General features: G+C 44.4%; 2 protein-coding genes across 2 annotated transcripts; both read left to right on the top strand.

Annotated features, from left to right (window-relative positions):
- Positions 1 to 29,441: 29,441 nt before the first annotated feature.
- On the top strand, positions 29,442 to 95,878 carry nectin3b (nectin cell adhesion molecule 3b). The gene is made up of 6 exons (XM_078402825.1): positions 29,442 to 29,612; positions 64,558 to 64,899; positions 70,773 to 71,072; positions 78,508 to 78,625; positions 86,981 to 87,132; positions 94,159 to 95,878. The coding sequence occupies exons 1-6, from the start codon at positions 29,531 to 29,533 to the stop codon at positions 94,743 to 94,745; spliced, it is 1,581 nt and encodes a 526-aa protein (XP_078258951.1). The 5' UTR covers positions 29,442 to 29,530; the 3' UTR covers positions 94,746 to 95,878.
- Positions 95,879 to 114,986: 19,108 nt separating this feature from the next.
- On the top strand, positions 114,987 to 143,937 carry LOC144595597 (uncharacterized). The gene is made up of 9 exons (XM_078403163.1): positions 114,987 to 115,033; positions 115,193 to 115,266; positions 120,399 to 120,695; positions 122,920 to 123,186; positions 127,809 to 127,953; positions 129,310 to 129,476; positions 133,354 to 133,432; positions 141,462 to 141,495; positions 143,587 to 143,937. Exons 2-9 carry the CDS (start codon positions 115,218 to 115,220, stop codon positions 143,737 to 143,739), a joined length of 1,191 nt encoding a protein of 396 aa, XP_078259289.1. The 5' UTR covers positions 114,987 to 115,033; positions 115,193 to 115,217; the 3' UTR covers positions 143,740 to 143,937.
- Positions 143,938 to 144,179: the final 242 nt, after the last annotated feature.

The following is a 144,179-nucleotide window of genomic DNA, read 5'->3' as shown; positions in this document are numbered from 1 at the left end:
GCGACAATTTTAGGCCCACCTTACTCACCATTGTCACTTTAGTGATAATGCAAGTAGTTTTATTGAAATCGGTCTTATATTTTTTAAGTTAATCACATTTTAAAGTTTAAAAGGAGGGGAGAGGGAAGGAGGGGGGAAGGGGGGAGTGGGGGAGAAGGGAGGGGGGGTTGAGGAGAGGGGGTGGGCAGGGTGCTGCACCAGTGCAGGAGAGGTTTGGGCCCAACGGGTCCACTTGGTCTAGTAATGATCTAAAACCTAACGGAACAGTGGTCGCTGGTCCCAAAAGGCTCGTCCACGAATACTTCATGCAACCCCCCCCTCAATTTCCCACTTTCCCAAGACTAAATCAAACGTTGCCCTCTCCTGTGTATGGCCCTCAACATATTGCCAGAGGAAACTTTCCTGAACACATTTGACAAACTCCACAATGTCTCAACCTATCTCACTATGACATTCCCAGTCAATGTAGGGAAAATTAAAATCCCCTACAACGACAGCATTATCAGACCTGCAGCTGCCTGCAATCTCCTGGCACATTTGCTCTTCTAATTCCCGTAGACTATTTGGGCGTCTGTAGTAAACCCCCAACAATGTGATCATCCTCCTTGTTCAGGGAAAAAAAACTGCTGAGGCTGGTTTAAATCGAAGGTAGACACAAAATGCTGGAGTAACTCAGCTGGTCGGGCAGCATCTCCGGAGAGAAGGAATGGGTGACATTTCGGGTCGAGACACTTCTTCAGACTGATTTTGTGTCTACCTCCTATCCCTTTCTTGTTCCTCAGCTCCACCTATATAGCCTCACTAGATGAAACGTCCGTAATGTCACCCCTGCCCACTGCCGTGATTCATGAGATACTTCAGAAACGTTAGTCTACAACACGTTTTTGCAAGTAATATTAGTTAATGGTCGTAGAATGCAAACAATGACTACTGCTTTGGAAACACTGGTAGCGGCAGGCAGCATTAATTTCCACTCATCTTACCATAATTTTTCAGGACACGATGCTACAATGAATTGAATGATTCCAATTGATTCAGCTTTATGAGAGACATCAGAAAAGTTGTTTTGCAATATGTTATTACCAGCTACGTTTTTGTTAACCACTGTTGAATGAAACCTACTGTATCTCTGGAAACACTTTGTGACAAGCGGCATTCATTTCTATTCATCTTGCAATAACCTTTCTGTGCCATCAAATAAACGACTCCAATAGATTCAGATACATGTAATACATCATAAAAGTTAGTTAAAAAGCAAGTTATTATGAACTACTTAGCAGCTAATGACCGTTGGATGAAAGCATTCTCTCTTGTTTAGGAAACACTGTTTGCAGCATGCAGCTTGAATTTCCATGCATCTTCCAAAAACTTTTTAGAGCAAGGTGCTACAATCAAATAAACAACTCCAATGAATTCAGCTTCATGAGATACGTTATTACCAAGTACTTTTTAGTTAATGGCCGTTGAATGAAAAGCAGCAGTCATTTCCATCTATCTTGTAGTAAGTAACACGTATTTTAAACTAAAGGTGGACGCAAAATGCTGGAGTCACTCAGCAGGACAGGCAGCATCTCTGGAGGGAAGGAACGGGTGACGTTTCAGGTCGAGACCCTTCTTCAGACTCTAGAAGGATCTTGACTCGCAACGTCATCCATTCCTTCTCTCCAGAGATGCTGCATGTCCCGCTGAGTTACTCCAGCAGTTTGTGTCTATCTTCGATTTAAACCAGCATCTGCAGTTATTTCCTACACATTGAAGTCATTGGTTTGATTGCAGCACCTTACACTGAAAAGTTATTTCAAGATGTATGGAGATCAATGCTGCTTGCTGCAATCAGGCAATCACTGTTTCCAAAACGGTTCTTTCACACAACGGCTATCAACTAAAAGGTAGTAAGTAACACCATTTTGTAAACTACCTTTGCTGATGTGTTTCATCACTCTGCATCCACTGGAGTCATTGATTTGATTGTAGCACCTTGCCCTGAAAATCTATTGTAAGATGAAAGGAAATTAATGTTGTTTGCTGCATTCAGTGTTTCCAAAGCAGTAGTTATATTTCATGCAAAGGCTATATACCAAGAAGTAGTTAGTATTAATATATTGTAAACTAACTATTCGGGTGTATTTGATGACACTGTATCGATTGGAGTCATTTATTAGATTGTTGTACCTTGCCCCGAAAAATTATTGCAGAATTCATGGAAGTGAATGCTATTTACTGCTAACATACTGTACCAATTCAGTTTCTCCAAAGCTGTCGAGTGATTTTCCATAAGTCAGCCTCTAACTAAAATGTACGTAGTAATAACGTGTTGTAAACTAATGTTTCTGATGCATCTTTAGTTTAGTTTAGAGATACAACATGGAAACAGGCCCTTCGGCCCACTGAATCCACACCTACCCCCGATCCCCGCACATCAACACTATCCTGCACACACTAGGGACGATTTACACTTATACCAAGCCAATTAACCTACAAACCTGTACGTCTTTGGAGTGTGGGAGGAAGCCGAAGATCTTGGAGAAAACCCATGCGGTCAAGGGGAGAACGTACAAACTCCGTACAGACAGCACCCGTAGTCAGGATGGAACCCGGGTCTCTGGCGCTGCAAGCGCTGTAAGGCAGCAACTCTACCGCTGCGCCACCGTGCCGCCCCTCACGAAGGTGAAATGATTCGAGTCATTTATTTGAATGCAGCACCTTGCCCTGAAATGTTATTGGAAAATTCATGGAAGTGAATGCTGCTGGCTGCAAACAGGTGAGTCCAGTGCTCCTAGACCAAGTAATATTTCAAGGTTTCAAGGTCAGTTTATTGTCACGTGTACCAATTAAGATACAGTGAAATTCAAATTACCATACAGCCCTTCTAAAAAATAAGCAATAAGACACACAACTCCATAAAAGTTAACATAAACATCCACCACAGCGGATTCCCCATATTCCTCATTGTGATGGAAGGCAATAAAGTCCAACCTTCTACCTCTTTTATTCTCCCGCGCGGTTGGGGTCGGTCGAACCATCCGCAGTCGGGGCGATCGAACCTCCCGCAGCTGGCGATCGAAGCCCCCGTGTCGGGGCGGTCAAAGCCCCCGCGTCAGAGCGATCGAAGCCCCTGCGGTCACGGTGATCGTGGCTCCCAAGTTGGGGCGATCGAAGCCCCCGTGTCGGGGCGGTCGAAGCTCCCTGCATCAGGGCGGTCAAAACCCCTGCGTCAGGGCAGTCCAAGCCCCCGTGTCGGGGCGATCGAAGCTCCCGCGTCAGGGTGGTCGAAGCCACCGTGTCGGGGCGATCGAAGCTCCCGCGTCAGGGTGGTCGAAGCTCCCGTGTCGGGGCGGTCGAAGCCCCCGTGTCGGGGTGATCGAAGCTCCCGTGTCGGGGTGAACAAAGCTCCCGCTTTGGGGTGATCAAAGCCCCCGCGTCAGGGTGGTCGAAGCCCCCGCGTGGGGGCGGTCGAAGCACCTGCGGCTTGGAGCTCCCGAAGTCGGTCTCTAACCAGTGGCCGTGAGCTCAGCGATCTTAAAGTCCGCAGGTACCCGCGGTTAGAGCTCTCAACGTCGATCCCCGACAGGGATCGCGGGCTCCGTGATGGTAAGTCCGCAGGCTCCCGTGGCGGAGCTCTCGAAGTCGGTCTCCAGCAAAGGCTGCAACTCCTCAATGCTCGGCCGCAGTGCGGACGGAGATACGATACGGAAAATATCACATCTCCGTCGAGGTAAAAGATTAGAAAACGTTTCCCCCAACTCCCCTCCCCCCCCCACATCCCACATAAAATAAGCTAAAGAACACTAAATACATACATTTAACACATGCTATTAAAACAACAAAGAACGAAGGGACAGACAGACTGTTGGCGAGGCAAGGAGGATAATATATAGTTTATATTATTTACTAAAACATTGCTGGTAATAACATGCCTGTAAACTGATTATTCTGATGTATTTCATGATGCTGCATCGATTGCAATTTATGTGATTTGTAGCACCTTGCCCTGGAAAGCTATTGCAAGATGAATGGAAATGAAAGTTGCTCACTGAAGATTGGCTAATTCAGTGCTTCCAAAGAAGTAGTTAAATTTCATAGAGCAGCTCTTAACTGAAAGGTATGCAGTAATCACATGTTGTAAACTAACGTTTCTGACGTATTAATTACATGGCGCTGTCAGTTTTATATGATTACAGCACTTTGCCCTGAAACATTATTGCAAATTGAAGGGAGTTGATTGCTGCTTGCTGCAAAGAGGCAAATTCAGTCTTTGCAAAGCTGTAGTTATATTTCATACTATTTAATACCTATTAACTAAAAAGTAGTTAGGAAATAACAAGTCAAGTCAAGTTTATTTGTCACATACACATACAAGATGTGCAGTGAAATGAAAGTGGCAATGCCTGCGGATTGTGCAAAAAAATTACAATTACAGCATAAAAATTAAAATTAATACAGAAAAAAAATGTAGTCCCTGGAGATATAATAGTTAACAGTCCTAATGGCCTGTGGGAAGAAACTCCGTCTCATCCTCTCCGTTTTCACAGCGTGACAGCGGAGGCGTTTGCCTGACCGTAGCAGCTGGAACAGTCTGTTGCTGGGGTGGTAGGGGTCTCTCATAATCTTGCTGGCTCTGGATCTGCACCTCCTGATGTATAGGTCCTGCAGGGGGGCGAGTGTAGTTCCCATGGTGCGTTCAGCCGAACGCACTACTCTCTGCAGGGCCTTCCTGTCCTGGGCAAAGCTGTTCCCAAACCAGATTGAGATGTTGCCGGACAGGATGCTCTCTACAGCCCCAGAGTAGAAGCATTGAAGGATCCTCGGAGAGACTCTGAATTTCCTCAGCTGTCTGAGGTGGTAAAGGCGCTGCCTTGCCTTACTCACCAGTGCGGCAATGTGCGTTGTTCATGTCAGATCCTCTTTGATGTGGACATGTTGAAAACTTCCTTTTTCTGAGGTATTTCAAACATGCTGCATCGATTGGGGTCATTTATTAGAGTACATCGCCCTGAAAGGTTATTGCAACACTTAAATCAGAGGTCGGAGCAGGAGCAGCAGTTTTGATCAGCAAATCCTTGGATTGGCTGCAGCAAGGGTATCTCAGGTTAGATACAGCGCGGGAAATTTAAAAAGCCCGTCCAGGGACAGTTTTGAGCAGATAAATCAGAGATTCAAAACAGGAACAGCATCTTTGAGCAGCAAGTCTGTGGATTGGCTGGAGCAGGTTAATTGAACAGCAAATAAAAATGAGGCAAGGAAGAGTGGAATGGCCTATTGGGAGCAGCCATGGTGGGAGGTGGTGCTGTGGGGAGCTTAAATGTGAGTCTTTGGCTCAAGTGTCTTTGGCGAGAAGGCAGAGGCAAGGAGGATAAGTCCAATCTACTCTTTTGGGTCAGTTTCTTTATGTTATTATTGATCGAGTTACAGTGGTGATGGCAGGTAAGCTGGTACATTGCTCCTCCTGCAGGATGTGGGAAGTCAGGGACACTGCTGCCACCCCTGACCACTACACCTGTGGGACCTGTGTCCAGGTGCAGCTCCTGAAGGACTGCGTTAGGGAACTGGAGCAGTGCGGCAATGTGCGTTGTCCATGTCAGATCCTCTTTGATGTGGACATGCTGAAACCTTCCTTTTCTGAGGTATTTCAAACATGCTGCATCGATTGGGGTCATTTATTTGATTAGAGCACGTCGCCCTGAAAGGTTATTGCTACACTTAAATCAGAGGTCGGAGCAGGAGCAGCAGTTTTGATCAGCAAATCCTTGGATTGGCTGCAGCAAGGGTATCTCAGGTTAGATGACCTCAGGACTAGCCGGGAAAACGAGAGCTTCCTGGACGGGACAAATAGTGAGGTTGTCGTACGGAAGGTCCTAGGAGAGTGAAGGCGGGTGACTACAAGGAAGGGACCCCTTCAAAACAGGTACCTCTTCAAAACAGGTACGCCCTCTTGGGAGCTGTTGGGATAGACGACACATCAAGGTTGGGAAGCAGTAGCAGGCAGGGTTGTAACTCCAACCCTGGTGCTGAGGCTCAGTCTGGAAAGGGCGACGTTGGGCAGACCCATAGTGGTAGGCGACTCTATACTGAGGGGTGTGGACAGGAGATTCTGCGGCAGCAGGCAAGACTCCAGGATGATGTGCTGCCTCCCTGGTGCCAGGGTCCAGGACGTCTCGGAGCGGCTGCACGGCATCCTCAAGAGTGAGGGGGAGCAGCCAGACGCGCATGTTTTTAGATTTAGAGATACAGCGCAGAAACAAGCCCTTCGGCCCACCGAGTCCGCGCCGCCCAGCGATCCCCGCACACTAACACCATCCTACACCCACTAGGGTCAATTTTTACATTTACTCAGCCAATTAGCCTACAAACCTGTACGTCTTTGGAGTGTGGGAGGAAACCGAAGATAGACAATAGACAATAGACAATAGGTGCAGGAGTAGGCCATTCAGCCCTTCGAGCCAGCACCGCCATTCAATGCGATCATGGCTGATCACTCTCAATCAGTACCCCGTTCCTGCCTTTTCCCCATACCCCCTCACTCCGCTATCCTTAAGAGCTCTATCCAGCTCTCTCTTGAAAGCATCCAACGAACTGGCCTCCACTGCCTTCTGAGGCAGAGAATTCCACACCTTCACCACTCTCTGACTGAAGATCTCGGAGAAAACCCACGCAGGTCACGGGGAGAACGTACAAACTCCGTACAGACGGCGCCCGTAGTCAGGATCGAACCTGAGTCTCCGGCGCTGCATTCGCTGTAAGGCAGCAACTCTACCGCTGCGCCACCGTGCCGCCCATGCCACCATGGCACAAATGATGTAGGTAGGAAGAGGAATGAGGTTCTGCAAAATGAACATAGGGAGTTAGGCTGAAAAGCAGGATGTCCTGGGTCGTAATGTCGGGATTGCTTCCAGTGCCACGTGCAAGTGAAGGTAAGAACAGGAAGATAAGGGAGGTGAATGTGTGGCTGAGGTGTTGGTACAGGGGGCAGGGATTCAGATTTATAGACCATTGGCATCTCTTCTGGGGCAGAGGTGACTTATACGAGGGATGGGTTGCAATTTAGCTGGAGGGAGACCACTATCCTCACCGGCAGGTTCGCTAGTGCTACAGGGTGAGTTTAAACTATATTGGCGGGGGTGGGTGGGATCTTATACAGGACTGAGGTAGGTGGGAGGTTAGACGCTGGTGCGGAGGGTGATAAGGGACAGAATAGGCAGGGGAAAGGCAGGGAAAGAGGAAGGAATGTTGGTTTAAATTGCACGTATTTTAATGCAAGCGGCCTGACGGGTAAGGCAGATGAACCATGAGCCTCGGGCATGGATAGATAGGAGCGACTGGGACATTGTAGCCATTACTGAAACCTGGTTAAGAGAGAGGCAGGACTGGCAGCTCAATGTTCTGGGGTGCAGGTGCTTCAGGAGAGACAGAGGTGAGGGTAAAAGAGCAGGTTATTGGTTAAGGAGGATGTCACGGTAGTGGTCAGGGGTGAGGCGTGACGTTACGGACGGTTCGTCCAGTGAGGCTCTATGGGTGGTGCTGAGGAACAAGAAAGGGATGAGCACCTTGTTGGGGGTGTACGACAGGCTCCCCAAAGCATCAACGGGAATTAGAAGAGCAAATGTGCAGGAGATTGCAGGCAGCTGCAGGTCTAATAAAGAGGTTGTGGTATGGGATTTCAACTTTCCCTATATTGACTGGGAATATTGTAGCATGAACAAATATATAGAATATTAACAAAGTTCCAGCTATATTGTAAAAACCCAAATTTAAAAAAACACACAAGGTGATAATTCCTGAGGAACTAGCCACCAACAAAATGAGTTTTTCCTTCAGCAAAAGGTACAGAAGTGTGACAATACACATCACCAGATTCACGGACAGTTTCTTCCCAGCTGTTATCAGGCATCTGAATCGTCCTACCACAACCAGAGAGCAGTCCTGATCCACTATCTATCTGAGGGCGTGCAGCGCAGGTTTACTAGGTTAATTCCCGGAATGGCGGGACTGTCATATGTTGAAAGACTGGAGCGACTAGGCTTGTATACACTGGAATTTAGAAGAATGAGAGGAGATCTTATCGAAACGTATAAGATTATTAAGGGGTTGGACACATTAGAGGCAGGAAACATGTTCCCAATGTTGGGGGAGTCCAGAACCAGGGGCCACAGTTTAAGAATAAGGGGTAGGCCATTTAGAACTGAGATGAGGAAAAACTTTTTCAGTCAGAGAGTTGTGAATCTGTGGAATTCTCTGCCTCAGAAGGCAGTGGAGGCCAATTCTCTGAATGCATTCAAGAGAGAGCTAGGTAGAGCTCTGAAGGATAGCGGAGTCAGGGGGTATGGGGAGAAGGCAGGAACAGGGTACCGATTGAGAATGATCAGCCATGATCACATTGAATGGCAGTGCTGGCTCGAAGGGCCGAATGGCCTCCTCCTGCACCTATTGTCTATTGTCTATTGTCTATCTCTTTGGTGACCCTCGGACTATTCTTGATCTTTGCTGGCTTTAGCTTGCACTAAACGTTATTCCCATATCATGTACGCCATAAATAGATCGATTGTAATCATGTACTGTCTTTCTGCTGACTGGTTAGCACGCAACAAAAGCTTTTCACTGCACCTCTGTGGACATTACAATAAACTGAACTGAACATAAGGCTCATCGTGTCCATGCCACTTTGCAGCCCAAACTTATCAATGCCCTTACGTCATATTTCTGTGCCCTATTTTTCATTCGCACCTTCACTGATTTGCCTTCGGCAATTTGAAATGGCCAATTAACCTGCCAACAAGCAGGTGTTTGTCATGAGGTGATACCCTTGTAGTTCCTGGGAGAACATGCAAACTCTGCACAGTTCACAGCAGAGGTCAGAATGTAACCCAGACAGTCCCTGAAGCTGTGAGGCAGCTGCACTCTATCCGCTCTGCCCAGAACTGAAAAAGAGGACGATATTTTGAGCTCCATACGCTTTTGATTGTGTAGTAGTAAAATAAGATTACAATTTAACATTTGCCAGTAGGAGTACACGTGTTTGTAAGACTTATTGTGGATTACATTACAATTTCTGAAGAAGGCTTTGAACGAAAGCTTTGCACTATAGCTCAGTACACGTGACACTAAACTAAACTAAACTACAGATCCCGACCTGACTTGGATGTCTGAAGAAGGGTCCCAACCCAAAAAATCCATGATCTCTGGAAATGCTGCCTGACCTGCTGAGTTAATCCAGCACTTTGAGTCATTTTGCGTTTTAACCAGCATCTGCAGTTTCCTTGTTTTTATATTACAATCTCTTCTTCACTCTTTCTTGTTGCTTTATATTTACATTTGATTAAAGTCCAGAAAGCATGTTCTCAGTAGTTTTGTGAGGCAGCAGTTCTATTTATACTAGTCACTCATTTGCTACGCGGTTTAAGTAAGTTGGATTAACAAATTGACTTTGACCCCTGAAAGATTAACTACGCAAGTCAGATGCCACACTTTGTTTTGGAATGAGCTGCCAGAGGAATTCGACAGGTACAATAACAGATATTTAAAAGACATTTGGACAGGAAAGGAAATAGACATGGATAGGAAAGTGCTGACTCAAAGTGCTGGAGAAATAGACAATAGGTACAGGAGTAGGCCATTCAGCCCTTCGAGCCAGCACGCCATTCAATATGATCATGGCTGATCGTTCACAATGAGTATCCCATTCCTGCCCTCTCCCCATACCCCCTGACTCCACTATCATTAAGAGCTCTATCTAACTTTCTCTTGAAAGCATCCAGAGAATCGGCCTCCACTGCCTTCTGAGGCAGAGAATTCCACAGATTTACAACTCTCTGAGTGAAAAGGTTTTTCCTTATCTCCGATCTAAATGGCCTACCCCTTATTCTTAAACTGTGGCCCCTGGTTCTGGACTCCCCGAACATTGGGAACATGTTTCCTGCCTCTAGCGTGTCCAATCCCTTAATAATCTTATATGTTTCAATAAGATAGGGGCCAAATGTGGGGAAGAATGGGCATCTTGATCAGCATGAATAAGTTGGACCTAAGGGCCTGTTTCCATGCTTTGACTCTATAACCTAATTTGTTAGTCAATAAAATTGTACAGTGCATGTTACTTTAACAATTAAAAACACCCAAATGGAAAGTGGGTCGAAATGTGTGATCACTGAAGAACAGTCTTAACACGCACGTTGGACTGAATTAACAATCTCAGCTCACCCTGAAGAGGTGAATTTTTGAGCAAATTAGCTTTGGCCAACATTTTTATTTTGAAACTAGTTGTTGCCAAAAGAAGAGCAATTAAACCTAGTAAAAATGGAGTAGGATGCTTTGAAATTTTTAAAGTTGCTATTTTCCATCATTAGTTCTGTCATTGATCACAAGACATGGAAAAGGATTTTCACACGCACTTCTCCAATTACAGCAGCTGTATGTCGAGGTAAGCCAATGCCCCTGTTAATTTACTGGGTTGCAACAGCTGTAACATCTACTCCCTCAGCCAGGCAGTTAAGACACGCTCTCCAATAGACTGCAAGCTAATTATTTTTCTTGCTCTGAACAAACCGTGTTTGAAGAGGGCAGTTACTTGTTGATGGAGCCACATGGATTTATAGAGCAACTCTGTGTCGAAGCTTACAAGCCTTCATTTATTTCCTCAGCTATAATTGTGGTTCAAGTACAATATTTTGGTATCCATTTGAGGCACCCCAGTGTCACAGGGAAGCAACAAGAAACCACGCAATCGGCAAGGACAAGTCAGAATAATGGTGATTGAATTCAAAATTGATGCAGCAGCTTCCCCGAGTCATCTTCGCATCTAGTGTTGCTAGTGAGTAACATTCATGATAAATACCATCAGATTTGTCGCTCCAGGATTGCCATCCCATGGGATGATTTCATGCTTTGTGGCCGTATCAGCTGCTTCAGAATCCATTTATTCTTGTCACAAAAGACTCGAGGTCTTGACCGCTCATGAGTTCAGGAATGCGGCTTTTGTGTTCCTGCGTGCAAAGGCTTTGAACAAATATTCAGCCTGCCCTGTGTCCACAACAGCCAAGTACGCCAAGGCTATTGAACAACTGCTGCTATGTAATTTTGTGCTTAGGAGGTTTCTTCATCGCACGGTCCTTTGTTCTGAATACATTCTGCAATCTCTGAATCTGCCAACATCGAACACATCGTGAACCAACTTCAATTGAACGGGGAATGTCAATATAAAAGAAATGGAAAAAATGAAGGTGTTCACGGTGGGAGTACAAGGTGGTGGCATTTCCTGCCATTTACTCAGTGCAAGATTGATCTGGCGTTGGGCTTAATTCCAAATTACATCTGTAGAGCAACATTGCGCTCTTCGTTTGCAACTTTTCATGTGATAGGAGCAGAATTAGGCCATTCGGCCCATCAAGTCTACTCTGCCATTTTCTTGGCTGATCTATCTCTCCCGCCTAACCCCCATTCTCCTCCCTTCTCCCCATAACCCCTGACACCCGCACTAATCAAAAATCTATCTCTCTCTGCCTTAAAGATATCCATTGACTTGGCCTCCACAATCTTGCGTTGCAAAGAATTCCACAGATTCACCACCTTCCGACTAAAGAAATTCCTCCTCATCTCCTTCCTAAAGGAACATCCTTTAATTCTGAGGCTATGACCTCCGGTCCGAGACTCTCACACTAGCGGAAAGATCCTCTCCACATCCACTCTATCCAGTCCTTTCACTATTCGGTAAGTTTTTATGAGATCCCCGCCCATCCTTCTAAACTCCAGTCCTTCCTCACGCCCTGTCATGCTCTTGCCCATTCTGTCCACTGAACTTTCTTTAACCCATACCGACTTCCAGCCTCTCACCTGCCTCAGTCCTGGATTGTATCCCGTCCCCCCGCCAATCTAGTTTAAACCCACCCGTGTCGCACCAGCAAACATGCCTGGCAGGTTACTAGTTCTTCTCCAGTTCAGATGAAACCTATCTCTCTTGTATAGGTCACCAAGAGGAGATCCCAATGATCCAGAAGATTAATGCAAAATGCTGGAGTAACTCAGCGGGTCAGACAGCATCTCTGGAGAAAAGGAATAGGTGACGTTTCGGTTCGAGACCAGTCTGAGGGAGTGTCTCAACTCGAAACATCACCTATTCCTTTTCTCCAGAGATGCTGCCTGACCCGCTGAGTTACTCCAGCTTTTTGTGTCTGCCTTCGGTTTAAACCAGCACCTGCAGTTCCTTCCTACACCAATGGTCCGGAAATCTGAATTCCTGAACTCCTCAGCCACACAATTAACCGTCATATCTTTGTGTTCTTGCCCCCACTGGCACGTAGCATTGGGAATAATCCGGAGATCACTACCATAAGAGGTCCTGTTTTTGGGCTTTTGCCTAACTCCCTATAATCACTTCGCAGGACCGCAGACCTTTCCCTACCGATATCATTTTTGCCAACATGCATAACGACTTCTGGCTGCTCATCCTCCCTCTTGAGAATGTCGTGCAACCGTTCTGTGACATCCTGGATCCTGGCGGCAGGGAGGCAGCACACCATCCTGGAGTCTCGATTGCTGCCACAGAATCTCCGGCCAGCCCCCCTGACAAGTGAATCTCCTTCTCCTACTACTATGACTCTGCCCTTCCCCACTGTGCCTCACATCCAGGCTCAGTGCCACAGTCCTGTCCGCTACTACTGCCCACCCTTATCAGATCATCTCCCCACACATAACCCAGAAGGGTGCACCTTTCTTGAAGGGGAATGGGCACAGGGGTCACTGCCACTGTGTACTCCCCTTCGTTAGTTGTTGCCTGCCTACTCGTTTCATGGACCAGAAGCATGAACACCTTGCAATAACGCCTATCTGAGAAGCTCTGATTCCCTCAGATGATCCTGAGGTCATCCAGCTACAGCTCCACCTCCCTCATTCCCCAAGGATCTACATCCAAACACAATCCCGCAGGTGTAGTGATCAGAGACACCAAGAGCCTCCCTGTCTTCCCACATCCTGCAGGAGGAACTTTGCACCATTCTATCTCCACCATTCTATTGCACTAAACCAAGAAAGAAAAATCACAAGGAACATGCCACAACAGACTGCACTTTTACCATCTGTTCCACCCCCCCCCCGCTGAAAATTATTGAGCTACATACTAGCCCTTACTCTTCACACAGCACTTGACTCCTAAGCCAAAGACTCACATTTACCCTCCACAATGCACTATACCACAATGCAGCTTTACTCCCAACACAGCCGATCCCAATAGTCTGCTCCGCCACACCTTGCCTTTTCATTAGTTGTTCAATAAGCCAACTTTGATCATCTAACCAATACACAGGCTAGCTTTTGAATTCTCCCGACCCTGCTCTGACATTGAAGTTAACTGGCTGCACCAAACCATGGCATTATATTTTCCCACTCCTTTTCCAAAGCTGAAAATCACTAGTAGCACCAAACCACCAGCTAGCTTTTAAAATTTCTCGTTCTTTCTCCGACACAAATTAACCAGCAGTACCAATCCACCCGCGGGCTTTTAAGTTCTCCCATTTCTCAGGAGAGCTCTGTTTCTCGTGTATCGTGTGAGAAAGGATATATTTCATCTCGGATTTATTTTTTAGCTTATTGTTCACGGTTGAACCTGTGCTCAATCCTGTTTAGCAGGAACTGCATCTGATGGTGATTGCTGTGGCTCTGTTTCCTAGACACCAAATTTTCCCATTCACTTGCCCATACGTTTCTTGCAGGGGATAATTTATAATACACTTTTAACTCTAATCTTTTAATATTCTCACCCTTGGGCTTTTTGTATTTGAGAAACGACGCAGATGGTTAATCCCCGGGATTAATCCCCGGGACTGTCACATGAGGAAAGATTGGATAGATTGGGCTTGCATTCACTGGAGTTTAGAAGGATGAGTGGGGATCTTATTGAAACATATAAAATTATAAAAGGAGTGGACAAGCTAGATACAGGAAAAATGTTCCCAATGTTGGGGGAGTCCAGAACTAAGGGCCACAGTCTAAGAATAAAGGGGAGGTCATTTGAAACTGAGGTGAAGAAACTTTTTCACCCAGAGAGTTGTAAATTTGTGGAATTCTCTGCCACTGAAGGCATTGGAGGCCAAATCACTGGATGAATTTAAAAGAGAGTTAGATAGAGCTCTAGGGGCTAGTGGAATCAAGGGATTATGGGGAGAAGGCAGGCACAGGTTACTGATAGTGGATGATCAGCCATGATTAAAATGAATGGCGGTGCTGGCTCAAAGGGCCAAATGGCCTCCTCCTGCACCTATTTTCCATGTTTCTATGTTTCGATGTAAAGGTTTACTGCCCGATGACACGAACCCCCTCACCTCAAACACTGGCAAGACGTCGGATTAACTGTTACATGCACTTGGCAGCCTGGCTGAGCACATATGTTACAATGATTAGTTTAGTTTAGAGATATAGCGCGGAAAGAGTCTCTTCGGACCACTGAGTCCGCGCCGACCTGCGATCCCCGCACACTAACACTATCCTACGCACACTTGGGACAAAGTCAATTAACCGACAAACCTGTACGTCGTTGGAGTGTGGGAGGAAACCAAAGATCTCAGAGAAAACCCATGTGGTTCCCTCATCATTATTTGGCCCCTTTTGGCCCTTCCAATCACCCGCTTGAATTCTTTCCTCCTTTCTTTATATTCCTCAAAGGCCCTGCCTGATTCTATCCTCTTAAATATTGCCTGCACTTCCTTTACCTTTTGAACAAATTTACAACCTCTTTGGTCAGCCAAGGTTCCCTTACTTTGCCATTATGATCCCTCCTCCGTACCTGAACATGCCAGTTCTAAACTTCGATGAACTGGCCTTTAAAAAAATGTGCCCATGTCAGATGTTGACGTACCCACGTACCCAACCCAAGCTCCTGCCTAATAATATTGTTTATTTTAGTTTTGAGATACAGTGCAGATACCGATACAGATAAAGTATTCAGTCCCCCTCACTTTTTCCACATTTTGTTACCTTACAGTCTTATTTTAAAATGGATAAATTCTTTATTTTTTAATTATCAATCTACACACAATACCCCACAATAAAAAAGCCAAAACAGGTGTTTGGCATAGTCAGATTCAAATGCAGGTTGAGTAGACTTATGGGGAAAAGGAAAGGGCAGTCAGAGACTGCTTCAACTGTGGTGACCTGGGTCATTATGCACAGAACTGCACAACAAGTTGGACTTGTCATCTGAATCTTAATATCATAGATTTGAATCTGAAATGTGGGATATATTAGAAATTGTTGGTGATTTGTTTGATGAAGAGACATCACATTGAATGCTTACTTGTGGTAGATGATTAACTTTCAGCATTCCTTTGATTTTTAAGTCTAAAAAGTTGACATGTTTACTTAATGTTTACATGATTGTATTTGTGTTTTATTAACCGTTTAAAATGCTGCATGATGTGGGTGACGTTTCAGGTCGAGACCCTTCTTCAGACTGAAAGTCACGGCAAAGGGAAAGGGTTTCCTGACTCGAAACGTCACCCATTCCTTCTCTCCAGAGATGCTGCCTGTCCCGATGAGTTACTCCAGTTTTTTGTGTTTATCTCCGGTGATTCCCTCTTTGATGACCAATCTTTGGTCCAATCTGATGCCCCTTGATTCATCATCAACTATAACAGCATGGTGAGGGAGCATTGTACACTGTTATCCAAGCTCCCTGTCAAGTTAGGAACAGGGGACGTACAACTCGATCTGGGTGTCCTCGTGCATCAGTCACTGAAAGGAAGCATGCAGCTACAGCAGGCAGTGAATAAAGCCAATGGAATGTTGGCCTTCATAACAAGAGTTGTTGAGTATAGGAGCAAAGAGGTCCTTCTGCAGTTGTACAGGGCCCTAGTGAGACCGCACCTGGAGTACTGTGTGCAGTTTTGGTCTCCAAATATGAGGAAGGATATTCTTGCTATTGAGGGCGTGCAGCGTAGGTTTACTAGGTTAATTCCCGGAATGGCGGGACTGTCATATGTTGAAAGACTGGAGCGACTAGGCTTGTATACACTGGAATTTAGAAGGATGAGAGATCTTATCGAAACGTATAAGATTATTAAGGGGTTGGACACGTTAGAGGCAGGAAACATGTTCCCAATGTTGGGGGAGTCCAGAACAAGGGGCCACAGTTTAAGAATAAGGGGTAGGCCATTTAGAACTGAGATGAGGAAAAACTTTTTCACCCAGAGAGAGGGGAGGGGAAAAGAGGGGAGGGAGAGGGGGGGTGAGGGAGGAGAGGGTGCTGCACCAGTGCAGGAGAGGTTTGGGCCCAACGGGTCCACTTGATCCAGTCTATCATATTAACCATGCATATCCCTGCTGCATACCTGACCTTGTCCTCTTTGAATTCTACGTGTCCCTGAACAAATATTGGAATAATTCCCTTGGAGGCGTGGAGCACCATTTCCGGAATGTCTAACCCTGTAAAGTTAAGCATTACCTGAACATGCCGATAACTGAAGACAAAGGTTACTTCTCTGTTCTTTCGGGGAGATCATTAACCTGTGATCATGCACTACCTTAATACCCTCATCACAGAGAGCCGGTTTCTCAGTAGTAAGTGAGTTGAACCACCATTTAACCACACCATGCAATGTTGATCTCCACATATTACGGCAATGAGGTCTCCAGACCTCCTATGAGGCATGATAAACCACATTTGCTTCACTCCCTTTTGACCTCCAGGGAGCCAACCCCAAATACCACAATTCCAAAGTGTCCATGTAACATTTTCCCCTTCACACCATTTGTCCTCTCATTAGTGTAGCTCCATTTGTGCAGGTGATTGTTCTTATATCATCATTTACAACTGTATTCGGTCCACTAACATATTTCGTATTCCAATTAGGGCTGATGATTAAATAGACAATAGACAATAGGTGCAGGAGTAGGCCATTCGGCCCTTCGAGCCAGCACCACCATTCAATGTGATCATGGCTGATCATTCTCAATCAGTACCCCGTTCCTGCCTTCTCCCCATACCCCCTGACTCCGCTATCTTTAAGAGCTCTATCTAGCTCTCTCTTGAAAGCATCTCGAATGTGAACTCGTTGGAGCGCTCGTGATACTAGCCTGATACATGCACATTTGAAACCTGCAAAGAACAGAAACAAATCCAGATAATTGCCGGTTGTGTTAGTTAAGTTTCTCCTTCATGTTTTATACTGCTTTAACTGAGTCCAATGCTTCCAGTTAGCAATCTCTCTCATGTCCACTAGGGCACATGTTTCTTCTGTCACTATAACACCATGCTGTTCCACCCACCGGGGCTGGAGACCAGCCCTTTCTGGAGGATTTTAACCATTACCTGATCTCTGTCCTTCAACATAGAAACACAGAAAATAGGTGCAGGAGTAGGCCATTTGGCCCTTCGAGCCAGCACTCAATATGATCATGGCTGATCATCCAAAATCAGTACCCCATTCCTGCTTTCTCCCCATATCCCTTGATTCCGTTATCCCTAAGAGCTAATTCTCTCTTGAATACATCCATTGAATTGGCCTCCACTGCTTTCTGTGGCAGAGAATTCCACAGATTCACAACTCTTTAGCTTCAATACTTACTTCCTCCTTTTCCCAATCTTTGATGCTTTACTGATCAATTACCTCATTCTTAAGTTCACACAATCTTTTTATTAACTCACGGGTGTATCTGTCAACCTTTTTATTTTCCATTGCAAACCTCAGCTCCACCGGTTATCACATCAGGTTCACAGCTCGCCCTCTCATCAGCTCACAGGCATAACGCTTGCTGGGATGGCTGTGAACTTCATCAGAATGGCTGGGAGTACCTTATTCCATCTCTGTTCAGTCTCAATCAGGGCCTTAATGAGACTATTCTTCAGTGTCCTGTTCATTCCCTCCACTAACCCAGAGCTCTGTGGGTGGTGGGGAATGTGAAATCGCTATTTCACTCCTAACAAGGCACAAGCCTGCTTCATCACCTTTCCCAGTGAAATGTGTTCTCTGATCAGAGTCTATCTGATGTATTATTTTCATCTGGACAAAATTATGAGAGTGCACCCCACGGAAGTCCTCCCGAAAATATGGTGGCTAGGCCATGTTGTACTGTGATCTTGAGGGAGGGTACTAAAAACAGTAACAACATAAACTGTGGGGACACCTATATTTATTTCTTTGGCTCCGTGTTGCAATATTACTGTACTATCTTGGCATGGAAATCCCTTTACCCAGTGAGTAGAGTGGTCAATCTGTACTAAACAGTACCTTTTATTTTGAGACTAAGGGCAAGGGTCTTGTGAAATCTAACTGATACTGTCCTTAACTTCCCTGCTTCTAAGAGTTGGACTGTACTACGGGAAGAGTGTAAAACTATAGTCCCCTTCAGCGTGATGGGTTCTGAGACTTCTATTACTCATGTCACACAGTCGAGTGCTTGAGCATATCAGTGCATCCCAGCTACCACTGCACATTGCCCAGTTGAATAGTATACAACTGGCTCTGGTTCTCATCCCCTTGCAATTCTGTTTTAACCCCTCGTGAGTAGCATTAGCAAACCTCCCTGCAAGAACTGACATTTAATGACACCTATTATAAACCCACTGACTCCCACAGCTATCTAGACCACACATCTTCCCTCCCGTAAAGACTATCCCCTACTTTCAATTCCTCCGTCTACGCTGCATCTGCGCCCAAGATGAGGTGTTCCATACCAAGACATTCCTTCTTCCATCATTGACGAGGCCCTCACAAGGATCTCCTCGATATCCCGCAGCTTTGCTCTTGCTCCCCCTCACCCCCAGTCGCAACAGGGACAGAGACCCCCTAGTCCTCACCTTCCACCACATCAGCCGTCGCATACAGCACATAATCCTCCAACATTTTCGCCACCTCCAACGGGATCCCACCACTAGCCACATCTTCCCACCTCCACCCCTTTCCACTTTCCGCAGAGACCGTTCCCTCCGCACCTCCCTGGTCAGCTCATCCCCTCCCACCCAAACCACCCCCTCCCCAGGTACTTTTCCCTGCAACCGCAGGAAATGCAACACCTGTCCCTGTAACCTCCTCCCTCGACTCAGTCCAAGGACCCCAACAGTCTTTTCAGGTGAGGCAGAGGTTCACTTGCACCTCCTCCAACCTCATCTACTGTATTCGCTGTTCCAGGTGTGGACCAAGCGCAGGCTCGGTGATTGTTTTGCTGCACACCTTCGCTCAGTCCACCTGAACCTACCTGATCTCCCAGTTGCTGGACACTTTAACTCCCCCTCCCATTCCCACACGGACCTTTCTGTCTTGAGCCTCCTCCATTGTCAGAGTGAGGCCCTGCGCAAATTTGAGGAACAGCACCTCACATTTCGCTTGGGCAGATTACATCCCAGCGGTATGAATATTGACTTCTCTAACTTCAAGTAACCCTTGCTTTCCCTCTCTCTCCATCCCTCCCACTTCCCAGTTCTCCGACCAGTCTTACTGTCTCCGACTACATTTTATCTCTGTTTGCTTTGTTGTTACTTTCTCCCAGCTAACAATGGGGTATGGAGAGAAGGCAGGTACAAGATACTGAGTTGGATGATCAGCCATGATCATATTGAATGGCGGTGCAGGCTCAAAGGGCCGAATGGCCTACTCCTGCACCTACTTTCTATGTTTCTATGATCTCTTCTACATGTTCCTTGATCTCCATTCCCTTTGCCCTGTTTTCACACCTTCACACTTCCTTATCTATCTATCTTCCTCCCCCCTTGACATGTCTGAAGAAGGGCCTCGACACAAAAAGTCACGCATTCCTTCTCTCCTGAGATGCTGCCTGTCCCGCTGAGTTACTCCAGTATTTTGTGTCTATCTTTGATTTAAACCAACATCTGCAGTTCCTTCATACACATCTCCCTGCAAGAATGCTGGTCACCCACCAGTTCAAATGCAACCTATCCCTCTTGTATGTCACCTCTGCCCCAGAATAGATCACATCGGTCCAAAGAATCCAGACTCTGGATTTTTTCTTCAAAATGGGAGATTCTTTAAGAGGCCAAGCCACAGCCTGACTTAAATTCCCAGTTGTCAGTTCTTTCAGTTTGTGTCCTTAATTATTGCTCTGATGTATTTAGATGTTCATTTTTGTCATTGTGCATGGATTTTGTATTAAATCTCATTGTACATTCACTGTTCAATAAATAATGCTTGATACCTTATGCTTATCCGCAATGAAGTCCTCATTCATCACACATAAGTGGGAAATAGCAGGGTCAGAACATGTGTAAAATTGTAAAATGAACCCTTTTAGAGATGATTCAGTTAGCACTCTCGTAATGGGAAAGCATACTGAGTGCTAAGTGAGAGCAGTGTATAAGAATGAAGAAGATTTATTCCAATTAAATGAGATGAGGTGCGGGGGAGGGGTTTCTAGGATGAGTGTCTATACGATATGATCCGATAAAACTTTATTCATCCCCGGAGGGAAATTGGTCTTCCAACAGACACAACAATAAGATCATATGGGATATGTTGGTTGCTATGGGCGAGTTAGGCTGAGGGTCCTATTCCTATTCTATATGACTCTATGACTCCATGAATATGGAAGATTTAATAGACTAGACCAGTATTCTTCAGGGTTTATAAGAATGAGAGGAAGCTTACTAAACGTACAAAATTCATCGAGGTCACCGCACAAAAAGTGTGGGAATGGTGTTCATCCTTCTTGGCCACAGCTTCGATGTGGCTGGTCCAGGCTAGATTGCTATCAAGAGGTGATATTGATTCCTAAGAACTTGAAGCTTTCGACCATCTCTGGTTCGGTGCCATTAATATGTGTGTGTGCGTGTGTACTGCTTTGCTTCCTGAAGTCGATCACCATCTCCTTTGACTTGCTGAAATTGAGGGACTGTTTCTTGTCTGAGGTTGTTATGAGGTTCCCAATCTTCTTTCTGTACTCTGCCTCGTCATTATTTGATATCCGGTCCATTACTGTGGTGTCGTCAGTGAATTTGTAAATTGAGTTGGAGTGAGATACTTGGCTGCACGATCATGGGTGTACAAGGAGTAAAGGGGGGGGGGGTTGAGAACGCATCCTTGTGGAGCACCAGTGTTGAGGATTATTGTAGATCATTTGTCACCGAACCTCACTGATCGTGGTCTGTTGGTTAAGAAGTTGAGGATCCAGTTGCAGAGGTGAGTGCTGCCTCCAAGTTCCATGTGTTTGGAGATGAGCGTGGATGGGATAATGGTGTTGAAAGCAGAGCTATAGTCCACGAATAGGAGTTTGACATAGGTGTCTTTATATCTGCCCCCTCCCTTCCACCCCTCCCTCTTCCCCTCCCCTCCCCCTCCCTCCTTCCCCCTCCCACCAACCCTCACACCCTCCCCTTCCCCCTCCCTCTCCCCTTCCCTCACATCCTCCCTTCCCCCCTCACTCCCCCCTCCCTCCTTCCCTCAGCCCTCCTCCTCCCTCCCCCTCCCTCTCCCCTTCCCCTTCCTCTCCCCGCCCACTCCATCCCTCTCAACCCCCCTTATCCTCCCTCCTCATCCCCTCCCCCCCTCCCCCCCCCCCCCCCCCCCAGGAGATAGATTTCAACTTTAAAATGTGAATAACAAAAAATATAACTGATTTCAATGAAACTTCTTCCATTAGCACCAAAGGGATGGTGAGTAAGGTGGGCCTAAAATTGTCGCGCTATCGTGTACCGTTTTGGCTGTAGTTCAGGAACAAACAAACAAACAAAAGAGAATTTTAGTGTATAGATTACGCCGTGTGTGACGAACACTTAAAATTTGAAATCCTTGTTGATGGAAATGTAATCTAAGGGGGAGGAGTGCAGTGTATTGGGTTGCACAATTCATTGTGTGCATGGGAAGAGGAAAATAAAGATGCCCTTTCTGTATTCTTTATAATAAATGTTACATGTCACACGCATAACATAACATAATCCACCCCCCCCCCCCCAAGAAAACACATCCTCACTTCCCCACACATAAAACAGCTCAACTTGCCAAAGTGCCATTTTGTTATAAATCAACAGGAAGAGAGAACAGGGAAGCTAGGAAAAGCCACATTAGTTAACTGAGATTCATTTGGGTGAATTCTAATGAACATTTCAATTAAATCGTTAATCTGCTTTTCTTTTTCTGAACTAACCTGCTATGCTTTTCTTGGATTTGCTTCAATTTTCTGCTAATTAAGACGGTCCTAGATTGAGTAAATAGCAGAGAAATGTAAAACCAGGGGCATAGGTTTAATGTGGAGATTGACACAAAAACCTGGAGTAACTCAGCGGGACAGACAGCATCTCAGACAGATGCTGTCTGTCCGGCTGAGTTACTCCAGCTTTTCGTGTCTATCTTCGGTTTAAACCAGCATCTGCAGTTCCTTCCTACGCATATGTTTAAAGTGCTTGGTTGAAGTGCTAGAAAGGAAATGAGGGGAAAGAAATCACCAAGACAGTGTGTAAATGCAGGCATACAAATTAGGAGTGGTTATAAACTATTCAACGGCTCCAGTCTGATCTGCCAATCTTTAAGGTCGTGGCTGGTCAGATTGTAATTCCAAATCCACATTCTTGTCTTCTTGCCGTAACCTTTGTCCCCCTGTTTAGCAAGCATCAATCAACCTCTGCCTACAAAACATTCAAAGACTCTATTTCCACTGCCCTTTGAGGAAGGGAGTTTCAAAGATTCACAACCCTCAAAGAGAAATAAATTGCCATCATTTTATTTCTAAACGAGCAGCGACTAAATAGTAGCACCAAATTCTAGAACTAGTCTAAAAGTCTATGTTCCAAGCTCCAGCAAGATGATCCATCCTCCTCACACCCAAGCACTCAAGACTGCTGAGGACCGTATGTGCTTCAATCACGTCCACGCACAGTTTCGTTTAGGTGAGAGACACAGCGCAGAAACAGGCCCTTCGACCCACAGAGTCTGCGCCAACTACCAATTCCCGCACACGAATACTCTCCTAAACACACCAGGGACGATTTACAATTCTACCACACTAAATAACCGCCAAAAGTACTAGCAGCACTTGCTGTCTTCCCTGTAAAAAAACCTGCTCTGCACGTCTCCCTTAAACTTTGTCCCTCTCATCTTAAAGCTGTGCCTTCCAGTATTTGAGTGGGGGGGGGGGGGGAGGAAAGAAGTGGGTGGGGGGGATGGTGGGTTGGGTGGTTCTAGGGGCGTTACCTAAAATTGGAGAATGCAATGTTCATACCATCGGGTTGTAAGCCTCCCAAGCGGATCATGAGGTACTGTTCCTCCAGTTTGTGTGTGGTCTCACTCTGGCAATGGAGGAGGTTCAGGACAGAAAGGTCAGTATAGGAATGGGAAGGGGGGGGTTAAAATGGTTGACATCCGGGTGATCCGGTAGGCCTTGGCGGACAGATCGCAAGGGTTTGGCAAAACAGTACCCGAGTCAACACTTGGTCCTGACCAATAGACCACAATTAGTGAGGATAGGGGACAAATCATCCTCTATGATAATCCTCAACACTGGCGCTCAGCAAGGATGCATTCTCAGCCCCCTTCTTTACTCCTTGTACACCCACGACTCTAATCCAATTTTCAAATTCGCAGACGACACCACCATTTTGGGCCGGATATCAATTAATGATGAGACGGAGTGCAGGAAAGAGATCGAGAACCTCATGTATCATGTATTGTCTTTCCGCTGACTGGATGGCACGCAACAAAAGCTTTTCACTGTACTGCGGTACACGTGACAATAAACTAAACTGAACTAAACTGGTCTCCCTCCCCCATCCTCTTCCACTTACATTCCCTGTGACACTCCACGTTATATCTTGCCTGGCAGTAACTATAATAGATCGCAAGTTGGAAATACAGCTGTGATCCAAGTTCTGACTTGGCAAAAGATGGCTGCAACCCCCATGCATCTGGCAAATTCATCCCACTGGGATCACAAATGCTTGTTCTTTTGCATGGGATGTACATAAGCCTGGCATTCGTAATCTGTGGGCGGGAGGGTGGGGGGTGGGGTATCGCATGTGTTACTTCAACCATGTTTTCATCACGTCAACGTCAAACATGTCGACCATGATCTTTCTTTCATAAAAGCATACAGATCATCTGATTTCCTTGGATTTTCCAAATGTCCGACATGGTGGTGCAGCGGTAGAGTTGCTGCCCTACAGCGCTTGCAGCACCAGAGATCCAATTTCCATCCTGACTGTGGGGGCTGTCTGTATGGAGTTAGTACATTCTCCCCGTGACCACAAGGGCTTTCATCGAGATCTTTGGTTTTGTCCCACACTTCAAAGGCATACAGGTTTGTAGGTTAATTGGCTTTGTAAACATGTAAATTATCCTTAGTGTGTGTAGGATCGCATTAATGTGCGGGGATCGCAGGTCGGCGCGGACTCGGTGGGCCAAAGGGCCTGTTCTGCTATAACATCTTTAAGAATATGGTTTAAATATTTTCTTAATGACAGATGTTAAGCCAGCTGGCTTGTAGTGTCCTGTTTTCTGTCTCTATCTCTTTTTCAATGACTATTTGTTATTTTCCAGCGTCGTGTTTCTCTCCCTGAATCTTGGACATTTTGGAAGGTTAAAATCTATACACCCACTATCACACAGTCTACCAAAAGACAACCTGCTGGAGGAACTCAACAGGTCAGGAGCATTTGTGGAAATTTCAAAGACCAAAGTTTCGGGTGGGCACTTTTGAAGTCACAGAGCTGCAGAGAACAGAAACAGGCCCTTCAGCACACCTTGTTGATGAGAACCTACAAACCTGTTTATATTGATGGGATGATGGTGGAGAGAGTCAAATTCCTGTGCGTGCATATTTCTGAAGATCTTTCCTGAACCCAGCACACTGATGCAATTATAAAGAAAGCCCGTGAGAGCCTCTACGTATTATAAAGGAATATTGGCATGTCCCCAACAACTCTCACCAACTTCTACAGATGCGTCATAGAAAGCATTTTATCAGGATGCATCGCATCTCCCATTATAAAGCAAGCCTCTACTTCCTGAGAAGATTGTGAAGATTCGGTGTGTCAGAGAGGATTCTCTTGAACTTCTACAGGTGTACAGTAGAGAGCATATTGACTGGTAGCATATTCGACAATTTGAATGCCCAGGAACGAAGAAGACTACAAAGATTTCTGCACTGCCCAATCCATCACGGGTTCTGACCTCCCCAACATCAAAGGAATTTACTGGACTCGCTGCCTCAAAAAGGCAGCCAGCATTATCAGAGACCCACACCACCCTGGCCACTCACTCATTTCACTCCTGCCATTGGGAAGAAGCTTCTTCCCTACAGCCATTAGGCTATTAAACACTACAACCTCAAACAAGGTTTTTTTTTTGCTTTATAATATCGTTTACATTGTACCACAGTATGTTTGCATATTCTGTTGTGCTGCTGCAAGTAAGAATGTCATTGTTCTATCTGGGACACATGGCAATAAAACACTTTTGACTCTTATTGTTGCCAACAGTGTTGGCAAGCTGAGCTAGTCCAATTTGCCTGCATTTGGCCCATTGCCCATTAAACCCTTTCCATCCATATAGTATAAGAAAATAACTGCAGATGCTGGTACAAATCGAAGGTATTTATTCACAAAATGCTGGAGTAACTCAGCAGGCCAGGCAGCATCTCGGGAGAGAAGGAATGGGTGACGTTTCGGGTCGAGACCCTTCTTCAGACCCTTCTTGTTCCATCCATATATCTGCCCAAATGTTTTCAAGACTCTGTCCACTTTTTATCTCACAAACTAGTTCTTTTAAGACTCCAAGGTGAATTTCACCAGAAACTGGAGACAAGGCGGTCTCCAACTCCAACAATGCGTTCAGTGCTATTTATTTATTCCTTTGACTTATTTTCTATAGAGCCAACACGCCCTCTTTTAATTTTTTAACGGTGTTAAAATGCCCTCCCTTGTACCTATTCCTGTGAAAATTCTACGCCTGCTGGAAGTTGTGATTTCTGAATCTGAATTACCTTTATTGTCATTCAAAATGAATTGAACGAAAATCATTTGCCACGCAGCCACAACAGTACAGAGTAGAAGACACAAGACACACAATTTTAACACAAACATCCATCACAGTGACTCCTCCAGACACCCCTTCACGGTGATGGAAGGCAAAAAAAAAAAGTCTTCTCTCTTCCCCCATGCTTCTCCCACGGATTTACATTAGGCAGCACTTTACCGACGAGCTTGAATATGATACAAGATAGACAATAGACAATAGGTGCAGGAGGAGGCCATTCGGCCCTTCGAGCCAGCACCGCCATTCAATGTGATCATGGCTGATCATTCTCAATCAGTACCCCGTTCCTGCCTTCTCCCCATACCCCCTGACTCCGCTATCCTTAAGAGCTCTATCTAGCTCTCTCTTGAATGCATTCAGAGAATTGGCCTCCACTGCCTTCTGAGGCAGAGAATTCCACAGATTCACAACTCTCTGACTGAAAAAGTTTTTCCTCATCTCAGTTCTAAATGGCCTACCCCTTATTCTTAAACTGTGGCCCCTTGTTCTGGACTCCCCCGACATTGGGAACATGTTTCCTGCCCCTAACGTGTCCAACCCCTTAATAATCTTATACATTTCGATAAGATCTCCTCTCATCCTTCTAAATTCCAGTGTATACAAGCCTAGTCGCTCCAGTCTTTCAACATATGATAGTCCCGCCATTCTGGGAATTAACCTAGTAACATAGTTACAAAATGCTGGCGTAACTTAGCGGGGTGGGCAGCATCTCTGGAGAGAAGGAATGGGTGACATTTCGAGTCGAAGAAGGGTCTCAAACCGAAACATCACCCATTCCTTCTCTCTTGAGCTCATGCTCATCTAGCCGGGTAACCAGTACCACTGAAGATAGACACAAAATGCTGGAGCTACTTACTCTGCGGGAACCTGAATATGATAGTTAAGAGCCTCCTTCTGTTTCCAAGGTAGCAGTAGATCTGCAATAACTGAAGTTGAGCAGTGAATATGATGAACATTTACATTATATTTTATTTAATGCCTGCAGGAAATCTTGGAAATGCTTCTGATGTTTAAGTGGATTTGAACATTGTAAGCTAACTTCCATAAAATAAATCAATTATGCAAATACTGAATAATTTAAATGCATTAACATCGGAATGGAGTTAATGTCGTTAATATAAACAAGTGCAATAATGGGACCTATTTACCTATCTGTAAATTTTTAAGGAAATTACCTGTTGGAAAAAATCCTCGTTTTATGATGGGCTTTCCTCTTCCTATTTGCTTTGTTGAGATGACTGAAGGTCACAACTTCCATTGACAATGACATCCCTGTTACAATTGCTATTTTTTTCCCTAAATACGGTAAAAGTACGTATTATCAGATAATTCACAGGACGTTACTTTGACACACATGGTCTTGGTTCAAACCATCCTGCGCAAAACTGAATATCGTACGATTGCAGAAAGATCAGCCTTCTTTTAAAACTGTGCACGTATTTGACTTTATTTTTTCTCATTCCGAATAAAAGAACGAGATGAGATTTTGTCGATGGCTTGTGGAACCGATCGTTTAATGAAAGCGTGCAAGGGGCTTGTAGAGTACATGACAGGAACAGCATAAGACGGGAAAGAAAAGGGCAAGCTTCATGTTTTAATAGCAGCTTTGTACATACATGTTCGACAAAAGAAAAAGCGCACTGTGACTGACAAGGAGAAGGGTGGGGGTAAAAGATCTAACGTGGTCAACGTGATCATAGCGTCTATGCGTTATGCATAGGAAGGACCTGCAGATGTTGGTTTACACCGAAGATAGACACAAAATGCTAGAGTAACTCAGCGGGACAGGCGGCATCCTCGAGAGAAGGAATGGGTAACTTTTCCGATTGAGATCCTTCGTCAGACTGAGAGTCAGGGGAGAAGGAGACTAGAGATATGCAAGGGTAAGGTGTGAAAACGACAATCAATCTTTGTGCCTGTCCCGCTGAGTTACTCCAGCATTTTGTTCTGCATCTTCGGTGTGAACCAGCATTTGCAGTTCCTTCCAACACGTTGCGTCCATGTGTTCAGGCACAAAATGTTCGAGTAACTTAACGGACAGGGAGCACCCCTAGATAGATAGAAGGAATGGGTGGCTTTTCGGGTCGAGACCCTTCTTCAGTGAGAGGCAGGGGAGAGGGAGACACAGAGATATGGGAGGGTAAGGTGTGAAAACGTCAGATGAAAGGTTAATTGTGTAAGAAGGAACTGCAGATGCTGGTTTAAACCGAAGATAGACACAAAAAGCTGAAGTAACTCAGCGGGACAGGCAGCATCTCTGGAGAGAAGGAATGGGTGACGTTTCGGGTCGAGACCCTCATTCAGATAAACAGTGAAAGGTTCATTGTTTAGGAAGGAACTGCAGATGCGGGTTTACACCGAAGATAGACACAAAGTGCTGGAGTAATGCAGCGTGAGGGGCAGCATCTCTGGAGAACATGGACAGGCTGTATCTCTGGAGAACACGGATAGGTACAAGGTGCTGGAGTAACTCAGCGGGAGGGGCAGCATCTCTGGAAAACATGGACACGCAGCATCTCTGGAGAAGAAAGTGCTGGAGTAACTCAGCGGGAGGGGCAGCATCTCTGGAGAACATTGAGAGGTACAAAAGTGCTGGAGTAACTCAGCAGGTCAGGCAGCATCTATGGAGAACATGGATAGGTACAAAGTGCTTGTGTAACTCAGTGGGAGGGGCAGCATCTCTGGAGAACATGGACAGGCAGTATCTGGAGAACATGGACAGGCAGTATCTCTGGAGAACATGGATAGGTCAAGGTGCTGGAGTAACTCAGCGGGAGGGGCAGCATCTCTGGAGAACATGGACAGGCAGTATCTCTGGAGAACATGGATGGGTACAATGTGCTGTAGTAACTAAGCAGGTCAGGCAGCATCTCTGGAGAACATGGCAGGCAGTATCTCTGGAGAACATGGATGGGTAGAATGTGCTGTAGTAACTAAGCAGGTCAGGCAGCATCTCTGGAGAACATGGACAGGCAGTATCTCTAGAGATCATGGTCAGGTACAAAGTGCTGGAGTAACTCAGCGGTTGGGGCAGTATCTCTAGAGATCATGATCAGGTACAAAGTGCTGGAATATCTCAGCGGGAGGGGCAGCATCTCTGGAGAACATGGACAGGCAGCATCTCTGGAGAACATGGATGGGTACAATGTGCTGTAGTAACTAAGCAGGTCAGGCAGCATCTCTGGAGAACATGGACAGGCAGCATCTCTGGAGAACATGGTCAGGTACAAAGTGCTGGAGTAACTCAGCAGGTCAGGCAGCATCTCTGGAGAACATGGACTGGCAGTATCTCTAGAGATCATGGTCAGGTACAAAGTGCTGGAGTAACTCAGCGGGAGGGGCAGCATCTCTGGATAGGGGAAGAGAGTGGGCGGGTGATGTTTGGGTTAGATACCCTTCTCCATCGTCCACGTGTAGGGTTGCAGCTGTTGCAGCGTGTGTTGGGCGTTGGGCGGCGCCTCTAGCACCTCCCCTGGCGGCTGCAGCGGCTGCAGTGCAGCGGGCCAGCGGGGAGAGCGGCGCCGACTGCGGCCTCCAGCCAGACCTGGTCCACTCTCCCCCTCCCTCCGTGCTCCAAGATGGCGCGGAGTCAGGCGCCCACAGCACCGCCGCCGCTACTTCTCCTCCTCCTCATCACCCTGCTCTCAGCCTCAGCCTCGGGTAAGGACACGGCCACCGCCACCTCAACATTACCAATCATTTCTTTAAAAGATAATCGATTCAACTGACCGATTCACCTGATCGATTCTCCCGCTTGTCTCCGTCGAGCCGCCGCTGCCGACGCAGAAGTTTGTCCGGGATTCCTCAAGCGTTGACAGCCTGGAGAGGAGCGACAAAAAATGCCCCCCCCCCCCCCCCCTCAGATGGCAGTTGGATTCAAATCTATCCGCACGGGGCTGTGCTGAATCTCAATTGTGTTAACTTTTTTTTTTTTTAAATGTGCCAGGCGGAGCAAATGCATTTGAGATTTTTTTGTTTGTGTGTATTTCAAAACGTGTTTCGTGTGGTGATTTTTATTTTTTGTTATTGGCCGTCGAACTATTCTTGCACCGTGAGGTTGGTGGTTGGAGAAACGGGCAACTCAGCCCCGGCCCTGCCCGGTGTCATGGTGACCAGTCTGTCTTCCCCCTTGTTGCTGAAAAGCAACTGATCGTCAATCACCGGGCAGCCAATTTCTGGAATGAAACGCACCCGAGGAAGCTGTTCCTCAAACCGCTCCCTTGCTTTGACATTTAATATATGTGTATATTCCTTGTATGAAGAAAATCTGCTTCGTGATGAGTAGATAAGCGTCTCCTCTGACAACACGTTTGTAAAAAAAAAAGGGTAAAAGTGGTGTATCCAAACATTAAACAAGTTAGCAGAACTTATTTTGGCATTATATATATACATATATATATATATATAGCAGAACTTATTTTGGCATATATATACATATATATACATATATATATATATATACCACTTTTAGGTGTAAAAGTAAAAAAGGGTAAAAGTGGTGTATCTAAACATTAAACAAGTTAGCAGAACTTATTTTGGCATATATATATATACACACCACTTTTACCCTTTTTTAAATTCCTTGTATGAAGAAAATCTGCTTCATGATGAGTAGATAAGTGTCTCCTCCGACAACACGTTTGTAAAAAAAAAAAGGGTAAAAGTGGTGTATCCAAACATTAAACAAGTTAGCAGAACTTATTTTGGCATATATATATATATATATATATATATATATATATATATATATATATATATATACACACACACCACTTTTACCCTTTTTTTAATTCATTGTATGAAGAAAATCTGCTTCATGATGAGTAGATAAGTGTCTCCTCCGACAACACGTTTGTAAAAAAAAAGGGTAAAAGTGGTGTATATATACATGCCAAAATAAGTTCTGCGAACTTGTTCCCACTTTTACCCTTTTTTTAATTCCTTGTATGAAGAAAATCTCATTCATGATGAGTAGATAAGTGTCCTCCGACAACACGTTTGTTAAAAAAAAGGGTAAAAGTGGTGTATCTAAACATTAAACAAATTAGCAGAACTTATTTTGGCATATATATATATATATACACCACTTTTACCCTTTTTTTTACAAACGTGTTGTCGGAGGAGACACTTATCTACTCATCATGAAGCAGATTTTCTTCATACAAGGAATATATATATATTAAATGTCAAAGGGAGCATGTCAAAAGTGGTGTATCTAAATATTAAACAAGTTAGCAGAACTTATTTTGGCACATATATAATGCAATATGTAAGAAGGAACTGCAGATGCTGGTTTAAACCGAAGATAGACACACAAAGCTGGAGTAACTCAGCAGGTCATACAGCATCTCTGGAGAAAAGGAATAGGTGACGTTTCGGGTCGAGACCTTTCTTCAGACTGGTCTGAATGTAATACCTGAATAATTACTATAACAACAATTAAAAGACATTTGGGTGGGTATATGTACACAAAAAGGTTTGGAGGGATATGGACCAAAGGTGGACAGTTGGGGCTAGTATTGATGGGACATCTTGGTTGGCGCGGTAAGTTGTGCCAAAAGGCCTGTTTCCATGCTATATGACTCTATTTGAAGCACTTTGATAGAAGATGGAAGTAAAATCTTAATTGCATTGGAGGTAAAGTTCCAGGCTTTATGAATCTGTATGGTAATGATAATGAAGAGATTTATACAAAGTTCAAGCTGGAACATTCGGTCCAATGAACAAGGTTCAGAGAGATATCGGTAAATGTCGGTAAATTGAACATTTTAATTGGCATGGACAAATTGGGCTGAAGGGCTTGTTTCCTCTGACTAAGAATCGAGATATTGTTTAATATCCAAGAATTCAAACAATGGGTATATGTTGAAATTGTTTTTATTTAATCTGTGAATTACAGTCCTGTTTGGTAATATTTCTGATTTGAATACTGTAGTTCCTTTCGAAGGTATTTATTCACAAAATGCTGGAGTAACTCAGCAGGTCAGGCAGCATCTCATGAGAGAAGGAATGGCCTGAGATGCTGCCTGACCTGCATCTGCAGTGATTTTCTTACAGTAGTTCCTTTGCTCATTTACGTTAATCAGTGCTGTATGAACTGGATTGGTCAAAGTTTATTTTTACCAATAGATCTGGTCTAATAGTTTTTGCTAATTTTTGTTTTCATTTCGCAGTTAATGAAATGAAGCCACATTAATATGGCAATAGGAATATTTGCAAATGTGGACATATTTCTCTTTGTGCTCTATTTGTCTTTATTATAATTGTGATTATGGAATATCATATCATATCATCACATATATACAGCGCGGAAAGTATTTATTCATATCCATCCATTCTAATTCTGTTCTGGAAATATGGTAGCTGATTTTTTTCGTAAAACACATCACATTCATGTAAAAAAATGGCAAGAGAACAAAAGGGACTGCCTGCGCTTTTTTTTCAGTTACTTTTTATTGAAACTTTTTCTGCACAGTAAAGATACAAATTGTCATATTTTGTACACGCGAAGTGAAATTGCAATATCTGAATTCAACAGGTGGAACTAACATTTTCACAGTTTCCATTTTACAGCAATTCTCAAAGAAAGATATGAATGTATTTGAGATGTAACATAATTGAGGACCAACGAAGAGCTTGGAAAGAGATAAACTGAGGGGATGGGAAAGGCACAATTAGCAAAATAAAACTAGGTGCATACTTTATTTTATAGGTGTTTCATACCCTTATCTCTGCAATTGAAATTAAATTTACTTCATGACTGAGTTACATTCCACAGAGATAGTTCAATATTATATTGCAATATATCAATATTACAAAGTTTAAGTGTAAAGACAGAGTAGTTCACACCTTTTGAAATACTTAATGTACACCATTAGTTTGTTTAAACGACATTGCCGAGACCGAGCATAGACCAGGCGACCGCTTCGCTGATCCTTTGTGGTTCACCGAGGCCTGCTGGATCTCCTGGTTGCTAACTATTTTAACACTCATTCCCATTCTCACACCGACCTTTCTGTCCTGGGCTGCCTCCATTGCCAGAGGTAGGCCACATACTAACTGGAGGACAGCACCTAATTTTCTGCTCGGGTAGCTTACAACCCAATGGGATGAACATTGAACGCTCCAATTTTGGGTAACACCCCGCCCTCTTTTTTGTTTTCCCCATCTCTTTTCTTGTTCCCTTCACTTTCTTGTGCCCTCCCAGGGTGCACACCCATTTACCCCACCATCCTTTCCCCTTCCCCCGACCCCACTTCTCCTTCCACCTCTATACCTACCTCTGGGCTTTGCATTTCACTCCTCCCCTCACCTGAAATCCTTTTGTTTCCTTTTCATCTCTTGCCGTTCTCCGCCCATCTGCCAATCAAACCTCCCTTGGCTGTATCATCCCCCTATCATTTGCCGGGCTTTGTCCCGAACCAACCTCATTTTCCAGGCTTCTCCCCCCACTGCACTCACTGAAGAAGGGTCCTGAGCTGAATTGTCACCCATCCATGTCCTCCAGATATGCTGCCTGACCTGCTGAGTTACTCCATTAATATATGGCTGCTGGTCGGCATAGACTCAGTTGGCCGAAGGGCATGTTTCCATGCTACCTCTGAACTTTTCTTATAGTAGACTTGAAAAATTCATTGTTGCATTACCTGTGCAATGTTTCCAATGGTTCCATGTGGATTCCTGTATTCCATTCTCTACATTAAATATTTTGGGTTTCATTGAAGTAAAAAAATGGACGACATTTGCTGCATTTGTAGCACAAATGCAAATATTGCTGACCCTTGGGATTGCTGCTACCCATTAGAGAGATATGGTGGTGTTTTTTTTCTTACACCTGTTGGTGATTTTTGAATTGATTGTTACTAACAAACTTTGTTTAGACAGTTGTTCTGAAAGAACAGCTGTAAGGATCACTTGCATGTGGAAGGGGTAAAAATATTTGAGTTATGCACTCTATCCTATTGTGATGCTGCAACTCAGCATTTTATTTGATGTGGTTGTTATATCTCAAGCTTGCACTTTTAAATATATTTGTATTCTCTTGTTGCGATCTGGGTATTGATGGTGAGGTCAGGATTTAATTCCCTATTTTCACAGAAGGTGATGCAAGTGATTTTCCATTGCTATGGTTTTTATGGCGGCGTTTGTAAGAAGTTCCAGGATTTCGTCTTTGTATTTATGAAAAATAACATTTCCAAGTAAGGATGATGTGATTGGAATTTGCAGTCAGTGGACTCTAGACCAGTCTAGACTCTGGACTAGAGCCACTGACTCTAGTCTGAAGAAGGATCTCGAGCCGAAACGTCGCCCATTCCTTCTCTCCAGAGATGCTGCCTGCCTCGCTGAGTTATTCCAACATTTTGTAACTACCTTCAGTTTAAACCAGCATCTGCAGTTCCTTCGTACATAGTATTCCATGATACTCTTGATTTCTCTTGTAGATAATGGAAATACTTAGGGAAAGCAAGCGATGAATCAGTTGGTGCAAGATGCCCAGTTGTAGAGATCTGCAGAACTGAGTCATAGAATATATTTGCGACTGACATAGAGATTTTAACTATCAAAGAGTATATGGTATAAGAAAATAACTGCAGATGCTGGTACAAATCGAAGGTATTTATTCACAAAATGCTGGAGTAACTCAGCAGGTCAGGCAGCATTTCTGGAGAGAAGGAATGGGTGACGTTTCAGGTCGAGACCCTTCTTCAGACTGAAGGACTGACGAATTTCAAGAAGTTCGCTTACTCTATCAACCTTCTACAGGTGTGTGTGTGTGTGTGGTACAGAGCATACTAATTGGTTGCGAAATGCCTGTTTCAGTAACTCAAACACCCACAAATGAAGGAGGCTGCAGAAAGTAGAGGACATTGCCTTCAGCAAGGCATTAGATAAGGTTCCGCATGGCAGTCTATTCTGAAAGGATAGATTGCATAGGATCCAGGGAGAGCTAGCTGACTAGATTTTGAATTTGCTTCATGGAAGGAAGCAGAGGGTCATGGTGGAAGTTTATTCTTTGGACTGGAGGCCTGTGAGCAGTTGTATGCGTCTGGGATTGATGCTGGGCCCATTGCTGGTGGTGGTTGATATCAACGGTTTGGATGAAAATGTAGAAGGCATGATTAGAAGGATGAGAGGGGATCTTATCAAAATGTATAAGATTATTAAGGGGTTGGACACGTTAGAGGCAGGAAACATGTTCTCAATGTTGGGGGAGTCCAGAACAAGGGGCCACAGTTTAAGAATAAGGGGTAGGCCATTTAGAACGGAGATGAGGAACAACTTTTTCAGTCAGAGTTGTGAATCTGTGGAATTCTCTGCCTCAGAAGGCAGTGGAGGCCTATTCTCTGAATGCATTCAAGAGAGAGCTAGATAGAGCTCTTAAGGATAGCGGAGTCAGGGGGTATGGGGAGAAGGCAGGAACAGGGTACTGATTGAGAATGATCAGCCATGATCACATTGAATGGCGGTGCTGGCTCGAAGGGCTGAATGGCCTCTTCCTGCACCTATTGTCTATTAGTAAGTTTGCAGATGACACTAAAGTAGGTGATATTGTAGAAAGCGAAGAAGGTTATCAAAAATCACAGCAGGATCTTGTTGAGTTGGGCAAGTGGTCTGAGGAATCGTTAATGGATTTAATGTCACCCTGTTATTGGAAGGATGTAGTTAAGCTTAAACGAGTACAGAGATGATTTAGGAGATATTTCCAGGACTCTGGCCTGAGCAATAGAGAGAGGTTGGATGGGCTAGGGCTTTATTCCTTAGAGCGCAGGAGGATGAGGGGTGATCTTCCGAGGTGCACAAGATCTTGAGGGGAATAGATAGGGTAAATGCACAGACGTTTACCGAGTAGGTGGATCAAGAACTCGGGGGTAGAGGTTTAAGTAAAGGTTTAGAGGGATATGGCCAAATGTGTGCAGGTGTGACTACTGTAGATTGGGCATCTTGGTCGGCATGGACAAGTTGGGCTACAAGGCCTGTTACTGTGCTGTACTATGACTCTATTGTTTGGTCCATCATTGTTAATTGAACTCCCCATCATTCAAGGGACCATTACAGGAAGCTCTGCCTCAAAAAGGCAGCTAGTATCATCAGACCCATGCTACCCTGGCCTCACTTCTACCATTGGCAGATGAACCCAAGAGCCTTGACCTCTAGGTTTAAGAAAGATAAGAAAGAGTTAGATATAGCTCTTAGGGATAACGGGATCAAGGGATATGGGGAGAAAGCAGGAACGGGGTGCTGATTTTCGATGATCAGCCATGATCATATTGAATGGTGCTGTGCTGGCTCGATGGGCCGAATGGCCTACTCTTGCACCTATTTTCTTGGTCTAATGACTTATTTCCATTAACCATTAGATTTTTAAACTACAACTCCCAACGATCTACAATGAACTTTGTTTAGGTTGTACTTCGTACTTTGGTTTACACTTTTATGGCTTGGTTGCCGAGTATTATTGATAATATGTCATTGATTACTATTTATTTGTGTTGTTGTATTAAAGTGCCTGTAAAGCTGTATTATTCTGCTCCGGGTGTACATGACAATTGAATATCCTCGACTCTTACCAATACAAGATTGAGGACAATTAGAGATGAGCAATATATCCTGGCCTTGCCAGCAATGTTCTGTAACTTAATGGAACTAATTAACTTGGAGAGATGATTTTTTGGCTGCTTTCTCATCTTCATTAGGCATATTTACTCACATAGTAAACTGCTGCTGCATCTCAATTAAAGTGCCCCATCAAATTTCTACTGGCCAACGATTTTAATGATAGGTAGCATTTTGGAATTTACTGATTAATTTCTCTATGTAAATATTGAAACATGAATGGGCTGTCCAATCTTTTTGAACGAGTTTGTCATCCATTCAGATCTTAGATGATTATAAAATTAAAACATTTAAGTTTTGAGTTTAAATCGATAGTTTTGCATTTTAACTGCTGAATTTTGTGCAAGAAAGGAATCTCCATTTGTGAACTGGGTTATAATTCTAAACATGGGGGCAGGGAAGAAAAAATAATAGAGATACTTTTCTTACAGTAAAGTTGTTGTTTATAAATATTACTTTTATTCAAGCCTCTGTGTGCACCTAGTGCTGTATTTTAGCTGAATTGTTGAAGGCTTGTCCACTTGGGTAGTAAAATTCTAGTTGGATGGTTGTCCTGATGAATAGAACAACAATTGCCACTCAGCGAACACTACCAGAAATGAGCAAAGAATTATTTACCCAATTACTATAATTGAGCTATTGCCGTGCATAATTTCATGTAATTCTTGAAGTTTTAATGGTGATTATATTAAATTTTACATTTGGTTGGAAAACACCCTCATTTTGTATATATTGCAGCATTTTTATTAATTGCATTGCACGATTCTGTCCCGAAATCTCATCATTTCCTTGGAACAGCAAACAAAGATAGGCGATTAAACCCAAATTGGTGTTTCTTGAGCCTTATTGCTCATCTTTGCTTTCATAGAGGCAGTCATGCCACACAGAAACAGGACCTTCAGCTCTCCATGTCCACGCTGATCGATTTGCCCATCTATACTGAATCCAGATGCCCACTTTACTCCAAATATCCTTCTGAAGCCTTTGTGCCTTCTCAAATGCATCTGATTCCATCACTGCCTCTAACAGAGCATTCCAGATATATACTGTTCTCCGCTTACACAAAAGCACTTTCTCTCATCTTCACCCTTATTTTTGATTTCCCCTACCTTGATGATATTTCTATAATGTCGCAACCAAAGCTCCACGTAATAATGCAGGTGCCTTCTGATCACTGTTTTGTAAAGTTGTAACACAGTGTTCCAACATTCATATTCTGTGCCATGACCCATGAAGGCAAACACGCTATTTGTCTTCATACTTTATCTCGTTAAATTGTCAATTTCGTGAAGCTATGGACATGAAGCCCAAAGTTCAGTAACGTTCCTTAATGCTGTACACTTTCTATCCTATCCCTATTTGACTTCTCAAAATACATGACCCACCATTTGTAAGGATTAAATTCAATCTACCAGTTAGAGTCATAAAGCCATACAGTACAGAATAGTTTCATAAAGCCATCATACGGATAGGGGCATCTTGACCCAACTCACCCATGCCAACCGATGTGCCTTATTGAAGCTGATCCTAATGCCTGCATTCGGCCCAAATTCCTCTAAACCTTTCCTATCCATGTTCATGTCTGTGTCTCTTTAATGTTGTTATACTGCCTCAATTACCTCCCCTGGTACCGTGCAAGTGAAAATGTTGCCCCCGGGTTCCTGTTAAATCTTTCCTCTCTCACCTTAAACCTATGTACTCTGGTAGTTGATTCACCTCCACTGGGTAAAAGACTCTTTGCAATCATCCTATTGGTTCTCTTCATGATTTTTATAAACCTCCATAAGATTACCCCTCGATCTCCTGTTCTCGAAGGAATAAAGCCTGCCCCACTTCTCCCTTTAGCTTTGGTCCTCGCGTCCTGGCGACATCCTGGCCAGTTTCATGTCCATCTGATCTGCACAGGCTGGTGAGTCTGACATCAGTGGTGAGAAAGTATTGGAGGGGATTCAGAGGGACAGGGTCTACCAACATTTGGATTCCATATATTGTACTTTTCTGGACCAGCTTACCATCAATGACCTTGTCAAATGTCTTTCTAAAGTCCATATAGGCAACATTTACTGTCAATAATAATGTATAGGGAGAAGGCAGGAACGGGGTACTGATTGAGAATGATCAGCCATGATCACATTGAATGGCGGTGCTGGCTCGAAGGGCCGAATGGCCTCCTCCTGCACCTATTGTCTGCCTTCCATCAATTTTTAACTCTATGCTGTAACACCAGGTCATGCCAATTAGAGTCATAATGGCACTAATTTCAAATAGACGTCATATTAAAAAAGCAAATTGTCAGACTTTGAAAAAAGCACCTTGGGATATGTTAGTACCCCAAGGATACTGTATTAATATTTTTTAAATCAAAATACTAAGGTTAGCTAATTATATAGGAAGAGTAACAAGAAATGGCTAAGAAAATAGAGGCCAGTGAGCCTGATGGCAGGGTGAGAAGGTTGTTGTCAGAGGTTTTGAAGAATAAGATCTAGCAGTATTTGGATAGGCAAGGACTGGTTACCTCGTCTTGGGAAATTAGGAGGGGTAAATGGGCGAAGTGGTTGTGGATGAGCCTTTTGGGTCCAGCATCCACTGTTGTATTAGGTTGAAGATAGTTATGGATAGAGACAGGGCAAGCCCATGAGTTAAAATTCTAAATTGGGGCAAGGCCAATTTTGATGGTATTAGACAGGAACTCGCTCAAGTTGATTGGAGCAGGTTATTTGAAGGAAAAGAAACCTGGAAAGTGGGATGTCTTTAAAAGTGTGCTGACAGGAGTCCATGACATGCATGTTCCTGTTAGAGTGAAGGGCAAGGCAGGTGGGCGTAAAGATGTTTGAATGCCTAAAGAAATTGAAGCTCTGGTCATGAGTAAGAAGGAGGCATGAGGCAGGTAGAGGCAGCTGGGATCAAGTGTATCCCTGGAGGAGTTTTGGGAACTGAGGAGCAAGCTAAAAAGGGAAATCAGGAGGGCAAAAGGGGGACTGTAGATAGCTCTGGCAGATAATATTAAGGATAATCCCAAGAGATGTGATGTACATAAAGGGAAAAATAGGTAACCAGAGAGAGAATGGGACCCCTCAGGAATCAAAGTGGTCTACTGTGCGTAAAGCCACAGGAGATGGGTGAGGTCTTCAATGAGTATCTCTCCCCTCTTTTTACAATGGAGAGGACCGGGGAACTTGGGGCAGTCAATGGAAGTGCCTTGAGGGCGGACAGTATTACGGTTGAGGAGATGCTGAAGGTCCTGACGCATATGAAGCTAGACAGAGCTGTAGGCGTATCTATAAGTTGTAATTGTATGCATGCAATAGCCCATCTACACCTTCCATGGCTTCCGTGACCAGCGTATTCCAGATACGGACTACCCTAAGTGAAAAGGTTGCCCTGAGGTCCTTCTTAAATCTCTCTTTTCACATGTTAAGCCTATGCCCTCTAGTTTTAGAAACTCTCTTCTGTAGGAAAAACCCTGAGTTTTTGCCCCTCGTAATTGCCCCTCGTAATTTTGCACACGCTTCTGTTTCCTATGGTCCAAAGAAAAAAGTCCTTGCCTATCCAACCTCAAAATATTATCAAACCCACAAGTACAGGTAACATCCTGGGGAATCTCTTCTGCACCCTTTCGAACATAATGACATCCTTCCGATTGCTGGGCAAAACTGCAGAGTTTAGACTTTACTTTAGACTTTAGAGATACTGCTCAGAGACATGCCTTTGGCCCACCGAATCCGCGCAGAACAATGATCACCCCATACACTAACCTACACACATTAGGGACAATTTTACAACTTACCAAAGTTAATTAATGTACAATAACAACTTTCAAAAGGCATTTGAAGAAAAATGGATAGGACGGATTTGGAAGGCTATTGGCCAAATGCAGGCAAATGGGACTAAGCCCGAATGCCGACAAGATTTCCATAATGTATAGCTCCATGACACTCTGCAATCAGACACTCCGGGAAAGGGGGTCATTCTGGGAAGGTGGCGATGTATGAGAGGGCCACGGTAGAAAGGAAGAGAGAGAAAGTGATAGAAGGGGTGCAGTTACCTGAAATTGGAGAATTTGAAGTTCATGCCATTGGTTGTGGACTACCCAGGCAGAGTATGCAGTGCTGTTCCGCTGGTTTGCATTTGGCCTCACCCTGGCAGTGGGAGAGGTTGATAGTCAGGACAATGGCAATGGGAGGTAAAATTAAAATCGTTGGCAACTAGGAGATGCAGATGGCCACAGGAGGCAGAGTACAGGTGCTTGGCAAAGAACATAGAATATCGAACAGTAGACTCAAGAACAGGCCCTTCAGACCACTATGTCTATTATGATCATGATGCCAAGACTGACTTTTATCGGCCTGCACATAATCCAGATATCTTAGTTCCCTCTATTTCCATATGCCTATCCAAAGGTTTCCTAAATTCCACTATCGTATCTGCCTCAACCACCACCCACAGCAGTATATTCCCGGTACTCGTCACCCTCTGTGCATAAAAAGAAATTGCTGTGCACATTTCCTTTAAACTTTGCCCATTCGACCCTAAAAACATTATAATAATCAACAATACTCAAAATGTTCTAATACTAGGAAACCATAATAGTGCAAAACAAATAGTACAACCAGTAACAATCGTATATAAAAGATCACAGCTGCTGAAGTTAGACACAAGAAGCTGGAGTAACTCAGCAGCCCAGACAGCAATGCTGGAGAAAAGGAATAGGTGACGCTTCGAGTCGAGACCCTTCCTCAGACTGATGTAGTGGTTCTGAAGTAGTGGTTAATGTTATGGAGTATTCAAGAGCCTGATGGTTGCTGGGAAGCAGCTGTTCTTGAACTTGATGGTCATAGTTTTCAGGCTCCTGTCCCACCTTCCTGATGGTAGCAGCTGGTGTGGCCAGAATGGTGTCTGTCTTTGATATTGACTGCCTTTTTGAGGCAATGTTTCCTAGAAATTCTTTAAGTGGTGGGGATATCGATATTTATTATAGGTCGAATAATGTCTACCATTGTGTTCCTGGACGTTCGAGTTGCAACTAATCAGTATGATTTCTACAATACACCTGTAGAAGTTCAAGAGAGCATTTGGCGACGTACTGAATCTAGTCAAGCTTCTGAGGAAGCGATGGCTTGATGAGTTTTCTTTGGGATTTCATCGATGTGCTGGGTTTGGGACAGATCTTCAGAGATATGCACATCCAGGGTCTTGAAGCTGTTGTCTCTCTCCACTGCCGTCCTGTCGACGAAGACAGGTTGTCGATCCCTAGCTTTCGTTTCTGAAGTCAACAATTCAGCTCCATGGATTTGCTAACTTTGGAGCAAGTTTATTGTTCTGGTACCACTCAGATTATTATTTTTACTCGTGTACTCTGACTCATCGTTGCCCGTTACTCGACCAACAACGGTGGCATCATTGGCAAATTTGAAGATGGAATTGGAGTTGTGTCTGGTATGCAGTCATGGGTATAGAGGGAGTGGAGTGAGGCACTGAGCACATAGCTTTGAGGTGCTACTGTGATGATGGTTATCTAGGAGGAAGTATTGTTCCCAATTTGTACTAATTGAGGTCTGCCGTAAAGGAAGTCGAGGATGCAATTACATCGGGATGAGCAGAGACCCCATTCTGAGTTTGATTAGTTTGGAGCGGATGATGGTTTGAATGCCAAGCCGTCGTCAATAAACAACAGTCTGATGTTACTATTTTTAATGTCCAAATGATCCAATGCATTGCGGAGAGACGATGAGATTGAATCCCTGGTTAATCTGTTATGGCAGTGGGTAGCTTGTCCAGGTGCATAGACAGGAGATGATATTCCTATATGAGCTGTATTGCCAGATTTGAATGCCCAAGATCTGGTCTACAGTAGATTGATGTCCTAAATCATCCAAGGCATCTCATTAGGGAAAACTAAGATGATCTTGGTGGAAACATGCTCTTCTTCACATTTCTTTACAAAATCGTTCACAACCGTCGCATATTCATTCTGGTCCATTGCTGAGTTTAGAGGGATGTGGGCCAAACGCAGGCAGGTGGGACTAGTGTAGCTGGGACATGTTGGGCGGTGTGTGCAAATTGGGCCGAAGGGCCTGTTTCCACGCTGTATGATTCTATGACTAACTCTTAACACGCATATCAGCCTCCTATTTATTGGTTATGGCACTGTCTTGCACAACAATTCCAACCAAGCTCCTCTCCAGCCTCGGACTCGGCACATTCCTCTGCTACTGAATCCTCGACTTCCTTGCCCAAAGACTGCAATCAGTAAGGAGAGACAACAAAGCATCCTGCACAATAATTCTCATCACTGATGATCTGCAAGAATGCATTCTTAGCCCGTTGGTATACTCCCTTTCCCTCACATGACCATGCAGCCAAATTCTGCTCTAACTCCATTTATAGATGTGTAGATAACTCAGCAGTGGTGGACTGAATCTCGAAGAATGATGAGACTGAATGCAGGAAGGAAATCAAGAGCTTTGTAACATAGTGTGAAGACGACAACCTCTCCTTCAATGACAGCAACACAAAGGAGCTAGACATCAACTTCAAGAGGCAAAATGGAGTACATGCTCCAGTCTGTACTTGTGGTGATGAAATGGAGACAGTTGAGTGTTTCAAGTTCTCAGGCGTGGAGTTTGTGTCAGAAAGTCACTTTGCATCTTCTTAGGATTTTGGTTAAGTCGCATTTGGACTGTTGTATGCAGTTCTGGTTAATCCATTCTGGGACGGTAGAGGCTTTGGAGAGGCAGCAGAAATGATTTACCAAAATGATGCCTGAATTTAAGGGGTTATGAACTGCAGCGGGAGGTTGGACAAACAAATTGTTTTCTCTAGAACGTTTTTTTGTGAGGTAGAAGCTTTGCAATGAAAATATTAACAATATTTAATTTTTATAAAAGGCTGTAACAAAATTATGAGTGTATCAGAAAATAGTAATATTTTGATCTTTTATGTTTTAGAATACGGGAACAGGCTGTTCAGCCCATGATGTTCACCGTGATGCCATATTAAAGTAATCCCATCTGCCTGCACATGATCCATATCCATTAATTCCTCACATATTCATGTCCTTTTAAGGAAAGAATTTTCCTTTGAGAATTACGTATCTTCAATCTGTAATTTGATTGGTATAACACTATCTTTCCATAGTGGGCTTTGAACATATTTGGGATTTTGTTCCTTCATGTCTTTAATTGTCAGCTCTGTTTTGTTATTTATTAGCTCTCTTTCATCAATTATATCTTTTTGGTCCTGCAAGTTTATTTCCCTCAAGTTTGTTTCGTTTCCCTCAAGTTTGTTTCGTATGGATCGTCAGGTGTTCTAGAACATGAGTCACAAAAGGCTAGCTAGGTCCAACAAGTAGTTAAGGCAAATGGCATTTTGGCCTTCATTACAAAAGCATTGGAGTTTAAAAATGGGGAGTGTTGTTGCAATTGTACAGGTCACGCCTGCAATGCCTTAAAGACGTAGGAGGCAGTGCAAAGGAGATTTGCCACGTTATTTCCTGGGAGGAGAGGGCTGTCCTGCCAAGAGAAACGAAATTGTTTGGGCCTATACTCTTGGAGGTTAGATGAGTGACCTTACTTAACTGTACAAGTTCCTAAAGGGATTTCACAGGATACAAGTTGAAGAGTGGTGAAGAGTCACAAACAAGGGGACATAACTGCAATATAAGGGACCAGTCATTTAAAACGCAGAAATTCTTTCTCACAGCAGGTGATAAATCTTTGTAATTCTGTGTCTCAGTGGGTAGTAGAAACGGAATAATTAGAACTGTTTAAAGCGGAGCAGCCGAAAGGGGGTCAAACGTTTGGCAAAAGTGGAAGTGTGTAAATATTTGACAGGTCAATGCCGCCAGGATCAAGGATCTGAACTAGAGGGAGGCTAGGACTTTATTGTAGTGCCCCCTACTACAAACAGTTTGAAGAAGGGTCTCGATCCGAGCCGTCACCTATCCATGTTCTGCAGAGACATTGCCTGAGTGACTCCAGAACTTTATTTCTTTTTGAGAAAAAATTGTTTTCAATAATCAATCCAACACGTTATGATTTTAAAATTTGTTCTTTAAAATGAGTTGAATTAAATATATTTTCTGATTAATCATGAACTTTATAAAATGGCATTTTCAAAATGTACTGATCACATGATTTCAAAATTAATTGCACCTTTATAAGTCATCCTTTACGGCTTTGGCTGATCTGACTGCATCCTCAACTCCACATTTCCATCTGCACACAGGTAACTATTCACCCCTTTACAAGTACCCACCCAATACCCATCCTATCCTTGTTCTGACTGTGTATCCTACCTATCCCGAAACTGCCGACCTCTGACATTCCAAAGAAAACAATCCATTTATCCAACCCCTCCCTGTAGCTGAAACCCTCTATTCCAGGCAGCGTTCTGGTAAACCTCCTCTGCACCCTCTCCAAACCTTCCATATCTTTCATGTAATTGGGTGACCAGAATGCACACAATATTCCAAATGCAGCCTCAACAAAGTCCTCTTGAGCTACCTGAAACATTAACTTCGGGTCAGAATTCGACTACAGTCTGAAGAAGAGTCTCGACTCGAAACGTCACCCATTCCTTTTATCCAGAGATACTCCATCATTTTGTGGCTATCCAGAATTAATTACTACTGGCAGTTCTATTGTACAAGAAGAAGTGCCATTCTTTCAAATGCAGTTCACACACAGAAGTGCCCGTTCAAATTTCCAAAGTACTGCAGTTCAAAGTAACATTTATAATTGCATTTCACTCTTGAAGAAAAAAATAATTTTCAATGAGTTGCACTTTGAAAAAGCACCATGCAGTCAAATTTCTAAGCTACCATACAAGTTATTTACTAGATACCACCTGGCATCCATGGTGTTCTGCCTGTAAGGATTTAGAACTGGCTTACTTGTAGAGGACCAACATTTGTGGTGGAATGATGTTTTTTTGGCTATGCCGTGACCAACAGAATTCTGCAAGGATCTGTGCTGAGACCTCTTGTTTTGTGTTACATTTGAAAGACATGGACGTCAATGTGCATGATTGGTTGGTTAGGAAGTTTGCAAATAACACCCAAATTGGTGGACTGAGGAAAGGTGTCATGGTATGTGGTGGGATATATGTAAGCTACCGAACTGGGTGGTAAAAAGACAGTTGGAGATTAAACTGAGCAAGTGTTTGGTGTTGCCCTTTGGGAGGTCGAATATATAATTAATGGCAAGACCCTTTAGACCATCGATGTACAGAGTCCAAGTCCATAACTTCCTGAAAGTGGCCACACCAGTAGATAGGGGTATGGGGAGAGGGCAGGAATGGGGTACTGATTGTGAATGATCAGCCATGATCACATTGCATGGCGGTGCTGGCTCGAAGGGCCGAATGGCCTACTCCTGCACCTATTGTCTATTGTGGTAAAGAAGGAATATGGTATGCTTGTCAGCATTGGTCGAGGCATTGAGTATAAGTGTCAGGAAGTCATGTCGCAGCTTTGTAGGACTTTGGGTAGGCCGCATTTGCAGTATTGTGTACAGTTCTGGTCACCCCATTGCAGGAAGGCTGTTGAGACTATGGAGAGTGCAGACGAGGTATACTAGAATGCTGCCTGACCCACTGTTACTCCTGCGCCTTGTGTTTTTTTTTGTAAACCAGCATGTGCGGTTCTTACCTCTGAGTGTTTTAGTGGGTTCCTGGAGCACACTGCCTGGGGTGGTGGCATAGGCAGATGGTTTTTAGGCTTTTAGATCGGCAAATGGATATGAGTCACATGTAGGCAAAGGAGATTAATTTAATCTGGTCTCATATTTCGTATGACATTGTGGGCCGAAGGGTTTGTTCTTGTACTGTTCTAACTTCTATTAATTATGTGTAAAAATACTTGAACCTAATTTTAAAGCATCTCATTAACGTTATATCATCTAATATATAAAAAGGTAATTAGTTGCACACTGTTACCAAAACAAAGAAAGAGGTACATGGTGTGATGGTGAAAAGTTATGGGGTTTTGCTACATGAGGCAGAACAGTGGTGCATCGGTAAAGTTGCTGCCTTACAGCGCCAGAGACCCAGGTTCGTTCCTGACTGTGGGTGCTGTTTTTATGGAGATGTATGTTCTCCCCGTGACCGCGTGGGTTTTCTCCGGGTTCTCCGTTTTCCTCCCACATTCCAAAGACTTGCAGTAAGAAACTGTATATCATTTATTAGGACGAGGGAATTGAAGGATTTGTGGCCAAGTTTGCGGATGGTACGAAGGTAGGTGACGGGGCAGGTAGTGCAGAGAAAGCAGGGACTCTGCAGAAAGACTTGGACGTGTTGGGAGAGCGGGCAAAGAAGTGGCAGATGGAATACAGTGTAGCGATCAGAACAGGGAGACTTTTTCCTACCTTCATACACCTTGGGATGCCCAGCATTGCCTCGACTATGTGAAGGAAAAAAACTGCAGACGCTGGTAAAAATCGAAGGTAGACACAAAATTCTAGAGTAACTCAGCGGGTTAGGCAGCATCTCTGGAGAGAAGGAATGGGTGACGTATCGGGTCGAGACCCTGCTTCAGACTGATTTATCACCTCAATAAGGACTGTCCACATGATAAAAACAGAGGAGAAATACTCATTGAGGATCTTGCCCATATCCTGCGGTTCCACACACAGATGACATTGTTTTCTCTGATGGGGCCTTTTCTCTCTATAGTTACCCACTCTATATACCCTCTTTTCTTTAATATACATATATATTTTTTTGCATTCTCCTTGGCATTTGCCAGAACTATCTCTTGCCCTCTTTTTGGCCTCCTGTTTTGCTTCTTGATCCCAGCTGCCTATACCTGTCCCATGCCTCCTTTTTCCTGACCAGAGCCTCAATTTCTCTTGTCATCCGGATCTCCTTGCTCCCACCTGCCATGTCCTTCTCTCCAACAAGAACATGGATACCCTGATCTCGAGTCATAGTCATACAGCGTGGAAACAGGCCCTTTGGCCCAACTTGGCCACTCTGACCATTGCCCATGCTGATATCCTTCTAAACCTATCCTATCCTGTCCAAATGTGTTTTAAATGTTGTGATAGTACCTGCCTCAACTAACTCATCTGGCAGCTCATTCCATTTACCTACCATCCTTTATGTAAAACAGTAGCCCCTTTGGTTCCTATTACATCTTTTCCCCTCACCTTAAACCAATACGCACTGGTACTTGATTCCCCTACTCTGGGTAAAAGACTATATGCATTTATCCTGTCTATCCCTCTCATGATCTTCTTATACACAAAATCTCTTTGGATTCTGATAAATATATTACACGCCAGAACTATCTCCTGCCTTCCTTTGCCCTTCTGTTTTGCTCCTTAATCCCAGCTGCCTGTACCCATCCTGTGCCTCCTTTTTCTTCAGCAGAGCCTCTATTTCCCCTGTCATCCAGGCTTCCTTACTCCCACCTTCCTTACTCCCACAGTTACTTCCTTACTCCCTTCTCTGTAATAAGAACATCACACATATAAGAGCATCCCGCAATCCGAACGTCTCTTTGCTAGCAAACAGCCTTCTCCAGTCAACAATGTTCCTGCCTCATACCATCAATGTTGTCTGCCTCAGAATTTGAACGAGTGGGCCCGTGCTGTCTTTATCCATAACTATTTTAAAGCTAACAGAACTGTGGTCACTGTTTCTAAAAGGCTCATCCACTGCCACTTCAGCCATTTGCCTTTCTAATTTCCTGAGAGTAGATCACACTTTTCACTCTCCCTTGTTGCCCGAGGAAAGTTCCTTGAACACATTTGACAAATTCCACCCTTTTTAAGCCCTATGGCAGTCCTAGTCTATATTGGGAAAGTTAAAGTCCCTATTATTCTTGCAGCTGCCTGCAGTCTCCCAGTATATTTCCTCTTCTAATTTCAGTTGACTATTTGGGGTCCTACACTCCCAACACTCCCTTTTTATTTCTCAGCTCAACCCACAGAAACTCATCCCTTTCAGACTATGTCATTTCTGCGAACATGCACATTGACATCTGGCTGCCGATCCTCCCCTTGAGAATACCTTACAGCTGCCCTGAGACACACAGGACTCTGGCACAAGGGAGGCAAAGCATCATCCTGGAATCTCGATTGCTGTCACAATCTCCCACGTCCCTCTATTGAGTCTCCTACCACTATTGCATGCCTGACATTTACCTTTCCACGCTGTGTCTCAGAGCCAAACCCTGTCCGACAGACCTGACTGCTACTGATGCTCTCCCCCTAACAGTTTCCAAAAGGGTACTTGTTTTGAAAGAGAATGGTCACAGGGTTCACCTGTACACTTTGCCTGCTCCCATGTACTGGTACTTTAGGCATGACCACCTCGCTATAACTCCTATCCATGAAGCTCTCCTCCCACATGATCATGATGCGGTCCAGCCACGGCTCCAATTCCCTAACTCGGCCTGTAAGGTGCTTCACGTGGGCATATTTTGCACGTGTAATCATCATGGTTACCAGCGATTTCCTGCAGTGTGGCACGGTGGCGCAGTAGTAGAGTTGCTGTCACAGCACCAGAGACCCGGGTTCCATCCTGATTACGGGTGCTGTCTGTTCGGAGTTTGTTCTGCCATTTCCTTGTTTCCCATTATAAATTCACCTGTCTCTGACTAAGGGACCTACATTTGTCTTCTCTAATCATTTACGTTTTACATACTTATAGAAGCTTTTACAGTCAGTTTTTATATTCCCTGCCAGCTTTCTTTCATGCTCATTCCCCCCCCATCTCGTAATGAACCCCTTTGTCCTCCTCTGTAGAGTTTTAAATTTCTCCCAGTCCTCTGGTTTGCCGCTTCTTCTGGCCAATTTATATGCCTTTTCCTTGGCTTTAACACGATCCTTGACTTCCCTGTTTTATTTTTTCACCAGACAGGGATGAACAATTTCTGGAGTTCATCCATGTGGTCTTTAAATATAATTTGGCAGTCTATCCTAGCCAATTCCTGTCTCATACCGTAAATGTTTCCGTTATTCAAGTTCAGGAACCCTAGTCTCTGAATTAGCCGTGTCACTCTCCATCCTCATGCAGAATTCCACCATATTAAGATCACTTTATTCACAAAATGCTGGAGTAACTCAGCAGGTCAACTAATCCTTCCTCATTACATAATACCCAGTCTAGGATGGCCTGCCCTCCAGTCGGGTTCTCTACATATTGGTTTAAAAACCCATCCCGTATACTTTATCTACTCTTCACACCTCCGAGAACTTGCGTGTGGCTAAAGAATTTGCAAAGATCTTCTTCAACAATCTCCACTCTTGCCTCTCACAATAACCTGTGATAAATCCCATCAGGTCCTGGGAATTTATCCACCTTAATGCTCTTCAGGAGCCCCATCACTCCCACATTCAAGTTCGTTTAGTTGGGACTGAAGGCTGATAAATCCCCAGGGCCTGATGGTCTGCATCCCAGAGTACTTAAGGAGGTGGCTCTAGAAATAGTGGAAGCATTGGAGATCATTTTTCAATGTTCTATAGATTCAGGATCAGTTCCTGTGGATTGGAGAATAGCAAATGTTATCCCACTTTTTAAGAAAGGAGGGAGAGAGAAAACGGGTAATTATAGACCAGTTAGTCTGACATCAGTGGTGGGGAAAATGCTGGAGTCAATTATAAAAGACGAAATTGCTGAGCATTTGGATAGCAGTAACGGGATCGTTCCGAGTCAGCATGGATTTACGAAGGGGAAATCATGCTTGACAAATCTACTGGAATTTTTTGAGGATGTAACTAGGAAAATTGACAAGGGAGAGTCAGTGGATGTGGTGTACCTCGACTTTCAGAAAGCCTTCGACAAGGTCCCACATAGGAGATTAGTGGGCAAAATTAGGGCACATGGTATTGGGGGTAGGGTACTGACATGGATAGAAAATTGGTTAACAGACAGAAAGCAAAGAGTGGGGATAAATGGGTCCCTTTCGGAATGGCAGGCAGTGACCAGTGGGGTACCGCAAGGTTCGGTGCTGGGACCCCAGCTATTTACGATATACATTAATGACTTAGACGAAGGGATTAAAAGTACCATTAGCAAATTTGCAGATGATACTAAGTTGGGGGGTAGTGTGAATTGTGAGGAAGATGCAATAAGGCTGCAGGGTGACCTGGACAGGTTGTGTGAGTGGGCGGATACATGGCAGATGCAGTTTAATGTAGATAAGTGTGAGGTTATTCACTTTGGAAGTAAGAATAGAAAGGCAGATTATTATCTGAATGGTGTCAAGTTAGGAGGAGGGGGAGTTCAACGAGATCTGGGTGTCCTAGTGCATCAGTCAATGAAAGGAAGCATGCAGGTTCAGCAGGCAGTGAAGAAAGCCAATGGAATGTTGGCCTTCGTAACAAGAGGAGTTGAGTATAGGAGCAAAGAGGTCCTTCTACAGTTGTACCGGGCCCTGGTGAGACCGCACCTGGAGTACTGTGTGCAGTTTTGGTCTCCAAATTTGAGGAAGGATATTCTTGCTATGGAGGGCGTGCAGCGTAGGTTCACTAGATTAATTCCCGGAATGGCGGGACTGTCGTATGTTGAAAGGCTGGAGCGATTGGGCTTGTATACACTGGAATTTAGAAGGATGAGGGGGGATCTTATTGAAACATATAAGATAATTAGGGGATTGGACACATTAGAGGCAGATAACATGTTCCCAATGTTGGGGGAGTCCAGAACAAGGGGCCACAGTTTGAGAATAAGGGGTAGGCCATTTAGAACGGAGATGAGGAAGAACTTTTTCAGTCAGAGGGTGGTGAAGGTGTGGAATTCTCTGCCTCAGAAGGCAGTGGAGGCCAGTTCGTTGGATGCTTTCAAGAGAGAGCTGGATAGAGCTCTTAAGGATAGCGGAGTGAGGGGGTATGGGGAGAAGGCAGGAACGGGGTACTGATTGATAGTGATCAGCCATGATCGCATTGAATGGCGGTGCTGGCTCGAAGGGCTGAATGGCCTACTCCTGCACCTATTGTCTATTGTCTATTGTCTATTCATCACATGCACATATACGATGTGCAGTGAAATGAAAGTGGCAATACCTGTGGATTGTGCACAAAAAAGAATTACAGTTACAGCATATAAATAAAGTTAATAAAGTTAATACAGAGAAGACAAAATTTAGTCCCTGGAGTTATAAAAGTTAACAGTCCTGATGGCCTGTGGGAAGAAACTCCGTCTCATCCTCTCCGTTTTCACAGCGTGACAGCGGGGGCGTTTGCCTGACCGTAGCATCTGGAACAGTCCGTTGCTGGGGTGACAGGGGTCCCTCATAATCTTGCTTGCTCTGGATTTGCACCGCCTGATGTATAGGTCCTGCAGGGGGGCGAGTGTAGTACCCATGGTGCGTTTTCCCAAACGCACTACTCTCTGCAGGGCCATCCTGTCCTGGATCTCAAACTGCCCTTGCATATCTATATTCTCCATACTGATCTCTGTGCTTTTTGGTGAAAACAGATGCAAAGTACCCTGCCTACATCCCCATTTTCCAAGCACAAGTTCCCTCCTTTAGCCTTGAGGGGTCCCACCGTCTCCCTGATTAATCTCTTGTTTTTAATGTAGGTACAAAGAGCTTTGGGATTTTCTTTAATCTGACTCGCGAAAGCCATATTGTGATCCCATTTGGTCTTTCTCATCACCCGCTTGCATTCTTTATTCCTCAAAGGCCCTTAAACCTTGCAGGCGCTATTTCCTTTTGACTAACTTTACAACCTTGATGTTAATGCTGCTCTCGATTTATTTCTACTCTACTGATTTGCTGGATCTTGTAGGTTGTGTCCAAAGTGTCTCCTTCAGGACTGGAATCTTTCCATGTGCTGCAACAATATAGTAGGCGGGTATGCCAGCTGTGCAGGTATTTTTAGTAATAAGAACAGACCAGAATTTCTTATTCTGTGGTGAAATGCCTTTACTGGGAGATTTATTGCAGTCTTACTTTAACAGCTGACACAAGGATCCCTTTCCTCCCTCCCCCAACTTGGTATCATCTAAACTTTGTTTTATCGTCATCAGCATTCCAGAGTCAATCTACCAACAATTTGATGGGAAATGCTAATGTACTTAATTAAATGCAGCTTTTATTCGTAACAGAGAGACAAGAGACTGCATTCAAGAGAGAGCTGGATAGAGCTCTTAAGGATAGTGGAGTCAGGGGGTATGGGGAGAAGGCAGGAACGGGGTACTATAGACAATAGACAATAGGTGCAGGAGGAGGCCATTCAGCCCTTCGAGTCAGCACCGCCATTCAATGCGATCATGGCTGATCACTCTCAATCAGTACCCCGTTCCTGCCTTCTCCCCATACCCCCTCACTCCGCTATCCTTAAGAGCTCTATCCAGCTCTCTCTTGAAAGCATCCAACGAACTGGCCTCCACTGCCTTCTGAGGCAGAGAATTCCACACCTTCACCACCCTCTGACTGAAAAAGTTCTTCCTCATACTGATTGAGAATGATCAGCCATGATCACATTGAATGGCGGTGCTGGCTCGAAGGGCCGAATGGCCTCCTCCTGCACCTATTGTCTATTGCCTGCTGGAATCTGCAGCAAAAAAAAATCTGCTGGAATAACTCAATGTAATAAAAATGAACTGCATATCCTGGTGCACACCAAAGATAGATACAAAATGTTGGAATAACTCAGCGGGTCAGGCAGCATCTCTGGAGAAAATGGATAGGTGATGTTTCGGGTCGGGACCTTCTCCAGACCGATTGTTGTTGGGGTGGGGGAGGGGAGAAGAAACTGGAAACGAGAAAAATCCAGGAGAAATCCGGGGCCAACAACAAATGACCTGGGGCAAGGAGGTTCTCTGATAGGCTGATTGTTGGCTGGAGACAGTGTGATCCAAAGAGGGATACTAAGGCAAAATTTGAGGTGCTGGTCCTCCAATTTGCACGTGGATTCACTCTGGCAATGGAGGAGGCCCAGGACAGAAAGGTCAGTTTGGGAATGGAAAGGGAAGCTAAGAAAATAACTGCAGATGCTGGTACAAATCGAAGGTATTTATTCACAAAATGCTGGAGTAACTCAGCAGGTCAGGCAGCATCTCAGGAGAGAAGGAATGGGTGACGTTTCGGGTCGAGACCCTTCTTCAGTCTGACCCGAAACGTCACCCATTCCTTCTCTCCTGAGATGCTGCCTGACCTGCTGAGTTACTCCAGCATTTTATGAATAAATACCTTCGGAAGGGAAGCTAAAGTGGTTAGCAACTGAGAGGTCCAGTAGGCTTTGGCGGATCAAGCAAAAAGTGTTCAGCAAAACGGTTGCAAAGTCTCCACTTTGTCTCGCCAAGATACAGTAGCCCACATGGGGATGAGGTCAGAGTAGGTGCGTGTGAACCTCTGTCTCAACTGGAAGCACTGTTCTGGTCCTGGGTGGAGTCGAAGAAGGAGGTACAAGAACAAGTGTTGCATCTACTGGGGTTGCAGGGGAAAGTACTGGGTAGGGGGTGGTTTGGGTAGGAAGGAGTGAACCAAGTAGTTACGGAGGGAGCCATCTTTGAGGAAGGCGGAAAGGGGTGGAGATGGGAAGATGTAATGGCGTGAAGAAGTGGTGGCTTCATGTTGGAGGTGACGGAAATGTCAGAGGGTGTGATCGATGCGGAGGATGCTGGGGAGAAAGGTGAGGACCAGAGAAGCACTATCCTTGTGTCTCTGGCGGGAGAGGGTGCGAGAGGGGAACTTCGGGACACAAAAGAAACATTGGTAAGGTATCCATCTACGGCAACCGTTGGGAAACCTCATTCACTAAACAATGGTAACACGTTTGTCCTCGTATGGAAAGCTTCATCTCGGGACCAGATGCGCCGGAGATGTGGGAATTGAGAGTTGGGGATAGCAACTTTGCTGGAGGCAGGGTGGGAGAATATGTCAAGATAACTGGGAGTGGGTAGGTGTGTAATAGACATCAGTTAATAGTCTGTCTCCTGTGATGGGTCAAAAAAGGGGAGAGAGGAGTTGGAGATATGCAAGGTGAATTTGAGGGCAGGGTGGAAGTTAGTAGTGAAGTTAATAAAGCCCATGAGTTCTGCACAGGTGCCAGAGGTAGCCCCTTATACCTCTGTTCTTATGTTGAATTCTCTAATTTTAACTTCTACGTTCAGCTTCCTCCCTGTCCCCTCTACGATACCCGCTTTCCCACGTCCCCCTTCCTCCACTAAAAGGTCAGTTAACCAATTCTACAGTTCTCACCGATGGACCCAGCTCATTGATGCGATCATAAAGAAAGCCCATCAATGGTTCTATTTCCTTGGAAGTTTGACGAAATTCAGTAAGTCAACAAATACGCTCTTGAACTTCTACAGATGTACAGTTAAGAGCATTATGACTGGTTGCTTCAGGACCAGGTTTGGCAACTCAAGGAACAGGAATAGGCACAAAGAAGATTGCAAAAAGTGCTCAACACTGCTGCGGACCGCCCCTCTATCGAAGACCGCCCCTCTATCGAAGGGATCTGCAGTCGTCCCGGCCTCAAAAAGGCAGCGAGCATCATCAGAGACCCACACCACCCTGGCCACACTCTCATTTCAATCTTTCCATCAGGAGGAAGGTATGAGAGCCTGAAAACTGTAATGTCCAGGTTCAAGAGCAGTTTCTTACCTACAACTATCAGGCTGTTAAACACTACAACCTCCAAATAATCTCTGAGCTACATAGACGTGGGGGCATAGTTTTTGTCTTGGCAATATTATTGTTTTTTATCATATCATATCATATCATATACAGCCGGAAATAGGCCTTTTCGGCCCTCCAAGTCCGTGCCGCCCAGCGATCCCCGTACATTAACACTATCCTACACCCACTAGGGACAATTTTTTTAAACATTTACCCAGCCAATTAACCTACATACCTGTACGTCTTTTATATAGAGTAAACCCACGTTTTAGCAGATCTTATAACGGATTTTGGTTGTAGCGGATGGACCTACTGACCTTCACAGCCAGAGGAGACAGCCGCCATCCCTGCCCCGCACCGACTCCCCTTCTGCTTTCAGGCCAGGCTGCTGATGCCACTCCCGGCCTGCACCGCCCTCCAGGCCAGGCTGCCGACGCCACCCTGGCTGCTTCCTGGCCAGTTCTACTGACCTGCACCGCCAGGCCGGCCTCCGATTCTAGTGCGCACCACCACCACTGGTTCACTAAGCTTCCTCGGCTGCTTCCAGGTAGCGCCTGCCGCCCCAGGACCTTGCACTACAGCCACCTTCGGGCCGCAACCCATGACTCCACCAATCCTCGCCTCCCCCCCAGCTGCCAGCTGGCGGTTTCCACCAACTCACCTGGATTCCAGATGGAGAGCATGAAGAAGGGTCTCGACCCGAAGCATCACCTATCCGTGTGTACCAGAGATGCTGCCTGACCTGCTGAGTTACTCCAGCACTTTGGAGTTGTTTGTTTCTACTACTTATACAATGATAATCCGTTACTCGGTTATAATGGACAATCAGCTACAAACGGACACCATTCTCCCAGCTAGGATCATTATACCGAGTGTTTGTGCGGTATTTTGAACTTTTTTTGTTGGTTATTTTGGTGTTTACAAAGTATTTTGTTTTCATATCTCTTGTGCTGCCGTAAGTAAGATTTTAATTGTTCCATTTCGGGACATATGACGTAGGTGATATCGTAGACAGTGAAAATGGTTATTATGAATTGCAGCGTGCCTTCATCAATCAGGGAACTGAATATAGGAGATGGGACATTATGTTACATTTGTCCAAGATGCTGATCAGGCAGCATTTGGAGTTTTGGTCTCCCTGTTGTTGGAAATATGCCGATCAGCTTGAAATGGTGCAGAGAAGAATTACAAGGACGGTGCCAGGACTCAAACTGTAGGGAAGGGAGGATCCAGTTGCAGAGACGAGCACTGACACCAAGTCCTGTGAGTTGGGTGATGAGCTTAGATGGTGTAAAGGTATTAAAGGCAGAGCTGTAGTCTATGAATCTGGCATTATAGCAACGTTTAAGAAATATCCAGACAAGTACATGGATAGCATAAGTTTAGAGAGATATGGGCCAAGCACAGGCAAGTGGGACAAGTGCAGATGGGACATGTTGGTCGGCATGGGAATGTTGGGCCGAAGGGCCTGTTTCTGCACTCTGAGGCTCAAGTCGGAATTTTGGGCTTGTGCCGTTTGCCTGTATTTAGCTCACTTCCCTCTTCACCATTCTTACCTGTTTAAATTCTAGTCGAATAAACTGTTGGAATTCTTTATCCCACCTTCCCAACTGATCAAAATCCTTTTATAATCTTGGATATACTTTGCCAATGTCCACTGGACCATCAATTTTCATATCACATGCAAATTTACTAACAATGTTAACTACATTGTCTCCCAAATCGTTAATATAAATACCAAACACAGTAGGCCCAGTATCGACCCCTGTGGTACACCACTGGTCACTGGTATCCAAATAGTAAAGCAATTCAAACTACTGTTGCAGCAAAATGGAAAGGCCACCACAAGGAGTTGGCTTTTGAAGTAACGAGCAGTTTATTGAATCTGGTGCGTACCAGGAGACCAGACAAAGCAGATCTGTCAGGTATGACTTGGGCACATTTTTTAATGTTCTCAGCTGACAAGATTACTCAGAAACTTGATTAACAGTAAATTGAGGTCTTAATTACAGAAACTCGACTAACAATAAAACGAGGCTTCGCACAGATACTTGATTAACAATAAAACAAGGTCTAAATTACAGAATGGAACTCAGAAAGACTTAATTAGATGACAGAGAATGAGATGATTATCCACAAGTCTACATTCATTAATAGTAGATACAAATTTCTGTTTCAATGATGGGTGCATGCATAATCAATGACATTTCTGTCATTTCCTGTCATCACATTAGCACAACCCACATCCCTATTTACTAATTATTAACCCTCACTATTGTTTGGCGCAGCGGTAGAGTTGCTGCCTTACAGCGAATGCAGCGCCGGAGACTCAGGTCCGATCCTGACTACGGGCGCCGTCTGTACGGAGTTTGTACGTTCTCCCCGTGACCTGTGTGGGTTTTCTCCGAGATCTTCGGTTTCCTCCCACACTCCAAAGACGTACAGGTATGTAGGTTAATTGGCTGGGCAAATGTAAAAATTGTCCCTAGTGGGTGTAGGATAGTGTTAGTGTGCGGGGATCGCTGGGCGGTACGGACCCGGTGGGCCGAAGGGCCGGTCTCCGCGCTGCATCTCTAAATCTAAATCTAAAAATCTAAATCTAAAAAACTACCCTTTTCTTCCAAACCCATTTTGAATCCAATAGCTCAGCTTGGATTACACTTGATCTTAACTTTCAGATTAGATGACAAGGCGGTACTTTGTGAAGGGCCTTGCAATAGTCCACATAGACGATGCCTATTGTGTCCACTACCCTGCCCTCATTAATCCTCTCTGCGCCCTGTTAAAAATAAAACACTTATTAGATTAATGAGCCATGATTGCTCATGCACAAAGCTATGCTATTGCTGTGCCTAATCATTTGGTGTGTGTCCAAATACTGGTAGATCCTGTACGTAAGAATCTCCAACAATTTTCTCACCACTGTGTCAACCTTACTGTGTGTGTGTGTGTATTTACTGTGGGTGTGTATTTCTTTGGCTTGTCCTTGCTGCCATCCAAGATAAAAGTAAAACATTAATCACGCTGCAGACTATCTGAACTGCACCCAAGGCTGAATATGATGGAAACATTTCTGCAAGGGCCTCCGCACTTACTTCTTTAGCTTCCCACCGGGTTCGAGGATGCCCTTGGTCACGGCCTGGGGATTTATCCACCTTCATGTGTTTTAAGGCTGCCAATATTTCCTCTTTGTTAATTGTATATGGTCTAAGACCTAACTTGTCTGCCTCAATTGCTCAGCTTACATGATCTGCACAGTTAAAACTGATGAGAAATATTTAATATTCCCCCATCTCTTGTGGCTCTACACAAAGGTGGCCATACTAATCTTCCAGGGGACCTATTATCTCCCAAGCTACCCTATTACTTTTAATACAGCTGTAAGAGCTCTCAGGATTTATTTTACTTTGACTGGAAAACTCATTTGGCCTCCTGGTTGGGTTAAGTGTACTTCTGTGCAGTAAACCCTCGTTACAACAGACCATAAGTGGTGTGGGGGGGAGGGAGGGTGGAATGGTGTCCATTATTTCGGAGTGTCCTCACTAAGTGAGTAAGAGATTACAGGGTAATTGAGTATCATTGAACAAGAAGTAGTGACAAAGAACTGCAGATGCTGGTTAATACACAAAAGGACACAGTGCTGGAGTAACTCAGCAGGTCAGGCAGCATCTATGGAGAATACGCCTTATGATGCTTCGACTTATGATATGTCGACTTTACGATGGTACAAACGGCAGCGAGCCGCATCTCGCTTCCGGCCACGTGATTACGTGTGTTGAATGCATTTCGACGTACGATATTTTCGGATTCGGATGGGTTTCTCGGAACGGAACCCCATCGTATGTTGAGGAGCACCTGTGTGGATAGTTGACATTTCGGATCAGAACCCTTCTTCAAGCTCTTGGCTGGGGGAAAGGCGAAGGTCGGCGGAGTTATTGACGGTGGCCTGCAGCAAACAGCACTTTCTTTGGGCTGCTGCCACCGACCGACAAGACGTGCTCGGTCACCTGGCGTACCCTCCCTTCTCAACAGCTGCCACTGCTTCCTGTCAGCCGTCGATTTGTCCGCTCCCCCTTCCACAACCGTCTCCTCCTGTTACTCTGCCTGCTGCGCTGCTCCCCTCTCCGCCGCCGCCTCCTCCTCTCCCCCCCCCCCACAGTCGCTGACATATTCCAAGGTGCAGGAGAAGGTGGTAGAGGGGCCGTGGACAAAGTGACAGCCGACAGGAATAAGTAGCAGCTGGTGAGATTGGCGGGAGCCGCACGGTGACAGAGTCTAAAGAGAGCGCAGTCGGCCAGGGGCTTCAACATGAGTTCCAACAACAGCAGCCAACTGCGGCAGCTGGAGGAGAAAGGCTCACTGGTGCACCTCGTGGAAAATGGCGGTGACTCAGTTGGGGGTTGCTCTCCACCTCCTCCCTCGTTCTCGCACACCTTCCCAGTGTCGCTGGAAGACAATAGCCAATAGGTGCAGGAGGAGGCCATTCGGCCCATCGAGCCAGCACCGCCATTCAATGTGATCATGGCTGATCATTCTCAATCAGTACCCCGTTCCTGCCTTCTCCCCATACCCCCTATCCTTCAGAGCTCTATCTAGCTCTCTCTTGAATGAATTCAGAGAATTGCCCTCCACTGCCTTCTGAGGCAGAGAATTCCACAGATTTACAACTCTCTGACTGAAAAGGTTTTTCCTCATCTCAGTTCTAAATGGCCTACCCCTTATTCTTAAACTGTGGCCCCTCGTTCTGGACTCCCCCAACATTGGGAACATGTTTCCTGCCTCTAACGTGTCCAACCCCTTAATAATCTTATACGTTTCGATAAGATCCCATCTCATCCTTCGAAATTCCAGTGTATACAAGCCTAGCCGCTCCAGTCTTTCAACATATGACAGTCCCGCCATTCCAGGAATTAACCTAGTAAACCTATGCTGCACGCCCTCAATAGCAAGAATATCCTTCCTCAAATTTCAGTTGGGTGTTGCTCTACACCTCCTCCCTCGTTCTCGCAAACTTCCCCAGTGTCGCTGCAAGAGCAGCAATAATATAGGTCAATCTGGAAATGGGATCACGTATTGTAAAATTGTGTACGCAAGTACGAGTTCATATAACTTATTAAGTAAGTTGGGGAGTACCTGTATAGAAGATGGGATGTTATATTACAGTTGTACAAGATGTTGGTGACCCCACATTTGGATTATTGTGTTCAGTTTTGGTCACCCTGCAAAAGGAAGGATGTTGTTAAGCTGGAACGAGTGCAGAGATGATTTCCAAGGATGGGGCCAGGAATTGAGCGTGTGAGTAGTTGGACGGGTGAGTTCGGCGCGGTGGCGCAGCGGTAGAGTTGCTGCCTTACAGCGAATGCAGCGCCGGAGACTCAGGTTTGATCCTGACTTGGGACGCCGTCTGTACGGAGTTTGTACGTTCTCCCCGTGATCTGCGTGGGTTTTCTCCGAGATCTTCGGTTTCCTCCCACACTCCAAAGACGTACAGGTTTGTAGGTTAATTGACTGGGTAAATGTAAAAAAATTGTCCCTAGTGTGTGTAGGATAGTGTTAATGTGCGGGGACCGCTGGGCGGCGTGGACTCGGTGGGCCGAAGGGCCTGTTTCTGCGCTGTACGTCTAAATCTAAATCTAAAAAAACAGCAACTGTAGATTCTATCTTCGATGTAAATCAGCATCTGCAGTTCCTTCATACACGGGTGAGGTTTGTATTCCTTGGAACGAAGGAGGATGGGAGGTGATGGGAAAGAGGTGTGTAAAGTCATGTGTTGTGGAGTTGGTTGAACGTGGGGGGCAGGCATCATAGGGTCACAGCGAGGGTCTGGGGGGGGGGGGGGGTGTAGTCATCATAGGGTCACAGTGAGGGTCCTTGTGTCGGCCCTTTGGTTCAGCTTGCCCTTGTCGATCAAAGTGCCCCATCTACACTATTTTCACCTGCCCATGTTTAGTTTTGTTGAATGTAGACTCATGCTGCTTGTGAAATGATGCTGTGTTCACCCCATCACTACAAAATAATAGTACAAGGGAGAGTTAGATATAGCTCTTAGGGCCAATGGAATCAAGGGATATGGGGAGATAGCAGGAACGGGGTACTGATTTTGAATGATCAGCCATGACCATGTTGAATGGTGGAGCTGGCTCGAAGGGCTGAAGAGCCTACTCCCGCACCTATTTTCTATGTTTTCTATGTCTAATACACAAATAATATGTTGCACATAAATTCTTCACTTTATCTGAAACAGTTTGCTAGATTTTGTCATGAGAAACCAGCAAATTGTTTCAGAGAATTGTGACAAATGTTCTGTATTTCGTGCTGAGCACCACTGAAGAAGACAGACATGTGCATCCAATTAGAAAACACAACGAGGCTAAATGTCTGACTTGGTGCGCCTGGGCACTGCACCAATTCACAGTGGTCTATTGGACTTAAAACATAATTAATGAGAAGGAAACTCTACTTTCAGGCAAAAACAGCTGGGTGGGGAATAGCAGCAGTGAAATGATCCAGAAATATTAGTCTGAAGTTTCTGATTGTTGGAAGGTAAATCTGCATTGTTCGCTATTTCATTTTGATCTGGTCTACTGCTTGTGGCCACAAAATATCATGTCCTTCCCCTTAACTTTAGAGTTTCCAGTCACTGTAGCCCTGTCTGCCTTCACCCTATCCTGCTGTTCTCAGTGCCAGACCTGGCTGCTGCTGCTGCTTTTCCTGCACAATCATCCCTCCCAACAGTATCCAAATGGGTACACTTGTTTTCAAGGAGGAATAGCCACAGGAGATTCTTGGGGCCTCTCAGGAATCAAAGCAGTCAACTGTGTGCGGTGCAAAATGAGATTGGCACGGTCCTCAATGAGTAGTTATCTTTTTACCTTGGAGGAGGACATGAGGATTGGGGAACTTGAGGCAACTTGGATTCTTGCACTCTCTGCGTACCCCCTTTACCCTTCCTGGTGGTTGCCGATCTATTTTCTGCATGGTTCGTAGGTGTGAACATCTCATTATACCTCCTATCTACGACACTCACATTCTCCTGGACAATCCCGAGGTCATCCAGTGGCAGCTCCAGTTTCCTCACTTTGTCGACCCACAAGTTAAAATTTCTAAATTGGGCCAAAGCCGACTTTGAAGGTCTTAGACATGAACTCGGTCAAGTTGATTGGAGGAGGTTGTTTGAAGGAAAAGGAGCGTCTGGAAAGTGGGATGTTTTTAAAAGTGTGCTGACAGCATGTTCCTGTTGGAGTGTAGGGCTAAGCAGGTGGGCGTGAGGAAGCTTGGATGATGACAGAAGTTGAGGCTCTGGTCAAGAATAAGGAGGCATGGGACAGGTATAGACAGGACATACTCAGTGAATGAAAAGGCTCTGGGGAGTGTTAGAGCAGGATCTATGAGTGCAGGTACGCAGGGTGGTTAAGTAGACTTTCGGCACATTTGCCTTCATCAGTCAGAGTATTGAGTATAGAAGTTGCGAGTAGACACAAAATGCTGGAGTAACTCAGCGGGACAAGTCAAGTCAAGTTTATTTGTCACATACACACACATGATGTGCAGTGAAATGAAAGTGGCAATGCCTGCGGATTGTGCACAAAAAAGAATTACAGTTACAGCATATAAATAAAGTTAATAGGTTAATATAGAGAAGACAAAATTTAGTCCCTGGAGTTATAAAAGTTAACAGTCCTGATGGCCTGTGGGAAGAAACTCTGTCTCATCCTCTCCGTTTTCACAGCGTGACAGCGGAGGCGTTTGCCTGACCGTAGCATCTGGAACAGTCCGTTGCTGGGGTGGCAGGGGTCCCTCATGATCAGGCAGCATCTCTGGAGAGAAGGGTCGAGGGTCTCGAGCTGAAACGTTACCCATTCCTTTTCTCCAGAGATGCTGCCTGACCCACTGAATTACTCCAGCATTTTGTGTCTACCTTCGATTTAAACCACCATCTGCAGTTCTTTCTTACACATTGGGAGGTCCTGTTTCAGTGGTATCGGACATTAGTGAGGCCACATTTAGAGTTTTGTGTTCAGTTTTGATCACTTTGTTATAGGAAGGATGTTGTTAAGCTGGCAAGGGGGCAGAGAAAATTTACGAGGATATTGCCAGTACTTGAGGGCCTGAGCTTCAGGGAGAGGCCGAGCAGGCTCGTACTCCATTCCTTGGAGTACAGCAGGATGAAGTTTTCTCTTCTAGAGGTATTTAAGAACTTGAGAGTATTAGATGGGTAAATGCGCCCTAAGAGTCTTTTACCCAGAATAGGGGAATCGAGAACCAAAGAATATATGTTTACGGTCAGGAGGGAAAGATTTAATAGGAACCCGAGGGTCAACTTTTTTACCAAAAGGGGGTAGGTATATGGAATGAGTGGCCAGAGGAGATAGTTGAGCAGGTACTATCACAACGTTTGAAAAGCATTTGGACAGGTACACGGATAGGATGTTTGGAGGGATATGGGCCAAACGCAGGTAGGTGGGACTAGTGTAGATGGGGCATGTTGGTCAGTGTGGGCAAGTTAGGCCAAAGGGCCCTTTTTCATGCTATATGACTCTTTGACTATGACCTGTTATTTTCTTCCTCTTCATTTCCCCCCCCTCCCCCCTCCTCTCTTCACCCTCTTCCCCTCCACCCCCCACTCCATCCCCCCAAAACCACCCTTATCCCCTCCTCTCCCCTCCCCCCCCTCTCACCCACCCCCTCCCTAGGAGATAGATTTAAACTTTAAAATGTGAATAACTTTAAAATATAACAGATTTCAATGAAACTTCTTCCATTAGCACCAAACGGACGACGGTGAGTAACGTGGGTTAAAATTGTCGCGCTATCGTGTACCGTTTTGGCTGTAGTTCAGGAACAAACAAACAAACAAATGAGGGTTTTAGTATATAGATATAGATTATAAGATACAGACTATTTAGAAATGACCAAATTGTTTGTCAGAGAATATTGTGTCTTTGGGAGTTTGTGTAACTCCAGGGAGTTATGGAGGTTGTGTATTTAGGACAGATGTTGATATATGTTGGAATAGGGAATAAAGGGATATGGTGATAGTGCTGGTGAGTGGAGTTGAGGTTTAAGATCAGCCATGATCTTAATGCTGGAACAGGCTTTAAGGGCTGAATAGCCTCCTGCTCCTGTTAATCTTGTTAACACTTGCCACCATAAGAATTAATTTAGATGACTTGGCCTGCAGATGGCAAGATTGGAAATTTGGAAGTGAACAACGAATAACAATAGATGAGGTTGGAGGAGGTGGAGTTCAGCATCCTGTGCAAAGACCATGAAGTTGAATTTTAGTTTTGAGGCCTCATGACGAAAAACAATCAATTTCTTCGATATGCTAATAAGGGAACTTCTGGTTTTTATTCTTTATGAAATATCGAGAAGAGGTTTTGCTATTGATTTATTATATTTTTGTCTTCATAGGTGCCTTAGCTGGTCCAGTTGTCGTCGATCAAAAAGTATCTGCAATCTTGGGGAAAAATGCCACCTTAAAGTGCTTTGTTACTGTGAAGGAAAATATAACTCAGATCTCCTGGGAGAAGCAAAAATATGGAACTACAGATACTGTTGCAGTGTTTCATCCAAAATATGGAATTTCAATCCAAGAAAGTTATTCGGGAAGAGTTGTGTTTACAAATCCATCTTCGAAAGATGCAACCCTTCTTATTACTAAAGTCAGATTTTCAGACTCTGGAAACTACATCTGTAAAGTGGTCACTTTTCCATTGGGAAATTACCAAGAAACAAGCATCGTGACTGTGATTGGTATGTATATATTACAACCCTGTGCCAATGCACATTGAAGATTTGTTTGGTTAAATGGAGCAAATCTCTACATTTCTCAATTTGCTACAAAGGCATTCAAAGAAAGAAAACACAAGATCTTGATTTTGGAAATTCTGAATTAACAAAACAAATCCCAAGTATTCAATGAGATTTGCACTGCTAATTTATGAAACTAGATGAATTATCAATACAGAATTCAAGAGTTTTGTTTCTCTTATAATGGATCTACCTTATATCTATCTGTGCCATTCATCTTGCTATCCAAATATTTTATCAAACTCTTAATGTGTTTCAACATTACCAAATCATGGCTTCAACTACATAACTTATAATTCAGAAAGTCCACTTTTGACCTCCTAAAACAAGAATCTTGCAGCACAGAGGAAGCTGTTCAATTTCTTCTGTGCTGGCTCTGTGGTAGAACTGTTGAATAGCCCAATTTCCCTACTTTTTCAGTGCTTTCCATTTTTAGTGTCTATTGAATCCCTTGTTTGAAATATATCATTAAATCGGCCTGCTATGTGCTAATATGAAGTACATTCCATGTCATAGTAAAAAATTGTATGCAAAAATATTGTCTCTTTTGCAATGTACCTTAAATTTATATCCTCTGACCATCGACTCTTCCAGCTTTACATGAAACATTATAGCACAGGTACAGGCCCATTGGCCAACAATACATTTGCCGAACGTAATGCCAAGTGAAACTCATCTCTGGATGCATGCGCCTCTATTCACTGCATATCCATGTGCTTATCTCAAAGCCTCTTAAACACACTCTATCATCTCAGCTGCCATTACCATCCCTGGCAGCGCATTCCAGGAACCCACCACTCTCTTAGGGAGGATTGGGAGGGAGGGGGGTGGTGAGGGGGGGGAGAGAGAACTTGCCCCGCACGTTTCAGTTATAGTTTCCTTCCCTGACCTGGAAGGTTTGACCCCTGGTCTTACACTTTCACCCCAGGAAAGGTTCTACTGCAGCTACACCACTCGTACTTTTATATACTTTTGTCAGCTCTCCCCTCAGCCTCCAACATTCCAGACAAAACAATCCTAGCTTGTCCAACCTCTCTTTAATGCTCTTTCGCCCCTCCCCCCCCCAGCCCGCTCTGTGGTTTGCTGTTTATACGGCCCCTGGGGACAGCGTTGCCTTTAGGCCACTGCCAACGACAGAACATCTCCCTCTCCCTCCCACCTGTTGCTGTTTCTTGCTGTCAGCGGTAGCTTTCACCTCTCCCCACACGACCACTGTCGCCTGCTTCACCATCGCTCTGCCCAGTTGGCCTCTTTTCATCCCCACCTCCTCCTCCCCCCCGCCAGCCCGGCCACTTCCCTCCGCCGCCCCTGCCTCCTCCTCCTACCCCAAAGTCGCCAACATACTCCACCGTGGAAGCGACAGTGGGTGAGAGGGGAGAGAGCCCCATGGAGACTGAGCACATCCTGTTGGGGAGTACAACGTGAGCAGCAACAATAGCCGTGTCCGCGTACCGTGCAGTGGGTAAAGAAAGGCTCACTGGTGCATTTTGCTAGTCGGAGGTGGGGTCGGAAGCCGGTGCTCTAAATAGCCGAGGGGATAGTAGGAGCCCGGGATGGGTCCACTATATCTGAAATTGGTTCTAAATTGGTCGTTAAAATTAGGGTTTACTGTATTGTCTTGTGCGAAATAGGAAAGAAGATTGCGAGCATTGTAGAAAAGGGATTTTTCGGAATCAGCTGTTTCAAGGTGCCCAGTAAATCAGAGACGGCGACGGGAAATTGAGAATTCCAGAGGGTAAAAGGAAAGGTGAACAGAATGGTGGGAGGACGGGTTGTGAGGTGGTGCGTGGGGACCGGGCAGAATTGAAGCACGGAAAGTTAAACATTGAGCCAGTAGAGATCAAATTAGACAAGATCAAGGAGGGACTTCAATGTTTAGATGAAAGCAGATAACTTTCATGACCGGACTGAGTTCTCGTCATCTTGTCCAGATTATAGGGGCCGGCAGACCATCAGTTGCTGGAAAATCGGTGTTCAACCTGCCAACCTGTTTCAGTCCCACATGGCTGAAAGGATGCTGCAACAATAGGGAGGTTTAACAGATTCACCAGAATGTTCCATGGAATGAAAGGCTGTAATCACACGGAGAGATCGGATAGGCTAGGTGGAATTCTCAGTGGATATTATCAGTGGACGTACAACGAGATCTGGGTGTCCTAGTGCATCAGTCACTGAAAGGAAGCATGCAGGTACAGCAGGCAGTGAAGAAAGCCAATGGAATGTTGGCCTTCATAACAAGAGGAGTTGCGTATAGGAGCAAAGGGGTCCTTCTGCAGTTGTACAGGGCCCTAGTGAGACCGCACCTGGAGTACTGTGTGCAGCTTTGGTCTCCAAATTTGAGGAAGGATATTCTTGCTATTGAGGGCGTTCAGAGTAGGTTTACTAGGTTAATTTCCGGAATGGCGGGATGTCGTATGTTGAAAGACTGGAGCGACTCGGCTTGTATACACTGGAATTTAAAAGGATGAGAGGGGATCTTATCGAAACATATAAGATTATTAAGGGGTTGGACACGTTAGAGGCAGGAAGCATGTTCCCAATGTTGGGGGATTCCAAAACCAGGGGTCACAGTTTAAGAATAAGGGGTAGGCCATTTAGAACAGAGATGAGGAAACTTTTTCAGTCAAAGAGTTGTGAATCTGTGGAACTCTCTGCCTCAGAAGGCAGTGGAGACCAATTCTCTGAATGCATTCAAGAGAGAGCTAGATAGAGCTCTTAAGGATAGCGGAGTCAGGGGGTATGGGGAAAAGGCAGGAACGGGGTGCTGATTGAGAATGATCAGCCATGATCACATTGAATGGTGGTGCTGGCTCGAAGGGCCGAATGGCCTCCTGCACCTATTGTCTATTGTGGAATGCAGGGGGCTGTGGCGTAACCTCGTAAAAGTTTATAAAATTGTGAGGGGCACACTTTAGTTTAATTTAATTTTGTTATTCAGGATGGAAAGAGGCCCTTTGGCCGACCAAGTCCACGCCGACCAGCAATCACCCGTACACTAGTTCTATCCTACATACTAGGGACAATTTACTGAAACCAATTAACCTACAAACCTGCAAGTCTTTGTAATGTGGGAGGGAACCGAAGCTCTCAGAGAAAACCCACACGTCATAGGGAGAACGTACAAACTCTGTACAGACAGCACTCTTTACCACAGTGCCGCCCCTCAATGTCCCCATTGTGCATCTTGCATTAAAATACATGTGATTCAATCCATCAGTCCTTCTTTGCTCCTTTCCGTACTCCTGCCTATTCTGTCCAATAAACTTTCATCGCCTTCCATACCCTTAGAGAACCTGCAAACATAGGTTTAAGGTGATAGGGGGAAAGATTGAATAGGAACCTGATGGGTAAAATTTTCACACAGAGTGTGGTGGTTGCATGGAATGAACTGCTGGAGGAGGTATTTATGGCAGGTACTATCACAACCCTTAAACATTTAGACAAGTACACGGATCAGACGGATAGGACAGGTATAGAAGGATACGGGCCAAATGCAGGCAAGTTGGGCCAAAGGGCCTGTTTCCATGCTGTATGACTCTAACTTTCAGCCTCTAACCTGCCACAGTCCTGCATTGGATTCTGCCTCCCCCCCCACCAATGTAGTTTAAACCCATCCGCGTAGTACTAGCAAACCTGCCTGCCAGGATATTGTTTTCTTAAGTTCAGATGCAACCCATCCATCTTGTACTGGTCACCTCTGCCCCAGAAGAGATCCCAGAAGTCTGAATTCCTGCCCCTTGCACCAACTCCTGAGGCACTGCACGCATTTATCTGCCCTATATTCATCTCACTATCAAGTGGCCCCAAGAGTAATCTGGAGGTCACTATCCTGGAGGCCCTGCTTTTTAACCTTTTGCCTAATTTTGTATATTCATTTTGCAGGACCTCATCCCATTTCGTATCTATTTAATTTGTGTCAACATGCCCAACGACCTCTGACTGCTCACCCTCCCCCCAAGAGAATGTCAAGCAGCTGCTCCAAGACATCCTGGAACCTGGCGCTAGGGAGGCAACAGGCCATCCTAGAGTCTTGACTGCTGCTACTGAGTCATCTGTCTCATCAAATAAACTCATTATTTAACTAACGAGTTAGTTATAACATCAGTTTATGTGCACCCCTCAAATTCGCCTCTTGGATCAAAATCTTTCACATCATCTCAAGGAAGGAAAATTTTCAGATGGCTCTTCCCTCAGATGCTTTTCTATCTCTGTAAAAACAGAGCTGCAGAGTAATAGTGCGTAAATGATCTGCTCTTGGGTATAGTGTTAGGGAATCTAGTCCAAATTAAGCTTCATTTCACCTAATTAATTAAATGTGAGAACACATGCAGCTAAATGCTTTCTGTAAATATTTTATTCTCGGTCCTCATACCTAATGTGTGAAATGAATATTCAGTTTTGGATTATTTATCCATGAGAAAAAGTTTATGGCTGTGCCTTATTCTGCATTCAATCTGCACATTTTAAATTTAGGTAAGGCATAAAAGGAAGGGGATCCACGATAGGCAAATAGGATTAGTCTAGCTGTCCGGGCAAGATTTCTAACAAGTATAGCTTGCTTGCTTGCAGAGTTCAAAGGAGATGAGCAGGGCAATTTCTATTTTGTATATACAGATGGTGGTGGGTGCCTGGAATACACTGCTGGGAGTGGTGGTGAGACAGATACGATAGTGGCATTTAAGAGAGTGGTGGATAAGCACGTGGATATGCAGGGAATGGAGTCATATGAATTTTGCGCAGGCAGATAATGGGTGGTCTTGGCAATAAACTAATGCAATGAAGATGATATTTATACTAATAAGTATAGCTTGCTTGCTATACTTATTAGTATAAATATCATCTTCATTGCATTAGTTTATTTTGACTAATATCAATGGAAAATGGTAAATCACGTGAATCATACCTGCAATTTATGTGGTTTACCGATGGGTAAAGCTAAAGTGTAAGGTGTTACAAGCGGAAAATATTAAAATTAATAGCATGACCCTAAACAGCATTAATTAGAGGGATCTTGAAGTCCAAGTCCGTAACTCCCAGAAAGTGGTCACATAAGTAGATAGGGTGGTAAAGAAGTCAGATGGTTTGCTTGCCTTCATTGGTTGGGCCACCGAGTATAAGAGTCGGGCAGTTTTGATGCAGTTTTATAGGACTTTGGTTGGGTCGCATTTGGAGCATTGCGTGCAGTTCTGGTTGCCCCATTACAGGAAGGATGTGGAGGCTTTGGAAAGGGTGCAGAGAAGGTTTCCAAAATTATGCCTGGATTCGAGTGCATTAGCGACAGAGAGAGGTTGGATCGACTTGAATTATTTTCTCCGGAACGCCGCAGGTTGTGGAAAGACCTGATCGAAGTGCTATATATATAAAATTATGAAAGGCACAGATATGGTATTCAGTCAGAACCTATTTCCCGGGATAGAAAAATCAAGTTCTAGAGGCCATAGGTTTAAAGTGAGAGAGGCAGAGTTCAAAGGAGATGAGCAGGGCAATTTCTATTTTGTATATACAGATGGTGGTGGGTGCCTGGAATGCACTGCTGGGAGTGGTGGTGAGACAGATACGATAGTGGCATTTAAGAGAGTGGTGGATAAGCACGTGGATATGCAGGGAATGGAGACATATGAATTTTGCGCAGGCAGATAATGGGTGGACTTGGCATCAGATCAGCGCAAGGATTGTAGGGCAAAGAGTCTATTCCAGTGATATACTGTTCCATGATCCCATCAATTTGCATGTTTATGCACTGTATCTGTGAAAGTTAGTGTTACAGAATAATAATAAATTACCCTGTTCTACAGACTGATTTATTAATTTTGCAGTTGAACCCACAATAACTGTGGGCAGTGGCCCAGAGCCACTTGTAGATGGTGCCAACGCGACAGTTGCAGCCGTGTGCACAGCAGCCAATGGAAAACCCGAAGCAGTTGTTTCCTGGGAAAGTGATCTTATTGGAGAACAGGAGCTGACAAGGATTTCTGCTCCAAATGGAACCGTTACTGTAATCAATCGGTTCAAGATCGTCCCATCCCGATTTGTGCGGAAGAGACCGATTACCTGCATCGTGAGTCATCCGCCACTGAATGCCACTGTTCGAATCCCGTATGCCTTGGATGTGCAGTGTAAGTACTTGTTTTGTAAATCTGAACATTTTATAACATTGAAGCTAATTTACATGGATGTTAACAGCAAGTTTTGATCATTAAATTTTGATGTGTTTATGCAAGATTCTGGAAGTTATTGTACATGAATTCTAAAGTTTTTTGTGAAGTGTATTCGGATTTAAGTGGATTGAAGTATGTATTCATCAGACTTGTTTGTAGTTTTTTATTTAAAATCGTTGAAAACATTAGCGACGCAGTGGCGCTGGTTTCCGACGGGCACGGTGATGGACGCCCCACACATCTCTGTCCTCCGTACAGCTGGCAAGCTCCTCTTTTGTCTCTACGTATGCGTTTTCCATCAACGTCTTCAGCGTGGTCTTGTTTGGTCGTCCGTCTTCCATGGGTGGGTTCCCTCAGCACAACCTTGTTTGCTGGTATTTCTGGATGGCGGTGGCAAGGACCGGCGAGTCTCATTCTTCTCCACCTGATCTTTTCAGCCAGAGGTGGAATCTCCCCATAGAGCTGGGCATTGGTCCCTCCAACTGACATTTTGAACTTTTCTGAGCATTCGGGTGTAGATACCATCGAGAGACTTGGACAAGAGTCCATGCCTCACACCCGTACAATAACATTGTCTCTACAGTTGTATGGAAGAATCTCAGTTTGAGACCCTGAGACATCCGAGACGTCTAGATTTTCCCCATGTTATTGAGGGTTTTCCATGCGAGCGCTTGATGTCATTCTCCGAGCTCTGCATCCTCGTTCCCAGATACTTGAAGTCCTCCACTTTCTTGAGAGATGCACCGCCACTGGTCTTAAGGGGCTCATGGTCACCACCGTTGAATGCCATGTACTCTGTCTTCTTGGCATTGTGGTGGAGGCCCACTTTCTCGCACTCCGTCTCCACCCTGCCGCACAGCTACTGTGCCTCCCCAATTTGGTTTCACAGCAGGACGATGTCATCAGCGAAGTCGATGTCTGACAGGTTGACTGACCCGATTCTTCCCGAGACGTCAACCATTCCTTCTCTCCAGAGATGCTGCCTGTCCCGCTGAGTTACTCGACCTTTTTGCGTCTATGGTTTAAACCGGCATCTGCAGTTCCCTCCTACGCAATAAACAAAGTTTTCTTTTTGGGTTTTTTGAGGGACTTAAATATTTACCACTTTCTTTTTCAGCAGCAGAGAAAGATGAGGGGTAACAAGGAAAAAGGAAGCAAAGATGAGGAGAAACATATCTAGCAATTGAGTCCTAGAAGGCATTGATTGGCACAGTGGAAATTAGATCAATTAAATTTTATAGATATGGAACATGTCATTGAAGGGAATGATGATGCATGTATATAACACATTGTTATAGAACGGAAAGAAATGGCATCTGATCTACTGATATTGGTTCAGTGCATTTGAATGAGGTCATCTTGATAAAATGGTTAGATTTTGAATTATCGGACAAAGACCTTGAGTTAATTGAGCCCAACATTTTCTTTTATTTCAGACTTCCAGCAAATGCTGTGTTCTGCATCTTGAAGTTGTGGCTTTTGAGTCATAAAGCCTTAGCGTACAGAAACAAGCCCTTCGGCCCACCTTATCCATGCTGACCAAGTTGACATATTGGACCAATCCTAAAAACCCTCCACACCCTTCCTATCCATGTATCTGTCCAAATTTATTTTCAAGACCGTAATTGTATTCACTTCTATAACTTCCTCTGGTAGTTCATTCTTGATAATGGAGTACCCTCTGAGTGAAAACGTTGCTGCAGAGGTCACTCTTAAATATCTCTCCTCTCACTTTAAGCCTTTGCTTGCTGGAATCCTCAATAAGGTCACCACTCAGCCTCCGACTGAGAATAGCAATTCTTGCTATTGAGGGCGTGCAGCGTAGGTTCACTAGGTTAATTCCCGGAATGGCGGGACTGTCATATGTTGAAAGACTGGAGCGAGTAGGCTTGTATACACTGGAATTTAGAAGGATGAGAGGGGATCTTATAGAAACATATAAAATTATAAAAGGACTGGACAAGCTCGATGCAGGAAAAATGTTCCCAATGTTGGGCGAGTCCAGAACCAGGGGACACAGTCTTAGAATAAAGGGGAGGCCATTTAAAACTGAGGTGAGAAGCAACTTTTTCACCCAGAGAGTTGTGAATTTGTGGAATTCTCTGCCACAGAGGGCAGTGGAGGCCAAATCACTGGATGGATTTACGAGAGAGTTAGATAGAGCTCTAGGGGCCAGTGGAGTCAAGGGATATGGGGAGAAGGCAGGCACGGGTTATTCATTGTGGACGTTCAGCCATGATCACAATGAATGGCGGTGCTGGCTCGATGGGCCGAATGGCCTCCTCCTGCACCTATTTTCTATGTTTCTATAACATCCTGGTAAATCTCTTCTGCATCCTTTCCAACTTAATGACATCCTTCCTTTAGTAAGGACAATCAGAACTGCACACGGTACTCCAAGTATAGTCTCTCCTACAGCTTGCAATGACCCCATCTTTATACTCAGTACGATGTCAAATGCCGCCTTCATCACACTGTTCACCAGACTCGCCCCTTATGGGGAACCATGCACCTGTACTTCCAGATCTCTGTTTCATATCATATCATATCATATATATACAGCCGGAAACAGGCCTTTTCGGCCCACCAAGTCCGTGCCGCCCAGCGTACATTAACACTATCCTACACCCACTAGGGACAATTTTTACATTTTTACAATTTTTATTTTTTTTTACATTTACCCAGCCAATTAACCTACATACCTGTACGTCTTTGGAGTGTGGGAGGAAACCGAAGATCTCAGAGAAAACCCACGCAGGTCACGGGGAGAACGTACAAACTCCTTACAGTGCAGCACCCGTAGTCAGGATCGAATCTGAGTCTCCGGCGCTGCATTCGCTGTAAAGCAGCAACTCTACCGCTGCGCTACCGTGCCGCCCATGTTCTACAGCATTCTTCAGGGCTCTACCACATATTGTGCAGGTTCTGTCCTGGTGTGACCTAGTGTTAACTTAAGGTTAACGGAGTCGGGGGGTATGGGGAGAAGGCAGGAACGGGGTACTGATTGAGAATGATCAGCCACGATCACATTGAATGGCGGTGCTGGCTCGAAGGGCCGAATGGCCTCCTCCTGCACCTATTGTCTATTGTCTAACTTCCTTGGCCCAACTTCTCAATTGATATAAATCTAGTTGTGCATTTAAATATCATCCATCACTCTAACAGACTGCCGGTTTTGGTGTCATCTGCAAATTTACTAACATTGATATCTACATTGGCATCCAAATCATAAACAGCAGTGGACCCAGCACCGTCCCCTGCAGCACACCACTGTTCACAGGCCTCCAATGAGGAAAAATAACCCACCACAATTACCTTTTGACTTCCTCCTCCATGCCAATTTTGAATCCAAATTGACAAGCTCAACTTGAATTTCGTTCTATTTTCTCTTCTGTTCTCATTTATATTCTTCTATTTATACTTCCTTCAAAGTAGCAGCTGTTTTTAACAGACCTTTTGCCACCCTCTCACAACCTAGACCCACTATTCTGTGTCATTTAGTTCTCTTGGTTACCATCCTATTATAGATTTCTCCTTTTTTCTCCCCTGCAGTTTAAAAATCCTTGTTCTCTAACTTGGTTATGACAAAGGATCATCAATGCTTAGTATTACCAGTGTGCTGTTTCTGTTGCCTTCAAATAATTATCTGGGCTCTGTAAATATTTTAGGACTTGGAAAATTCAGTTTTGAGCACATAGAATATTCTTGCCATCAAAGTGAACGTTAGGTACATTATTAAGATGCTTTTCTATTACTCATCCAATGACAGACGGTAGCGCAGCGGTAGAGTTGCTGCTTTACAGCGAATGCAGCGCCGGAGACTCAGGTTCGATCCTGACTACGGGTGCTGCACTGTAAGGAGTTTGTACGTTCTCCCCGTGACCTGCGTGGGTTTTCTCCGAGATCTTCGGTTTCCTCCCACACTCCAAAGACGTACAGGTATGTAGGTTAATTGGCTGGGTAAATGTAAAAATTGTCCCTAGTGGGTGTAGGATAGTGTTAATGTGCGGGGATCGCTGGGCGGCACGGACTTGGAGGGCCGAAAAGGCCTGTTTCCGGCTGTATATATATGATATGATATGATATGACAGAGTTGTGTTCAGTTTGCACTTCCAATGACAGAGTTGTGCTCAGTTCAGTTAATTGTGAATTAACACATTAATTGAACGAGTACAGAATAATATTCTGGTTTTTTTTAAATTATTGCAAATATTACATTGTATCTTCCATATTCATTTTTCATATCTTGTGCCAGATATTTGCAATCATTTTAAGAAAAAACAGAATATTATTGTCTGTACTCGTTCTCACTGAGCAAACAGCTATCAATGGCCTGTTTCCTTTATCATCGTTACATTTTTGCACATCTTTCATTCATTTGTTCTATCTCTCTCTCTACATCACCGTCTATATCTCACGTTTCTCTTTCCCCTCACTCTCAGTCTGAAGAAGGGTCTCGACCCAAAACGTCACCTATTCCTTTTCTCTAGAGATGTTGCTTGTCCCGCTGAGTTACTCTGGCATTTTTGTCTCTATATTCACAATATTACTGGAAATTGGACTGTGTGCCAAAGTTTAATTCCCATTTAAGCATTAATGTCAGCATATGAAGCACTCAGAGAAAGTGTCCATATTACTGCCAATCATAGATGGAGGAAACAACAGCAACGGGGGGAAATCAAGAATTCTGAATGTTTACCTTATTCAGGTCACCAAGTCATAGAGGCAGTAAGATGGATACTTAGTTAATCTGAAAGTGGACTTTTATTTTGTGAAAGTAAGGCATTCCCTTACTCACACATTTTCTTGCCTATTCTCTCAGTTTTGTTTTATGGGAATTTGTTTCAACAATTGCTTACTTACAACTTAACACTTGTCTTTGTGATGTCGGTAACATGTGCACTTTCAGTGTTTCTGTGCATAATTGAAGCCTATAAGTATACAAGTAGCGAATCAATCCTCAAGATTCACTGCCCTCTGGATTGGGGGAAACAAAATCCTTTTCATCTCAATTCTGAAAGGCTTGATTGTGAGACTCAAAGTTCCGGAAAACGTCATCTCTGCATATGGTCTAAAGATTCCTTTATTTCAATAAAATCAGTTCTAATTCTTCTAAACTTTAGAGAATAAAAGTCAAGTCCAATTAATCTTTCCTCAAAGGGCACCCACCCTCCACCTAAACTCCATTCCAGATATAATTAACCTGCAAATGTTCCAAAATAAATCCTAGAAATTCACCTTATAATGGCAATGGTCCACTCCTATTACGGTATATGCTTCCTTGGAGAGAGACGTCAGTCTGTAGACAATATTCTACATGGAGTTTCCCCAAATTCCTAGATAATTGAAAAAAGATACTTTCCCCGCATATCTCACTTTAAAGCTCTGTCTGCAAGTATTTGGGGTTTTTTCCATCCTGGGAAAAAAATTTTTTTATAGATGCAGCATGGAAACAGACTGGAACGTTGGAGGTTGAGGGGAGAATTGATACAATTATGAGAGGCATAAATTATGAGAGAGTAGACAGTTGGAACCTTTTTCCCAGGGTGGAAAAGCCCAACATTAGAGGGCGTAACTGTAAGGTGAGAGGGGGAACATTTAATGGAGATGATTTTTTTACACAGAGAGTAGTGGGGGCCTGGGGCAGGGGTGGTGGTGGAGGCAGATTCGACAATAGTGTTTCCGAGGCTTGTAGGTAGGCACCTGAAGTGCAGGGACTAGATGGTTATGGATCATGCATAGACAAATGAGATCAGTTTAACCGCACCATTAGTGGCACAAACATTGTGGGCTGAAAAGCCGTTCCTGTGCTGTACTGTTTTATCCTCTATGAAATATGTGGAAGCGATATATGTTCATGTGTGGGGATCGCGCTGACCCGGTGGGCCGAAAGGGCCTGTTTCCACGCTGTATCTCTAAAGAGAGTGCAGAAGAGATTCACCAGAATATTGCTGGGAATTGAGGGCGATAATTATAAGGAGAGTTTGAGGTGTGACCTTGTAGAGGTTAATAAAATTGAGATAGGGTAGATATTCATTGTCTCCCCCCCCCCCCCCATAGTCAGGGAATTTAAAACTTGAGCTAAGGGTTTAAGATGAGAGGGAAAATATTTAAAAGGGATCTAAAGTGCAAGTTTTTCACACAGATGGTCGTGTGTGTGTGTGTATGTGCAACCACGTTTAGTTTAATTTATTATTGACATATGTACTGAGGTACAAAGAAAAGCTTTTGTATATGTGCTATCAAGTCAAAATAAATTACTATACATGGTTGCAATCAAGCACACAGTGCACAGATGAAGGATAAAGAAAGGTGCAACATTTGATGTTTCAATGATACATTATTCAATTATACTTTATTGTCGTGTGTACCTAGGTAGAGTGAAATACTTTGTTTTTCCACACAACCTGGTAAAATAATGTAGCAGACCTCACCAAGGCAGTACACAAGTGTCACCACGTTTTGGTGTGTACAAAAGTTGTAAAAGTTCCCCGAACAGTCCTATCTACTGCCTTCTGCCGCATGTGGTTCTTGGCGGCCCCCCTGCATTCCCGCTGGAATTAACCTTCATTCTCGGAACCTTCCCTCGCTCTCTCCAGCCACCCCTCCCCCCCCTCGCTATCTCCAGCGCCCTGCTCTCTCCGTCAACCCCGCCCCCCCCCCCCCCCCCCCCCCCACTGTCTCCAGCGGCTACAGAAATGGCCTCAAAGTCTGAAAATCCCAAGTACGAGAGTGAATTTACGATATGGTCATGGGTTTGGAACAAAAATCCAGGAAGAAATGAAGCAGGAACTGAGAAATACTGGCATCTGGGAAACCGAACATTCTCATATTGGGGATTGGGGCTTGAATCAGCAATGAGACATACAGAAGAGGTCTTGAATGGCCAGAATGCATCTAAATACCATAATAATTTACATGTCTTTGGATACATGGACTCCAAAAATTACAGATTATCTGTCTAGCAGCATTCTGACTTAACACAATTTCTCCCATAATTTTTTACATTTTCTGAGTAGTAATAATAATAGAATCTTTGTGGTGTTCATTAATGACTGGATAGTGTATTCCATCCGTTTAGTTAGGGGTAGAGTTGGTGAATTTGGATGAAATGATAAAATTATAGCAAGAGTATATGGAGTGATGTAGAACGATATGAGGACATAAAGCAACAGAAAGCAGCCATATCTGATTTGTGAAGAAATTAGCTTATGGACTCAGGAATGTAACTCTGCATGTGTAATTACAGTGAAACACAGACTAATGATATAATTTAATGCTGTAATCTAGGTGATATTGTCATTATTATGAATTCAAAGGCCCATGATTATAACTGACCGATAGATAATAGAGCGCATGTCAGTCTCAACAGCCAACACATCATTTATTCCAGATGCACCTGAAGTAACAATGATGGGGTATGATGGGAACTGGTTTGTTGGAAGACAAAATGTGCAACTGAAATGTAAAGCTGACGCAAACCCATCTCCATCTGCATACGTCTGGAGCAGGTATGTATGATTAATTTTAACATTGAAATCAAAGATTGGATACAGAACTAACTGAACAAGCAATTGCAATTTATATCTAACGTGTGCCCTGTGGCTGGCTTATGGGTAACAGTGGTGAGTGAGTTACTTTGGCATACGATGCAAAACGATAATACTTTATTCATCCCCAGAGGGAAATTGGGCATATACAGGTAGTTCTGCTATAACACATGTTTCATGCAACATGAATTGAATATAATGCAAGTGATGATTTAATGAACACCCTTTACATTAAAATGGAGAAACAATAAACTGCTTATGCTGGAATTTTGAGCAAAGAAAAAAAATTGCTGAACTCAGCCGGCATATGCAGAGGGAATGGATGGGGGACATTTTGGCTTGGGACTCGTTTATTTGATTAAAACACAACATTGTTTGGGAATTAGAGAACTACTTAAAAGTTACTTTGGAAATTGACATGTAGAAAAATATCTATCTTAGATTTAAACAATGCAAGGGAAGATACTTATTTCCAATAATCATACACCATTGTTTCTTAAGAACATAGCTGCTAGTTTCACCAAGGGTGATCATAGAAATTGACAAGCAATTGCTTCTAATAACACTAGTGCAACAATACTCGATTAAGCAATGTAAGATAAGGGCTTTAGTATTTTTACCTTGCAGTAACAAAAGTAATCCTACTGTTTTTTAAAAGACCTTTGGTTCTGATAATCCTGCAGGTGAAATAACTGAAGGTTGAGTTTCTAATTCCCCTTTACCCATGGGCACTATTGTCTTTGCAACATGATTTTCTGTAAAACGAGGTTTCTTAGGGACACTGCAATTGAAGAACTACCTGTGTTCCCCGTGTTGTGATGAAAGACCATTGCATTTAAATATCCCTTTTTGTATCTCCATGTAGCTGCCTGATTTTCTTAGTGTTTCTGTTTTGATTTTTTAATCAGAATTCTAATATCTGCATTTTACTTTTGTATCTTTTTTATTCCACTTTCAGTTTTGAGGAAGATGTTTATTTCTCGCCACTCTTTGGTATTGTTACAATCTGCGATTCATAAGCAGACAACTAAATGGAACAGTTATTACTTCATGTAGAAAAGAACCAAGTAGTAAAAGTAAACGTACACATATTATTGATGTCAAATATAAAGCTTGAGGTGTAAACTACATTACATTAAAAGATTAAAAGGTTTTAGTACTCCAAGCATGGCAAACGTTTTTTTGACATTAGGTGCATATTTTGGAGACACAAGCACATGCTGGAATCTGGAGCAAAAAAACAAACTGCTCGAGGAACTCGGCAGCTCAAGCAGCATATGTGGAGGCAAAGGGATAGTCAGTGTAGACACAATGCTGGAGTAACTCAGCGGGTCAGGCAGCATCTCTGGAGAGAAGGAATGGCTGACGTCAGGGGTCGAGATCCTTCCTCGGATATTATGGGAAGAAAATTGCTGGGGCTGCGGCAGAAATATTTGTATCGCGATGAAACTAGAAACCAAGAGAGTTGGACCTTTATTTAAGAAGGGCCGCAACAACAAGCCAATGAACTACAGGCCAGGCAACATGACATCAGTAGTGGATACGTTACTGGAGGGGCTTCGGAGGGGCAGGAACTACCAACATTTGGATAGACAAGGGCAGATCAGGGACAGGCTTTGTGTAGGCTTTGTGTGTGGGAAATCGTGTCTCACAAATTTGACAGTTTTTTTTGAAGAGGTCACTAGTGGGATTGAAGAGCATGGCAGTGATTGTTATCTACATGGACATTAGCAAAGCTTTTGTCAAGGTCCCGTATGGTAGACTGATCTGGAAGATTGGAATATACAGCACAGGAACAGGCCATTTATTTAAGAACTGCAAGGTTTTTGCCAAGTCTGTGCCAAAAATGATGTTGTTAATCTCCTTCTCAAACACATGATCCATTCCCCTCCATTTCCTGCATCTTTTTTTTTTAGACTTAGAGATACAGCGCGGAAACAGGCCCTTCGGCCCACCGGGTCCGCGCCACCCAGCGATCCCCGCACCTTAACACTATCCTACACCCACTAGGGACAATTTTTACATTTGCCCAGCCAATTAACCTACAAACCTGTACGTCTTTGGAGTGTGGGAGGAAACCGAAGATCTCGGAGAAAACCCACGCAGGTCACGGGGAGAACGTACAAACTCCGTACAGTACAGCACCCGTAGTCAGGATTGAACCTGAGTCTCCGGCGCTGCATTCGCTGTAAGGCAGCAACTCTACCGCTGCACCACCGTGCCGCCCTATTCATGTGCCTGTCTAAAAGCCTCCTAAACCCCACTATTGCATCTGCTTCCAGCACCCCCTCTGGCAGCGAGTTCCAGGCGGCCACACCTCCTGTGTATTAAAATCTCCGGAAGTTATTTTCATCTGTATTATGCTCACCCATTATTTTTGTGCACAACATCTTTCCTATTACAGGGTGCCCAAAACTGAACCCAATACTCTAAATGTGACCTCACCAACGTCTTATACAACTGGAACATGATCTACCAACTTCTGTACTCAATGTTCTGACTGATGTAGGCCAATGTAGGATCACTGAATTCACAATCATTTGCCGAGTCCAGTAGTAGCGTTTTAAGACTTTTATTCAAGCACAACGTTATAAGGCATCAGAGCATTGGATTAAAATATCTGCAGACCTTAAATAAAAACTGAACATATCATAACTAACAAAACAAAGAAACTATGGATCTGTAACTAAAGGACTGAAGACTGTCTAAAGACAACGGGCTAACACTCATAAGAACAGATACAGATACACTGCTGAAAACCAAGCTTCCTTATCTATATATAAGGTGATTGATGCCCTTTGAATGCGGCCATCCAGGATGAAAGCCACATCGGTTAAATTGCTGTGCAGCTGGTTGACACCTTTCTGTACTTCACAAAGACACAGCTTTTGTCGCCCTCTGTCTGATCAGAAACGGCAATCCTGGGAGTCTCGCACCGTGTAAATGTGTAACCTCCCACTGCCAATGTGCCAAAAACCTTCTTGACTACCCTATCTACCTGTGATGCCACTTTCAACGAACTATGTACTATACTCCTAGATCCCTCTGCTCTGCAACACTCCACAAAGCCCTTCCCATCACGGTCCTGCCCTGGTCTTCCTAAAACCTCTCATTCCTCGGTGTTAAATTCCATCAACCATTCCTCGGCCCACCTGCCCAACTGATCAAAATCCTGCTGCAAGTTTTGGCAACCATCTTCACTATCTACAATACCATCCACTTTTGTCATCTGCAAACTTGCTAAACAGTCTGACCGTGGGAGAAGACGGCAGGAGAAGAGAAAAGACATTCTGGCCTTCCATCACAGTGAGGAGGTGACTGGAGGAGACTCACTGTGATGGATGTTTCTTTTGTTTGGTGTTGGTTTATGATTGTATGTGTTATTGCATTTTTTTATTGCTTATTTTTATTGGTCTTATTGTTGGACTGTGGGTAATCTTTCATTTCACTGCACATTTATGTGTATGTGACAAATAAATTGACTATTGACTGTTGATGCCATGAATGTTCACACCCAAATCATTGATATGGATGACAAACAGCAATGGGCCCAACACCAAACTCTGAGGCACACCACTAGTCACAGGCCTCCAGACTAAGAAACAACCTTCCACCATCACCTTCTGCAGCCTTCCATGAAGCCATTTTCTATCCATCCTGCTATCTCTCCTTGAATCCCAAGGGATCCAACCTTCCAGAGCAGACCACCTTCCAGAGCAGAACACCTTGTTGAATGCCTTAATGAAATCCATGTATACAATGTTTTCAGCTCTGCCTTCATCAATTGTTTTTGTTTATTCTTTTGTTTAAAAGAAAAGTGACATGACTCCCACATACAAAACCATGTTGACTATCCCTAATCAGCCACATGTATATCGTCTCCCTCAGAATACTCTCCAGTAACTTTCTGACGTCAGATGTTAAGCTCACTGGTCTGCAGTTCCCAGCATTTTCCCTGCAGCCCTTCTGGAACAGAGACATAACATTTGCCACCCTCGAGTCTTCTGGCACCTCGCCTGTATGTAATGACGACTCATAAAATCTCAGCCAGGGCTCCTGCAATTTCCTCTCTAGTTTCCCACAGATGTGCCTACATCAACTCCCCATTTACACTCATCCTACATTAATCTTTTTTTCTATATTATTACAATATTCTCTTCGTGCTCTTCCCAGATTCTACCACTCCCCTATATTTGTTGGGGCAATTTAGAACAGTCAATTTTTGGGATGTGGGAGGAAATTGGATTACTCAAAGGATCACCCACATAGTAATAGGGAAAACATGCAAATCACACAGGCAGCCGGAATAGACAATAGACAATAGGTGCAGGAGGAGGCCGTTCGAGCCAGCATCACCATTCAATGTGATCATGGCTGATCATTCTCAATCAGTACCCCGTTCCTGCCTTCTCCCCATACCCCCTGACTCCGCTATCCTTAAGAGCTCTATCTAGCTCTCTCTTGAATGCATTCAGAGAATTGGCCTCCACTGCCTTCTGAGGCAGTGAATTCCACAGATTCACAACTCTCTGACTGAAAAAGGTTTTTCCTCATCTCCGTTCTAAATGGCCTACCCCTTATTCTTAAACTGTGGCCCCTGGTTCTGGACTCCCCCAACATTGGGAACACGTTTCCTGCCTCTAACGTGTCCAACCCCTTAATAATAATCTTATTGAAGTGGGGATTGAATCTCTGGTGGTCTAATGCTATAAAACAACAGCTCCCCTGTTGTATCCTACAAATGATTTGATGGTCATTTGTACGGCCATGTACCTTTTTGGCCGAAGATTTTCTTTTTACCAGTAACTGGACAACAAAAATATTTAAATTGTTTTAAAGTTCTGCACATTATATAACATTATTCAAGTATTTAAAAAATATATTATTTCTTCTAAACATATTCAACTTTTCTTATTACAGGTTTATTTGTGTGGCTCTTTGCCTGTTTCTAATTTGATGTTCATGTCTTGCTGCGTCAGTTTAGAATCATTTGCAGATTTAGGGTAAAAAAGGGGCAGGAGATAGATCTGGCAGATAATATTAAGGAGTGGCTAGAGAATGAATAGGGCCCATAGAAACATAGAAAATAGGTGCAGAAGTAGGCCATTCAGCCCTTTGAGCCTGCACCGCCATTCAATATGATCATGGCTGATCATCCAACTCAGTATCCTGTACCTGCCTTCTCTCCATACCCCCTGATCCCTTTACCCACAAGGGCCACATCTAACTCCCTCTTAAAAATAGCCAATGAACTGGCCTCAACTACCCTTAGAAACTAAAGCGGTCGTCTCTGGAGCCGCAGGAGATGGGCAAGGTCCTTAATGTGTATTTCTCCTCTGTGTTTACAGTGAAGAAATATGTGAAGACTGGGGAACTTGATAAAGTTAGTAGAGGTTTCTTGAGCGCCATCAGTGATACAGTCGAGGATGTACTGAATGTTTGAAGGTGTATGAAGGTCGATAAATCTCCCAGGCCTGATCAGATATATCCGAGAACACTGTGGGAAGCTAGAGGAGTAATTCTCGCACCCTGGCTGAGATATACGAATCATCATAAGAAATGGGTGAGGTGCCGGAATACTGGAGGGTGGCTAATGTACCTCTAAGAAGGGCTGCAAGGCAAAGTTTGGGAACGGTAGATCAGTGAGCCTAACATCTGTGGTAGGCAAGTTACTGGAAAGTATTCTGAGCGATAAGATATACATCAGATATACAAGATGGTAACTAAGGAACGTGTAGATTTCCTCAGGGACCAATGTGGTCATGCATTTGTGGAGACGGGGAGGGGTCCTAAATGAATAATCTCGTTAACCAGGGTGAAGGATGTAGAGGTCCCTTTATTCAAAAAGGGCAGTCGGGAAGAGGCTTACATCAGCATTAGGGACAATTATTGGAGAAGATTCTGAGGGATGGGATTTATGTTCATTGTGGAAAGGCAGGCAGTCGGCGTGGATTTGTGCATGAGAAATTACGTCTCATAAATCAGACTTTTGTGGATGTATCTTAAGAAAATTGATGAATGTGGTGCACATGGTTTTTAGTAAGGCTTCTGACAATGTACTGAAGGATAGCTAGGTCCAAAATGTTGAAACACATAGGATGTGAGGTGTGTTTGCAAACTGGATCCAAAATTGGTTTGTTGATTGGAGGCAGTGGATAATGGTAGAAGGTTATTTTTCTGACCAGAAGTGTGTACCAAGTCGTATACCGTAGAGATCGGTGCTGGGAGCTTTTGTAGTTTGTAACATATTAAATGACTTGGGTGATATGCTGGCGATTAGTAAGCTTGCAGATGACATGAAAATTGATGGAAAATTTGGCCTAGAAGTGGCAGATTAAAGTTAACGTAGAGAAGCGTGAGGTAAAGCACTTTGCACAGTCAAATTTTCTTAACATAGTAAACAGTCTTAGCATTGAGATGAGAATAAATCAGATGATTGTAGATTTTTTGACATTCATAGCACAGAGAGAAATATATGCTGTTATTGCAGATATTCAAGGGGGAATTTAGTTGCTCTTTGAACACTAAAGAAGTCCCAATGTGTTTGGTGGGGACTATTGATTTTAGTTGGAGGATCGACTCGAATCTTCAAAACTTCAAATTGGCTTTTACCATTTTCTTAGGTTCCCAACCCAATATGAATGGTTGGTTCTGAAAACGAAACTCCATACAACTTTTTTTTTTAAATCCTTGATTAAGATCGTAGGTGAGGTTTAATTTTCAATGTTACTGACCAAGTGAGAATGAATGGCTGGAATAGGTGAGGAATGGTGGTGAGCATTTTGAACTGAGTCACGAGAAAATACCTGATATTGTGCAAGTAAATAACTGTGACATAAATAGAAATAATGAGGTTAGAATCTCAAATTTGTAGAGTAATTCAAAAACAGACCCTTTGGTACACCGTGTTAATACAGCAATTGCCCATCTATAATAAATCCCGTGTACCAGCACCTTGCCCACAGTCAACTATGCCTTGACAGTTCGAGTGTTTAACTAGATGATAGTTGTCGGCTGTGAGACTACCTGCATTCACCACCTACTCGGCCGTGCGTTCCAGATCCTGACCTCATCCTGATCAAACAACAAAAATAAGCAACAGTGTGCACTTCTTGCAGAAAGTTAGCAACAGTGTGCGTTTCTTGCAGAAAACAGTCTGAAGAAGGTTCTTGACCCAAAACGTCACCTATTCCTTTTCTCCAGAGAATCTGTCTGACCCGCTGAGTTACTCCAGTTTTTTGTCTTTCTTCAAACAAAAATGTTCTTCCTTTAACCTCTTATCCCAATCTTATGGGAAGAAAATTCTCATGACCTACTCAATCAAAGCTTATACTTAGTTTGGATATGTCTATCAGCTCCTCCCTCAACTTCCTTTGCTTCAAGCAAAACAAACTCAGCCTAGCCAGCTCTCCTCACAACTGAAAGGTAATGTCTTGAAATCTCTTCTGCAGCTTCTCCAGTGCCAGTCAGAAATAACTGCTGCAGTCTATTTTTGCCAGGCCATTTTGTCTGTGGAAGGGTCCTGACCCGAAATGTCACCTTTTCGTTTTTTCCTAGAGACACTGCCTGACCTGCTGAGTTATTCCAGCATTTCGTGTCTATTTTTGCCAGGGTTTGTATTGTATTGAAATTGCCCTTCCCCCCAATTCAGTTCCTAAATCTATGAACAACCTTATCTCTTTTAATAACTACCTTGAAACATAAGAGTTATGGTAAACAACCCCAAAATGGCCATCAAAAAACACTTCAATATCTTGCCTACGTTCCTGAACATTAGGGCCAATACTGCTACTTTTGTAGTATGGCTAAAATATATACTGGCTCAACAGGTTCTCCTGGATACACTTCAGAGTCATAGGGAGGGAAGGCACGGAAACATGCCATTGGAGCCACTGTGACTATGCTGACCATGAAGCACCTATTGAAGATAATCCTACATTAATCCTTTAGTTATTCAATCTCCAGTTCAGGTGCAAGCCTTCCCGCTTGTGTGGGTCACCTCTGCCCCAGATGATTTCAAATGGTCCAAAAATCTGAAGCCCTGTACCCTTGTTTTTGACTCCCCTACTCGGGGCAAGAGATGTTAGTAGAGGGGAAGTGATTGGGTTCATGTTGGAGAACCAAAGAGCCCTGAGACCTTCGTGCTGAGGAATGGAGTGAATAGATGTCTATGGGAAAGATGAGAGACTGGGCCTCATAAATATATCCAATGCGGTTTTGCTCTTTTCTGAAACATGTTGATGGAAGATCTGCAGCTTTAATAGTTTAATATAAAGTACATTTGCAATATCAATTATTGTCTTTTTAATTAACTAGATTGGAAAAAGAGCTACAAGAGGATTTGCAGATTGAAAATGATACTCTAACTTTCAGCAGACCACTCAACCACAACGATTCTGGTATTTATATTTGTGAGGTAGTGAACATTCATGGACATAGAAAAAAACAAACAGTTGTACTGATAAAAGGTATGTTTTTTTTAAATATAGCTCTCCAACTTGATCAAATTGTTTATTCGTGTTAACATCGTAAACAAAATTTAATTTGTAAGTTTATCGAGAAATTGTTATGTGTGAAAGTACAATTCGTGTTTCATTCTTTTACGATTGAGGAAGCCAAATAATTTAAAGCAAAGGCTTTCAAAAAGATTGTTTTCAAATTCAAGTTACACATTTTAATAAAATGTTGAGATATGGCCTCTTGCTTTACTGCGAGAATATTTAGTTTATGAAATGCAAGTTGAGTCAAAGTAAAGCACATTGAATTAAGTAGAGTCATATGCTGCAAAGATTACACAGACTGCACTTTCTGTACTTCCTGGGCGACCACAGATGGCGTTGCAAGTGGCGAGCGCTTTTTCCAGTCATGTCCCTCGGTTGTGAAAGAATCAACTGCTCTCAATCTTGTCTCCTAACTGTTTCGCAAAGACAATATAGTAAAACCACGTTTTAACGACCTGTAACAGATGTCGAATATAGTGGACGGACCTGCCCCGACTCACAAGGTGCACCAGCGAGCCCTCCTTCACCCACTGAAAGTACACAAAGTGCTGGAGTAATTCAGTGGGTCAGGATCTCTGGAGAACTCGGATAGGTGACATTGGGACCCTTCCTCAGACGGATTCAGTCGGCTGAGTTACTCCAGCACTTTGTGTCGTTTCACTTTTAAACTAGGCAGTGATGCCGCTGGTCTGCACCAGCAGGGTCTTTCTTCGCCGGTTCACACGGCTGTTGTAGCGGCTCACGTTGTACCTCTTCAGAGTGCCCCCTCAGTCACCGTGGGGCTCCCTGGGGTATGTCAGTGACTCCGGGAGGAAAAGGGGAGGGGGCGGTGGGAGGGGTTGGACGGATGAGGGGGTGCGGGTGGGGGGAGGAGGAGGGGGGCGATGACCCGAAGGTTGGAAGCCGGGGCTTCCCCCTTCTCCCCCTCCCCCGTCGTCACCAGGTGAGAGGGGAGGGAACCCTACAGTGACAGAGTTGGATCTCTGAAGAGCTACAAAGTGAGCCGCTACAACAGCCGGGTGAACCGGTGAAGAAAGACCCGCTGGTGCATTTGCGCCCAGTTTAAAAGCGAAACGACACAAAGTGCTGGAGTAACTCAGCCAACTGAATCAGTCTGAGAAAGAGTCCCAAAGTCACCTATCTGTGTTCTCCAGGTATCCTGACCTGCAAAATTACTCTAGCACCTTGTGTCCTTTCCGTGGGTGAAGAAGGGCTCGCTGGTGCACCTAAGAAGCTGGGGCTCGGTGGCCCAAGAGATGGTGTGAGCAGGGCATTCCATTCACGTACCGTTTACATTTTAAATTTGCTTTATTTTGGTTTCTGCCATTCTGTGGTGCTTTGGATTCACTGGAAGTGTGTAATTAGTGGGCCAGGAGTGTAATGTTGTTTCATTATCACGTGACCTCTGTTGGTCCAGAAAAACGGATAATCCAAAAAGGCTGGAACAGAGGGTGCTGGAAAACCGGTGTTCAGCCTGTAAACTTTGTATATTCTGATCTGACAGTGAACGTCTGCTTCGGTTTATATTCAGAACATTTTTTATTTGTTCATGGGATGTGAACTTTGCTCTTAATCACGGCATCTATTATCCATTCCTAATTGAACTTTGGAGACAACTTCAAATTCAATCATGTTGGAATCTGGAGTCATTTGTAGGCAAACAAGGAAAGAATTGCACATTTTAACCCTGAAGCCTCTAGCTTTAGGATCCTCTCCCCCCCGGGAACAAGGGGTCCATAATTATGAACGGTACTTCAAGTGCAGCCTTGCAAATACCCAAATAACTGTCAGTATTTCCCTATTTCTAACCTCGAGTCATCTTGCAGTGTACGGCACCATCCCATTTGCCTTCATGACCACTTGATTCATGGAGAAGACCAATTAGATCCCCCTGTACTCCCCTCACTTGCAGTCTCTATAGTGAGACTGTACTCCACATACAGTTTTGGTCTCCTTGCATAACAGAAGATGTACTTGCCATAGAGTGAATGCAACAAAAGTTCACTAGATTGGTTCCGGGGATAATGGATTTGGCAGATGAGAAGAGATTGAGTCATTTAGACAGATGCATGGATAGGATAGGTTTAGAGGTATATGGGCCAGACACAGGCAGGTGGGACTAGTGTAGATGGGCATGAAAGTCTGAACATGAAAGGAAATGTCACTGAAATTTACAAAGGTTTTCGTGTTTCTCAATCTAAGTGCAAGGAAGATGCTCTCTGACTGAGGAATCTAGGACCGGGGGCACAATTTGAGAAAATAAGATTAGACATATAGGATTTAGATGAGAATATTTTTCACTGTGGAAGACCTGTCATTGTGGAAACAAGGAATTGAGGACGCTGGTTTGCAAAAGAAGGCACAGTGTTTGAGTAACATCTCAGAAGTGTATGGATAGGCAACCATTTGAGTCGGGACCCTTCTTCAGACTGATTATTCAGTCATTCTGATGCCCTGTTGTTGGATCTGTTCAAAACTGATGAATAGATTTCGGGATGTTAAGGGAATCGAGTATTATGAGGATGGTGCAGGAATGTAGGGTAAATAAAAAAAATCCCATTCTAACCTGTCAAACGCCTTTTCAGCATCTAAAGCAACTGCTACACTCAATTCCTTTCTTTTCTGTGCTAAATGTAAAATACTTATAAATCTTGCTACATTATCAGATAATCTTTTTTTGACAAATCCAGTCCTCTTTAACCAGCTTGGGTAAAAATGCTGCCAATCTCCTTGCCAAAAGCTTAGTAACTATTTTATAATCTGCATTCAACAATGATATTGGTAAGAGTTATAGAACAGAAGATTTGGCACAGTGGCTACCTTACAGCGCTTGCAGCACCAGAGACCCGGGTTCAATCCCGACCTCGTGTGCTGTCTGTACAGAGTTTGTACGTTCACCCTGTGACCTGCCTGGGTTTTCTCAGAGATCTTCGGTTTCCTCCCACGCTCCAAAGACGTACAGATTTGTAGGTTAATTGGCTTGGTAGAAGTGTAAAATTGTCCCTAGTGCGTGTGTGGTAGTGTTGATGTGCGGGGTGCGTTGGTTGGTGCGGACTCGGTGGGCCGAAGGGCCTGTTTCCGTGTTGAATCTCTAAACTGAACTAAAATTACAGCACAGGAACGAGCCCTTCGGCCCTGAATTTTGTGCTGAACATGATGCAAGCTGAAGTGACATCATCTGCCTGTATGTGATCCATATCCCTCTATTTCCCTGCATTTCCATGTCTATCTGTTTAAGGCCATTTTAACAGCACTATCGCATCTGCCTCCACCACCACCATTCCTGCCCCCGTATACTGTAAATGAGAGAAATTTAATGGACAATAAACAATAGACAATAGGTGCAGGAGTAGGCCATTCGGCCCTTTGAGCCAGCACCGCCATTCAATGTGATCATGGCTGATCATTCTCAATCAGTACCCCGTTCCTGCTTTCTCCCCATACCCCCGGACTCCGCTATCCTTAAGAGCTCTATCTAGCTCTCTCTTGAATGTATTCAGAGAATTGGCCTCCACTGCCCTCTGAGGCAGAGAATTCCACAGATTCACAACTCTCTGACTGAAAAAGTTTTTCCTCATCTCTGTTCTAAATGGCCTACCCCTTATTCTTAAACTGTGGCCCCTGGTACTGGACTCCCCCAACATTGGGAACATGTTTCCTGCCTCTAACGTGTACAACCCCTTAATAATCTTATATGTTTCGATAAGATCCCCTCTCATCCTTCTAAATTCCAGTGTATACAAGCCTAGTCGCTCCAGTCTTTCAACATATGTCAGTCCCGACATTCCAGGAATTAACCTAGTAAATCTACGCTGCACGACCTCAATAGCAAGAATATCCTTCCTCAAATTTGGAGACCAAAACTGCACACAGTACTCCAGGTACGGTCTCACTAGGGCCCTGGAGATGTGTAGGGTCATTTTTTTTAATATACAGAGGGTTGTCCTCTGTATATAACCCTTTCTACATGTGTTGCCCCTTGTTGATCTTGGTGCTGGAGTGAAGATAATACATAAAACATAGTGTTTGTGCTGAACATTGAAGGCAAGTTAAACTGATCTGCCTGTACATTGATCCATACCCCACCATTCCTTGCACTTCCATGTCATAGAGTGATACAGTGTGGAAACAGGCCCTTTGGCCCAACTTGCCCACACCGACCAACATGTCCCATCTACACTAGTCCCATCTGCCTGTGTCTGGCCCATATCCCTCTAAACCTATCCTATCCATGGATCTGTCTAAATGATTCTTAAACGATACGAAAGTATCTGCCTCAACTACCTCCTCCGGCAGCTCATTTTCTATACCTGCCACCCTTTGTGTAAAAACGTTTTCCCTTAGGTTCCTAGTAAATCTTTTCCCCTCTCACCTTAAACCTATTTCCTCTGGTTTGCTATTCCCCTACTTTGGACAAAAGACTGCATTTTCCCGATCTATTGATCTCATGATTTTGTACAGCTCTATAAGATCTCCCGTCATTCTGCTATACACCAAGGAATAAAGTCCCAGCTTGCTCAACCTCTCCCTATAGCTCAGGCCCTCGAGTCCTGGCAACTTGTTAGAACGTGTGTCAAGCGTTATGGGGAGAAGCAGGGAAAATGGGATTAAGAAGCAGAGATCAGCCATGATTGAATGGCGGAGTGACTCGATGGGCTGAATGGCCTAATTCTACTCTTACTAGTGAACATCCTCGTAATGGGGAATCAAGAACCAGAGGACAGCAGGTGAGGGAGAAAGATTTAGCAGGAACCCGAGGGGCAACTTTTTTACACAAAGTGCGGTAGGTATATGGAACAAGTTGCCGGAGGAGGTAGTTGAGGCAGGTACTATCACAGCGTTTAAAAAACGTTTGGACAGTTGCATGCTTAGCATAGGTTTAGAGGGATATCAGCCAAGCGCAGGCAGGTGGGGCTAGTTTAGATGCGGCATGTAGGTTGGTATGGGCAAGTTGGGCCAAAGGGCCTGTTTCCGTACTGTATGACTATGACAGTATCCAAGCAGCTAGCTCTCCCTAGATGCCCTAGTTCCTTGAAGGTGGAGTCACAGGTAGATTCGGTGGTCAAAAAGGCTTTTGGCACATTGGCCTTCATCAGCCAGGGTATTGAGTATCGAAGTTGGGAGCACATGTTGCAGTTGTATAAGACGTTGGTGAGGCCGCGTTTAGAGTATTGTGTTCTGTTCTGGGCACCATGTTATCGGAAAGATGTTGTCATTGGAAAGGGTGCATTGAAGATTTACAAGGATGTTGGCAAGACTCGAGGGTCTGAGCTATAGGGAGAGGTTGGGAAGGCTGAGACTCTATTCCCTGGAGCACAGGAGGATGAGGGGTGATCTTATAGAGGTGTATAAAATCATGACAGAAATAGACGCACAGAGTCTCTTGACTAGAGTCGGGGAATCGAGAACCAGAAGGCTTAGGTTTAAGGTGAAGCTAACGTTTTCATACAAAGGGTGGTTGGTGTATGGAACGAGCTACCGGAGGAGGTAGTTGAGATACACTGTCGCAATGTTTAGGAAGCAATTAGACAGGTACATGAATAGGACAGGTTCAGAAGGTTATGGGCCAAACACAGGCAAGTGGGACTAGTATAGATAGGAAATGTTGGTTGGTGTGGGCAAGTTGGGCTGAAGGGCCTGTTTCCACACTGTATGACTCTAGGACTCTATGCCGTGCGACCTAACCTTCCAGAGCAACCTACCTTTTCAAAGGCCTTGCTGAAGTTCATACAGCCAACATGTACATTCTTGCTCATCATCCTTCTTGTTACCACTTCAAGAAAGTCAATCAAAAGCGTGAGGTACGATCCTCCACATACAAAACCATGTTAGCTATCCCAGATCAGCCTCTCTCTCTCCAAATGCATATATATCTTGCCCATAGAATCCTCTCCAATAACTTACCACAGATGTTCAGCCCACTGGTCTATAGTTCCCAGCCTTTTCCTTGTAGCTCTTAATTAGAAGCACAGCATTAGCCACCCTCCATCATCTGGCATCTCATCCATGCCTCCACCCTGATTTATATATTTCTGTTCTCTTATAATCCACATCAAACGATAACAGGGGTCAATTTTTGCATATCGTATTACATTATCTTCTCAGCCCTGAACTGTTGCATCAAACAGTTTGAGAATTCATTGGAAAGCTCAATGTTTTTCGAACAAACATTTTGAACAATCCAGTTCTCCAGTGTCTTTGTAAAACTTGCACTGAATGATGGAGAGACAAGCGACTGTAGGTGCTGGAATTTTGAGCAACTCGGTTCTGACCCAAAGTGCCATCTGTCCATTTCCCTCCACTGATGTTGTCTGACCCACTGAGTCCTCTTGCAGTTTGTTTCTTGCCATGAATTATGTAGTTTGCTTTTTCAGATATTGCTGCTGACCAAATATATATTTAAAAAATCACTGCAACTGTTCTATAATTCCCTTATCAAGATTTTTAAGTCTTTTTTAAAATGTGCTTGCAATCTCAAATGTTAAACAAGCAGAACTCGTCTAAACTCTGGTGGTTTGCGATTTTAAACAACTAATGAGGTACAAGATTATTAAGGGGTTGGACACGTTAGAGGCAGGAAACATGTTCCCAATGTTGGGGGAGTCCAGAACAAGGGGCCACAGTTTAAGAATAAGGGGTAGGCCATTTAGAACTGAGATGAGGAAAAACTTTTTCAGTCAGAGAGTTGTGAATCTGTGGAATTCTCTGCCTCAGAAGGCAGTGGAGGCCAATTCTCTGAATGCATTCAAGAGAGAGCTGGATAGAGCTCTTAAGGATAGCGGAATCAGGGGGTATGGGGAGAAGGCAGGAACGGGGTACTGATTGAGAATGATCAGCCATGATCACATTGAATGGTGATGCTGGCTCGAAGGGCCGAATGGCCTCCTCCTGCACCTATTGTCTATTGTCTATAATGAAAGAAGGAGGATAAGAAACACGCCATGTTTTTATTGCTGTTCTAATTGCATTCATCCTTTCTCCACTGACAATTAGATCCTCCGACTACTACGCCATTGTGTACAACAGCACCTCAAATGCATTCATTGTCAAGCCTAACAAGTTTGGACGGCTTGACACCAAAGATTCAGATTCCTCCTTCAACTCTGGCATCTGTGAAGAGTGATAGCTTGGGAACAATGATTGGAGGTGTGGTTGGCGGTGCACTTCTTCTCATGCTTGTCGTCGTCATCATTATAATGTTTTACTTGAGACACCGGCGTACTTTCCGAGGGGACTACTATACAAAGCAGTATGCTGGAACTGCAAACCCAGAGAAGGACTCACAGATGAATGTCATACAACATCAAATTGATCCATACACTGATTATGAGAAAATTGAACGGAAGCTCACACCAAATAATATGTTTCAGGATTATCCTGCTGCCGATCAGAAAAGTGAATGGCAGAATGAGGACAATATAAAAAACAGGCACACTGAAGGTGTGGAAATACCCATTGACTACTATGAAGATCAAAAAATTCCCAATGCATCTCACTATGATTACTATGATGAAAATGAAGACGACCTTGTTTCACATTTAGATGGTTCAATAATTTCCCGCAGGGAATGGTATGTGTAGTGGTAATTGACACGTTTTATTGAAGTAGAAGGACTTATTTCAATTGAGTATTCTAGGTTTCCATTTCTTATGTGTGTATTTTTCACGATATTTTGATAGTATTCCTGTTTTCCTAAAGGAGAACAAAATGTTCTTTTCATCATGAAAATGGGAATATGATTTTGTACTAGATTTACATCCCGAGTAAGGTAAAAATCGTTTAACTTCACAATTCTGTGGTGGGGTTGGGTTGGGGGAGAATACAAAATGTCCAAAATTTTGAGGCCTTAATACTGTGCTGTAAAGATATTGTAATTGTTTGCAGTTCTGTCATTTCCCAGGTGAGGCTTTGGAAGAAAAGAAACAGTTACTGACTTTCTGTTGACTACTGATTTTTCACTACTACTTCCAAATGAGATCGCAATGAACCCAAATAAAATTTGCAATATTTAGTGTGCGTAATAAATTATATTCACATGTAATTGATTGAATAAGAAGCTGCTTTGGTGAGATCAAGGTGACTGTGGAAGTGTTATTTGTGGTCAGATTTTTCACTTTAAGTCTTAAATGTTTACATTGTCCCCTTTTCCAACATATAGATTGCATTCGTGAGGAAATGCTAGTTTGTTTTCTTGCCTGTACATTGAAGACTACTAATTTTACATTGTCTCAAGAACATGTTGTAATGTTTCTAGGTTGCCAGCTCTCCAACTATATTCTTTGGTTGCCATTCTAGGCTGTGTTTCAGATCTAGTTCCTTTGTAAAGTAATATTTAAGTTTGAGCAATGACAATAATTAACTGAGGCCACAATACATAAAAATATACTGTTGTGTAACCTATATCTCTTGAAACTTAAAGGTGAATTTGTGGTTGAAAGAGCTTCTATGTACAGTCATGAGAGATTTTCCCTTTTTCATTGGAACCACTTATGTTCTGAAGTGCTGATCATCACTGGTTTATGGATGCTGACACATTTGTGGAGATCATCACCATGTGTGAACAGAAAACTGCTTGCAAATGGGTCGTGTATAGCTCCAACTGGGCAAAAATCCTTTGATCATTGTGTTGATGTATATAAATACTGAAGAGATTTAATGTACAGTACTTTTTGTACCTTATCTGTTTTATAAAGTTAATGCCTTGTTGATTTGATGTGCTGTTTGCTAAATACACATTTTGCTGGAAAAAACAGAATTCTTCATTTTAACTTCATCATAATCATAATCATACTTTATTAACCAAGTAGGTTTTCCAACACACGAGGAATTTGTTTTGCCATCCAGTCATACCAACAAAAAGCAACAGAACTACACAAAATACATTTTAACATAAGCATCTACCACATTGACTCTTCCATATTCCTCACTGTGATGGAAGGTGAAAAAAAGTTCAATCTCTTCCCTTCTTTGTTCTCCCACGGTCTTTGATGGGACGATCTTGACTCCCGTAGTCGGCGGCGTTTGGGCCCTCCGCATCGGGGCGATCAAGCTCCTGCATCGGGAGGGGGTGAGGGTGGGATCTCAGCCCCTCCGCGCTGGCCGATTGGACCCGGGTCGGGGCTAGTCGAACCTTCTGCGATTTGGAGTTTCCCGACATCAGCCTCCACCCGAGACTGTGAGCTCCTCGATGTTGAAGTCCGCAGGCTGCGGTTGGAGCGTCGATCCCAGGCAAGGGATCGCAAGCTCCCATGGTAATTCCACATCCCCGTGGTGAGGCTGAAAGTCCGTCCCGAGCAAGGCCGCCAACTCCATGATGTTAGGCTCCAGAGCGACCGGAGATACGATCCGGAAAACAATTACATCTCCGGGAAGGTAAGAGATTGAAAAAAAAGTTTCCCCCTCCCCCACCCCCCACATAAAACAAACCAGAGAACACTAACACATACTTTTAAAACGCACTAAAAAGAACATAAAAGACGAAAAAACAGACAGACCGTTGGCGAGGCTGCCATCGCTGACGGCGCCACCCGGTGGAATGGTTACTGGTTGCAACACCACATCTTTAAAACTAAACTACTAGCAGGGTTTTCTTTATTGTATGAAACTAGATCTAAGTAATGTTATTCATTTGTATTTTATGCAATTTCTATTTTTACAAAAGAGCAAGAGAAGGAGAAAAATTCAAGCTATTTTGATGATACAAGCTATGCAGACTGAAGTCACCTTTATGTGGAGATGTAATAAATGTTGCATTCAATTTCATTTTGCTGCAGAATAAATTCTTAGCTGGATTTTTTTCTCACTATGAGACCCATTTTTATGTGGGAAAAGTAACATTCACCTATTTGAATATCAAGTGCTAAAAATGCTTAAGCTATTTAGCAATTCTGGCTATGTGCTGTATTTTGCAGCAATGTTAATCTACGAAGCAAAATGGTTTAGTATTGAACTGTTTACATCACGGATAACAGTAACAATATACTTGTATTCCCACTGGTGTGGCATGTTTGTCCTTGAAAACGTAACATTCACAATATATTACAGTGATTTCAAAAATAAGATTTCAACAATAGCACTCCATTGTCATTAAGATGTATCCCTTCTCTTTGATTTGGCATTCCCTTCGTCGTATATGACGGGTTTCAACTATATTCCTATTTTATGAACATCTGTTTTCTTCCTCTATGGGCGAGAATATGGATCGGATTTCATCCCACTGGCCCCCAACAGATAACATCTGCCTTCAACAGATTGATTAGTAGGACTAGTTGTTACAATCCCTAAGGTTTGCACTACAATTGACTGGTGTTGTTCTTGGGGGTGACCACTAGGTGATGTTGCTACCATTCAGACACATCTTCAGTTGTGTACCTCAACGTCACTGGGTGTTTCGGCCTTTTATTACAAGACACCCTCAGTCGAGGCAGGCCCACCACAGTGATCAGCCCTGGGTGTGTGTCTTATGGTTAGCCTCTAGATGGTCACGTGGCAGCCCAGACAGTGTATCTTCTTTTCAGCCACAGCCAGTGACTGCTCCGTTCGGCGGCATTTGCAAGTTCTTTGATTGCCCTCCTTTGGGCCTGCCCTCTGACTCCAACTTCCCTCAGGAGCCTTGCCTTCAACAGAATGTCATCAGACATTTTCCAGGATTCCAGAGGCAAAGAAATAGGCCCTTCACCTTAACCACGTCCATGCCGCCCATCAAGTATCTATCCATAATATTCACAATCACTTCCTCAAGCAAGAAGACACAGGATCCACCTTTAACCTTTTATCATCTGACCCACTGGTGACTTGAACAGTCCTGTGAAGCAGACTCACTTGTACTCGCAGTTTAGTGTATTGCATTCTCTACTCAATGAGTAGTCACCATTACCCTGGAGAAATCAAATCTAGATTGCTTTGCACGATATCTCTGTTCCGTCCACGGGATGAAATGAACCTCTTACATGGAGTAAGAGAGCCATACAGACCATTCAGCCAACTTGTCTATGCCGACCAACTTGACGTCTAAGACCGTCCCATTTGCCTGTGTTTTGCCCATATCCCTCTACGTTTCCTATCCATGTACCTGTTGAAATGCCTTTTAAATGTTGTTATTGTGCTTGCCTTAAGTGTAAGGTCATTTGATATACAATGTGAACTGTAAAGACATTTGATATGACCTGCTTGAACTACTTCCTCCAGCAGTTCATTCCATATACCCACTACCACGTACAAAAGTTTTCACTATGGTTCCTATTAAATCCTTCCCTTCTCACCTTAACCCCATGTCCTCGAGTTGTTGATTCCTCTACCCTGGGTAAAAGACTGTGCATTCACCCTATCTATTCCCCTCCTGATTTTATACACTTCTCAGCTCTCTGCACTTCATGGAATAGGTTCCTAGCCTACCCCACCTTTCCCTACAGCTGAGGCCCTTGTGTCCTTGTAACATCCCTGTAAATCTTCTCTGCGCTCTTTCCAGCTTCATGCAGCAAGATGACAGAAACTGCACACAATACACCAAGATGAGAAACTGGGAAAACGCGGAACTTTCAAGATGGCAGCAGATGGAGGAGAGGAATGGTGCCGGTCAGTTGGACGTTGGCTGGCCTTCCACACACTGGGTGTTCCGAGCTTGGCTGCCGTAAGCACCCCAATGCAGAGTCGGTGGGAGGCGTGGGCCATGCAATGAGGGTCTGCGTTCCTGGGTCCATGTGTCCATGTAGTAGGAGGCCCTGGAGCACCTGGGGGATCATGTAGATCAGGTGCCGCTGGAGGGCCCAGAGAAAACGTTGCAGGCTGCAGTGGTGCAGAGCAGTGGTAGAGGATACCGACATCGCCTTGCCAAGCCAACCTCTGTCTGAAACGGCATTTTAGGCCAAGTTAAGACTACACTTTTAAGAAATTGGAAAAGAGTACAATGTGGTGCTGGATACGTGGCAACTCTTGTGTACTGCCTCAGTATTATCTACCATTGCATTCCTGTACTTAAGTACAATAGTGTTTATGTATAGTAAGAGTTTTGCCTATCTATGTTCTCTAGAGATGCTGCCTGACCTGTTGAGTTACTCCAGCACTCTGCCTTTATTTTTGTAAACCAACATCTGCAGTTCCTTGTATTTTTACTGGATTGCTTGCAAAAAAAGGAATTCCATTGCACCTAGGTACATGAGCTAATGTGCCATTGAAACTATTTTTAGATTTAGATTTAGAGATACAGCGCAGAAACAGGCCCTTCAGCCCACCGGGTCCGCGCCGCCCAGCGATCCCCACACATTAACACCATCCTACACCCACTCCGGACAATTTTTTATTATTTTTTACATTTGCCCAGCCAATTAACCTACAAACCTGTACGTCTTTGGAGAGTGGGAGGAAACCGAAGATCTCGGAGAAAACCCACGCAGGTCACGGGGAGAACGTACAAACTCCGTACAGACTGCACCCGTAGTCGGGATCGAACCTGAGTCTCCGGCGCTGCATTCGCTGTAAGGCAGCAACTCTACCGCTGCGCCACCTTGCCGCCGTCTATTAAGGTCTGGTTAGATATGGAGAGGAGCTCTCTCACTGTACTGTAAAAGCAGAAAGTTGGAGTTGCTGCTAGAAGAGATTTATTGCAAGAAGATAGCTTTAGTGCGTGGGCAGTGAATTGGAGCGCCTGAATCTTCAGGAGATATTTGACTTGCAAGTGATGTGACTGTTTTTCCAGAGGAGGTTCAACTATGGTGGCACCAGGGTAGTGCTGCTGCCTCTCGGCGCCAGAGACCCGGGTTCGATCCTGACCGAAGGTGCTGTCTGTGCAGAGTTTGTAACCGCGTGGGTTTTCTCCGGGTGCTCCGGTTTCCTCCCACATTCCAACGGCGTGCAGGTTTGTAGCTTAATTGGTTTCAGTAAATTTGTCCCAAGTTAGAAGGACAAGTAGAACTAGTGTATGGGTGATCTATGGTAGGAGAGGTCTCAGAGTGCTGAAGGGCCTATTTCCACAGCGTATCTCTAAACTAAGTCTCTAAAGTAAAACTAAATTTGCGAGGGCAAGTCCAGGGGCCGGAAGGAAGCTGATAAAGATTGATTTTCATTGTTACCCATGACTCATTTCATCCCATTTTGTTTTGCTGTAGTCAGTTGTCTACTGGATGGTTCATCAGCGTGTTGAATCTTTGTGGTTCCCAGGCTGGACTTGCCATGAAGGCCTCTCCTGAGCTGCGGGATCGACATAGATACACCATCCACATGGTGAGGTGCTTGCATTCCTGGACTACACTCCTATTGTTTTTCCATCCTATGTCTGTTTCACAGCAAAGTGTTTGGTAATGTTGGCACTGTTTTTGCCCACTCCTGTATCCCTGTCACTTGTAGGAGTGGTGTGAAAGTTATGTCTACCCAGACATGTCTACAGATAGATGTGTCAGGCACTGTTTGGGGGTTTTTGGCAATTATCGCAGCCTACAAGATATCAGGAATGGCTGTGTTCTTCCTATATGATAAAAGAATGGATCGACTGGGCTTATATTCACTGGAATTTAGAAGGATGAGGGTATCTTATAGAAACATATAAAATTCTTAAGGGATTAAATGGGCCAGATGCAGGAAAAAATTTCCCGATGTTGGGAGAGTCCAGAACCAGGGGTCACAATGAAAGAATAAGGGGGAGGCCATTTAGGACCGAGATGAGGAAAACCTTTTTCACCCAGAGAGTTGTGAAGCTGTGGAATTCTCTGCCACAGAAGGCAGTGGAGGCCAATTCACTGGATGTATTCAAGAGATATAGCTCATGGGGCTAAAGGAATCAAGGGATATGGGGAGAAAGCAGGAACAGGGTACTGATTCTGGATGATCAGCCATGATCATATTGAATGGTAGTGTTGGCTCAAAGGGCCGAAAGGCTAACTCCACCTATTTTCTATGTGCTGTGATCGAGGGGACGGGGGACCGAGAAGGTGAAGAAGAAAACTAAACAGCAACAGGCACCTGTCCTTGATACACAGGGCTGCTCCTGGTCCCAGGCCTGACCCTGGGGTCAACAGCCCCAAGCTTAAAAAAGGACCTCTGGGACTGTACGGCAGAGGCAGGGACTTCCTCTGAGATGAAGGTGTTATTGGTGCTTCATGCTTGCGGGAAGAAAAGGAGGAGCACCAGTCGTCTCAAGTGGAAGACAGTCTCTAGATATGGGTGCTGTAGGGGTGGAACCCCAGCTTCAGTCCTCTGTTGCTGTGGTGGAGAGGTTGGGGATGCACCAGGTGAAGCCTCTAGCATGAGGGACCTGTTGTGGTGCATCCGCTCCTCTCTTTGGACACTGAGTCAATGAACAATCATAAGATCATAAGTGATAGGAATAGAATTAGGTCATTCGGCCCATCAATTCTACTCTGCTATTCAATCATGGCTGATCTATCTCTCCCTCTTAACCCCATTCGTTTGCCTTCTCCCCATAACCCCTGACACACGTACTAATCAAAAATGTATCCATCTCTGCCTTAAAGAATATCCACTGCAGCCTTCTGTGGCAAAGAATTCCACAGATTCACCACCCTCTGACTAAATAAATTTCTCATCACCTTCCCAAAAGAACGTCTTTTAAATCTGAGGCTATGACCTCTGGTCCTAGACTCTCCCACTAGTGGAAACATCCTCTCCACATCCACTCTATCCAAGCCTTTCATTATTCTGTATGTTTCAATGAAGTCCCCCCTCATTTTCCTAAACTCCAGCGAGTACAGAACCAGTGCCGACAAATGCTCATCATGGGTTAACCTACTCATACCTGGGATCATTCTTGTGAACCTCCTCTGGACCCTTTCCAAAGCACAGCCTTCGTCAGATGTGCTGCCCAAAATTGCTCACCAATATTCCAAATGTGGTCTTCCCACTGCCTTATTGAGCCTCAGCATTACATCCCTGTTCTTGTATACAAGCCCTTTTGAAATGAATGCTAGTATTGCGTTAACTTTCTTTACTACCTTGCTGGCCTGCTTTGGCAAAGTACTTTCTTCACCATTGCCTTCAGGAGATCATGCAGCTTCTGGAAGCGGGCGCCTGCCACTTTGCTCTGTGGGTTTTGATTTGCTTTTACAGGGACCGACTGAGAGTCTGGAATTTGTTCACCAGGCGCACTGCTGCTTCTCCGCCAGCAGAGGGGGGCTTTTTGGGCACGGGTGCGGCTGGTCCCCGCTCTGTCTCAGTGGGTGTTGGGGGGCCACACGAGTGTGGAGTGCTTCCGAAGAGTCCACCACGGACTATACTGGAAGGAACACTTTTTACATTTACTAGGGACAATTTCTACATTTACCAAGCCAATTAACTTACAAACCTGCACGTCTTTGGAGTGTGGGAGGAAACGGAAGATCTCGGAGAAAACCCACACAGGTCACGGGGAGAACGTACAAACTCCGCACAGACAGCACCCGTAGTCAGGATCGAACCCGGGTCTCCGGCGGTGCATTCGCTGTAAGGCAGCAACTCTACCGCTGCGCCACCGTGCCGCCCAGGGGAGAAAGAGTTGGTGGATGGTGCCAGTGTGCATTACGCATCAGTTCTTCAGGGTCTGATCTGTAGTTAAAGAGGTTAAAAAGACATTTGTCAAGACCAGTACAATTTCTCTCTTCCTTCTCATAATTACCTGTGAGAGTTTTCTGCTCCCCTAATTCTCTGCTGGAGTTCATTCATGCTTGCTTTGCATTCCTCAAAGGTCTTGTCAGTCAGAAATTTCTTCCCAAGATGGAAATATTAATTAGAGGCCATCGCAATAAGGCCAGACAGGGAAAGTTTCAAGGAGATGTGCTGTGCAATCTGTTTTACCCAAGGAGTGGTGTGTGCCTGAGAGTCCTGCCAGGGGTGGTGATGGAGGCATATAAGATAGTGGCATTTGGGAGGCCTTTAGATAGGCACATAAATATACAGGGTCTGGAGGAATATGGGTCACATGCAGGCCGAGGAGATTAGTTCATTTTGGCACAGACACTGTGGGCCACAGAGCCTGGTTGTGTGCGGTAATTTGCTACATTCTTTGTGTCCATAAGTCAGCCGCTTGTAACTCAGATTGTTTTCTCTGGAGCTTTCGAGGCTGAGGGGAGACAAAATGAAAGTTTATGAAATTATAAATTGGCACAGATGGGGAAGACAATCAGAATCCTTTTATCAGGGTGGAAATGTTAATGACGAAAGCTTTAAGATGACAGTGGGGAAAGTTTGAAGGAAATGTGTGGTTCAAGTTTTTTTTTACACAGAGGGTGGTGGAAGCAGATATAATAGTGGAATTGATGAGGTTCTTAGAAGTAACCAAGATGGTTAATGGTGGCAAGGCTGTAGACAAAGTCTATATAGACCTCAGGAAGACTTTTAACTAATCTCCACATGGTAGGCTACTGTGGAAGGGCAGTTCAAGAATCAAGAGTCAAAAGTGTCTAATTGTCATATGTGCCAAAGCAGAAGGACAAAATTCTTATTTGCAGCAGCATAGCAGGTCTGTAAACACAGTACTCAATAAATAACATAATAAAATAAACAAAATAAAATTTAATAAATATAAAAACAATATTAGTGCAAAACAACTCCTGAATTCCGTAGTGTAACCAAGACAGTTCGTAGTTTGAAGTTTAGTTGATATATTTGGAGTGTATCATGGCCTGGTGGTTGTTGGGAAGAAGCTGTCCCTGAACCTGGAGGTCACTGTTTTCAGATTCTGATACCTTTTTCCCCGATGGCAGTATTGAAATGATAGCATAGCCACAGTGGTGAGGGTCCCTGATGATGCAGCATGCCTGTTTGAGGTAGTGCCTCTTATCAGGTCAGTACCCGTGATGGACCAGGAAGTGTCCATCACTGATGCAACTGGACAATCTGCTCTGTACTGTACATGGGATAACATGGCATCCAGAGGGAGCACAGTGGGACAGCTAGTAGAGCTGCTACCTCACAGCGCCAGAGACCCAGGTTCCATCCTGACCTCGAGTGCGTCTCTGTGGAGTTTGCACATTCCCACTGTGAGCACATTGATTTCTACTGGGTGCTTTGGTTTCCTCCCACATCCCAAAGATGAGCAGGAATGTGAGTTAAATGGCCTCTGTAAATTGCCCCTAGTGTGCGGGTGGGTTGGTTGGTTTGCCATGCGTCCATCTGCGAGAGATGATGCTGCAGCTTTGACGTCGTCCTGCTTGGAGAAGGGAATGTTGCATCTGTGGTTGCATTTCCTGTGGTTAACAGCCTATCCTTGACAGGCCGAGCCTCAGCTTCCACAGGTGAAGTTGTCCCTGGCCATTGGATTGGGGAGTGTGTTGCTGTTGGGTGACCATTTGGAGGTATTGGTGCCTTGCTTCGAGGCTTTGAACCACATGCCGTTGTGAGGCTTCATACTGTCCTGGAGGTCCTTTCTCCACCTTTCCCGATCCACAGCAGCCACTTTCCAGTTGTCAGTGCCAATGCTAAGATTAGTCGTATCTCTTTTAACTGTGTCCTTATATTTTTAGATTTTAGATTTAGATTCTACAGCGCGGAAACAGGCCCTTTCGGCCCACCAAGTCCGCGCCGCCCAGCGATCCCCGCACATTTAACACTATCCTACACACACTAGGGACAATGTTTACATTTACCCAGTCAATTAACCTACAAACCTGCACGTCTTTGGAGTGTGGGAGGAAACCGAAGATCTCGGAGAAAATCCACGCAGTTACGGGGAGAACGTACAAACTCCGTACAGACGGCGCCCGTAGTCAGGATCGAACCTGAGTCTCCAGCGCTGCATTCGCTGTAAGGCAGCAACTCTACCGCTGCGCCACCGTGCAGGTTTATAGTGAAGGTTTGATCTTTCTCTTGGTCTACATTCAACATGGCCTGCCTTAACTACTTTGTTCAGCAGTTCATTCCATATACTGACTATACTGTGTGAAAAAGTTGCCACTCGGGTTCCTATTAAACCTTTCCCTTCTCACCTTCAAATTTTGCCCTCTGGTCTTGATTCCCCAATCCTGTTCCCTAACCGAAGATAGACACAAAAAGCTGGAGTAACTCAGCGGGACAGGCAGCATCTCTGGAGAGAAGGAATGGGTGATGTTTTGGGCGTTGAGACCCTTCTTCAGACCTATCTATTCCCTTTATTATTCTATATAGGGCGATTATAATGGGGCGCTACGGTGACGCAGCGGTAGAGTTGCTGCCTTACAGCGCTTGCAGTGCCAGAGGCCCGGGTTCAATCCCAACTGCGAGTGCTGTCTGTACGGAGTTTGTATGTTCTCCCCGTCTCCAAGATCTTCGGTTTCCTCCCACACTCCAAAAACATACAGATTTGTAATTTAATTGGCTTGGTATAAGCGTAAATTGTCCCTGGTGTGTGCTGATCGGTGTGGACTCGGTGGGTTAGAAGGCCAGTTTCCACGCAGTATCACTAAACTAAACTAAACTAAACCACTATAAGATATCCACTCAGTCTCCTGTGCACTATCAAACGCGATAGAGAGGGAGGGAAAAGAGATGGAGGAGTTTCTCTGCAAATCGGGGAGACTGCCACAGCAGTACTCAAGAGAGGAGATAGAGGCACAAACTCTTAGACAGATTACCAAAAGATGCCAAAGTGCAGGTTTGTCTTAGTGGGTAACAACTTCTCCAATATGAACTGGTCTTGCTCAGTGCCAAAGGCATAGAATGGGCAGAATTTGATATCTGTGTTCAAGAGGGCTTCTTGGATAGTTCAACGTGAGATGGGTACATACTGGACCTTGTGATGGGAAATAAGCCTGGCCAGGTAACTGGTGTTTCAGTGGAAGAGCATTTTAGCAATAGTGATCACATCTGCTAAGTTTTAAAATTGCTTTGAATAGGGATAAGTCTGGATCTTACGGGAAGTTACTGAATTGGGGTAAGACAAATTACAACGTTATTATGCAGGAGCTCGGGAGGCTAAATTGGGAGCAGTTATTAATGGCTGTCCACATCTGACATGTGGGTATTTATTCACAAAATGCTGGAGTAACACAGCAGGTCAGGCAGCATCTCAGGAGAGAAGGAATGGGTGACGTTTCGGGTCGAGACCCTTCTTCAGACTGGTCAGGGGGGCGGGACAAAGGAAGGATATAGGTGGAGACAGGAAGATAGAGGGAGATCTGGGAAGGAGGAGGGGAAGGGAGGGACAGAGGAACTATCTAAAGTTGGAGAAGTCGATGTTCATACCACTGGGCTGCAAACTGCCCAGGCGAAATATGAGGTGCTGTTCCTCCAATTTCCGGTGGGCCTCACTATGGCACTGGAGGAGGCCCATGACAGAAAGGTCAGACTGGGAATGGGAGGGGGAGTTGAAGTGCTCGGCCACCGGGAGATCAATTTGGCCAACGCGGAAATGTGGGAGTCATTTATAGACCGGTTGATCACAGTTCAGGACTGGCATATTCCAGTAAGGAAGAGATAGAAGGGTAGCAAAATAAAGGAATCTTGAACAACAAAAGAGGTTACAAATTTGGTTGAAAAGAAAAAGGCAGAAGTGCAAGGTTTAAGAAGATGAAATCAGACAGGGCCTTCGAGAAATATAATGAAGGAAAGAACTCAAGTGGGTGGTTAAAAGGACCAAATGAGACTACAATGGCTTTGGCGAGTCAGATGAAAGGAAATCCCAATGTTTTTTACATGTACGTTAAAAACAAGGGGGGAACCAGAGAGAAGGTAGGATAGCTGAAGGATAAAGGGGGGAATGTGTGCTTGGTGTCAGAGAATGTAGGCAAGGTATTAAATGAGTACTTTGCATCTATATTTGCCAAGGTGAAGGACCTGGAGATCAGCGTGGAGAACACTCTTTTACAAGGGCAGTTTGAGATTGGGAAGGAGGTGTGACAGGGCTCTGGAATATCATAAAGGTGGATAAACCACCAGGGCCTGATAGAATGTATCCCAGGTTATTGTGAGAGGCAAGAGGGCAGATTGCAGGAGCTGGATAAAGATCGTTACGACTTCTGTAGCTGCAGGTGAGGTCCCAGAGGACTGGAAAATGGTTAATGTTGTTCCTTGGTTTAAGAAGGGAAGTACAGAGAATCCTGAACTATAGGTCGTGTAAGAAAATAACTGCAGATGCTGGAACAAATCGAAGGTATTTATTTCACAAAATGCTGGAGTAACTCAGCAGGTCAGGCAGCATCTCAGGAGAGAAGGAATGGGTGACGTTTCAGGTCGAGACCCTTCTTCAGACTGATGTCAGGGGGGCGGGACAAAGGAAGGATGTAGGTGGAGACAGGAAGATAGAGGGAGAATTGGGAAGGGGAAGGGGGAGGGGAAGAGAGTGACAGAGAGGGAAGAGAAGGACTATAGGTCGGTGAGCTTCATGTCAGTGATAGGGAAACTACCGAAGAGGATTCTTTGGGATAGGATTTTCTTATATTTGGATTGGGGACAGTCAGCATGGCTTTGTATATGGCAAGTCATGCTTTACCAATATGCTGGAGTTTCTTGAGGAACTGACGAATCTGGCCAGTGAGGGTTGGATGCTTGATATTGTTTAGTGAAGATCTGCTGGGATCTCTGTTGTTTATGATATATATAAATGACTTCATAAATGTAAATGGGTTGGTTGGCAAGTTTACACCAAGATTGCTAGCGTCGTGGAAACATAGAAACATAGAAAAATAGAAACATAGAAAATAGATGCAGGAGCAGGCCATTCGGCCCTTCGAGCCTGCACCGCCATTCAATATGATCATGGCTGATCATCCAACTCAGTATCCCGTACCTGCCTTCTCTCCATACCCTCTGATCCCTTTAGCCACAAGGGCCACATCTAACTCCCTCTTAAATATAGCCAATGAACTGGCCTCAACTACCTTCTGTGGCAGAGAATTCCACAGATTCACCACTCTCTGTGTGAAAAAAAACGTTCTCATCTCGGTCCTAAAAGAGTTCCCGCTTATCCTTAAACTGTGACCCCTTGTTCTGGACTTCCCCAACATCGGGAACAATCTTCCTGCATCTAGCCTGTCCAACCCCTTAAGAATTTTGTAAGTTTCTATAAGATCCCCCCTCAATCTTCTAAATTCCAGCGAGCACAAGCCGAGTCTATCCAGTCTTTCTTCATATGAAAGTCCTGCATCCCAGGAATAAATCTGGTGAACCTTCTCTGTACTCCCTCTATGGCAAAAATGTATTTCCTCAAATTAGGAGACCAAAACTGTACGCAATACTCCAGGTGTGTACAACTGCAGCAGAACCTCCCTGCTCCTGTACTCAAATCCCCTCGCTATGAATGCCAACATACCATTCGCTTTCTTCACTGCCTGCTGCACCTGCATGCCTACTTTCAATGACTGGTGTTCCACGACACCCAGGTCTCGCTGCATCTCCCCTTCTCCTAATCGGCCACCATTCAGGTAATAGTCTGCTTTCCTGTTCTTGCCACCAAAGTGGATAACCTCACATTTATCCACATTATACTGCATCTGCCATGCATTTGCCCATTCACCTAACCTAGCCATGTCACGTTGCAGCCTCTTAGCATCCTCCTCACAGCTAACACTGCCCCCCAGCTTCGTGTCATCCGCAAACTTGGAGATGTTGCATTCAATTCCCTCGTCCAAATCATTAATATATATTGTAAATAGCTGGGGTCCCAGCACTGAGCCTTGCGGTACCTCACTAGTCACTGCCTGCCATTCTGAAAAGGACCCGTTTATTCCTACTCTTTGCTTCCTGTCTGCCAGCCAGTTCTCTATCCACATCAATACTGAACCCACAATACTGTGTGCTTTAAGTTTGCATACTAATCTCTTATGTGGGACCTTGTCGAAAGCCTTCTGGAAGTCCAGATATAACACATCCACTGGTTCTCCCTTATCCACTCTACTAGTTACATCCTCGAAAAATTCTATAAGATTCGTCAGACATGATTTACCTTTCATAAATCCATGCTGACTTTGTCCAATGATTTCACCACTATCCAAATGTGCTGCTATCCCATCTTTAATAACTGACTCTAGCATTTCCCCCACTACCGATGGGGAGTGTGAGGAAAGCTGTCAGAGTTTACAGCGGGATTTAGATCAGCTAAAGAAATGGGTGGAAAAATGGTGTTTATTCCTTGCAATTGAGAGGTGTTACACTTTGGGAGGTGGAAAGTAAAGCAAAAATATGCAATTAATGGCAAGACCCTTAACAGCATTGGTATACGGAGGGATGTTGGGGTCAAAGCTCTCAACTCCCTGAAAGTGGTGATGCACGTAGACAGAGTGGTAAAGAGGAAATATGGTATGCTTGCCTTCACTGATTGGGGCATGAGGTATAAGAGTCAGGAAGTCATGATGAAGCTTTATAGGACTTTGGTTAGACCACATTCTGAGCAGTAGGTGCATTTCCCCCATACAGGAAGGAAGTTGAGTTTGCTTTATTGGTTAAGTGGAGCCTTTGGAAAGGGTGCAGAGCAGGTTTACTAGAATGACGATAGACACAAAATGCTGGAGTAACTCAGCGGGGCAGGCAGCATCTCTGGAGAGAAGGAATGGGTGACATTTCGGGTCGAGACCCTTCCAGAATGATGCCTGGATTAGGGGTTATCAGCCACAAGGAGAGGTTAAACAGACTTGGATAGTTTTCTCTGGAAAGCGGGATGTTGAGGAGAGACCTGATAGAAGTGTATGAAATTATGAGAGGCACAGATACGGAAATGTCAAATACATTGCTTTCAGGTGAGAGGGTCAAAGTTGAAAGGAGATTTATGGGGCTTGTTTACTACAGAGTTTGGTATGTGCCTGGAATGTGCTTCCAGGTGTGATAATGGAAGCAGATACTATTGTGGCATTTAAGAGACCTGTATAGGTACGTGAATTTGCAAGGAATGGAGTGATATAGATTATATGCAGGCAGATAAAAGTTGGTCTTGGCATCATGTTCGGCGCTGACATTGTAGGCTGAAAGACCTATTGCTGTGCTGCACTGTTCTATGTTCTATTTATGCATAAAGTCCTAGCCTGCAGACCCCCCCCCCCCCCTTATAGCTCAAGCCCTTGAGTAATGTCAACATCCTCTTTCCAGTTTATAGGCATTTTTCCTAGAGCAGGGAGGTAGCTGAGGCAGGTACAATCGCAATGTCTTAAAAGCATTTGGACATGTACATGGACAGGATAGATTTAAAAGTAAATGGGCCAAACACAGGCAGGTGGGTCTCATGCAGTTGAGGTATGTTGGTTGGCATGGGCAAGTTGGGCTGAGGGCACTGTTTCATTGCTGCATGACTCTATGACCGAATGAACAAAACTGAACATAATACTCCATGTGCGGCCACACCAACATCTTGTGCAACTGTAACATAACGTCCCAACTTCGGGTTCTGACCCGAAATGTCACCCATCCTTTTTCTTCAGAGATGCTGCCTGACCTGCTGAGTTACTCCAGTATGTTGGGTCTATCTTTGGTCCCAACTTCTACACTCAGTTCTTTGACTGGTAAAGGCTTGGTGTCGAGGCATATTGGTGAGATACTTCTTCTTCTTCTTGCTTATGGCGTGCACAGCCTAAAGTTGTACATCTATTAGATTGTGCGCGTCGGGTTGATTGCATTAATCGAAACAGGGTGGACCACATGAAGGTTGCAATCTCCCACCTCTGTGAGATACGAAACAAGTATTTTGCAGCTGTATTCACCGAGGAGAAGGACTTCGAGAAGGACATCTAAATCGGCGTGGAAAATAGAAACATGCTCGGGTAGTTTGAGATCTAGAAGGATTGTTGTGTTGAGGCCCTTGAACATTAATGTGGATAAATCCTCGGGGCCTGATGGGTTCTGTCCCAGGTTATTGATGGAGGCGAGAGAAGAGATTGTGGGTGCCTTGACATGGATCTTTGTTTCTTCTCTAGCCACAGATGAGGTCCCGGAAGACTGAAGAGTGGCCAATGAACGAGAGGCCAGTAAGCCTCACATCAGTGGTACAGAAACTATTGGAGAGAATTCTTAGAGATATGATTTGCTCCCATTTGGAAGAGAATGGGCCAATTTGGAACAGCTTTGTATGTGGCAGATAGACACAAAATGCTGGAGTAACTCAGCGGTTTAGGCAACATCTCCAGAGGAAAAGGATGGGTGCATTTTGGGTCGGAACCCTTCTTCAGACTTGCGGCAGATTGCATCTCACTAACTTGATTGAGTTTTTTGAGGAGTTGACAAAGAAGATTGATGAAGGTGGATGTTGTGTACTTGGATTTTGATCCAGATTTGAAAGGCTTTTGATGTGGTCCCTCATGGGAGGCAGATCCAGAGGTTTAAGATGTACTGGATTCATGATGACTTGGTCGTATGGTTTCAGAATTGGCTTATGCATAGAAGAACAGAGGACTGTGGTGGAAGGTAGATGTTTTGACTGGAGATCTGTGACCAGTGGAGTTCTGCAGGAATCTGTGCTGTTTGTGATATGTATAAATGAGCTAATCGTAAATGTAGATGGGTTAGTTAGTAAGTTTGCTGATGACACCAAAATTGGAATTGTTGCAGACAGTGAGGAAGGCTGTTAGTTAATGCAGCAGGATATAGATCAGCTGCAGAAATGGGTGTAGAAATGACAGGTGGAGTTTAACCCGAGCAAGTGTGAGGTGTTGCACTTTGGAAGGTTGAATGTAAGGGGAGAGTACACTGTGAAGGACACAAAGTTCTGGAGTAAGCAGCATCTCTGTAGAACATGGAGAGGTGATGTTTCAGGTTGAGACCCTTTTTCAGACTTTACTATACAGTTAATGGCAAGTCCTTTGACAGCATTGATGTGCAGAGGGTTCTTGGAGTCCAAGTTCATAGCACAACTAGATAGGGTAGTAAAAAGGTGTATGGTAGGTGTGCTTGCCTTCATTGCCAGGGGCTTTAAGTATAAGAGTCAGGAAGTCATGATGCCACTCTATAGGACTTTGGTTAGGCCGCATATGGAGTATTGTGAGCAGTCTGGTCGCCCCATTACAGGAAGGACGTGGAGGTTTGGTCTGGGTGCAGAGGAGGTTTACCAGAATGCTGCCTACATTGAAGGGTTTCAGCTACAGGGAGACATTGGATAGACGTGGATTATTTTCTCTGGAATGCAGAGGTCATCAGGTCATAAGGAATAGGAGTAGAATTAGACCATTCGGCCCATCGAGCCTACTACGCCATTCAATCATGGCTAATCTATCTCTCTCTCCTAACCCCATTCTCCTGCCTTCTCCCCATAACCTCTGACACCCGTACTAATCAAGAATCTATCTATCCCTGCCTTAGAAATATCCACTGATGGCTTCCACAGCCTTCTGTGACAAAGAATTCCACAGTTTCACCACCCCCTGACTAAATAAATTTCTCCTCATCTCCTTCCTAAAAGAACGTCCTTTAATTCTGAGTCTATGACATTTAGTCCTAGACTCTCCCACCAGTGGAAACATCCTCTTCACATTCATTATATCCAAGCCTTTCACTATTCTGTATGTTTCAATGAGGTCCCCCCCTCATTCTTCTAAACTCCAGTGAGTACAGGCCTAGTGTCGAAAAACACTCATCATAGGTTAACCTACTCATTCCTAGGAGACTTGATAGAAGTATATAAAATTATGAGAGGCATAGATATGGTAGGCAGTCTTTTTCCCAAGCTGGAAATGTCCAATACTAGACAGCATAGCGATAAGTGAGAGAGGGAAAGTTTAATATACAGGGAATGGTAGATTTTAGATTTACATTTAGAGATACAGCGCAAAAACAGGCCCTTCGGCCCACCGGGTCCGCGCCGCCCAGAGATCCCCGCACACTAACACTATCCTACACCCACTAGGGACAATTTTTACATTTGCCCAGCCAATTAACCTACATACCTGTACGTCTTTGGAGTGTGGGAGGAAACCGAAGATCTCGGAGAAAACCCACGCAGGTCACGGGGCAAACGTACAAACTCCATACAGACGGCGCCCGTAGTCAGGGTCGAACATGAGTCTCCGGCGCTGCATTCACTGTAAGGCAGCAACTCTACCGCTGCGCCACCGTGCCACCGTGCCACCGTGGGGTCTGGATCGCATGCCTGGGGTGGTGGTGGAGTGTTATTTCAGAGGCTTTTAGAGAAGCACATAGAATTGCAGAGAATAGAGGGATATGGATCATCTATAGACAGATGAGATCGGTTTAATTTGGCATCATGGTCAGCACAATAATTGCGGGCCAAGGGTCCCGTTCCTGTGGTGTCCTGTTCTATGCCCTAATGGGTCAAAATACTTTATCACCACCCTATCTAAGTGTGACACCACTTTCAGGGAACTATGTACTTGTACTCCTGATCCCACTGCTCTGCAACATTCCCCAGGGCCCTACCATTCACTTTGAAGGTCCTGCCCTGGCTGTTAACCCAACACCTCACACTTATCTGAAATAAACAATTTACCATTCCTCAGTCCACTTGCCAAGTTCTGGTTGTCATTCTGAATATCTTGTTCCTGAGATATAATAATAATAATAATAATGCATTACATTTATATAGCGCTTTTCAAACACTCAAAGACGCTTTACAGGGATTTCTAGAACATAGAGAAGTGAATAAATAGATAAATAAGTAAGCGAACAGAGAAAGGAGACAGAAGGTGAGGTGACCTTCAGTGGTTGAAGGCAGTGCTGAAGAGGTGAGACTTCAGTGATGTTTTGAATGTGGTGAGTGAGGAGGAGTCTCTGACGGTTTGGGGTAGTGAGTTCCATATGGTGGGAGCGGCGATGGAGAAAGCCCTGTCCCCCCAGGATCTGAGTTTGGTCCGGATGGGGGGGGACAGGAGATTGGCAGCAGCAGAGCGGAGGGTGCAGGTGGGAGTGTGCCTGTGGAGGAGGTCAGTCAGGTAGGATGGGGCCAGGTTATGGAGGGCTTTGTAGGTCATGAAGAGGATTTTGTACTGGATTCTCTGGGGGATGGGGAGCCAGTGGAGTTTGTAAAGGACGGGGGTGATATGGTCACGGATCGGGGAGTGGGTGAGTAGACGGGCAGCGGAGTTTTGAATGTATTGAAGTTTACTGATGATTTTTGAGGGTGAGCCATAGAGGAGGCTGTTGCAGTAGTCCAGACGGGAGGTGATGAAGGCGTGGATGAGGGTTTCTGCAGCTGTGAAGGAGAGGGATGGACGGAGACGGGCAATGTAAGGAAGTCCACCTTTTCTAGGGTCATGTCATAAACCAAATGATCTTTGTTTTGCCAATGGAAAGTGGGGGAAGACCTTTTCTCTCAAATGCGTTGCAGAGCAAGTCAATGATGGCTTTAAGCTCTATACATGCAATTTGCAGGCCTGGTCGACATACTGTCATTTGATAATTAGGAAGGACGAGGAGGAAAATTCAAACTGATGTTACTATGGATTTTGATGTGTCCACCATGTTTTAGACAACATTAAAGGCCGATGTCTAGAGCTAAGGGACAAAGACTATCCAATAAATTCTAGCGTCTGATCAGGGCTCCAGCAGGTGGTTCATTTAGTTTGGAGATACAGCACAGAAACAGGCCCTTCGGCCCAACATGTCTGTGCCAACCAGCGATCCCCGCACACTAACACTATCCTACACACCCTAGGGACAATTTACAAATTTACCAAGCCAATTAGCCAACAAACCTGTATGTTTTTGGAGTGTGGGAGAAAACTGAAGCTCCCTGAAAAAACCAACACAGGTCACCGGGAGAACGTGCAAACTCCATACAGACAGCACCCGCAGTCAGGATCAAACTCGGGTCAATGATTGTCCATCATTCTCATCAAAGTTTAAAAATGGAAACCGAAATGGTGGCTACATAAAGGATAGCGGGTGTCGGAAGGAACTGCAGATGCTGGTTTAAACCGAAATTGGACAAGCAGCATCTCTAAAGAGAAGGAAGGGGTGACGTTTCGGGTCGAGACCCTTCTTCTGACTGATCGGTGAGGTTAGGTTATCAGGTGAAGTTTTTTTAAGAGTGAGATAGGTAAATGTTTCAAGTACATCTTTTTATTACCCCTAACCTCAAAGTATAACTGTGAAACACTTGTCTTTAAAGCAATTGGTAAATAGTTGCTGACCATGGGGGAATAATGCAAATTTGGTTGATCTTTCAGCTGACACCTTTCATTTCCTTTCTGATCAGAAGATTGTTATCAGCCGCGCCGAAAATGGAACTGGTGTTCAGCCTTCTGCTCTGTCACTTTCTCAGCACAAATGGTGAGCTTTAAAAAATGCTTCATTTCTATCACTTACACTGTTCAAATATTTAAATAAAACCTGGCTGCAGTGGAGGGCAATTTAACTCTTTTGGCTAAGTAAATCCAGATTAAGGGTTGAACAGATTGTGCTGTGGCATAAAGGCAAGAAATCTGGAGCACTCTCCTATCTGGATGCCTTTGTTGAATGGGGCCACATTAGACGTGGCACCGAGTACCGAGATGTGAAGAGTATCTGGTCTGTTGCTTTTACAAAATGTTATTACATTCACAGTTATCAATGTGTATGCAGTAAATTCTCCTGCACAAATCCTACTGTGTTTGAGGCTGTCTTTGATACAATGCCTTTATCGCTTCTTTAGACATGGAATGGCGGGACTGTCATATGTTGAAAGACTGGAGCGGCTAGGCTTGTATACACTGGAATTTAGAAGGATGAGTGGGGATCTTATCGAAACGTATAAGATTATTAAGGGGTTGGACACGTTAGAGGCAGGAAACATGTTCCCAATGTTGGGGGAGTCCAGAACAAGGGGCCACAGTTTAAGAATAAGGGATAGGCCATTTAGAACTGAGACGAGGAAAAACGTTTTCAGTCAGAGAGTTGTGAATCTGTGGAATTCTCTGCCTAAGAAGGCAGTGGAGGCCAATTCTCTGAATGCATTCAAGAGAGTGCTAGATAGAGCTCTTAAGGATAGCGGAGTCAGGGGGTATGGGGAGAAGGCAGGAACGGGGTACTGATTGAGAATGATCAGCCATGATCACATTGAATGGCGGTGCTGGCTCGAAGGGCCGAATGGCCTCCTCCTGCACCTATTGTCTATTGTCTATTGACATGGATAGAGTGGATGTGGAGAGGATGTTTCCACTAGTGGGAGAGCCTAGGACCAGAGGTTACAGCCTCAGAATTAAAGGACGTTCCTTTTGGAAGGAGATGAGGAGGAATTTCTTTAATTAGAGTGTGGTGAATCTGTGGAATTCATTGCCACAGAAGGGTGTGGAGGCCATCAATGAATATTTTTAAGGCGGAGATAGATTCTTCATTAGTATGGGTATCGGGGGTTATGGAGAGAAGGCAGGAGAATGGGGTTAAGAGGGCAAGATAGATCAGCTATGATTGAATGGCATAGACTTGATGGGCCGAATGGTCTAATTCTGCACCTCTCATTTATGAAAATTATTTATAGGAAAAAAAACTGCAGATGCTGATTTAAATCGAAGGTCGACACAAAATGCTGGAGTAACTCAATGGGTCAGGCAGCTGGAGAGAAGGAATGGGTGACGTTTCAGGTCGAGACCCTTCTTCAGACTGATGTCAGGGGAGGGGGCGGGACAAAGATAGGATGAAGTCAGAGACAGGAAGACTAATGGGAGAACTGGGAAGAGGGAGGGGATAGAGAGGGGAAGCAGGGGCTATCTGAAGCTAGAGAAGTCAATGTTCATACCGCTGGGGTGTAAACTACCCAAGCGAAATATGAGGTGCTGTTCCTCCAATTTGCGCTGGGCCTCACTCTGACAATGGAGGAGGCCCAGGACAGAAAGGTCAGATTGGGAATGGGAGGGGGAGTTGAAGTGCTGAGCCATCGGGAGGTCAGGTTGGTTAAGACGAACTGAGCGGAGGTGTTTAGCGAAATGATCGCTGAGCCTGCGCTTGGTCGTGCCGATGTCGAGAAGTTGACATCTGGAACAGTGGATACAATAGATGAGGTTGGAGGAGATGCAGATGAACCTGTGCCTCACCTGGAAAGACTTTGGGTCCTTGGATAGAGTAGAGGGGGGAGGTAAAGGGACAGGTGTTGCATCTCCTGCAGTTGCTGGGGAAAGTACCTGGGGAGGGGGTGGTTTGGGTGGGATGGGACGAGTGGACCAGGGAGTTATGGAGGGAATGGTCTCTGTGGAAAGCAGAAAGGGATGGAGATGGGAAGATGTGGCCAGTTGTGGGATCCCGTTGGAAGTGGCGGAAATGTTGGAAGATAATTTGTTGTATGCGATGGCTGATCGGGTGGAAGGTGAGGACAAGGGGGACTCTATCCTTGTTACAAATGGGGAGAGGGGGAGCAAGAGCAGAGCTGCGGGATATAGAGGAGGCCCTAGTGGGAGCCTCATCTATAATGGAAGAGGGAAGCCCCGTTTCCTAAAGAATGAGGACATCTCTGATGCCCTAGTGTGAAATACCTCATCCTGGGCGCAGATGCGGCGTAGACGGAGGAATTGGAAGTAGAGGATTGAGGTTTTACAGGAAACAGGGTGGGAAGAAATGTAGTCAAGATAGCTGTGGGAGTCAGTAGGTTTGTAGTAGATGTTGGTTACTAGTATGTCTCCTGTGATGGAGATGGTGAGATCCAGAAACGGTAGGGAGATGTTGGAGATGGTCCAAGTATATTTAAGAGCAGATTGAAATTAGTGGTGATATTTATGAAGTCAGTGAGTTCTGCATGGGTACAAGAGGTAGCACCAATGCAGTCGTCGATGTAGCGGAGGTAGAGTTCGGGGATGGGGCCAGTGTACGTCCGGAACAGGGATTGTTCGACGTACCCTACAAAGAGGCAGGCATAGCTAGGGCCCATGCGAGTGCCCATAGCTACGCCTCTGGTTAGGAGGAAGTGGGAGGAATCAAAGGAGAGGTTGTTGAGGGTAAGAACCAGCTCTGGTAGGCGGAGGAGTGTATTGGTAGATGGCGATTGGTTGGTTCTGCGGTTGAGGAAGAAACTGAGGGCTTCAAGATCCTCCTGGTGGGGGATGGAGGTGTAGAGTGACTGGACATCCACAGTAAAGATGAGGGAGTGAGGGCCTGGAAAATGGATGTTATTGAGGGGACGGAGAGCGTGTGAGGTGTCTTGGACATAGGTAGGGAGGGATTGGACCAGAGGGGATAGGATGGAGTAGAGGTAGGTGGAAATTAATTCGATGGGACATGAACAGGCAGAAACAATGGGTCTGCCAGGACAGTTCTGTTTGTGGATTTTGGGGAGAAGGTAAAATCGGGCCGTGCGGTGCTGGGGAATGGTAAGGTTAGAGGCTTTAGAGGGCAGGGAGCAGAAAATTATTTTTTCATTCTGGATTTATTTGATAATGAGTTGTAATCCTTGAGTACTGATGGATTAGTGCTCGTGTCTCTGGATCAGAGATACTCCAGTAACACCTCTCTGCAACCATATCCTTGGGAAAGTTCTGATTTTCCCTCTTCCAACATTGATAGTAGTTTTTGAGATCGGGATATCTGGTCTCAAGGGGAAGAATCCTCAGTTTTGATGCAGATACGTCACCAATGCTTTGACAGAGTAACGGTTTCTCCTGTATCTGTTCCGTTTTAGAGATACAGCGTGGAAACAGGCCTTTCGGCCCATCGAGTCCACGTCGACCAATGATCACCTGTACACTAGTTCTATCCTATGCATTAGGGACAATTTACGGAAGCCAATTAACCTACAAACCTGAATGTCTTTGGAAGGAGGGAGGAATCCAGAGCACCTGGAGAAAACTCATGCAAACTCCATACAGACAGCACCCGTAGTCAGGATTATACTCGGAGCTCTGATGCTGAAAGGCAGCAAGTCTACTGCTGTGCCACTGTGCCGCCTCAGTGCTATTCTATGTTGTTCCATGTTCACCATCCCACTGCCCTCCCCCACCCTCTTCGGGATGGAACTGGCAGGTTTATTTCTCACAGAGGATTGATAAACTGAAGTGAATATGAGCTACAAAATTGAAAGTGGTGCTGTGGTAGTGCTGCTGCCTCGCAGTGCCAGTGACCTGGGTTCGATCCTAACCTTTTTTTTTAATATATAAAAATTTTATTCCAAAAAACCCCATACAAACATACAAAGTGAAATGTGGTCAAACAAAAGCCGCCTGTATCGGCAGTTTACAAAATAAACAATTATCACATTAAAATCCCTCCATCTCTGTCAACAATACATTCGACCCCCCACGGCGACCAGCGTTCACGGAAGGCCTCCAGAGTCCCCGTGGACACCGCATGTTCCCTCTCCAGGGACACGCGGGCACGGACGTAAGCCCGGAATAGGGTTAGGCAGCCGACCTCTGTGCGGCCATCGACTGCCCGCTGCCTGGACCCACGGATGGGCAATCCTAACCATGGGTGCTGTCTGTATGGAGTTTGTACGTTCTCCCCATGACCGTGTGGGTTTTCTCTGTGCTCCGGTTTCCTCCAACATTCCTAAGACATGAAGTTTTATAGGCTTCTGTAAATTGCTCCTGGTGTGTAGGATGTGAAAGTGGCCTAACACAGAACTAGTGTATGGGTTTCCCTCTACTGTTGTGGATGGATCACTTCCCCTTGTTCCTTTGTGTCCCCCAGACAGAACAAGTATACCTCCTCCCTTGGGCAGCTTGGGCAGCTTACAACCTAGGGGTATGAATATTGATTTCTCTAACTTCAAGTAACCCCTCCATTCCCTCCATCCCTCCCCCACCCAAGTCAAACCAGCTTTTCATTCTCAACTAGCAAACAGCTAACAGTGGCCTGTTTCCTTTATCATTGTTACTTTTTTGCATATCTTTCATTAATTTGTTCTACACCTCTCTACATCATTGTCCATATCTCTCATTTCCCTTTCCCCTGACTTTCAGTCTGAAGAAGAGTTTTGACCCAAAACGTCACCAAATCCATCATGCATATACACACACATAATCAGACATATACACACACACACATATATACACACACGCACATACATTTGTTTAAAAAACTAACAAACAATGATAGTTCAAAAAGACAAAACCATATACCCCCAAGTCGATATAGTTCAGTGCTTATTTAGAGGTTGTTGTGTTTAATAGCCTGCTGGCCGTGGGGAGGAAGCTGTTCCTGAACCTGGGCGTTACAGTTTTTAGGCTCCTAAGTCTTCTTCCCGATGGCAGGAGAGAAATGAGTGTGTGGCCAGGGAGTTGCCCCAAATCTCGATTGTACATGTGGGGTGGCCATAAATTGGATGTTTGTCAGCTGAGGAGGAGCTGCAATGTTAATGTAGAACAGAATAAGTAGCAGAGAATTTTTTTTACTTTGAAACTTGTGGACATGCAATGCTCAATGAAGTTCTTTTATATGTGAAATACACGTTGCTTGCATCACTATTGCTGTTTCAATATTAACAACATTTTTTTTGGCAGGAAAACAAATGCATAAAATTATTTCGACTGAACTGCAAAATGGAAGGGAAGTCAGATGCAATTTAGCAAAGAAAGAAGCGATCAGCCAATCTCAATGGCAGGTGGAAAATAACAACACAATACATTTCCTTGGTGTAATTCTACAGAACAGCTCTTTGGAAAATATGGTGTGTTCAAAATCCATTAAGACCACATTAAAAAGAGACCGGGATCACCATCTTATTGCTGAAAAGCCAAATACATGTGTATTTACAAACTCCTGCACAGCCACTGAAAATGTTACCCTGACAGTTCTGAGTAAGTTAACTATAATGCAATGTATCACTAACTCTTGTCGTTTATGGGTTTGTGAACTTGCTGTGATCTATTTCCTTTCTATTTATAGAGCTCATCGACATTTTCAAGAAATTTAATCCACATTTAAATTCTTTGCAAACAGTTTTTAGTTGCAAAGACTAGTGTATGGAACAGAGGTTTAAATATTGGACCCAGTTATGTAAATTCTCGCTGAGTTAAAATAAAATGTTTTTAACTTCAGCTAATGAGTGATGTTGAATCAATGTTGATTGTTTAGTTTGATTTATAGATACAGCATCGACACATCTTTCCGTCTCCACCCCTTTCTGTGTTCCGCAGAGACCGTTCCCTCCATAACTCCCTGGTTAACTTATCCCTTCCCACCAAAACCACCCCCACCCCCCAGGCAACTTCTCCTGCAACTGCAGGAGATGCAACACCTGCCTCTATACCTCCTCCCTCCATTCTGTCCAGGGACCCCGACAGTCCTTTCAGGTTTGGCAGAGGTTCACTTTCACCTCCTCCAACCTCATCTACTGTATCGTTGTTCAAGATGTGGACACTTATACAGTACATCGGCGAGTCCAAACGTAGACGGGGCAATTGCTTCGCTGAATTATCTTCGCTCAGTCCGCCTGGACCTACATGATCTCCCGGTTGCTAAACACTTTAATTCCCCTTCCCATTCCCTGTCCTGGGCCTCCTCCATTGTCAGAGTGAGGCCAAGCGCAAATTGGAAGAACAACATCTCGTATTTCGCTTGGGCAGCTTACAGCCCAGTGGTATGACTTTTGATTTCTCTAACTTCAAGTAACTCCTGCATTTCCTCCCTCTCCACCCGTCCGCCACCCAAGTCTTTCGTTCGCACCTAGCTACAGCTAATAACCTGTTGCCTTTATCATTGTTACTTTTTTGCAGATCTTCCATTCATTTGTTTTTTATCCCTCCACACCATCGTCTATATCTCTCGTTCCCCTTTCCCATGAATTTCAGTCTGAAGAAGGGTCTTGACCCAAAACACCACCCATTCCTCTCTAGTAATGCTACCTGGCCCGCTGAGTTAATCCAGCATTTTGTGTCTTTCTTTGATAGAAGCAGGCCCTTCAGCCCACCTGTTCCAAGCAGGGCTCCACCCGAGTCAACCATTGCATGTCAAAACCAACCATTAATCACCTGTTCCCACTTTAGACAATAGACAATAGACAATAGGTGCAGGAGGAGGCCATTCGGCCTTTCGAGCCAGCACCGCCATTCAATGTGATCATGGCTGATCATTCTCAACCAGTACCCCGTTCCTGTCTTCTCCCCATACCCCCTGACTCCGCTATCCTTAAGAGCTCTATCTAGCTCTCTCTTGAATGCATTCAGAGAATTGGCTTCAACTGCCTTCTGATGCAGAGAATTCCACAGATTCACAACTCTCTGACTGAAAAAGTTTTTTCTCATCTCAGTTCTAAATGGCCTATCCCTTATTCTTAAACTGTGGCCCCTTGTTCTGGACTCCCCCAACATTGGGAACATGTTTCCTGCCTCTAACGTGTCCAACCCCTTAATAATCTTATACGTTTCGATAAGATCTCCTCTCATCCTTCTAAATTCCAGTGTATACAAGCCTAGTCGCTCCAGTCTTTCAACATACGACAGTCCCGCCATTCCGGGAATTAACCTAGTAAACCTACGCTGCAAGCCCTCAATAGCAAGAATATCCTTCCTCAAATTTGGAGACCAAAACTGCACACAGTACTCCAGGTGCAGTCTCACTAGGGCCCTGTACAACTGCAGAAGGACCTCTTTGCTCCTATACTCAACTCCTCTTGTTATGAAGGCCAACATTCCATTGATAACAACTTTCTCATCCACTCCCTACACACTCGGGGCCATTTTTTACAGAGGCTAATTAACCTACAAACCCACAGGTCCCTGGGATGTGAGAGGAAATTGGAGCATCCGGAAAAAACCCCATGCATTGACAGGGAGACCATACAAACTCCGCACAGACATCACCCGAGGTCAGGCATTGTAAGGCAGCAGCTCTACCGCAATTGATGTTGAACATGAGTGGAACTCCATGATTCGATTCAAATGCATTGAAGGGAGCTATTAAAATATCCAGAAACGTGCGTGGTGTGATTGTCAGAGAATCGATCCAATGGATGCAATAACATTTTTAGTTTTCATGTTGTCCTCAATTACAGAACATGAAATAACTTGTTGCCCTTTACAGTCCTTCCTTCGAGTGGCCAACATCAGAGTGTTTTAGAAGACCGACTGGTGACAGCATGCAGAAATGCTAAGGGAGGCCTAGCAGACAATATTGTGGGGATTTCATCAATCAACTCAATCAGTAGAAAATATAAGACCAAACAGAAAAATGCAAACAAGAATGTTATTAACAGCTATAAATCAACACAACAAAGAAACAATTTGGAGAATGTAACCTGCCTAATAAGACATCCAACAGCGTCTTCACCATTGGAACTGTTTATAAGATGTGAGTATTTTTTTTAAAAACCCTCCTAATTAATGTGTGTGATATGCAATACGCAGTCACAGAACATAGAATGATAAAACATGGGAACAGGCACTTTGGCCCATCATGTCTACACTGACCAGAATGCCAATCCATCTAAACCCATCTAGATATATTTATTCACAAAATGCTGGAGTAACTCAGCAGGTCAGGCAGCATCTCGGGAGAGAAGGAATGGGTGACGTTTCGGGTCGAGACCCTTCTTCAGACTGATGTCAGGGGGGCGGGGATACATCTAGATATACTTGGCCTGTATCCATCTAATTCCCTCCTATCCATGTGTCTGCCAAATACAGTTGTAATTAGCTTCCCCCCAGTTTACCACTTTCACCTGAAGACCAGTCCTACCTTTATCCATAACTATCTCAAAACATCCAGAACTATGATCACAATTCTCAGTATGCACCCCTCCCAAAACTTTGATCACCTAGCCAGGCTCATTTTCCAGTACAAGATTTGGATCTTTTAGATTTAGAGATACAGCGCAGAAACAGGCCCTTCGCCCACCGGGTCCGTGCCGCCCAGCGATCCCCGCACACTAACACTATCCTACACCCACTAGGGACAATTTTTACATTTGCCCAGCCAATTAACCTACAAACCTGTGCGTCTTTGGAGTGTGGGAGGAAACCGAAGATCTCGGAGAAAACCCACGCAGGTCACGGGGAGAACGTACAAACTCCGTACAGACGGCGCCCGTAGTCAGGATCGAACCTGAGTCTCCGGCGCTGCATTCGCTGTAAGGCAGCAACTCTACCTCTGCGCCTCCGTGCCGCCCTAGATCTAGTAAGGCCCCTTCTTTTGTTGGACTATCTACATAATTTTTTAAGAAACCCTCCTAATTGTGCCAAACAAACCTGGTTCATCCAAACCTCTGATAGTCCCAGTCAAATTTGGGGGAGTTAAAATCTCCCACTACAACATTTTTCATCATCTGCCTACATATCTGTACCTCCATCCCACAATTAATTTTAATGCACCTGTACTACCTGCTGCTACACCTTCTCTTTCAACCCAAGATTATTTCTCACCACTGCCTTGATCTCTTCCTTTACCAATAGTGAGAGACCACCTTGTTTTCATTATTGTCTGTTCTTCCTAAATGTTGATGGTCCTGGAATATTTAGAGTCTGAAGAAGGGTCACGACCCTTAACGTCACCCATTCCTTCTCTCCCGAGATGCTGCCTGACCTGCATAGTTACTCCAGCGTTTTGTGCCTACCTTCGATTTAAACCAGCATCTGCAGTTTTTTTTTCCTACTGGAATATTTAGTTCCCAGCTGTGGTTTCCATATAGTCACTGTTTTACAATGACAGTTAAAACATTCCTGTTCATTTCTATTTGCGTTATTAATTAATTTATGTCATGAATGCTGCAAACATTTTGTTTTGTTTTAATGTAATAATCTTAATATTTTGTTTTGTTCATTGGTCTTCCTTTGCTGCTTGACTTTGTTTTTGCTATATATTTATTTTGCTAAATGGGTACGTTAATTTACTTTCTCTCTTTGTTCCACTCATTTGTGCATTCCCTTGGAACCTCTATTCAGCTCTGATAAGCTACTTTAAACCAGCTCCCTCCCACGACCAGCTGCATTAACCCACACCTTCCCCTGTCCCAGCAATGATATTGGTCCTGACCCTGAGGATTGCAATCCATCCAATCTGTACTCTCCAGAGTTACATCCAGTGCTGAAGAAACACGAAATCCTTCTTTCTGCATAGTGTCTCCATCCATACATTCATCTACACAATCCTATTTCTGTATACTAGCATAAGTTCATGTTTATAAGTTACATGAGCAGAATAAGGCCATTCGGCCCATCAAGTCCACCCTGCCATTCAATCATGGCTGATCTATCTTTCCCTCTCAACCCCATTCTCCTGCCTTCTTCCCTTAACCCGTGACACCCGTACTAATCAAGAATCAATCAATCTCCACCTTAAAGATATCCATTGAAGGCATCCACAACCTTCTGTGGCCTCAGACTAAAGAAATCCCTCCTCATTTCCTTTTTAAAAGTATGTCCAGAACAAGACGTACAGGTATGTAGGTTAATTGGCTGGGTAAATGTAAAAATTGTCCTTAGTGGGTGTAGGATAGTGTTAATGTGTGGCGATCACTGGGCGGCACGGACTTGGTGGGCCGAAAAGGCCTGTTTCCGGCTGTATATATATGATTTGATGATATGATAAGGGGCCACAGTTTAAGAATTAGGGATAGGCCATTTAGAACTGAGATGAGGAAAAACCTTTTCAGTCAGAGAGTTGTGAATCTGGAATTCTCTGCCTCAGAAGGCAATTCTCTGAATGCATTCAAGAGAGAGCTAGATAGAGCTCTTAAGGATAGCGGAGTCAGGGGGTATGGGGAGAAGGCAGGAACGGGGTACTGATTGAGAATGATCAGCCATGATCACATTGAATGGCGGTGCTGGCTCGAAGGGAAGAATGGCCTCCTCCTGCACCTCTTGTCTATTGTCTATTGTCTATGTCCTTTTATTCTGAGGCTATGGTCTCTGGTCCTACACTCTCCCACTAGTGGAAACATCCTCTCCACATCCACTCTATCTGGGCCTTTCACTATTTGGTAAGTTTCAATGAGGTTTTACCTCATCCTTCTAAACACCAGCGAGTACAGGCCCTGTGCCTTCAAAAGCTCATCATATGCTAACCCACTCATTCCTGGGATCATTCTTGTAAACCTCCTCTGGACCCTCTCCAATGCCAGCACATCATTCCCCAGATATTGTGCCCAAAATGGCTCGCAGTACTCCAAATGTGGCCTGACCAGCGCCTTATAAAATCTCAGCATTACATCCCTCTTTTTATATTCTCGTCTTCTTGAAATAAATGTTAGCATTGCATTTGCTTTACTTACTACTGATTCAACTTGAAAATTAACTTTTTGGGAATCCTGTACCAGCACTCTCAAGTTCCTTTGTACCTCTGATTTCTGAATTCTCTCCCCATTTCGAAAATTGTCTACTCCTTTGTTCCAACTACCAAAATGCATGACTTCACACTTTGCTACGCTGTATTCCATCTGCCACTTCTCTGCCCACTCTCCCAACCTGTCCAAGTCCTTCTGCAGAGTCCCTGCTTTCTCTACACTACCTGCCCCTCCACCTATCTTTGTATCATCTGCAAGCTTTGCCACAAAGCCTTCAATTCCCTCATCCAAGTCATTGATATACAACGTGAAGAGTAGCGGCCCCAGCACCGACCCCTGTGGAACTCCACTAGTCCCTGGCAGCCAACTAGAAAAAGCCCCCTTTATTGCCACTCTTTGCCTTCTGCCATCCAGCCAACCTGCGATCCATGCCAGTATCTGCCCTCTGATACCATGGCCTCGTATCTTCTTTGGCAGCCTCACGTGTAGCACCTTATCAAAGGCCTGAAAATCCAGGTAAACCACATCCACTGACTCTCCTTTGTCTGTCCTGCTATTTACTTCCTCAAAGAATTGCCACAGGTTCAACAGGCAAGATCTCCCCTTCACAAAACCATGTTGACTCTGGCCTATTTTATCATGATAGATCAGAAACCTCGCCCTTTACAATGGATTCTGGAAGTGGCGGCGCTGTTCTGCAGCTGAGGCTCACCGGCAGTCTATTTGTCTGTCTTCTTTCTTTGTCTACTGTTCGCGTTGGATGTATGTAATAACCTATTTTTAGTTGTGTATATGTGGGGGGTGGTGGAGGCGTGAGGAAAACCTTTTTTAAAATCTCTTCCTCAACGGAGATGCGACGTTTTACCGTGTCGTATCTCCGTTCGCGCTACGGCCTAACACCGTGGAGTTGGCGGCCTCCAACTGGGATTGACCTTGAAGGCTCCGGTCGCAGGGCCTGGACTTACCATCTTTGAGCTGGATGACTTTCGGAGGCTGTGGTGGCGCTGTGACTGTGGCTGCAACTCAGCCTTCGGAGGCTTCGGCCGCGGGCCCTGTGGACCGCAACATCGGGAGCTCGCAGGTCCCTGGCTGGCGACCGGCTTTCGGGAGCTCCAGCCGTAGCAGCTTCGACTGCCCCGAATCGTGAGGCTCGATTGACCCGTTCGCTCGGCCTGACACCTTCCATCGCCCGGCGGGGGCTCAGGACCTTCATCGCCCTGCGTGGCTCGGCCTGACACCTTCCATCGCCCGGCGGGGGCTTCAAAAGTCGGGAGCCTCGATCGCCTCGAAGCAGCAGTTTGACTGCCTGACCTTGGGAGAAGAACAAAGGAGGAGATAAGACTTTTCACTGCCTTCCATCACAGTGAGGGTGTGCCTGGAGGAGTCACTGTGATGGTTGTCCATGTTAAACTTATGTGATTGTGTGTCTTGTGCTCTTTACTGTCATGACTGCATGGCAACGACATTTCATTCAAATCTATTTTTGAATGACAATAAAAGCAATTTGTATTTGTATTCCTTTTCTCCAGAGATGCTGCCTGACCCGCTGAGTTACTCCAGCATTTTGTGTCCACTTCGATTTTAAAGCTGCATCAGCAGTTTTTTTTCCTTCACTTTCAGTACCGTTGTGCATGAAAACTATCAGTAGATCCGGAAGCTGATTATATTAATCGGTAAAGCCTTTCTTTGACAGGTCCTTTCAAAATCCAGATTAAAAGCAACCGTCAACGTGTTAAAGGGAGGAAAAATAAATTTATCTTCAACACAACAGACAGCGAGAGAACCATTCAGGTTAAAATAACAGGCTCTGTGAAACAAGTTAACTTGAACTGTTCAAAGTAAGTGAAAATAGTTACATGAAATATTTGGGTAATTCATTCGTGATAAATTGTATCTCAAAGTGTATTAACAACTAAAAACTGCAGCATTATTGAAGCATATTTGTAAAGTGAAGATCGGTGATATAGATCACAAATAGCAAGTCTGATGCATGAAAGTAGAAAGTGCTCACCTGGCCAAACGTAATGGAATTGAATGTTGTGGACACAGTATGGTTGTGTTTCTTGCATCCAACAAACCATCTGCTCAAGAAACTAAAGATGGCCCAGTGGCATCGATAGGTTCAGTTTAGTTTAGAGATGTAGTGCGGAAACAAGCCCATCAGCCCACTGAGTCCGTGCCAAACAGCAATCCATGCACATTAACACTATTCTACACACACGAGGGGCAATACGCTCCAGATGTCCCACCACATTCTGTGTAAAAACAAATCTTGCCCCCCACATCTCCATGAAGCTTTCCCCCTCTCACCTTATAGCTATGCCCTCTAGTGTTGGACATTTCCATCCTGGGAAAAAGGTTCTGACTGTCTATCCTATCTATGCCTCTTCCAATTTAAATATACTTCTGAAGATCCACCTCCAATTTTCTGGCACCCTTTGTTCCAGAGCCTTTCTGGATTATCTGTCTTGCCGGACTAACGGAGGTCACAGCTTCGGGAGGGGGGAAGCAAGATTCTGATCCACAAAGTCGAGTCGGCCGCAGAATTCAGCTATGGGAATGATTTTTAAAGACTGTATACTTCCCCCATCTATAATTTTGAACACCTCTATCAGATTGCCCCTCAGTCTCATGCACTCCAAGGAATTCATTTGGCGCTTACACATAGCACGTATGCCCATAGGATATACCACAGGTTCTCAAGTCGTGGCAACATCCTCATGAATTTCTCCTGCGTTCTTTCCAGCTTAATGACATCCTTCCTATAGCAAGTGACCAAAATTGAGCACAATACTCCAAATGCAGCCTCACCACGTTTTGTACAACTGTACAAACATTCCAACTTCTGCATTCAAACTGATAAATGCCGATGTACAGGAAGTCTTCTTGACCACCCTGTGTTGCCACCATACAGACAGCATTTATATTCAGGATCGAACCCGAGTCTCTGGTGCTGTAAGGAAGCAATTCTACCGCTGTGCCAGCGTGCCGCCAAATCCTTATTGACTGATCTTTACAGACGAAAAGAAAATAATTTGTCCAGCGTGTACATGAGCAAATATAATAAAATAATAGCACGAATCAAAATATCCACCATCATAATGCACAAATGTTTTGTTTCTGATTCTAAGAGATGTGCCTTTGCACTTTGCATACTTACAGCTATTTGACCATCATCTGTTCTCTTTTCCAAGACAAAATGGTTCACTTCCTGAAGGCATTAAACTGATTAAAAATAACCTCAAATTCAAAGCACCCATGAAGGAAAGTTATGCTGGCATCTATGTGTGTGTCGCATCCAACCAACATTGGAAGTTGTCAGCACAGTTGGAGATTGAGATTACTTCGGATGAAAAACAATGTATGTATTAATATTATACTAAAACCAATTTTATATTGGACAGAAATGGTTCACGGTAACATCAGAGGTGTTTGAATGCTGATGTGAATTTTCACAGATTTAGTATTGTGATAGTGCATTCTCTTCAACGGTTCTTTTACGTTATTGTTGTGAAATGTCTTCAACGCCAATAATTTGATTGTATTGTGAATGGCCCTGATTATGAAATGTTGGTTATGATCGAGATAACATTACTAGGTACATAATGCTTTGAAGTTTAACGTAGCATCGACAGGCAATAGTTGCCACCCCCCTTATTGACTGATGAAGCAGCTGAAGAGGTTTGGGACAACAATCCTACCCTGAGGAAGACTCAAACTCCAATATTCCACAGCAAACGATCTAAGTGTGTCACCCTCTCGTGGTAGCTGAAACCCTCTAATTCAGGCAGTAATCTGCTAAACCTCCTCTGCACTCTCTTCAAAGCCTCCACATCCTTCTATAATAGGGCGACTGGAAATGCATGCAATATTCCAAATGCAGCCTAACCAAAGTCTTATAGAGCTGCATCATGAATTCCTGACTCTTATACTCAATGTACACGACAATAAAGGCAAGCATACCATACCTTCTTTATCACCCTATCTACTTGTGCTGCCACCTTCAGTGAGCTATGAACTTGGACTCCAAGATCTACTTGTACATCAATGCTGTTAAGGGTTTTGCCATTAACTGCATGCTCTCTCCTTGCATTCAGTCTCTCAAAGTACAACACCTCGGGTATGAAACTCCAGTAACCATTTCTCTGCCCATTTCTGGAGCTGACCTACGTCCACTGTATCTTCTGATAGCCGTCCTCACTGCCTGCAACTCCTCCAGATTTGGTGTTGTCAGCAAACCCACTCACCAACCCACCTACATTTATGTCCAAGTCATTGATATAGATCACAAACAGCACAGATCCTTGCAACACTACACTGGTCACAGGCCTCCAGCCAGAATATCTGCCTTCCACCACAACCCTCTGTCTTCTAAGAATAAGTCAGTACTGAATCCATACAACCAAGTCATCGTGAATCCCATATATCTTCTGGATCAGCCTACCATAAGGGACCATATCAAAACCCTTACTAGAATCTACATATACAACATCCACCACCCTACCTTCATCAATCTCCTTTGTCACTGCCTTCAAAAACTCATGGCAGTAAGAGACGACCTGCAGGGTACAAAGCCTTTCTGGCTGTCACTACTTAGCCCAATCTCACAAGTTCACAGGTTATAGGAGTAGAATTAGGCTATTTGGCCCATCGAGTACACTCTGCCGTTCAATCATGGCTGATCTCTGCCTCCTAATCCCATTTTCCTGCCTTCTCCCCATAACCTTTGACACCTGTTTTTGTCTATATCTGCCTTAAAAATGTCAACTGACTTGGCTTCCACAGCCCTCTGTGGCGATAAATTCCACAGATTAACTACCCTCTGACTAAAGAAGTTCCTCCTCACCTCCTTTCTAAAAGAGCGCCTTTTAATTCTGTGGCTGTGTCCTCCGGTCCTAGACTCTCCCACCAGTGGAAACATCTTTTCCACATCCACTCTATCCATGCCTTTCATTATTCTGTAAGTTTCAATGAGGTCCCCCCTCAACCTTCCAAAATCCAGCGAGTGGAGGCCCAGTGCTGCCAAACGCTCATCATATGCTGATCCACTCATTCCTGGGATCATTCTTGTAAACCTCCTCTGGATCCTCTCCAGAGCCAGCTCATCCTTCCTCAGATATTGTGCCCAAATTTGCTCACAGTACTCCAAATGCCGCCTGACCAGCACCTTTAATGCAGATAAGTGTGATTTGTTGCATTTAGGGAAATTAACCTGCGGCAGGGCTTTCACAGTGAGTGGTCGGGTTCTGGGGAGTGTCGAATGTGTACAGGCACAAAGTCACCTGAAAATGGCACCACAGATGGAAAGTATGGTAAAGAAAACATTGGTCTTCATCAGTCAAGATATCAAGTGTAGAAGTCAGAATGTTATGTTTACAGTTGTACAAGACGTTGGTAAAGTCACATTTGGAGCACTGTGCTGAGTTTTGTTCACCCTATTGCATGCAGGCACAGCAGGCAGTGAAGAAAGCCAATGGATTGTTGGCCTTCATAACAAGAGGAATTGAGTATAGGAGCAAAGAGGTCCTTCTGCAGTTGTACAGGGCCCTAGTGAGACTGCACCTGGAATACTGTGTGCAGTTTTGGTCTCCAAATTTGAGGAAGGATATTCTTGCTATTGAGGGCGTGCAGCGTAGGTTTACTAGGTTAATTCCTGGAATGGCGGGACTGTCGTATGTTGAAAGACTGGAGCGACTAGGCTTGTATACACTGGAATTTAGAAGGATGAGAGGGGATCTTATCGAAACATATAAGATTATTAAGGGGTTGAACACGTTAGAGGCAGAAAACATGTTCCCAATGTTGGGGGAGTCCAGAACCAGGGCCATAGTTTAAGAATAAGGGGTAGGCCATTTAGAACTGAGATGAGGAAAAACTTTTTCAGTCAGAGAGTTGTGAATCTGTGGAATTCTCTGCCTCAGAAGGCAGTGGGGGCCAATTCTCTGAATGTATTCAAGAGAGAGCTAGATACTCTTAAGGATAACGGAGTCAGGGGGTATGGGGAGAAGGCAGGAACGGGGTACTGATTGGGAATGATCACATTGAATGGAGGTGCTGGCTCGAAGGGCCGAATGGCCTCCTCCTGCACCTATTGTCTATTGTCTTTTGTCTACTGTAGGAAGGATGTCACAAAGCTGGAAAGAATGCAGAGAAGATTTGTGAGCATGTTGCCACAACTTGAGTACTTTAATTATAGGGCGAGATATGGCAGGCTAGGACTTTATTCCTTACAACACAGGAGGCTGAGAGGTGATCTTATAGAGGTGTACAAATTTATGAGGGGCATACTTTGGATGAGTCTGTTATCTTGGTTCGGGGACTCAAAACATAGATACAGTACATAGAAACATCAGAGGACACAGGTTGAAGATGAGAGACGAAAGATTTAATAGAAATCTAAGAGACAACATTTTCACTCGGAGCACAGGGGGTATATGGAACAAGCTGCCAAAGGAGGTCTCGAAAAAGGGTCTGAAGAAGGGTCTCAATCCGAAACGTCACCCATTCCTTCTCTCCTGAGATGCTGCCTGATCTGCTGAGTTACTCCAGTATTTTGTGAATAAATACCTTCGATTTGTACCAGCATCTGCAGTTATTTTCTTACATTAAGCTGCCAAAGGAGGTCGTTGAGATTGGTACTATAACACCATTCACAAGACACTTGGACAGGTACTTGAATAGGAAAGGTTAAGAGGGATAAGGGCTAAGTGCAGACAAATGGGCCTAGCTTACGATGTGCATCTTGGTTGGTATGAATGTGTTGGATTGAATGGCCTGTTTCCATGCTATAACTGCGTATCTGCTTCTCTTGACAATTGGGAGCCATGTCGTATACCTGGAGCAAGGTGATTGCCCTTTTTTAAACTCTACTGCTGTGCCAACATCCCCTCCAGCTCCCCCTCCTTCAGAATGGCGGTAATCAATATTACTCTGCCCCCTCCTCTTTCACTTCTTCGCCTTTCATGCTTGAAGTTGCCGTACCCTGGAATGTTGAGTCCCAGTTCTGCTGTCCTTTGAATGACCTCTTTGTTTCAGCAATAATGCCATATTTCCATGCGCTGATCAATACTCTGAAGTTCGCCTGCCTTAAATATGACTTACATATTTTGTAGCGATACTTGAAACGTCAAGGGGATTTTAATGCTCGTCTTACTATCGAAATCCACCAGCAATCAATCGCAATAAATAAATGAAGTACTGTTGTTGAAGGATTTAATGATTGTTATTTATAATTTCAGGGATTGTTTTAAGAGCCACATTGATAACATCGTGCGTGATTTTTGCAGCCAGTGTCTGTTTTTTCATTATTTTGAGATGGTAAGTCGGCAAAACCCAGGTATATAGAACTGATGTTGATCCAAAAGTATTCAGGTATGTTTCCAAAACTCTTTTCCTTCCAAACATTTCTCCTAAAACCATTGGCCTGACTTGCAGTCTTGTGCAGTTCCACAAACTCCACGACCCAAATGTTTTTGGTGTTGGCAAAGGCACAGAGTCTCTGTTGTGTTGCACACCAATGACTGACTTGGTTGCGCCCCTTTGCAGCAAGATTATTATGCAGCACCTGAGGCCCGTGTTGGGTGTTACTGAATGGCCTGATGGACTTTCATTTTGTGTGCAGTACCATTGCGAGCACGTGTAAGAAAGTAGAGACTCGGGCTAGGTCTAGTTGACAGTGGAATGGCACATGGGTGTAAGGGGTAGAACTGGGGGCAAGGACAGAGGTGAGGGAGAATGTGGAAGTTGTATCAGCATCAGAAGGGGAATGGTAGTCATACAAAGTTTAGTTTCGTTTTTAGTTTAGAGATAAAGCGCAGAAACAGACCTTTCGGCCCACCGAGTCCGCACCAACCAGTGATCCCCGCACATTAACACTGTCCTACACACACTAGGGACAATTTACAGATACACCAAACCAATTAACCTACATGCCTGTACGTCTTTGGAATGTGGGAGGAAACCGAAGATCTCGGGGAAAACCCACGCGGTAATGGAGAGAACGTACAAACTCCGTACAGACAGTACTCGTGGCTGGGATCGAACCTGGGTCTCTGACGCTTGTAAGGTAGCAACTCTACCGCTGTGCCGCCCGATGATGCGAAATCATTTGGAATATTGCGTGCAGTTCCGGTTTCCCCATTACCAAAAGCACGTAGAGGCTTTGGAAAGGGTGCAGAGGAGGTTTACCAGAATAATGGTTGGATTAGAGGGGATTAGCTCTATGGAGAGGTTTTGCTCTGGAACAATCAATCAGAGGCATAGATTGGGTACACATTACAACTTTCTCCCCGGGATGGAAAAATCAAATACTGGAGGGCATGGCTTTAAGGTGAGACTGGCCAAGTTTAATGGAGAGGCGCGAGGCAAGTTTATTACAGAGAGTGCTTGGAACAGCCAGCGGTGGTAGTTGAGGCAAATACAATAGACATTTATTCACAAAATGCTGGAGTAACTCAGCAGGTCAGGCAGCATCTCAGGAGAGAATTAATGGGTGACGTTTCGGGTCGAGACCCTTCTTCAGACTGAAGAGTTTCATTCAGTCTGAAGAAGGGTCTCGACCCGAAACGTCACCCATTCCTTCTCTCCTGAGATGCTGCCTGACCTGCTGAGTTACTCCAGCATGTTGTGAATAAATACCTTCGATTTGTACCAGCATCTGCAGTTATTTTCTTATACTACTTTAAATACAATAGACATGTGCCTATCTACTTGTGCCCTACTTGTTCTGTGTTCTATGTTCATGGACTTCGATGTTTGATATCAGTGGATGGGTATGGTTATACATTCATAGTAGATACAAAACTCACACAAAACATTTTTGGGGTGTTCAAGCAGATAAATATGAGAGGCAAAGAGCTGAAAACAAGGGCTCCCCAGACATTACCTCTCTGGGGAGTAGGAAGGAACTGCAGATGCTGGTTTAAACCGAAGATACCCACAAAAAGACAGCATCTCTGGAGAAAAGAAGCAGGTGATGCTTCGAAGGGTCACCTACTCCTTTGCTCCTGAGATGCTGCCTGACTTGCTGAGTTACTCCAGCTTTTTGTGTCTACCTTTTTCCTCTCTGGAAATGTCAATAAACATCGCTGCAGCCTAGAAAGCAGTGGGTCATATTCTACAGGCTACAGCAAATAATAGGTTTGCAAGCCCTCTGCATTGAGTTTACAGAGGCTGGAGTTACATTCATTTCTCAATGATGTATCATCATAGTTCTCATCAGCAATGGCAAATGTTGGCTCTGCACCATTGCGGGATGCATTCAGCAACATCTTTGGTCTCAAAGTCCCAAGTTCTATGCTGTGAGCAAGAGGTGTTTGTGGACTTTGTGGAATCAATTACTGATTTTCTTGTTAAATCCTAGTCAGTTCACATGTGATGTCCTATCCTTGTCTTTCCAGTTCATGAACTATTATACAGACTGAATCTCCGTTCCCTTGTGGCTTAAGTCAACATTCAGTTTAGTTTAGAGATGCAACATGGAAACAGACTCTTCGGCCCACTGATTCTGCCCTGACCAGCGATCACCCATACACTCAGTCTATCCCACATACTGGGGACAATTTACAGAAGCCAATTAACCTACAGACCAGTACGCCTTTGATATGTGGGAGAAAACAGGAGCACCCTGAGAAAATCCACATGGTCACAGGCAGAACGTACCAACTCCATACTGGCACCATCTGGAGTCAGGGTTGAACCTGGGTCACAATTTTCCGCTGCACCCCTATGCCACCGATACTTACATCGTGTTCGTTTTGTTTCTTGCATGTGCACCTCCAGATTGATTTGGACAAGCCTCGAACATTTCACACAATGAGGTTGTGTTGAGGTTTAATAACTTTGAATGAAGAAACAAGGAGGCTGCAGATGCTGGTTTAGCAAGGAAAGACCCAAAAATGCTGTAGTGACTCAGTGGGGCAGGCAGCATCTCTGGAGAGCATGGACAGGTGATGTTTCGGGTTGGGACCCTTCTTCAGACTGGTTGCAGGGCTGGAGGGAGAGACAGCTAAAGAGTGGAGTGGCAGGGCAAAGCATGGCATAACAGATCTCCTGGTGAACACTGAAACGTAACACTAATTTGGAAGACGTACAAGTAAATCACTTTATTTGGAAGGATTGGAATTCTCCTGGAATTTATTGGGGATGTAACATAGAATGGATAAGGGAGAGCCAGTGGATGTGGTGTATCTGGACTTTCAAAAAGCCTTTGATAAGGTCTCACACAAGAGATTAGTGTGCAAAATTAGAGCACATGGTATTGGGGGTAGGGTATTGACATGGATAAAGAACTGGTTGGCAGACAGGAAACAAAGAGTAGGAATTAACGGGTTCTTTTCAGAATGGCAGGCAGGGACTAGTGGGGTGCCGCAAGGCTCGGTGCAGGGACCGCAGCTATTTACAATATATATTAACGATTTAGACGAGGGAATTAAATGTGACATCTCCAAGTTTGCGGATGACACAGAGCTGGGTGGCAGAGTGAGCTGCGACGAAGTTGCAATGAGGCTGCAGGGTGACTTGGATAGGTTGGGTGAGTGGGCAGATGCATGGCAGATGCAGAATAATGTGGATAAATGTGAGGTTATCCACTTTGGTGGCAAGAAGAGGAAGGCAGATTATTATCTGAATGGTGTCAGATTAGGAAAAGGGGAGGTGCAACGAGACCTGGGTGTCCTTGTACATCAGTCACTGAAAGTAAACATGCAGGTGAAGCAGGCAGTGGAGAAAGCTAATGGCATGTTGACCTTCATTACGAGTGGATTTGAGTTTAGGAGCAAGGAGGAGTATTGTGAGCAATTTTTGTCTCCTAATTTGAGGAAAGACATTATTGCTATTGAGGGACTGCAGCGTAGGTTCACCAGGTTAATTCCTGGGATGGTGGGACTGAAATATGGTGAAAGAATGTGTCGACTGGGCTTGTGTTCACTGGAATTTAGAAGGATGAGAGGGGATCCTATAGAAACGTGTAAAATTATTTTGGGATTGGACAGGGTAGATGCAGGAAAAATGTTCCCAATGTTGGTTGAGTCCAGAACCAGGGGTCACAGTTTAAGAATAAGGGGGAAGGCCATTTAGGACTGAGGCGAGGAACCATTTTTTCACCCAGAGATTTGTGAGTCTGTGGAATTCTCTGCCACAGAGGCAGTGGAGGCCAATTCACTGGATGTTTTGAACAGAGAGTTAGATTCAGCTATAAGGGCTAAAGGAATCAAGGGATGTGGGGAAAATGCAGGAACGGGGTACTGATTTTGGTTGATCAGCCATGATGATATTGAATGGCGGTGCATGGTTCGAAGGGCCGAATGGCCTATACTTGCACCTATTTTTCTATTTTTCAATGTTTCTCTGACTGGTTGGGTACCTAGATGGCAGGAAGGGAAGAGGTGAAAGAACAGGTGACATACCTCCAAGGTCCATGATATGGCTAATAAATGGCCCTGGCCAACAGAATCAATGGGAATTCAAAAACCTTTTACAAATCTATTGGAAGCAAGAGTACAGGCCGGGGAAGAGGAGACTCCCACACAGACCAAAAGGAAGGTCTTTGTGAGGATATGTGTGGTGGCCTCATTGATTTCTTTATGTTAGTTCTCACCAGGAAGAAGGATGTGGAGGATAACAAGTTGGAAGAGGTGTATTCTGATGGTCAGGAACACGTGTGTATCAGGAAGGTGGATGTGTCGGCGATATTAATGCACATCAAGTAGCTAAATGCCCAAGGCCTGATGAAATCTATCCCAGGGTGTTATGTGAAGCAAGGGAGGAGATTGCTGGGGCTCTCAATGAGATTTTGTGCCTCGCCTTCAGTCACAGGCAAGGTATTGGAAAGCTGGAGGATAACTAATAGACAATAGACAATAGGTGCAGGAGGAGGCCATTCGGCCCTTCGAGCCAGCACCACCATTCAATGTGATCATGACTGATCATTCTCAATCAGTACCCCGTTCCTGCCTTCTCCCCATACCCCCTGACTCCGCTATCCTTAAGAGCTCTATCCAGTTCTCTCTTGAATGCATTCAGGGACTTGGCCTCCATTGCCTTCTGAGGCAGTGAATTCCACAGATTTACAACTCTCTGACAGAAAAAGTTTTTCCTTATCTCCGTTCTAAGTGGCCTACCCCTTATTCTTAAACTGTGGCCCCTGGTTCTGGAAACTGTGGCTCCTGGTTCTGGTTTAATGTTGCTCCATATTCAAGAAGGGTGCTAGGCATAAACCAGGAAACTACTGGCAGGTGAGGCTTACATCAGTCATGAGGAATCTATTGAAAATAATTCTTAGTGATAGGATTTATGATCACTTGATGATAGGAGGCAGAGAGGAGTGATGGAAGGTGTTTTCCTGATTGGAACCAGTGATATACCATATGGATCAGTGCTAGCACCTTTGTTGTTTCTCATTGATTTAGATGAGAATATCTGTGGTGAGATGGAGAAGTTGCTGATGATAGAGATTAGCGGAGGTGTCGATAGCAAGCATGGTTGCCTCAGGATACAGAGAGACATAGATCAGTTAGTAAATTGGGTGGGGCAGTTGCAGATTAAATTTAATCTTGATAAGGGCAGCACGGTGGCGCAGCGGTAGAGTTGCTGTCTGAAACACTTGCCGTGCCAGAGACCTGGGTTCAATCCCGACTACGGGTGCCGTCTGTATGGAGTTTGTACGTTCTCCCCGTGACTGCGTGGTTTTCGCTGAGATCTTCGGTTTCCTCACAAACTCCAAAGACGTACAGGTTTGAAGGTTAATTGGCTTGGTATAAGTTTTAAATTGTCCCAAGTGTGTGTAGGTTATTGTTGTGCCGGGATTCATTATTGTTAATGAGTGCAGATTCGGTGGGCCGAAGGGCCTGTTTCCGCACTGTATGTCTAAAACTAAAAGTGGAAGCTAATGTATTTTGGGTATTCTGATACTGGCAGGACATTGCCAGTAAATGCAGAGACCTTAGAAGGGTTGATGAACAGCAGGGCTTTGGGGTGTAAGTATATAGCTCCCTGAAATTGGCAATGCAAGTAGTTGAGGTAGTGAAGAAGTCTTTTAGCTTGCTTGCCTGTATGGGGAGGGATGATATGCACAGGAGTAGCGATATCATGTTGCAGCTATACGAGACATTGGTTAGGCCTCACTTCCAATATTGCGCGCATTTCCGGTACTGACCCGAAAAATCACCCATCCCTTCTTTCCAAAGATGCTGCCTGTCCCGCAGAAATACTCCAGCATTTTGTCTATTTTCAGTGTAAACCTGCATCTGCAGTTCCTTCCTACATCTACCTACTGCAGTGTTTGGCTACTGTTGTTGAGAACTTAACTCTTACCAGCATTGATGTGCAGGGGGATCTTGACGTTCGTTCATAGCTCACCAAAGGTAGCCGTACCATTCTACACCCTGAGTAGATAGGGTATTAAGGAAGGCATAATGTATGCTTGCCTTCATTAATTGGGGCACTGAATGTAAGAGTCAGGACGTCGTGATGCAGCTCTATAGACAATAGACAATAGGTGCAGGAGTAGGCCATTCGGCCCTTCGAGCCAGCACCGCCATTCAATGTGATCATATAGTATTTTGGTTAGGCCACATTTGGAGTATTGTGTGCACTTCTGGTCGCCCCTGTATGGGATAGACATGGAAGCTTTGGAGAGGGTGCAGAGGTGGTTCACCAGAATGTTGCCTGGGTTTGAGAGGTTCAGCTACAGGGAGAGTTTGGATAGACTTGGATAGTTTGTGACTCTGAAACATCTGAAGTTGAGGGGACACTTGATAGAAGTATATAAAATTATGAGTGGCTTAGAAAGGGTAGACAGTCAGAACCTTTCCCCCAGGATGGAAATGTCCAACACTAGAGGGATAGCTGTCGAGGTGAGAATAGAAGTGCAGGGACTCCAGGGATATGGATCATGTGCGGTCAGATGAGACCAGTTCAGCTAGTCATCATGTTCAACACAAATATTGTGGGCTGATGGGCCAGTTCCTGTTTTATTGTACTGTTCTGTAGTCTGAAGAAGGTACTTGACCCGAATCTTCACCTATTCCTTTTCTCCAGAGATGGTTGTAGGAGCCATTTTGCAGTTATTAGTTATTTTTGCTTATTGATATTATTACCTTGTATCCTGCTGTAGTTTGGACACTATAGAGTTAATGCAATGCTTACGTAGGGGCTGGGCGGAGCCAGAGTACGGGCAGTTGGGTATGTGTTGGCAGAGTGTGTGAGCTGGGAGGTGCTGACAGAGGGTCAGCTAGAAGCTCCGCCAAAAGATTTGTCAGCCATGATGTAATCGCCTGTAAGTTTTATTAACAAGAAGATTAATACAAACTGCGTCGAAGTTATATCTGGCAATTCGTAACGATCGCATAGACTGTGGTAAGATATGGAATTTTACCTAGCAATTAATAACCAGTCGATGACAAGAGATATGCCAATATGTTTATTGCACCTTCAAATAAAGAAGACTAACTATTAAACGTCAAGGAGGATCTCTGTTATTGGTTGTTCGAGTTATTACGCTTATCGCTGACCCAGTCTATGCAAGTGGCAGCTTGGGAGCTAATTGAGATGGACGAGAAGCTGGCCGCTACAATGGTGTTTGTCCCGCTTAGTTACTCCAGCATTTTGGGTCTATCTTTGGTGCAAACCAGCATCTGTAGTTCCTTCCCAACCATTTATACTGTTCTATGTCCTATGTTCTACATTCTATGATCATCAAGGACCACTACCATCCTGACCACGCTTTCTTCGTGTTGATGTCGTCAGTAAGACGATGCAAGAGCTTAATAACAATTACCTCCAAGTTCATGAACAGCTTGTTGCCATCTCCCATCAGGCTCTGATCTACACTGCCCAACCCTAATCACTACCCTACCCACTAAACTACTGTTGACTTATTATAGGAAGAGGTGGAGAAATGTGGTGATTTATTTTTAGATTTAGAGATACAGCGCGGAAACAGGCCCTTCAGCCCACCGGATCCGCGCCGCCCAGCGATCCCCGCACACTAACACTAGCCTACACACACTAGGGACAATTTTTACATTTGCCCAGCCAATTAACCTACATACCTGTACGTCTTTGGAGTGTGGGAGGAAACCGAAGATCTCGTAGAAAACTCACGCAGGTCACGGGGAGAATGTACAAACTCCGTACAGACGGCGCCCGTAGTCAGGATCGAACCTGAGTCTCCGGCGCTGCATTCGCTGTAAGGCAGCAACTCTACCGCTGCGCCACCGCGCGAAATGTAAACAAATTGTCTACATTTTTACAGTGTTGTAAACAATTTTCTAACCTGATACTCATTAAATGTTTGAGATCAAATTGTCGTTAAAATGTATTAAAATGTTGAAATTTTGTTTTGCAGGCATAGAAAAAAGCAACTGATAGTTATTCCCCAGGTGAGGAAAAAAATATATTTTATTCACAGCTCCTTGAAGGTTATACTTGTTGCATAACTCCCATAGCTCATCATTGGTACCTCCACTGAATTCCTGGATAAAAGTTTCAAGTATATTGGAGGGGAATCTATGCTTGGAGTGGGAGGATGTAGGTGAGGTCGTAAACGTGTCGTTTGCATTTGCATTCACCGAGGAGAAGGACTTGGATGACAAAAAGATCAGTCAGGAAAATACTAGGGCAGACAAAATGTGTAGGAAGGAACTGCAGATGCTGGTTTAAATCGAAGATAGAAACAACATGATGGAGTAACTCAGCGGGACAGACACCATCTCTGGAGAGAAGGAATGGGTGACGTTTCGGGTCGACTCTGAGAAAGGACCTCCACCCGAAATGTCTCCCATTCCTTCTCTCCAGAGACGCTGCCTGTCCCGCTGAGTTACTCCAGCATTTTGTGTCTATCTTCAAAATACTAGGGCAGTTTGAAATCGAGGAGGAGGTGATGCTGAGGCCCTTGAAGAACATCAAGGTGGATGTCTCCAGAGCCTGAAGGAATCTATCCCAGGTTATTGAGAGGGAGGCAAGAGAGGAGATTGTAGACTCCTGACGAGAATCTTAGTTTCTTTACTATTCTTCTCTGTAGGTAGATATTCTATTTGGAAGTACATATATATATCTTAACTTTCTAACATGCATGAAGATAGACTGTGTGAATATGTAACATGTATGAATACCCTGGGTCTGATCAGATATATCCGAGTACTCTGTGGGAAGCTAGTGAAGAATGCTAGAGAAGATGCCCCAGCTAAGATATATGTATCGTCATTAAATATGGGTGAGGTGTTAAAAGACTGGAGGGTGGCAAATGTTGTGTCTCTTTTGAAGAAGTGCTGCAAGGATAAGTCTGGGAACTACAGGCCAGTGACTCTAACATCTCTGGTCATAAAGTTATTAGAGAGTATTCTGAGGGTTAAGAGATATTGGCATTTCGATAGACAAGGCGTGATCAGGGATAATCAGCGTGGTTTTGTATTTGGGAGATGGTGTCTCATGAATCTGATTACGTTTTTTGAAGATGTGACCAAAAAGGTTGATGAAGGCAGAGCTGTAGACGTTGTATATGTGAATTTCAGCAAGGCACTTGAGGAGGTTCCGCATGGTAGCGTGCTCTGAAAGATTGGTTCGCATGGGATCCAGGGGGAGATAGCTGAATGAATAGGAGGTAGACACAAAATGCTGGAGTAACTCAGCGGGTCAGGCAGCATCTCTGGAGAGAAGGAATGGAAACAGGCCCTTCAGCCCAACTTGCCCACACTGGCCAACATGTCCCATCAACACGAGTCCCACTTGCTTGTGTTCATATCCCTCCAAACCTGTCCTATCCATGTACCTGTCTGACTGTTTCTTAAAAGTTGGGATAGTCCCAGACTCAACTTCCTCCTCTGGCAGCTTGTTCCATACACCCACCACCCATTGTGTGAACAAGTTACCCCTCAGATTCTTGACGAGTTACCCCTCAGATTCCTATTATATACTTTCCCCTTCGCCTTTTACCCATGTCCTCTGGTCCTTGATTCCCCCACTCTGGGCAAGAGACTGTGCATTGACTCGATCTATTCCTCTCATGATTTTACACACCTCGAGAAGATCATCCCTCATCCTCCTGCACTCCAAGGAATAGAGTCCCAACCTACTCAACCTCTCCCTATAGAGGTACGCTGATGGTTTGGACTGCCTGCTCATCACAGAAACACAGAGCACATGAAAGCTATGAATGCTGTGAAAGTGCAATGTGTAAAATACGACCTAAGTGGAAAAAGTCATAAAACCTCTGAGGTGAGAAAATGTATTGATTTAGCATAGGATAGACATAAAATGCTGGAGTAACTCAGCGGCACAGGCAAAATCTCTGGAGAGATGCTGCCTGTCCCACTGAGTCACTCCACCATTTTGTGTCTATCTCTGGTTTAAACCAGTATGTGCAGTTCCTTCCTACACATTTTCTTTAGCATTATCTTGAATGTTTACAGCGCCCCTACCCAAGAGCTGTGTCCTAAAATGGTTGACATGGGTTTATAATTTTCATTTTTCAGCAATATTCAATTCAAAACTTTGGATACCAAACCAGCACGGAGGACTGTCGCAGCATTAAAACTCCGCAAGATCGCGCAAGAGGTGCAGGCTCTGTTTGTACACCAGCGGATTCCCCAAAGGACATTGCATCAACAGATGGAATCAACAAATGATCATTCAACCTGTTCCTCACAGAATGCGACAATGTCTAACAGTTCCGCGTGGTCTGTTACATTTCAGCTCGAATCAAACAATCATGAGCTTGTAGTTTGCAGCATGCAGTTTAAATTCATTTAGTGGCTTCTGCACCGTAAGAAAGGACTAATGGTTGGCAGGTTGTGCTCAGATAGTGGGTATTGGTTACACAATCAGTCACAATGTTGTTTTGCATTTATCCTATAGAAACTCCACAGTTTAGCTAAAATGGTTAAACCAAAGATGAAAACTTAGGTCAATGATTACCTTTCTTTAACTCTACCATTTTTCACATTTAAAATGGTGTAATTGTTCCAAATTTCTTTTCCATTAAAAAATTTCAGGAGAATTTTATTATTAAAATGCATTATTAATTCAGCATAAAGTATAAATTGTGTTTACTAATGGTGAATAATGC

This window comes from Rhinoraja longicauda, chromosome 7 (genome assembly GCF_053455715.1).
Source record: "Rhinoraja longicauda isolate Sanriku21f chromosome 7, sRhiLon1.1, whole genome shotgun sequence".
NCBI lineage: Eukaryota > Metazoa > Chordata > Chondrichthyes > Rajiformes > Arhynchobatidae > Rhinoraja > Rhinoraja longicauda.
The sequence above is the reverse complement of the archived record's forward strand: the minus strand, read 5'-3'. Positions and strand labels throughout refer to the sequence as shown.

Coding starts and splice junctions, on each gene's coding strand:
- nectin3b (XM_078402825.1), top strand. CDS start 29,531: ATGGCGCGGAGTCAGGCGCCCACAGCACCGCCGCCGCTACTTCTCCTC. Junction 71,073..78,507: donor GTATGCCTTGGATGTGCAGT/GTAAGTACTTGT, acceptor CATTTATTCCAG/ATGCACCTGAAGTAACAATG. Junction 78,626..86,980: donor TCTGCATACGTCTGGAGCAG/GTATGTATGATT, acceptor TTAATTAACTAG/ATTGGAAAAAGAGCTACAAG.
- LOC144595597 (XM_078403163.1), top strand. CDS start 115,218: ATGGAACTGGTGTTCAGCCTTCTGCTCTGTCACTTTCTCAGCACAAAT. Junction 120,696..122,919: donor TGTTACCCTGACAGTTCTGA/GTAAGTTAACTA, acceptor TGCCCTTTACAG/TCCTTCCTTCGAGTGGCCAA. Junction 133,433..141,461: donor TTTTTCATTATTTTGAGATG/GTAAGTCGGCAA, acceptor TTTGTTTTGCAG/GCATAGAAAAAAGCAACTGA.